Source organism: Choloepus didactylus, chromosome 3 (assembly GCF_015220235.1).
Source record: "Choloepus didactylus isolate mChoDid1 chromosome 3, mChoDid1.pri, whole genome shotgun sequence".
NCBI lineage: Eukaryota > Metazoa > Chordata > Mammalia > Pilosa > Megalonychidae > Choloepus > Choloepus didactylus.
The window spans coordinates 71,574,259-71,718,437 of NC_051309.1; the positions used below are offsets into that span (position 1 = coordinate 71,574,259).

General features: G+C 36.1%; 2 protein-coding genes and 1 pseudogene across 2 annotated transcripts in view; all 3 read right to left on the reverse strand.

The window, feature by feature from the left end:
- Window positions 1–17,099: 17,099 nt before the first annotated feature.
- On the reverse strand, window positions 17,100–57,777 carry LOC119530285 (transmembrane protease serine 11D-like). The gene is made up of 10 exons (XM_037831430.1): window positions 57,366–57,777; window positions 55,054–55,179; window positions 52,825–52,943; window positions 42,511–42,578; window positions 30,767–30,924; window positions 27,086–27,124; window positions 23,977–24,154; window positions 21,654–21,913; window positions 20,428–20,570; window positions 17,100–17,261 (listed from the first exon to the last, which is right to left on the reverse strand). The coding sequence occupies exons 1-10, from the start codon at window positions 57,775–57,777 to the stop codon at window positions 17,100–17,102; spliced, it is 1,665 nt and encodes a 554-aa protein (XP_037687358.1).
- Window positions 41,396–42,257, reverse strand: LOC119529047 (annotated as a pseudogene).
- Window positions 57,778–100,885: 43,108 nt separating the features above from the next.
- Window positions 100,886–144,179, reverse strand: part of TMPRSS11A (transmembrane serine protease 11A) — a 48,339-nt gene continuing 5,045 nt past the window's right edge. The window contains 9 exon segments of the mRNA XM_037831431.1: window positions 100,886–101,047; window positions 107,916–108,058; window positions 111,769–112,028; window positions 119,250–119,421; window positions 121,891–121,929; window positions 125,591–125,751; window positions 126,821–126,888; window positions 137,564–137,682; window positions 139,660–139,781. Coding sequence (XP_037687359.1) covers window positions 100,886–101,047; window positions 107,916–108,058; window positions 111,769–112,028; window positions 119,250–119,421; window positions 121,891–121,929; window positions 125,591–125,751; window positions 126,821–126,888; window positions 137,564–137,682; window positions 139,660–139,781 — 1,246 coding nt within the window.

Below are 144,179 nucleotides of genomic sequence, written 5' to 3' on the forward strand. Positions count from 1 at the left end.
AATAAATGTGTTTGTGTATACTCATTGTTGAGAATTCATTTTTTAACTATTTTTGTAAAAGTTGCCTAGCACATAAAAATAATTCAGTAAAATTCTCTACTTATTCTTTCTTGAGAATGTTTTCTTTCATTGTGTGTTAATGGGTAATATGATTCTGTAAATATATTCATATGTATGGAAATATGTACATGCATACATATATATGTATGTATATGTATATATTTTTCCTTTAAGTTTCATAATTGTATGTGTTTGAAAGTGTCTCTCTCTCTCTCTGTGTCCATCAGCACTTTAACCTTTAATAATTCAGGGTGCTGTATACTGGGAAAAGATTTTGAAAGAATATTTTCTAAGACATAGAACAAATATATTCTAGATTTTTTTTTTTTTTTACAAACATGTTTAAATTTCAGAACCCACAAAAACGTGGCTATACATAAGATAAAATTTCTTGTGGTTATAATCACTATCCACTGTGGGAAGAAATAAGAATTTTCCTTGTATGCTATTTACTTTGGTTTTCAACCTTCATTCATTCATCTGACAAACATTCATTGAATGCTTATTATATGACATGCATCTTGATGGAGATTCTAAGATGAAAATCAACTTTTATTGATAAAAGTCAAATTTTATTGAAAATTTAAATCTGCATAAGGATTCTGTGGAAAGTCTGTGTACATATGTTGCATGGTTGTGTACAGTTCATGGGAAAGCTCTAATATAAGCTGGTTATGTAGTTACATTGCATATAATTTTATGTCTACATAGCTTCACCCAATGATCTAATCATTCAATATTATTGAGATTCATAAGAAATCTATCCTGTAAAAAACACTCACACTTACACACACACACACACACACACACACACCCCTCTTGCTTTCTTAAAAATTAAAACTTTGCTTGAATAATTAAAATTCAGTAAGTCAAAATGTAGGCTTCTATTTAACTTCCCCATATATACATAAATACTTTAAAATATATGCTCACATAAGAGTAAACATTTTCTTTTAATACTTTAAAATATATGCTCACATAAGAGTAAATATTTTCTTTTAATTGATGGATAATTTCAAAACTGCTCGAGACAAAAATTATCATGAAGAATACGCTAATTTTATGTTACGGGACCTTTAGTTCTTTTTCCTCCCTTTTCTTTACTCCTTTTACACAGCATTCAGTCCACTTTTAAATTAGTGTTTTTAAATTAGTTTTTATGATCTTGTTTTTATTACTTATGATTTTCATAGTTTATTAAAGTTTATACTTTCTCATTAAAAAAAAACTCTATTAATTGTAGAGAAAAAGTGATGTATTTTTAATGTTGAAATAAAACAGGGTTGCATTCCAAGTCTGTTCAGAACACACAAAATGTCAATGTCAATGAAATCACACCGCAAGGATGTGATTTTCTTCTTTCATCACAAGAAAATCAAAAGGCAGCATTCTTCAGAGGGCCTACGAGTTTGCATATTAGTGATATTTAGTTAGGACAGCAATAGAACTAGGAGGGCCTTTTAGCAGTTGCAAATAGTGTGTGAGTTAGTTAACCTGTATGCAAAAAAACTATGGTAATTTAAAAACTATAGTAAAATACCACCTTCCGCTGGCTCATTTGTAACCCAGAAGCTTTGACCACTACTCCTAATACCTTTATACTACATTCCTCATCAACATTGCTTTTTATGCCATTAATACATATAGAAGCTTTAGTTTTCTTTCTTGGAGAGGAGGGGGACTTACATTGGAGGCAGTGGCCAGATGGTATACAGAGTATGCATGAGATCCCTCCAACTAAGTATAGGCTCTTAGGGCTCAAAGTGTAAAGGCCTGAAACAGAAGAACATTTTATTCTAATGAAGGGTTTGGTGAGATTTTAAGGAAAGGTTATTAGAACAAGCTTAATGAAAAGTCCAAGAGATCTTTCTGTAGATGTCAGAACCCACCAGAATTATTTAATTTGGGAGAATGTGGCACAGATTTTGAAAAGAGTTCAGTCTTTCTACCCCAGCATGGCCACTTGCATTGTTCTAGAGGGTTGGTTGGAAGCTTGAGACACTCCAGAGATAACACCTTGGCCTGGATGTTGAAGACAGGTGGTCATAGTGCTGGGGCTTAAATGAGTGCCTTCATGGGGCAGAGACTGTAGGCCTCTGTGAGCCTGGGAAAGAAAGGAAAACAGGCAGATTCTATGTGGTGCTTACAGCTGGAAGCAGCATGATACAAAAAGAGGGCATATGCAGTATATCAACACACTGAATGTGAAAATATGTTTAGATAGCCATGAGGAAGAATATACAGAAACTTAACAAACCATCTGAGTGTCATGATTCTGAAGGTATAATTCGAATAACAAACAGTTAGTGTATATTTGTTGGTAGTAGGGATGTGAATGCATAATAACTCTTGAAAATCCTCATCATTATAACACGGTGATTCCCATAATTGGAGGGCACTAATGAGAAAATGACTATCATTATCATGTAGAGGAAAATGTATTTAAATAGACTGCTTCTTTAGTTGAAATTTCATATAGTTTGGAAAATAAAAATAGCATTGTTATGGATTGAATTGTGCCCCCCTCCAAAATATATGTTGAAGTCTTAACACCCAGTACCTCAGAATGTGACCTTATTTGAAAATAGGGTAGTTGCAGATGCAATTAGTTTAAGATAAGGTCATAAGGAAAAGGGTGGGCCCTTAATCCAATACGACTGGTGTCCGTATAAGAAAGAAAGAAAAGACACAGACAAATGAGGGGAACAAGGCATATGAGATGGAGGCAGAGATTGAAGTGTTGTAGCTGCAAGCCAAGGAATGCCAAGGATAGTCAGCAAACCACCAGAAGCTAGAAGAGGCAAGAAAGGATTCTCTTCTATGGGTTTCAGAGGGAGTAAGACCCTGCTGACACCTTATTTTCAGACTTCTAGCTTCCAGAACTGTAAGATAATAAATTTATTTTATGCTAACAAGTTTATCATAATTTTTTACAGTAGACCTAATACACTAAGACAAACATTTATATGTGAAAATTTCAAATCATGCAAGTGTTTAGGTTCTTTTTTGGGGATTGGAGAAGTTGTAGGTGTAAAGAAAAATCATGCATAAAATACATATTCCCATATACCACCCTATTATTAACACCTTGCATTAGTGTGGTACATTTGCTACAATTCATGAAAGAACATTTTTATAATTGTACCATTAACTATAGTTCATCATTCACAATAGGATTCACTGTTTGTGCTGTCTGATCCTATGTTTCTTTAAAAAATTTATTCTAGTAACATATATACAACATAAAATTTCCTCTTTAACCACATTCAAATGTATAATTCAATGCTGGTAATTATGATCACAATATTGTGCTACTATCACCACCATCTATTACCAAAACTTTATGATCAACCCAAACAGAAACTATGCAATTTAAACATTAACTCCAACTTCCCTAACACCACCCCATCCCCTAGTAACCTATATTTTAGATTCTGACTATCAATTTTCTTATTCTAATTATTTCATATTAGTGAAACCATGATATTTGCCTTTTTGTGTCTGATTTACTTCACTCAACATGATGTCATCAAGGTTCACCTAGGTTGTTGCAAGTATCAGAACTTCATTCCTTTTTATGGCTGAATAATATTCCATTGCAGGTAGAAACTACACTTTATTTACCCATTCACTGGTTGATGAACATTTGGGTTGCTTCCATCTTTTGGCAATTGTGAAAAATGTCACTATGAAATGGGTGTGCAAATATCTGAGTTCCTGCTTTCAAATCTTTTGGGTATATACCTAGAAGTGGGAATGTTGATCATATGGTAATTCTATACTTAACTTTCTGAGGAACCACCAAACTGTCTTCCCCAGGGGCTGCTCCATTTTATATTGCCAAGAGCAATAAATGAATGTTCCTATTTCTGCACATCCTCTCAAGCACTAGTATTTTGTTGTTTTCTTAATAGTAGTATTCTAGAGGTTTTAAAATGATATCTCATTGTAATTTCAATTTTCATTTTCCTAAAAGCTTATGAGGCTGAGCAATTTTCATGTGCTTTTGGGCCATTTGTATATCTTCTTTGGAGAAATGTCTATTCAAGTCTTTGTATATATATTTTAGATATATAAACATGGATATTAAACCTTTGTTTGCGGTGTGGTTTCCTAATATTTTCTCTCATTGTGTAGGTTGTCTTTTTTACTTTCATGATAAAGTCCCTTGAAGCACAAAAGTTTTTAATTTTGATGAGGTCTCATTTATCTACTTTTTCTTTTGTTGCTTGTGCTTTGTGTGTCAAATCTAAGAAACCATTGCCTAACATAAGGTCCTGAAGATGCTTCCCTATGTTTTCATCTAGGAGTTTTATAGTCCCAATTCTTATATTTAGGTTTATAATCCATTTTGATTTGAGTTTTGTATATGGTGTGAGGTAGGGACCTACCTTCATTCTTTTGCACAGGTACATACAGTTTTCCCAGCACCATTTGTTGAAGAGACTATTCTTCCCCAATTGAGCATACTTGGCACTCCTGTCAAAAAATCAGTTGGCCATAAATTTGACGGTTGATTTCAGAACTCTCAATCTGATTTCATTGGTTTATATGTCTGTCCTTGGCCAGTATCATGCTGTTTTGATTACTATGGCTTTGTAATACGTTTTAAGATCTGAAGTGTGAATCCTACAACTTCGTTCTTCTTTTTCAAGATGTTTTTGCCTTTTCAGGCCTCCTTACTCTTCCATATAAATTTGATGTTTGGTTTTTCCATTTCTGCAAAGAAGGCTGTTGGAATTTTGATTGGGATTGCATTTAATCTGTAAATCACTTTGGGCAGAATTGACATCTTAACAATATTTATTCTTCTAATTCATGAATATGGAATGTTTTTCCATTTATTTAGGTCTTCTTTGATTTCTTTTAGCAATGTGTTGAAGTTTTCTGTGTACAATTCCTTTACATACTTGATTAGATTTATTCCTAGATATTTCATTCTTTTACTTGTTACTGTAAATGGATTTTTTCTTGATTTCTTCTTCATATTGTTCATTCCTAGTATATAGAAACACTACTGACTTTTGCCTGTTGATCTACCCTGCCACTTTGCTGAATTCATTTATTAGTTCCAATAGCTTTGCTGTGGATTTTTCAGCATTTTGTGTATATAGGATCCTGTCATCTGAAAATAGGGAAAATATTGTTTCTTTCCTTTCCCATTTGGATGCCTTTATTTCCTTCTCTTTCCTAGTTGCTCTAGGTAGAACTTCCAGTACAATGTTGAATAACAATGGTATTCCAGTTTGCTAATGCTGCTGTTATGCAAAATGCCATAAATGGATTGGCTTTTATAAAGGGGATTTATAGTTCTACAGCCATAAAAGTGTTCAAACAAAGGTATCAACAAGAGGGTATTTTCACTGAAGAAAGGCCAATAGCATCCAGAACACCTCTGTCAGCTTGGAAGCCACGTGGCTAGTGTCTGCTGGTCCCAGGTTGTGTTTCAGCTCCTCTCTCAGCTCCTGTGTGTCCTTAGCTTAGCATCTCCATATATCCTTCTGTTTCCAACTCCAAGCATCTCTGAGCATCTCTGTCAGCTCACAAGCATCTCTCCAAAAGTCTTTCTTAGCAGCTCTGAGCTCCTCTGTGAGCTCCCTTATACAATTCCAGTGATATATTTAGACCCACCCTGAACAGGTGGGGTAATACCTCCATGGAAATAATTTAATCAAAGTTATCACCCACAGTAGGGTGTGTCATATCTCTGTGAAAATACTCAATCACAATGTTCCACCCAACAAGACTGGATTAAAATATCATGGCTTTGTGGGGGACATAATACATCCAAACCAGCACTAGTGGTGACAGTGGAATCCTGTCTTTTTCCTGATATTAGAAGTAATGCTTTCAGTCTTTTCACCATTGCAAATGATGTTAGCTGTAGGTTTTTCATATAGGCCATCTATCATGTTGAGGAAATTTCCTTCTATTGCTAGTTTTCTAAGTGTTTTTATCCAGAAGGGTGCTGGATTTTGTCAAATGTCTTTTCCCCTTCAGTTGAGATAATCATGTGGGTTTTTCCTTTTTATGCTATTGTGGTGTGTTACGTTAATTCACTTTCTTATGTTGAACCACCCTTGCATACCTGGGATGAATCCCACTTGATCATGTTGCATAATTTTTTTTTTGATGTACTATTGGATTTGGTTTGATTATATTTTGTTGAGAATTTTTGCATCTATATTCATAAAAGATGTTGGCCTGTAGTTTCTTTTCTAGTGGTATCACTATCTGAATATCATATGAGGGTTGGTCTCATAGAATGAGTTAGGGAATGTTTCCTTCAATTCAATTATTTTGGAAGATTTTGAGCAGGATAGGTGTTAATTCTTCTTGGAATCTTTGGTAAAATTCACCTGTGAAGCCATCTGGGCTTTTTTTTTGGGGGGGGGGGTGATTACTGTTTCAATCTCTTTTTTAGGTATTGGTTTGTTGAGATTTTCTACTTCTTCTTGAATGAGCATAGGTAATTTGTGTGTTTTCAGGAAGTTTTTCTTTTCATCTAGGTTATCCAATTTTTTGACATCCAGTCCATAGTATCCTTACACTCCTTTTCAATTCTGTAGGGTCAGTAGTAATGTCCCCTTTTAATATCTGATTTTAACTATTTATGTCCCATCTCTTTTTTTCTTTGTTATTCTAGCTAAAATTTTTGCCAACTTCATTGATCTTTTCAAAGAACCAGCTTTTGGTTTTGTAGTCTCTAATATTTGTTATTTCCTTTCTTCTGCTCACTTTGGGTTTTGTTTTTTCTTTTCTTCTAGATCCTCTAGTTTTGATGTAAGATCTCTGACAAGTGATTAGGTTTTAAAGGATAAGTACCTAGGCTTTATAAACTGAGATTCTGACTTCTAATCCTAACTCTGCAATTTACCAGCTCTGTGATTTTAGAAATCTTACTTAACTTCTCTCATCCTCAGGTTCTTTCTTTTAAAAATAATAGTAATAATATCTCTCATGGATTTAATACATGGAGTGCCTGATAGTAAGTGTTTCATAAGTATAAGCTATTATTATAACTGTCATTGTTATTAGTTTTATTATTTCAGATCATACTTTTAATGATTAGGTTTTTGACCTTCAAGAAAACATGATTTTTTATTGCAACATATTTATGGACTCACGGTTCTTTTACTCATTGTTAATGAGAATTTTTCACATATAGTTTTGAACTTTATTCCTTAACATATAAGACATATATGATATGTTAGAAACTTGAAAAAAAGGGAAAATTAACATATAACTTATAAAGTCTCAGTAAAACAGTCTCTGGAATTAGATAGTCAGCAGAAACACTGTGTGTGTGTGTGTGTGTGTGTGTGTGTGTGTGAACACACTGGCAAAGCAGATGGTTGAAAAACTAATGAGGTAACTCTTTTTTCTTTGTTACAGTGTGCAAAACAGTTCTGGGCTGCCTTGTGTCCTTACTGACTTGACTTACTTCATCAGATATTTTGCGTATTGTGTAGGCTGAAACTATAAAGAACATTAGTGTATCTGTCTCCTTTTCCTAGTCTATTGCCATACATTACTCTCTCAAAATCCTGGGAAAGAAGGGATTTTAAACTGTCATTTGTATTTATCAAAGACAAATATCCTAATGAAGTAGCACAGTTTTTAAGGAAACATGTAAGTTCTGCATTAAAATAATTTTTATTAGCTGAAACATAATTTCAAAATAGTTCAAGTGAAGAGGCTGAAAACAGTTTACAATGGAGTAGCCTAGCAAACGAGCTTACTTGGGAAAATCCTAACACAACTGGTGCCAATGAACTCATAGATATCCTTATAAAACTGTTTTATCTGTAATAAGTTTTAACAAATAGAATAGAGGATGTTTTTGATAATCTATAGGTTTCAGGATAGGCCTGAAAAGGTTGACTACCATACTTTGAATGTATTTATGTTGGAATTCAGTGAAAATGTGTCTACTTCTGAATTCTACCCAAATGAGTTCCCTAGTCATCTAACAAAAACCCACATCATAATACTGTAGGTATGCTATGTTTTTGCAAAAGAGAGAAATCTAGAAGTCTTTTTTTATAACAATGTTCCCATGAATTTAAGAAAAGCACTTTATATGAACTGTGTGTGTAAAAGTCATGTTTAATGTTAACTTCTTTTAATGAGAAAATGGAAATATTGGTAACAAGAGAGTGTGAACTTTGAAACTTTCTTGCTTTAGTTTTCCCTGATCAGGTTTTGTTTGGCATGAACTATGAAAAGGAGCTCAACTCAATCTGTTCAAAAAAGAGAAGGTCTTTATATAACTATCTAGCCAGACTGGAGGAAACTGAAATCCCTTACCTAATATTGGGAACTTCAAAGGTGAGAGGATTTTGCACTTACTGCTAAAAGGTGGCAGATATTTTTAAGTGTGATTTTGATCTTCAGAGAAAGGCATTTTGCTTATTGTCATGAAAGTTAAGCAATAAAATAAAGTAGGTTTTTAGGATGTAAAGCTGATTGTGAAATAAATTAATTGATTTATTTTCAGAGGAAAAATTTCCACTTGCTTTAAAACATTTCATGGCCCAGAGTTATTCCATTTTTGCATTTTATCTTAATAACTTTTATGGGCTGAATTGTGTCACCAAAAAGATAGGTTGAAGTAACAACCTTCCACATGTGACCTTATTTGAAAATAGTACAATTTCAGATGGAATTAGATAAGTTAACATGGGATCATAATGGAGTAGGGTGGGTCCCTTATCCAATACAACTCATGTCCTTATAATGAGGGGACAGGAGATATGGACACAGATTTCAGACTTTGAGCCTCTAAAACTGTGAGGCAATAGATTTCTATTGTTTGAAGCCATCTAGTTTGTGGTTCCTTGTAACAGCAGTCACAGGAAAACTGTAAAATATAAAATATATATATTTTCTATATTATATAATTGATTAGTGTGTTCACATAGCCTCATTTTGCCCAAAGAAAAACCCAATAAAGTAGCGATAATTATTGTTCAAGCTTTATAGATAAGGACATGGAAAAATGCACACTTCCTGTGGTCCTTCAATAGGCCCCTGTGAGTGGAAGAATAGCAGAAATGGCTGTCAGGAGGTTGTGTGCCATCATGAGAGAGTTTTGGGCGAGTTAGGGGACCAGAACTCAGCTTTCTTCTGCCTATTCCTGCCATGTGAACCTGATCATGTTAATTAATTTCTCTGGTATTTAGCATAGAGAGAGTTTTCAATTCTCTTTTTATGCATCTTTTTCATCATCTTCATTGCTAGCTTCTTAACCCAAGTCAGCATCATCCTTTCCCTGGGTTACTGCAATAGCCCTCTGACTAGTGTTCCCTTTACTCTTGTCCTCTTTAGTTCTTTCTCTTTATAGAAGCCAGATTACTCTGGAAAACTGGAAAATGGAAAACTGGTCATATGATTTCCCTCCAACACCTTCCCCTCACATTTAGAATCAAATCTAAACTTCTATCATGCCCTACCTGCCTAATTCTTTAACTTTATCCAATACTGTGCTGGTTTGGATATATTATGTCCCTCAGAGAAAGCCAATTCTTTAATGCAATCTTTTGGGGGCAGACATGTAAGTCTTGATTGATTTCGAAGCTTTTGATTAAGTGTTTCCATGAAGATGTGACTCACCCAACTATAGGCAATACCTTTGATTAGATTTTTTCCATGGAGGTGTGGCCCCACCCAATCAGCATGGGTCTTGATTAGTTTACTGGAGTCCTTGAAAGTGAACTACCACAGGTCCAGGCTGCTGCAGCTGAGAGAGACATTTTGGAGACAGTCGTTGAAAAAGACTTTTGCTAGTCCAGAGTTTGCTTGGGAGAAACTAAGAGAACACCACCAGAGGCATATGGGGAAATGTCCTCAGAGAAACCTTTTGAAACCAGAACCCCACAGCAGAATCCAGCCATGTGTCTTCCCAGCTGACAGGGTTTTTCCAGACTCCATCTGCAGGTGTTCTTCAGTAAAGTTACCCTATTTTTGATGCCTTTGTTTGGACACTTTTATGGCCTTAGGACTGTAACTTTGTAATCAAATAAACCCCCTTGATAAAAGCCAATCCATTTCTGGTATTTTGCATAATGGCAGCATTAGCAAACCAGAACAAATACCAATCTTTCCTTTATCAGCTTTCCTCCAGCCACACTGGCATCTTACTGTTCCCTAAACTCACCAATTTGTAATCACCTCAGGACCTTTTTATTGTTTGTTCTTATTTTTTCTTAATTCAGTTTTACTGAGATATATTCACATACCATAAAATCATCCACAGTGTACAATCATATAGTTGTGCATTGATCACCACAACCAAAAAAATAAAAATAAGAATAAAAATAGAAGTGAAAAAGAATACCTAAGACATTCTATCCCCCCATACACCCCCATTTTTTCATTTAACTTTTGTCTCCATTTTTATATTCATCTGTCCATACACTGGATAAAAGGAGTGTGAGCCACAGGATTTTCACAATCACACAGTGACACCATGTTAGCTACATAGCTACACAATCATCTTCAATAATCAAGGCTACTGGATTGCAGTTTGATAGTTTCAGGTAATTTCTTCCAGTTATTCCAATACACCAAAAACTAAAAAGGGATATCTATTTAGCGTAAAGAGTACCCTCCAGAATGACCTCTCAACTCCATCTGAAATCTCTTAGCTAGTGAAACTTTATTTTGTTTCATTTTCTTCCCCCTTGTGTTCAAGAAGACTTTCTCAGTCTCACGATGCCAGGTCCACACTCATCCCTGGGAATTGTGACCAGCATTGCCAGGGAGATTTACACTCCTGGGAATCATGTCCCACATAGGGAGGAGGGCAGTGAGTTTACCTGCCAAATGGGCTTAGAGAGAGAGAGACCACAACTGAACAACAAAAGAGGTTCCCTTGGGGAGACTTTTAGGTACAATTATAAGTAAGCTTAGCCTCTTCTTTGCAGTAACAAGCTTCATAAGGGCAAGCCTCAAGATCAAAGGCTTGGCCTACTAAATTGGTGATCCTCAATGCTTGTGAGAATATCAGGAATTCCCCAGGTGGTAAAGTTTAATATTTCTCATTTCCCCCCAGTTCTTCATGGAGGTCCTGCATATATGTTTTTATTCTCTGCCCAAATTACTTTGGGATGTACTGGGGATTTCATATTAACCCATACAAACCTATCAGATCTCACTTCCGGTTCAAAGTTCCATATAATTATGGTGTTTGAATAAACTAACCATTCAAGTTAAATTATTTAGTGTACTACCAAAAATATAGATCCTGCACCAAATGAACATCTCTTCCATTGAGGACATTTTTTTTTTTTAATTAGGGAAGTTGTGAGTTTACCGAACAATTGTGCACAAAATATAGGATTCCATATACCACCCAATTATTAACAGCTTTTATTAATGTAAATTTTGTTACAATTGATGAAAGCCCATTTTTTATATTTGTACTATTAACTATAGTCCATGGCTTAACCTAGGGTTCACTGATTCTGTTGTGCAGTTCCATTAATTTTTTTAAAAAATTATTCTGGTAACATATATACAATCTCAAATTTCCCCTTTTAAGCACATTCAGATAAAAATTTCAGTGCTGTTTATTTTGTTCACAATGTTGTGCTACCATCACCACCATCTATTGTCAAAACATTTCCATCCTTCCAAATAATAATTCTGTACATTTTGAGCCTTAACTTCCTATTCCCTGTCCCCTGGTAACCTGCACTCTGGGCTCTGACTCTCTGAGTTTCCTTGTTCTAATTATTTCATTTTGTGAGGTCATACAATATTTATCCTTTTGTGCCTGGTTTTTTTCACTCAACATGATCTCCTAAAGGTTCATCCATCTTGTCACATGAATCGAAACTTCATTCATTTTTACAGCTGAATAATATTCCATTGTGTATATGTACCACATTTTGTTTATCCATTCATCAGTTGCTGAATACGTGGGTTGCTTACATCTTTTGGCAATTATGAGTAATGCAGCTATTAATATCTGTATGCAAATATCTATTTGAATCCCTGCTTTCAATTCTTTTGGGTATGTAACTAGAAGCGATATTGCTGCATCATATTACCACATGAAACACATATTTTTTATGTAACTTTCTGAGGAGTGGCCAAATTGTCTTCCACAGTGGTTGCACACATCTCAGGACTTTTGCACTTGTTTCTTCTTCTGCCTGGGTTGCTCTTCCCTAGAACTTAACTTGCCTGGGATTGAATTGTGACTGGAATATGGTAAGTGCTAAAAATATTGATAAATGAAAAAATGAGTGAGTGGATTAAAAAATGAATGAATGGAGATGGCTGAATTTTGCAGGAAAAAACCCTTCTTAACATATCAAATCATTTTTATTGCACTAATAATTTCAGTCTAACTTTTATGAAAGGAGGTAGGTTCAGTGTAGAGATAGCCCTGGAAAATGCCTTGCAATCTCCATTCACTTTTTGAGTTACTTACTCAATTTCATTCAGTTGCTTTTTTCTTTGAAATGGATTTTTTGTTAATTCAAATTCTGATTGTTTTGATTTCTTTGCTCTGGATGATTTGGCTTGTGGTTGTGATGCACAAGATTAAACTAACAAACAAAAGTGCTAGTACTCTCAAATTCCTCTTTCTGGCAGAGATCCCATGACCCTCAAAACTATTGACTTATCATAGGTAGAATCTTAGACTGGGAGGGAACATTGGGAATAATCTAACTTGAATAAATCCAATGTAATACAGAAATATTCCAAAACATTTTTGCAGTTATCATTTTTGCAGATTATGCTTCAAAGTCTCCCAGCACAAGGAGGCTCTTCCTTCAAAAGACATCAAATTCTTACAGAAATAGACCACTGGAAATGTAGGAGCAAATGATTTGTTATCCCCATAGGAGATTAATCAAAATTTATTAGAAATAGAAAGGTTTGGCTTTTGAGATTTGGACTAAGTGGCAAAGTAAGAAATATATAAAGAAAGATTTACTTTAGTTCTCTTTGAACCATTTAATATTTATCAGATTGGAAAATAGGAAGTGGATTGTCTAAACCAGAGCCTGTGATAGATTTTAGGTTCATAATCTGAGAAATTCTTAGCACTCTTTTCTCCAACCACAGGGTAAATGTCATGGCCTATGCCAAATTGATGCTCTGAAAGATCCACTTTTTTTCCTTTGTGCTTCAATTTATTGCACTTCAAAGATATTGAAAGTTTTACAGATTGAAAGTTTGTGGCAACCCTGTGTCAAGCAAGTCTGTCGGCACCATTTTTCCAACAGCATATACTCGCTTTGTGTCTCTGTGTCACATTTTTTTCACACAATGTGTGTGTGGGTTTTTATGCAATTCTATTTTGGTATATTTACATACCATAAATCATCCAAAGTGTCTTCATATAGTTGTGCATTCATCACCACAATCAATTTTTGAACATTTTCATTACTCCAAAAAAAGAATAAAAATTAAAGTAAAAAGAAACATTCTAAACATCCCATAATCCCCATCTCCCCTACTATTCATTTGCTTTTTGTCCCCATTTTTCTACTCCTCTGTCCATACACTGAATAAAGGGAATGTGAGCCACAAGGTTTTCATGACCACACAGTCACACCATATAAGCTATATAATTATACAGTTATCTTTAGGAATCAAGGCTACTGGATTACAGTTTAATAGTACCCTTCCAGCTATTCTAATACACTAAAAACTAAAAAGGGATATCTATATAATATATAAGAATAACCTCCAGAATGACCTCTCAATTCCGTTTGAAATCTCTCAACCACTGAACTTTTGTTTCATTTCTCTTCCCCCTTTTGATCCAAGAAGGCTTTCTCAATCCCATGATGCCAGACTCAGTCTCATCCCTGGGAGTCATGTCCAACATTACCAGGGAGATTTACACCCCTGGGATCATGTCCCAGTGAATTTACCTGCCAAGTTGGCTTAGAGAGAGAGGCCACATCTGAGCAACAAAAGAGATTCTCTGGGAGAGACTCAGACACAATTATGAATAGGCTTAGCCTCTCTTTTGCAGTAGCAAGCTTCTTAAGGGCAAGACCCAAGATTGAGTGCTTGACCCACTAAGCTGGGGGTCCCTAATGCTTGCGATAATACCAGGAATTCCCCAGATGGGGGAAATATTTCCATATTTTCCCGCAGTCCCTTAAGGGAGCTTTGCAAATGCATTTTTATTCTCTGCCCAAATTACTCTGGGATGTATCGGGGCTTCACACTGTAAAAACCAACCAGATCTCACTCCCTATTCAAAGTTCCATGTAATTATGATATTTGAATAAACTGACCATACAAGTTAATTTATATAGTGTACTACAGAAAATACAGATTTTGTGTCAAATAAACATCTCTTCCATTGGTCTCACATAGATGTTGAAGTTTGAAAACACAGTCAATATCATCCTTTACTCTTTATTCTGAATTTGCATTAGTCTTAACCAAGTCCATTTCATTTGTATCTCTAATTGAAGTCTGACCTCTTTTCCAGCTTCTTTAACAGTTGCTGTATGGGGTAATGCTGACATTCATAGCTGCCAAAATCTGAAAGACCCACTTTTGATACTGCTATGAAATGAATGCATTTTCCCTGAGTGATCTAGGGCCTCCTTTCTTCTGTCATCCTATAGTAAACATCCAACTCTTTACCATTACATCCATTATGTTATAATGTAGTACCTGTTTGTATTTGTCAACAACACTATTCTTTGAATGTGTTAATGGCAGGGACCATGTCCTATTTATCTTTACTTCCTGAGAGTCTAGTAGAGACCTGCAATACAGTAGGGCTCAATATATTTGTTAAATGAATGATATATACTATATGCAATTCAGACCCTCCAAGTTGCGCTGTAAGCTTTCATAGCTATGCCAACCCTTTGCATTAGGTCTGTCCACTGTTTTAATTCAGAAGGTTTTAGTTTGAACATCAAATTTTACTTTGCCATGTTTTTTCATTGGTCAGCATTTTTACTATATACTGAACATAATTCTTCCTAGTATTAATAACTGTTTCTGATTTTGAGTTATACTGGTTAAGTTTGCAGGAGTTTCCAGAATGATTTTTTAAGGACTAAGTGGATTTATGAACACCTCTCCGCCCTTATAAACACTCAAACTAACTTTCATGGAGTCACTAGAAGTCAGGAAAATGGAATCCATCAGTACATAAAAAAAGGTGTCAAAGTAAATGTTCCTCTCGTTTTTAAATATCTCTTTATAAAAATATGTGTGTATTGCATATTCTGCTGAATAATAACTTTTGGTTATTTCTAATAAATAATTGAATTTGCTCTATATTTCTGTTAAATAGGTAACTTCCTTTATAGCTTTTTATATATAAGAATAAACAAAAATACACATCTGATTATGTGTGACGTGCACACACACATGCAACACATACACACACCATACATATACTCATACTCCCTTTGAGACTTACTCTGAAATACCAATCTAATGCTGTCCTTACAGGGTGCAGCCAGGGAGTGTCAAACCAGACGCTTGCTTCAGTTATAGAGCTTGATTATAAGGCAGCAGAAAGTGCCAAGCTTTTAGAGTCTAGTTAGCAGTTCTCTCATTTGAGAACCAACTAAATAAATTGTTTTGGATTGTCTTTCAGAAATCATAACTTCCATAAATTATTAGGCAGAGAAAACATTTTTAAAAGAGTTTTATTTGAAATAAAGTGTATCAAAGATTTGTTTCTATATCTCACCAAGAGTTAAATGTACAACTTCTTTTCCTTAAAAGAGAATGGCTTCAGTGTGCATCTCTTCACAATTTTAAATTATGAAATACAGGAAATTTCATTATAATAGCTATTCAGATCTTCAGGTATGGTGAGTTAACTTTTAGAAGGAGGAAGCCCTGACACATACATGACCGTGTATAACTCAGCTTTAGGTGTGCTAGGATCCCATTAAATTCAGTAACATTAATGATTCAGGCTATGTAAACTGTTGTGCCATTAAATTTTAATGGATTTTATTTAATTTATGCTCTCTGGGGTTTGTGTTTGTGTGAGAAAAGAAAGTTCCTTCTCTCTTCAAGACAATTTTATTGATATTAAACTATTTAACTGATTTCTTTAAACCAAAGCTTTCTTTTTTTCCCTTTTTTTCCTCATTAACTTTCAATTCATTATGAGGATTTCACTTTTGAGTTCCCTCAAATTCTCTAAATTACTACCTCTGGTGGGAAGTTGGTTTTGGGAATTCTTCCAGAAACGATAGATTCTTTTGTTCTTAAATTTATTATTATTGGGTCCTTAAAAAGGACCTAAGGTGGTTGTAAGGTCCCTGAGAAGATTCAGTAGGTTACTTCCTCAGCACTGCCATGGAGCAGATGGAATTTTTCTCCTTCTTATATAAGAAGATATTTTTGATAAAACTCATCATGAAGCTATTTATAATTATTCAAGTGTCAATTGAGGAGGAAACTATTTTAGCTTTGAACTTAAATAGCCGAGATTCATCAGTTAGTTCTATGTAAGTATGCTGTATGTGTAATTAATATTGCTATATGACTGTATAATGAGTTCCTGAAATTATTTTTAGGATTCACACCACCTATAAAATAATGAGCAACCAGTAGTTTTGGATAAATAGTATTTTTCTTGCCTCATGGTTTTCTTTCTGTCTTGAATGATATTCCTCCAATTCTTCCTTGGCAAGTTTCTGTGCTTTCCTCAGTTCTTCCTCAAGAAGACTCCTCTGACCTTTTGGATTTGTCCAGCTTCTTCTAGTATACACTCTTAAGGCACCTGTTTTTCTCACTACTAGCACTTATCACAACTATAATAAAACTGCTAATTCTGTAACCAGCTTAATATGTTTCCCCTATTACACAGTCACAGTACTGTGCAACATTCATACAGTGTCTCAAGAAAACCTAAGAGCCGTAATAATAAAGAAAGATTAAATGGTGCTTTGTAAACAACATTTATGCAACAGGCTGTTGTAATAGGATACTTCACTGTCTGTTTCAGCTGAAAAGTAATGCTTTGGCACTTCAGCACACCTGCATTCAGACTTTGCAACAGAGTTGCATTTATTGAGCTAGATTCCAGTTTGTTGGTTAATCCAGTTACGATAGGTGGTCACTCGTGTGTACACTCCTGGCCTATTAGGCAGACCACACTGGAACCCCCAGCTTACTATCCCCACTTGGAACCAAAGCCGCCGGGAGTCTTCTTGCACTAGTGGGCCACCAGAATCACCCTGAAGGAAATAGAATGATTAATTACTTAAGTGTGAACGCAACCCCCAAGCATAAAGAAATTTATTTCTATGACAGCAGGGGAAGTAGTAACATCTATTATAAAAAGAAATAAAGTCAGTGTGACATTACCTGTGGCAATATTACATCAAATCACACAATTACTGAAATTCTTCAAATATACAAATTGTTCCTTCAGCAAGTCTGAGAAAAAGATGAGAAATACACTTCCAAGACTTCCCTCAGTTGATTGACTGGTTGACTCCAATTCATTCTAGGTTTCACCTCCTAAGCCTTCTTGGGCCTGCTCTTTTCCTCCTCAACCACCGTGACTTTCCAACTTTCACTGCTTCTTCATTATTTTATAAAAGCCCATTTATGTGCTTGTTTGAGCTTATGCCCACTGGGTTTGCCCTCCTTGTTATAGCAACTACACATCTCTGTAACACTCATTGCATCAATGATTTTTGTTCAGTGCCTGTTTTCCTTGCTAGACTGTAAATGCATCAGGGAAGAGGGCATTCCATTCTGGAAACTTCTGTATATAAGCTTGTAGCCCTTAGGAGATGCTGAGTATATCTTTGTTGAATGAACAAGTTTCTAGAAGTCTCACTTGTCTTCATATGTGTAACACCCTGCATGGTGCCTGAGGTATAGAATACCCTCAAAACGTGTTCTTTTGGTATATAAATGAAAAGAAATTTATATGTCAATGAACAAACATTCATTATGAAATAATTAACAGCTAATTATAATAAACCAACCAACAAACAGATATTTTGGTGCATTTAATAATCTAGTGAGGGAAACAAATCTAGTATGTTTTACATGCCACATGATGGGTTAAGTCTGTGGGTTCTGGAGTTAGATAGCCTGAACCTTGGCTGCTCCACCTACTGGTTATGTGGCCTTGGGTAAGCTATTTAATAGCTTTCTGTGCCTCAGCTTCCTAATCTGTAAATTTGTTTTTACAAGTTTAAATAAGCTAACACATAAAGCACTTTAAGCACAGCCTGGCATATAGAGGGTACTCATAAAAGTTAGCTATTATTACTAAGTGTACCTCTGGAATAGCTTACTATTCATTTGCCTGCTGTTAGTAGCTAGTTCTTCCCATACCCATTTAATTACTGGTCTATTTGGGGAGAAGGGTAAATGTGTGAATCACCAACTTGCATGGTAAGCACTGGATGGAGATGATTGGCAACTAGCTCTTTTAGATGGTGCATGTGTGCTCTAGTGAACCAGTTCTCAGCGTTTTCACATAATCATGTTTTTGCTGCTACTTATTCTTTAGCAAGAAATTTATTTGCATAATGTCTTATCAAGAGTGGGCTAGCCTAGGTTAAAGTAAGAGAGACATGTAATTTTTCCTGTACTTGTCTAGCTTCACTGTCTGACTATGAAAGCATTAGAGCTTATATCTTCTCTTCTACACTGTGTCCTTGCTGAGGATGGGGAATGTGTAATGTGTACTGTGGTGCTAGCACAATGCCTGTGCATAGAAAGTAATACATTTTCATTGAAAGAATGAATGAAGGAAAGAAGGAAAGGAAACAAATAAGCTCACATGTAAAGTGCTATAATTTTGATGCACAAAGTATATATTATAGCATTTTCAGGAGAAAATCATTAGGAATGGAACACACAAGGAAGGCTTCATGGCAAGTTATGACTAGAACTGCAGAAAGAACAGAATTTTACGCACAGAAGGCAAGTGAGTAATCATGAATGACACCTTTTTAAATCTCATGTGCATCCATAAGTCAACTTTATCTAATTCTTTTAGGGAATCTAGAATTGTCAGTGTGGAGGTGTGTTGCTTATTTGATTGATGAGTTCTTTGGAAAATTATTATGACCTTTGAGAACTTGTTACAGGGCTAGCATTAAAAAGGGAACAAGAAGGAGAGCAAGAAGCTGTTCTCTATCGCAGATAACACCTCCAATTAAAGGGAATAAAGGACTGAATGGGTAGTTAATGGTATCTTGGAAATTGAGAAATAATCCCCCACACCTACAAACAACTTGAGGTTGATAAAAATGCTTCATTTGGGGGAAAGTGCTTATGGATTTTGGGGTCTTTTTTTGCATTAACTATTTAATGACTACTTCTTTCCCAAGAATGTGAGCACTAAACAAAGAATTCAGTAATATTTGACAAAAAGAATAAATTTCATGTTTCTGCATACATTTCACCAGGAAAACAACAGCATATTCCTCAAGAAATTGGGTTGATTTCACTTAATTCCAGGCTAAAAGAGTATTTAATTTCTGCCACTGTGTAGTTATTCCTGTTAATATATGGGGTTGGATTTCAGACATAGGAATTAAACCTATTGAAAGACAAAACCACACGAATTAAGTTTAGATAATTTGATTTAAATTTTTAGTATTTAAACTTTTATTCTGGTTACTTTAAAGTGAAATTTCCTCTTCATTGTTTGCTTTCATATATTTGCTTGAAAAATTACAAGCTAGATCTAAATAGTTATTTGTTCAATTTTTTTTCCAATTTGCTTTTTCACAATTATGGAAGCTGTTGTGATTCAAATTTTTAGACTTTCTGCATAAATTTTCTATTCTCAACATGTTGATATTCACTTATAATTTGTATTTTAAATTTTAATTATTGTCTATGATTAAATGATTATTTTTTATTTAAAATTTCATAGTGGTTAAATTAAATTTAAATTAAATTTAAATAAATTAAAATTATTTATACCAGTGATCATGGTCTTAGGTGAAAAATTACAACAACAAAAAGAGCTGAGATTTCTTTGTCATGGAGTATGTGCCTGAGATATTTAATTTTAATTTAATCTTTAATAGTACCTAAAAAATTAGATGCCATTATTATTACCCCCATTTTATAGATAAAGTAAATTGGTTATAAAGACTAAGGAATTCAAACACAAGTCTCTCTGATATTTTAGCTTGGTTGGATGCTTAATCATGCTGTAATTTGGCTTCTCAGAATTAGTATTTTTATGATAGGAAAACTTCATAAAATAAGTTTATCTCCAATATTTGGATTATAAATTTTTAGAGTATCGGGACTGTGTATTGTAACTATGTTAACTTTATGCCTACCATAATATCACATGCTAATAATTGCTTACAAACTTCTTCTTGGATGATGACATTGATAGCATTGTGTTGAGCTTACCTGGCAAGCATCTGCTCCACCATAAGGTAATCCAGCACACAGCATTCCAGGCAAGATAGCTCCATTATAACTAGTTGGTGCATTACATACATTATTACTTATTATTTCGACCTGTACTTGCTCTAAGTCTGTAACTGTGTTGCCTGTTAAGTGTAGAAGCAGAAGGAAAAAGGATGTCAGGATATATAAACTAATGATTCTATGGTGAATATGAGAAGTAACGAATGTTCTTCCAAACATTTCTTAGTCAGCAAGGAAGGCTATTGAAGATGCACTGAGGAGTTTCTTCCCAGCAAAGATTCCCATAGTAGAGACAAATAATTGACAGAGATCAGTTTTCTCTTTTTGCTATAGCTTTGTGATATAGGGCTGCTTAGGCTTTTAGAGAAAATAAATAAATTTCTATCTTAAAATTAACCAGTAGCATTTGAATTATACACTGGTCAACTTTAGATTGGAGAATTACATAGTGGATATGTTTTAATCTGGCAGCAAAAAAGAAAATAATCTGACGTCAGGGCTAAAGCACTGATTTATTTTATATTGATATTCCCTCAAAATGGCACTATTATTGTGTTCCATGATTGGCACAAATACTGTGTGTTGTACCAAATTGCTTTTGACAATGAGGACACAGAAATATTTTCCAAGGCAATTAAGCCTTTGTATTATTCCTCAGACAGACAATATACAACATGGATTTAAGTGAGTGGAAATTATTGGTAGCACACTTCCACTCTTTGGTTGATGCTCTTATTTTCCTCTTTGGTTCTCTTAGCATTGCCCTCATTTTTTTTTTTTTTCTTCAGTTCATCCATTCAATAAACATGCATAAGCAATGCTTATGTACACATGGATTTCTGCCCTAGAGGCAGGACTTACTTAATGCTGTAAAAAGCTGTAGAGAATATCTATCCAAATCTTTTTTTTTTTTTTAATAGGGGAGCAATTTGAGTCCTACAGAGTCTCTGGATCATTAAAGAACTCCTGTACCTTAATTACTTTGTTGTGTATTTCCCTTGACTATGTTTGAGAACTCTCGCTGGTTTCTATGGATATTGCTTTGCTTTGCTAAGAGAATTCTAGGGCTAACTAGAACTTAGGTTGACCAGAATATAGGATGGTTCTGTCCATAGAATCTGTGCTCTGGATGTCCCCTAATTTAAAATTTTCTTTAATAGTAAATAACACAGAGTTTGTTTGTTTATTTCTCCTGAGACACTTACCACCATATTCTTGAGATCCCCATCCTGTTACATAAGCGGTAGAACCAGGTTGAATATTTTGGGTAGCCACTGGGAGACACACCGTATGGATATTTCTGGTAAAGGTGACTGTTCTGTCAAGTTGCATTAGTGCAATATCATTTTCACGAGTTGTAGTATCATAATTCTCATGGATCACAATTCTCCTTACTCTTATTCTCATAGTAGGAGTTATTGTGGAAATACCAAAGGTGACAATCCATTGATGAGGATCAGAGGAGCTTAAAAAATATGAACACATACTATTTGAATAGGTACTTTGTGAGTGTTTAAAATATTTGGGTTCTGTATTTGCTACCCTCCCACTCCATACCCCATCCCCTGAAGAATTTGATCAAGATCTTTGTTACATATAGCTACGTGACAATCTAGTAAATGAGTTTAACTCTTTAAAGGTAGAATGAAAGATCAATTGTCTAAAGAAACACAGAAAGATTTTACAAAATATGGCTTGAGATGATGAACTTCTTATTGCTTTTCTATTCCAGTGAGGATATTCTGAGAGTTTGATGATGACTAATATTGTGCAAACCACCTCTTTGATTTCTCCCTTTACTACACCATTCCATCCAAGCAATTAAAAAGTGTGGGACAATGACTATTTTGGTTTTAACCTGTTTCTGCCAATCCTTATTTTTTCCTTTCCTGCCCTTAGCCAGATACCCCATTAAATAGTAATGGTGAGAAGAGTGGTGATAATGAACACCCTCATCTTATTAACGGATGAATGATTTTTCTACACTAAGTGCAATGCTTGTTGAATATTTTGTATATAAACATACACACACACACACATATATATATATACACATGCATACATACCCAGACACACAGACACAGATATATTATATATAGAGAGAATGAAAGGAGAGAGCAAAAGAGAACACTAATACACCCAAAACTGGGGCATTACTTTTGTGACCTAGCAATTAGGACTTTTTAGATAAATCCCCCAAATACAAACTATAAGTTAAAAAATGGGTGGATTTCACTAAATCAAAATTAATCATACCATAAACAAGATTACCAGATGGATGAGGAACCATGAGAAAATATTTACAATGTTTAATATCTAAAATTTTTGTAGAAAATACAAAAAAATTATAAACCAAAAATAAAGAGGAGAAGGAAGATTGTAGGAAAATGGAAAAATAGGAAGCTCCAGAAATCAGTATCTCCACCAAAACAACTATTGAGCTGACAGAAACTGTCAGAATCAACTATTTTGAAACTCTGGAACACTATGCAGCATCCAGGTAGGAGCAGGAAAAAGAGTCTGATAAATTGTGATAAATGCTAGTGAGTTTCACCCTCCCTGAAGCAGCTACCGTTTGCCTTCCACCAGCCCTGTGGCAGGCAGCAGTGTGGACTGCAGCTTGGGCTCCTGAGGCAGCTTGCTGGTGCCATGGTGAAGCATAAAGACCTAGTCCTCCAGACTCCAGGAGTGTGTTGTCTGATTGCAGATCACTAATTTTTTTCATGAACAATGTGACCTATTCTTTATACGAATTATGCAAGATTATGCAACCTACTCTTCATTAGCAGCTTAGTACCCTAGTGTTAGCAATATCCTTTGATCACCTCAGTTAAAAATTCTCTGTTAAGTATTTTAAATTCATTTTATTTATGGTACTTACCATAAGTGATCATTTGTGTGTGTATGTGTGTGTGTCTGCATATCTACTTCCAACATTAGAATGTCAGCTCCCCAGAGATAAGGGCAATGTTCTGCTTATATTAGCAGCCTCTACAATATATAACACTTGTTCAATAATTTTTTTAAAGGATAAATTAGTGGAATGAGACAGTCTGTAGGTCAGTCATCAGCCTGCTGATCAGCTTACATGATATAATGTGCAAATCTCCTACAATAATTCAATTTGATAACCTTTAACATATTTTTAAATTAACTTATTTAATCCTATCAATAACACTAAGACATAGAAAATAGTATTGTCTCTAATTAGGGAAAAAATGAGGCTTATGGAGATTCAATGAATTTCCTAAGCTTTCAAAGCTAGGACGTAAATTAAACATTCTAACTTATAAACCATTGTTCTTCAGATGATTATCTGAAACAGTGAAACAGCAAGCAGTAAATTATTAGCAAACTGAAGGAGAAAAAATAGTTTTGCTGTAAAGAATAGGAAGAAAAGACTCAATTTTAAAAATCAAATTATTTCTGGCTCAATCCAATCATGCTCAGTCCTGGGGATAGTGTGTGGAATCCTCTGGTAATTGTCTATGCTAGTTGTTCCCAGATGGCAGTAAGCTGTGCCCTCACCTTCTGAAGCAGTGAGCAGCTGTCAGGATCCACGCATTACTGATCAGGGAGCCTCCGCAGATGTGCACGTTATTGCGCTGCAAACTGACTTGCCACGGCCAGTCTCCTTCGCCAGCATCAGTGCCTCCTATGATTCTCTGTTCTGACAATGTCATTAGGTCTGGGCCAGCCCCACATTCTAATGAGAAGAGGGCATTAATGTGCTGGGATGATCACAATTTATTTGCATTTGGTAGAGGCTGCAAGAGTTTCTCCATCATTTATGCCTTTTATGTCTTTCCCTTATCCCTTCCTTCCATATTACTCCCCACTCCTCCATCCCCAAAACATACAAATGTCCCCAGGGCATGCTAGACTTTCCAAAAGTATGATCAAAATGTTATATTTTTAAAGTAAATATGTGACTACTCTAGCCTTTAGATTGTTTTTTTGAGAACATTTATGAAAGTGAATTGGCATTTAGACTACAAAATCTGGATCAGCTTTAGATTTCCCTGGAATTTTTCATGAATAGGAGTTAAAATAGGCCAATCCTGAATGTGCTAGCCCAGGCCATAAGTTCCCTGGGGGGAATTTGTTCCTTCTCTATACCCTTACTACTAAAAATGTGGTCTATGGACCTGTAGCATGGGTATCACTTGGGAGCTTGTTAAAGATGCTGAGTCTCAGGACCCACACTAGGGAACAAATCAGAAGCAGAATTTTAACAAGATCCTCAGGTGTTTCATGTGCACAATGATGTGTGATGAACACTGCTCTGTTCAGGAAGACAACTAACACTCCAGGCCGTCTCCAGAATTAACTCTATGGTGCCAAATGTCCCCTAATCTCTGGCGTTAGGTCCAGAGAGTAATCCTGAAGGTGACTGAGGGTTTCTAGTATCTAGATAAAATTTATTTAAAAGTCTTAAGAGAGACACGGGTACTCCGATGGCCAGAGATGAAACATTCGGGGGCTGCCTGATAACCCACATCTTCTCACTCCCTACTCCCATGATTTTTCCTCTGGTTTAATCTATTAATGAGAAATTAGAGGTAAATCACTATCACCAGTTTCTTTTGCTAGGTTGGCTCTAAAGTAGTGACCCTGTTTTGATAGGATAACTACCCAATGGCATTTTTTGTTTCTAGAAAACTTCCTGGATAGAAGCAGATGAGTCTTCTATCAAGAAAACAGATGGAATATTGGTTCCTCAACTGTATCCTCCAACCAAATTCTCTAGAAAATTACTTATTCACATTTTAATTAAAAAGAGGTATGAATTGAGTATAAAATGAAGTTGAAAAACATTCGTAGGAGTAGCATCACCTTGTAAAACCACATAAATATCTGAGATAGGCCAGGTATCTAGGTCCATTGAACTAATTTATAACTCCATTCTACTGTCCAGGGAAATAAATTAATGTTTTCTAAGGAATTATATTCTGCTATCTTAGCTTAAGAGTACATAGGGTCATGTTGGAAAGTAGTGACTTTTCCTTCGGGTTGTAGACCCGAAACTGACAAGACTTTTTGTAATTCTTTTTATTATATCTCATGATTAACTTGCATCCACAACAAAGCAAGCTATTCTGGTGGTTAGGAGAAGCTACATAAATGGTGTCACCAAACATAATTTACAAGTCTACAGAAATGCCATCATAGAACCAGGGCAGGACAAGCTTCCTAAAGCTGCCAAGAAAATTTTCATGAGGCCAAACTTGAGTACAGAGTGAATGGCAGATCATGGCTATTTCCTCCCTCTTCTGAAATGGGAGAAAAACTTGAGTATCACCACATGGGCCAATGGGATCAGCAATGTCTTATCTCAAAAATAACCCTAGTACATTTTTGGTAGGAATGTAAAATGGTACAGCTGTGAAAAACATTTTGGCAGTTCCTCAAAAAGTTAAACATAGAACTACCATATGACCCACCAATCCCACTTCTAGGTATAAAGCAGAGACTTGAACAGATATTTGTACTCTGTTGCTCACAGTATCATTAGTCACAATAGCCAAAAGGTGGAAGCGATCCAAATGTCCATCAGAAATTGAATGGATGAAGAAAATGCAGTATACATATACAATAGAATGTTATTCAGCAATAAAAAGGGATGAAATTCTGACATAGGCAACAACATGGATGAACCTTGAAGACATCATGTTGAGTAAAATTAAGTCAGACACAAAAGAACAGACATTGTTTGATTCCACTTATACGAAAAACTAGAATATGAAAATTCATAGAGAGAAAATAAAGTATAGGTTACCGGGGGAATGGGCAGGGGGAATAGGAAGTTAACATATAATGGATACAGGGTTTCTATTTGAGTTGATGGAAATGTTTTGGTAATGGGTGGTTGTGGGGGTAGCACAACATTGTGAAACAGATTAATCCCATTGAGTTGTATACTTGAGAGTGGTTGAGATAGGGAATTTTATGTTGTATATATGTTTCCATAATTAAAAAAAAGAGAAACCAAAGATACAATAACAATTAAATGCAATTCATGACCCTGGACTAGATCTATTAATGGAGGAGAAAATGTCCAAAAGGACATTATTGGGATAATTGAAAAAATTGGACTATAGACCATATGCTTTTATCAGCATTAAATTTCTTGAACTTGATAACTATACTTAATGAGATTACATAAGTGAATATCATTGTTTTAAGGAAATATACATGGATGGATGAAGTGTTCAAGGACCATGATATATGCTACTTACTCTCAAATATTTAGATAGGTAAATAGATGGATGCATAGATGGATAGAATAATATAACAAATGTGACAAAATGTTAAAAGCTGGTAAACCTGGGTATCTATTTAAATCTGGGTATCTTTTTAAATCTGGGTATCTATTTAAATCTGGTGTCTATTGGAGTTTTCTGTGTTGGTTTTGTATTATTTTGCAACTTTCTGTAAGTTTGAAATCATTGCAAGCTAAAAAGTTAAAAAAAACAGCCCATTTGAATTAACTGAAAATGGTTACCAACTTCATTAAGAATATTATCTACCATGAATTAAAGATGAAGACACTACTTTGGCAATAAGCACACACAACTTCCACTTGTTTTCTTTATATTTTGGTAAACCATACTTACAAAATAGTTTTAAAACTTACCACTGGTGAAAATATTTGCTGCATCTTGGACAGTAATTGCTGGTATTAATGAAAAAAGAGGGAGAATAAAATTAATGCAAGAAGGACTGTATATCATTTCACCCTGATTTCTCTAAGTGTAGTACTCAAACAAGAGAATCAGAATCCTAGAGGGTTTGCTAAAATGTGGATTCCTAGGCTCGGCTCCATGCCAGACCTGCTGAAAGAATCTCTGCTTTTATAATGTCCCCCTGCCCCAATTTATTGTTATGCACACTAAAACTTGAGAACTCTTGCTTTAATTTTTCATCAAATATTTAAAATATAGCACTGCTTTCAAATAACTCAATTTAGTTGGGAAGACAGGATCATACAGAATCACTGTTATGAATCATTGGTATATATATATATATCTTACTCTATTGGTACATTCTCAGTAGATATAACAGTGAGCAAAGTATGGGAGCCCTGCCCTTACATAATTTACATACAGAAATTAGTCAAGGAATCATTCAAATAAATGTAAGTGGAAAAGTGGAGAAGAGAAAGGAGTCAGTAACTAATGCTAACTGGGAGAATCACAGAAGTCATCATGGAGAAAATAACATTTTAGTTGGATTTTTAAGACCTAAAATGATTTTTTTTTTCCAGGAAGATAAGAGGTGAAAAGACATTCCAAGTGGAAGTGACAGGTGGTGCAAACGCATGGAGCTCTAAGAGCATTTATACAGCAATAAATTCTGTACAGCTAGAGCATGCTGTACGTTGGGGATTTGGTGGGAGAGAATGGAAAGGAAAAGAGTGAAGGTCTTTCTATTCCAATTTGAGGTCTGCTTCCCATAGCCATCTCAAACACAATGTGACTCAATTTCATCTGAAATTTGCTACTTACATTAGATTCCTTCCTTGAGCAAGTGACATTGCTTCCACTAGTAGCTAGAAATCTGAAATTGTCTCCAACTCCTCCATTTTCTTCATTCCCATATATAATAGTCTCCAAGTGTTGTGCCTTTAGCCCCTCCAAATACCTTGAATTAACCCCATTTCCCTCATCCCTTCTGCTACTACTTTAGTTCATGCTTTCATCATTTGTCACTCATAGTGTTATAGTAACTGTTAAATAAGGATATTCCCTGCCTCCACTCTTGCCCTTTTCAATTCATCCACCACTATTTTACCAGACTGATTTTTCTAAAAATGTGTGTCAGATCACATCATTTCTTGCCTGAAATCTTTTAGTGGCTTCCCATTTCCTATAAGATAAATCCAAACTTCTCAAGACAGATTTTCATGCTCTCAAAAATCAATTTATTCAAACTTACTTCCCTCTAGAATTTTCACAAGGTTGGATTCTTACATTTGCTTTGCAAGCCAAAGATCCTAGTTCAAGTCTCAGTGGAGCCAAATCATCATTTGTTCTTTGAACAACAGAGAAGTAAGTTTGAATCCTGACTCCCCACATGCTAACTGTAGAACTCTGGGAAATTACCTAAATTTTCTTAGTGAAGATAACAAAAGTGTCAATGGAATACGATTGCTGTGAGATTAAATGAAAAAAAAAAAATGCATGCAAGGTACTTAAAACCATGCCTAAAATTTTAAGTGGTCATTAAATAAGTGTTTGTTGACAATGATGATGAGGAGGATGAAAGTGCAAACCAGTCATTCTGGCAGGCCTCTCACCATTGTTCTGCAAAAGCATCACGTTTATTACAGACTATTTGCTTCTTCTCATGCTCTCCCTCTCTGACAATGTTCTTTCACTCCTTTCAAAATATGGAAGCCCTGCCCATCTTTTAAAGTCAAAGTCTACCCTTCTTCATGAAGTTATTGGAGGGAGATTCTGAGCACTCTGGTTTTTCTTCCTTTCCTAGGTTTCTGCAGCAGTCACTGTGTGCAACAGTCACTTGGGAAGTGCTTTTGGAAGAATTCCTTACATTCCTTAAATGGGAGCAGGGCTAATATTAAGTTATTTAACAAACTGTATGGCATGAATATCAACGAGTCAGAAAGAATGCAGACAGACCAGGCCATGGAGATGGAGCAGTATCCTGGAGGTTGGACCATGCCAAAAATTAACACTTTGGTTGCAAGGATTTTGGGGGAGAAGCCAGGGAGTTCAGAGTAGGGGGTGGCAGGTTTAGGGGGATTAGGGAGACTCTGCGGTTCTAGTGCAATGTTTGTTTCCCAATATTTTAACAATTTAGTACAGCTAACTAGGTAAATACTGGTTGAATACCACTCCAGTGTAGAAGCCACCAAAATCCTTTTAATCTTGAGCTTATTATGAGGAGATAATGGCTTATTAAGCTAGCAGTATACAGAAATGTTGGAGGGGTGCCTTTAAATTCTATGCAGGTATTAAATAATTCCTCCCTTTCAGTCATGCAACAAATATTTATTGAGTATCTACAATGTGATATGAGCAGGGTGGCAGAAGGACAGTAGGATGAACAAGGCAGATCTTTGTCCTTGCCTTTAAGAAGTTTACAGGGTAGGATGAAGACAAACAATACAGAAATTACAGGAATAATTTTATAATTTTAATTGTGATAATTGTTATGAATGAAAATGAAGATCTATGACACAGATGAATAACTGAATAATGAGAGAGAAAGCTTCCCTGAGAAAAACAACAGTTCAGTGAAAAATTAAAGGGTGAGAGTAAGTGGTCTAGGGAGAATTTTGCAAAGACCCTGAGGCAGGAAGGAGTTTGGCAGAAAGAGAAAATGGAAGTGTGACCAGTTTATGGTGAATGAGGAAGGAATGGTACAATAAGTGGCTGGAGGGGTAGGTATGAAGCAGATCATGCAGAGCTTTAGAAGGGTGCCATGTCATTTATTGTCCAAACCAGAACACTTTTACAGTGAAAGGAAGCAATATTAATAATGGTTCTTGGACAATTTTCATTAACTGGGACTATTCTGGGAAAACCAGGAAGTATGGTATCCTATTTACAGGTTACACTTTTTTTTTTTTTTTAAACTTTAGGGGAAGCCATGGGAGACTTTTAAACATGATTCTATTTGTATTTTAAATTGTGTCCTTGACTAATTTTTGGACAATAGAGTGAAATGGGTAAAAAAAAAAAAAAAAAAGAAAAAGGGATATAAGGAGAGCAGTAAGGAAGCTATTGCAATAGTTAAAGCAAGAGGTGATGTTGATTTGGACCAGGATGGTAGCAATAGCAATAGATAAAATGGGAATAGATGCAAGACTGGCAGAGAGAGAGGGGATGTTTAGAGAGGAATTAAGGATATGGGTAAATTTTCTAATTTCTTAATTAATGGGAACCTTCCAATTACATGCCAGGTCCTGTTGTGGATCAGGTGGATTATTAATTAAATTGTTTAAATTGTTCTCTGATGTTGAGCAGCAATTTAACCTTCCTATAGCATATCCATGATTGTCAGACAACTATCTGTATCTGATAATAACATCCCTCATAAGGAGTGTTGGAAGGGATAACTAATAAACAATTTCTAGCAAATAAAATTTACTTTGTGAATGCTAAACGATTCTTCAAATCTTAGAATATTTTACATTAGATGTGTGTATTATTCAGCTTTCTAATATTTTATTGTCATAAAGTTTAATTCCAAGTAAAGAAAAGTCAGTCTCTGATGAAATTAAAATGTAAATTAGAATTGGTAAAGTTGAGGGATACATTGAAATAAAATGGTATATAAAAATGGTACTTGCATGTTAACTCAGTTGAAGGGTTTACTTCCAAATTTTCAAAGTTATTTAGCCCTTGGCGCAAAACAGATTCAATTCTGCTTTTCAGTGCCGCTCCACTGCTACTTCTAGTGAATCGAAACTTCATGACAATATCTGCTGTTACGCCACTACTCTCTTGCCTGTAAACAATGAGATATTTTTTACAAAGGATGATATTGATAGTTTCCTATTGTCCTATTTATATATTCCTCTTGATTAAACCTCATTATAATGCTATCCCACAAATCTGATTTACTGCACAGCACAGATTGGCTTTGAAGTCAGAATGATAGAAATTGAAAACCAGCCCTGCCATTTATTGTATGATTTTGGGTGAGTTATTTTAGTTTTCAATCTTCTATGCTAGGTTCCTTTATATATAAAATGGGTTTTTATGAAGATTCTATGAATTAATATATGCAAAGGTCATGGGAAGGGTGTCTAGCATACAGTGAGTGTACTATAAGTATTAGCTATTATTAGACTTCACAAATATTTAAAAAATAAACTCTCATTAAACAAATGTATAAAGAGATGAGGCTCCAGATTTATGTGACATAGGGACTCAATTTAATTTTCTGGTACCTAGACCTATACATCTGGTTACAAAAACAAATTTTAATTTTTGTAATCATATGTCAAGATTTTCTCTCTCATTTCAATTAACCACAACATTCCTAACAATAAGCCTTGATAATTTGATTAAAGGCTATAATTATCTAAAACTTTGATAATTTCCACTTCCTTTCGTGTAAATTACCATGTAAACCACTTCCTCCATCTAAAATTCACTGTTCTGTTTTTCTGTATTGCATTTAGACAAAAATGTGCATTAGGAAAATTTGTTTTTGATGCTCTCATATTTCTGTTTGTGGAGTACTGGAGTCTTTTATCACTCTAAGCCTCCTCCTCCTACCTTAATTGCCAGTTTTGACATATATTCATTCTTAGTGCTAAATTAATATTTATTTGTCAAGTATCAAATAGGCACCTTCTTGTGCTAGAGACTCTTGTAAGTTTCAGAAGTTAGCCATGAATTAGATGAGTAGTTGCCATTCTCATGCTATTTTCTATCTGGAGAAGCATATTCTGAACAAGTAATTACAACTTCTAATTTTGGCAACATGGAAGCCTAAATAATTAAAAAGAAAAAAATCCCTTTCCATATAAAATAATCAGAAATGCAAAGCTTAGTTCACATGAAAGTAAAGGAATCACCAAAGATAAAAAATAAAAAAGAGCATGAATATTATGATAGCAAGCACTAGAATATCCAACAGTCTTGAGTTTTAGTATTTACCTTGAGACTGGAGATAAAGTCTCAGGCTAGTGCAAAATAGGGAGTTGGTACTGAAGTTTCAGAATAAGGCCAAGATTCCATAAGAACTAACCCCCTAGTGAAAGAGTGGATTCAAAAGAAATATCTGCTTATCATGACATAAAAGAAAAAAAAATAGCAAAATTGATCTGTTTCAGAGGCCCAGCTCTGGATGGAAAATGTTTATCCCTTGAGAATCCATAATCATGGGCCTGGGTGCATGAATGTTTTTGACTTGCTTTAAAATTGTCTGCATGATCCCAGAACCACCAAACCAAGATGTGGTCCAAAGCCAAGAAAATTAACCAAAAAATGGTCCGGTTGCTGCTGATCTCTGAAAGGTGCTTGACAGAAGCAAATGCTCTGGAAGTATGCATGTTAAATTAGGCTACATAGGATTACCAGTAAGGTGAGATTAAGTACTGAATCCCAAGGGTAAACAATATGTTAAGAGCTAAAGTCAGTAAAACAAGAACAGCATCCTCAAAAATTTTCTGTAATAGAATTAATAGATGTATAGTCAGATAACTATATTTATATAAGAGGAGAAATAAATATGAGAAAAGTATAGGACATTATCAGAAATCAGGCAGATTTTCAAAAGAAAAAAATAGAGCCTGCAGACAGGAAAACATAGTCATTGAAATTAAAAATTCAATGGAAGTGTTACACAGTGTATTAAACAAAGCTGAAGAGAAGCTACAGAAATGCAAGATAGAGATGAAGAAATTACAAAAATGTAAAACAGATAAATAAATGAAAAAGATCAGAGAAGTTAAGAGACATGAGAAGGCTCAATGTATACCTATAACAATGCTAAGAAAGAGCATACAGGAGAATAAAGAAGCAACAATATTAGTAAATATAGCAAGAATTATCCAGAATTGATGAAGACATGAAGACTGAGATCACAATAAGTCCAGAGCACAATAAATAAAAGACAGTCCTCACTTAAATATGTAATAATAAAACCCCAAACACCAAAGACAAAGATTTTCAATCAAGAGAAAAAAGACAGACTAGCTACCAAAGAACAGTTTGACTGATAAGAGAATTCTTAGTAATAACGATGAAAGTCAGTGTAAAATTAATTCTTCACAGTGCTGAGAGAAAATAGCTATCAACTTAGAATTTTATATCCACACTAAGCTATTATTTGAGAATGAGGCAAAAATAAAGACATTTTCAGAATAAAATCAACTAGCAACTACAATAAAAGCTGACAGATTTTTATCATTCTATACTCTTATGAAAGAATTTATAAAAGAAGTATTTCAGTAAGATGGACATTAAATCCAGAAAGGGAGTGAGCTACAAGAAGCAACAGTGAGAAAAGAAAATAGTAAACTCTGGCTAATCTAAAAAGGCATCAACAATATACGTAATGATTATAATGACTAATTTGGAGGCATTAAAAATAAGGTGGGAACTAAAACATCATCAACAATGACATGAATTATTTGGAAGAATGGTCCAACTCTACTCATTAAATTTTTAAGGGTTAATAACTAGATTGAAAGAAATAGAATATATAATTTCTTTATCTACTGGAAATTAAAAGGGAATTGAAGAAAACTCAATCATCCAACAGCAGGCAAGATAGTAGATAAAAGAAGCAAAGAAAAAGCAGGATAAAAAAATCACAAAATAAAGTGGAAGAAATAAATCCAGTTATAACAGTCATCACAATAAGTGTAAATGGACTAAACTTGCCAGTTAAAAAACAATAATGTGGTGGAAAAACTAAGATGGTGGCTAGCTGAGACAGGGCAAAAAAAATGCCGCCATGAAAAACACTAGCTAAAAACCAGAAAGTGACCTAGAATACCGGTTACAGCAATGCGCCAGCTGGACGAGGTCTCCTAGCTCCAGAGGGGATGTATACTTGGTGAAACTGGTAGTCGGCATTCTGAAATGAGTGAGTAAGCTGGTTGGAAGACCCGCAGCCGCGTGGCGGGCTGGGGAAGCCAGGGTTCAGCATTTGGAGACCGGCTGGTTCTTTTAAAAGATAAAAAAAAAAAGGGAAAAACCCAGGAGCGGCTGCATCTGCGATTGTGGGAACCACGCAGTAAAACACAGCAAGAGGGGGCTGGGCCGGCCTCTCAGTGTCTGGCTGGGAAGATAGCCTACTGCAGATACCCTTGGGTCCGGGGGAACAGAGGGGAGAGCTGGAAGCAGAAAGAAACCCCATGGCTAGCAGCTGGCCCCCCGGAGGGCTGGACAAACTCCTGCCTGGGGCCGTGCCCACAGCCCAGAGCCCCGCCAGTTGTCCCGGAGCTAGGAAGGAGAAACTGTGCGAGGAGGAGGGGGTTGAGATGCCCCGTTCAGCCATTTTTATCTCAGGCTGAGAGCACACCTCCGCACGGCCCAGTGGCCCGGGGCTTCCCTTGTGGGATGGTGCGCACTGGTGACGTAGCATGGCATTCCCTCTGCTGAGCTCCTGGAGGAGCGTGGCTGGGAGAGGGGATCCCCTCAGAGAACCTAGGGACGCTACGCCAAGTCTGGTGGTTTGTGGATCAGCGAGAGAGAGGGTCTGGGGCCGAACTGAAATGAAGGCTTAGACTCTTGTGGCAGCCTTGAATCTCTGTGATCCTGGGGGGATTTGAACATTAAAACTGCCGTTCTTCCCTGGCCACCTGTACACACGCCCCACATTCAGGGCGGATGGCTCCAGCAACACACCCAAACTGAGTTCTCCAACTGAACCCACAAGAATCATTTCTCCACACACTGTGGGGACAAGGTGGAGAACTGACTTGAGGGGTATAGGTGACTCACAGACACCATCTGCTGGTTAGTTTGAGAAAGTGTACGTCACCAAACTGTGTTCCTGAAAAATTAGATTGATATCCCTTTTTCTTTACAACTTGAAAGAACCCTATCAAGCAAAACAAATGCCAAGAGGCCCAAAACAACAGAAAATCTTAATGCATATGATAAAACCAGATGATATGGAGAATCCAACTCCAAACACACAAATCAAAATATCGGAAGATACACTATACCTTGCAAAATTAACCAAAGACCTACAATCAAGGAACAAAAACATGGCAAAGGACTTAAAGGACATCAAGAAGACTGTGGCCCAGGATATAAGTGACATAAAGAAGACCCTTGAAGAGCATAAAGAAGACATTGCAAGAGTAAATAAAAATATAGAAGATCTTATGGAAATAAAAGAAACTGTTGGCTAAATTAAAAAGACTCTGGATATTCACAATACAAGACTAGAGGAAGCTGAACAACATCTCGGTGTCCTAGAAGCCCACAGAACAGAAAATAAAAGAACAAAAGAAAGAATGGAGAAAAAAATCGAAAAAATCGAAATGGATCTCAGGGATACGATAGATAAAATAAAACGTCCAAATTTAAGACTCATTGGTGTCCCAGAAGGCGAAGAGAAGGGTAAAGGTCTAGAAAAAGCATTCAGAGAAATTGTTGGGGAAAACTTCCCCAACCTTCTACACAATATAAATACACAAAGCATAAATGCCCAGCGAACTCCAAATAGAATAAAACCAAATAAACCCACTCCAAGACATATTCTGATCAGACTGTCAAATACTGAAGAGAAGGAGCAAGTTTTGAAAGCAGCAAGAGAAAAGCAATTCACCACATAGAAAGGAAACAACTTAAGACTAAGTAGTGAGTACTAAGTGGCCACCATGGAGAAGGCAGTGGCACGACATATTTAAAATTCTGAGAGAGAAAAATTTCCAACCAAGAATGTTTTATCCAGCAAAACTCTCCTTCAAATTTGAGGGAGAGCTTAAATTTTTCACAGACAAACAAATGCTGAGAGACTTTGCCTATGAAAGACCTGCCCTACTTCAGATTCTGAGGGGAGCCCTGCTGGCAGAGAGACAGGGAAAGGAGCAAGAAATATAGAGAATTTTAACAGACATATATAGTACCTTACATCCCAAATCACCAGGACACTCATTTTTCTCTAGTGATCACAGATCTTTCTCCAGAAGGGACCGTAAGCTGGGACATAAAACAAGCCTCAAGAAATTAAAAAAACAATTGAATATACTCAAAGTACATTCTCCAACCACAATGGAATACAAATAGAAGTCAATAATTTTTGAACTGTAACTCCACTATTTACTTCCTACATGATATAAAATACACAAACTCTAAGGACAAATCAGTGGTTTTGAACTCAGTGTAAAATATGTAATTTTAGACAACTATACAAAGGTGGGGGAATGAAGGAGTATAGGAACATAGTTTATGTGTCCTATTGAAGTGAAGGTGGTATCAAAGAAAAACAAGATTGATATGGATTTAAGAGGTTAATTTTAAGCCCCACAGTAAACACAAAGAAATTATCAGAGAATATAACCATAGAGATGAAAAGTAGAGTTTGGGTTAAGAAAAATGGGGGAAGGGGCAATGAGGAGTTAAGAAATGAGTGTAGGGTTGCTGTTTGAGATGAAGGGAAATTTCTAGTAATGGATGGTGGGAAAGAGCATTACAACATTCTAAACGTGATTAATCGACACTAATGAAAGGCTAGGGAGGGGGTGGAATGGGAAGATTTAGGCTGTATATATGTTTCCACAACTGAAAAAAAAAAAAAAAAGACAGTCTAACTAGATGACAATCGAATGTTAAGGATGAACTTGGATGGGACTGGAGGATAGAGGACAGGTGGCTCAAAGGGACACAGTTGAGGCATAAGGAAAAGGAAATATAGAATGTAAGCTTTGTATTATTGTTGAATCTATTGTACTTCTTAGCTGCACTTAATGGGATTGCATAAAAGAATGTTCTTGTTCGTAGGAAGTGTATACGTGAATTATAGTGTATGTTCAAGGATGTGTGCAGCTAGATCTCATATGTTCAGAAGACAGAGCAATAGATGATGGATGATAGGGAGGGAGAGAGGGAGGGAGGGAAAGAAATAGCGATGTGACAGCATGTTGAAGTTGGTGGATTGAGCTATTGGGGGAGGGGGGTCAGGGTATGATGGAATTCTGTGTATGGGGCTAGCATTGTTTTTGCAACTGTTCCTATAACTTTGAATTTATTTCAAAAAAAACACAAAACAATAATGTCAGAATGCATTAAAAATGTAATCCAGCAGTCTGCTGGTTTTAGGAGGAATATTTAATATATAAGGACACAAAAATGTTGAAAACAAGAGTGTAAAATATGTATATTAAATGCTAACCACAGAAAAGTCAGTACAATCATATTATTATTAGCCATAAGAGAGTTTAAGTGTAAAAAACATTATAAAAAAAGGAGATTAATATCCTTGATAAAAGAAATAATTCATTAGGAACATACAACAACATACAGGGACCTAATAATATGTCTACAAAATAGATTGTGCAAGGAGAGACAGATAAATCCATGGTAGTCATAGTAGTAGTTTATTCAAACAATATAATTAGTAAGCTTAATAAGAAGGAAAAAAGTGGATCATCCAGAAACAGACTTATAAACCTATGTAAACAATGAATCACACAAATGGTATCACAAATCTGAAGGAAAATGACTCAAATGGTAAAAATTATTTATATCAATAATCTCATAACATTCACAAACATAAAACCTGCATGTGAATAGCAAAATTTTTAAACTTCCCTAAGAAAAACTGGGAGAATGTCTTTATATACTTAAGGAGGAAGGATTTCTTAAATATGGCATTAAAATTTAAAAGATTTAACAATTTATATGTCATAAAATAAAAAAATAACAAAAATGCCATAAACAGAGGGTAAAGACATGTTACAGACAGGGAAAAAATATTTGCAACTAATAAATCACAGATGATTGGTACCCACGCTAAATACAGAACTCCTGCAGATCAATAATAAAAGACGAACAATAGAAAATATGAAAGATAAGAATATGCAATTCCCAGAAGAGAAATCCTTAATGATCAGTTAACATTAATAAATGCTCAAATTGGGCTGCTTTTATACCTATTAAATTATTTGATCTTTATAACAGCCCTATCAAAATGGTACTGTTATTATCACTCATTTTACAGCTGATGAAACTGAGGCATAGAGAGATTAAGTAACTTGCTACTGGTCACACTGTTAACGAGAAACAGCACTGGACTTGAAGTTAGGCACTTTGACTCTAGAGCCAAACTCTTTACCACTATAAAATTCATGCTCATTGGATTGATGAGAATTAAATTAAAGCCTGACTATACCAAATATTAGTGAGGATATGGAGTAAAACGGTCTCTCATACACTGTTGGTAGAGAAAATGCGTATGACTCATTCAGTCCTACAAGTTTTGAGAGTTCATTCATTGTTCACTAGAGGTTAGTACAGAGACTTTCCCAAAATAAGTGCTAAGGGGAAGGTGCAGTGAACTGAAATGCATTCTGTTGTAAATTTTTTATTATTTTTAATATAGTTTTATAGAGATATATTCACATACCATATAAGCCATCTGAAGTATACAATCACTGGTTCACAGTATCATCACATACTTGTGCATACCACCCCATGGTCAATTTTAGAACATTCTCATTACTCCAGAAAAGAAATAAAAATAAAAAAGAAAACTCAAATCCTCCCTAACCCCTTATCTCCTCCTATTATCAACCCATAGTATTGGTGTAGTACATTTGTTACTGTTGATGAAAGAATATTAAAATATTACTCTCAACTCTAAGAAATGCTTCTTGAAATAGCCTTCTCAGGGACTTTTCCTAATTCTCTAACTCATCTTCAAAACTTATCTGACCTGTGCTTCTGAATTCTTAGTAGGTGACTCTCTAGAGAATAAGAAATATTAATTTTCTCGTGGTGTTAGTATTTGAGAAAGAATTGGTATGATTCCGTTCCCTTCCAAAGAATGTTTTGCATATTGTTTGAACATTGAGCAATGTGGGCATTGGAGGCATTTGCGGCAGAGTCAGTAAGGGTGACTATTTTTGCAGGGAGTGCCTACCTCACCACATCACGTGGTTAGATGTGTATTCAACTAAAGCAGGAATGGCAAATAACTAGCATGCATGCTGCTACTCCCTCTTTTATTAATCCATGACATAAATCTCTTGTGTTTGACCAGAGTATCCCTTATGTTATAACAATTTAGGCAGAAAAAGTCACAAAGCCATTTTTTATATTGGTAATGGTGTCCTGATCTTGGATACATACCACCCAGGTATTTATAGCATTGCGTAAAAAAAGGGGCTATTGTTTATATAGATTGTGTTACGAATGGTATCCACTAGATCTGTACAATAGCAGGGTCCTGTTACTGTGCCTTCACTTTAATCCCCTCTCTCCACCTTCCTCCTTCTCCACCAAGAATTGAAATAATATGGTTATCTACGTTAGTAAGCAAATAGATCTTATGTAACATTTTTTTTTCCTTCGAGGATTTTTCTTTACTTCTTGCTGAATGTGGGTCACAAGCTCAGACTCTCAAACCATTTTGGGGGCTACTCAGCTACACAGCAACACCCACACCACTCAGGCTTGAAAAGAAAATAATATATTTTTAAGCTGTGTCCATCAGTTTTTAAAGCTCTTTTTGTGCTTCTGACCTAAAAGGATTTTTCTCCCCTCACTGGCTTATTCTATTTTACCACCTCTTTAAAATTATCACCCAGAAAGATGAAAAATACACCTGCTAGGGATGCAGAAAATTATATAGATGCAAAAAATTAGAAAAACATCTTTGAAGTTTACATCTGAGGATGTTTCCTATATAATTTTCATATCCAAATATTTTGTGTTTTATTCAAAATAGAAAATCCTGTTATAAGAAAATAAAATTACGGTAACATTTTCCAGTGCAGTTCCTATTCACATAAACTTGTTTTTCTTCAAGTGCTATCAAAGTAGCTCAATAACAATGTACCACCAGTCATAAATGAGTACAACTAAACTCCTGAAAACTGTGTTCTTGCTTTCCCCACCTACTCAATAACATGTGCAATGGTTTTCAACTTTTAAAACTAACTACCGAAATAGGATTTTTTATTTATTAAGACCACATCATTCAACCCAAAGTATTCCATGCAATTGTGATTGAGCTTTTCAGATTCTAGATTCTACCAAGAACAACCCAAAGGGCAAGCCCCCCAAAAGGCCTCCTCAGTGGTGCTGGACAACCAAGGCTGAAATTTCTGGAGAATTAGGGATCTTATTTAGATCCATATTTTGGAAAACGATAATAAACCAATGTTTTGATAATGAGAGAAAAAAAGTACAGGGATAATTATATCTTTATAAAGCTATAAAAAATGGTAACACTGAATTAACACCTGTTCATGGAAAAAAATGAGGCCCTTGATCTAATTAAGATTATTGGAAAGGTTGGGTGTAGAGCAGTAATTACTTTGGAAGGCCCTCTGGGAACAGGTACTCAGGGTCAAGTATTCATCACTAAAATGCCAGGCACTCAGCTACAAAAAGGCTGATCACAGCAGCCTCCCCCAACTGAATCTGTAAAGTGCCACTAATCTGAGTGATTCACATACTCCAGTTTGTAGCTGATTGCAAGAAATCCTGAACCTCTAATTTCTGCTCATGCTTCTAAGCTTATGACCCAGTGTATTGATTACTTAGTTAATTAAAAAAAATTCAGATATGCCCTGCAAATAAATACAAAACATTTCTGTACCCACTATCTTTAATACACATTCCTACCACCACAAAAGTTTATATGTAAATTAAATAAACTCAGCTTTCTTAAATTTTCTGTTTTTTTTACCCTAAATAAAGATAAGTTCAATTTATATCCAAACTATATTTAAATATTTCAAAAGTATCATATCAGACCTAAGTTATCAGAAAATGTAAACAAAATTTATCTAGCTTATATTATGAGCCATATTTTAGTTTTTAATTCACCCTGTACTAACCCTTTTAAAAAACTAAACAAGTCACGTTTAGACTTAAAACCTGATTTTGATTTTGAAGTGGTTCCTAGAAGACAACTAAAACTAGTGTTATTGACTCTTGTGCTTTGTTCATCATTCAATTTAAAAGACCAAAATAATTCCATTCTGGTCTTTCAATAATGCTCTTTCCAAATGAGTCCCTAGATTCTGCTGTCCCAAGTAAATGTGCTAAATGGGACAATCTGCAGGAATGCTCAACACAAAACCAGGACTGAGTATCAAGCAGTCTTCTTGTGCCTTCAGCTGCTCCAGTTAAAAATCTGAAATCCTTGGTTTATCAGTCCAGTTAGGTTGAAAAGAACTTCAAGGAGGGAAACTTGGGGTGAAGTGGAGAAGCAGGAAGGGAAACACAGATTGACCTTCAAAAGAAAATCAAAGGACTAATTTGTCACCCGGTGTCCTTCACACTTTACAGTCAGACTGCTTCTCCTGAAGCCACCGTGACAGTATCTGATGGAAAGATGGAAAAGCCACTCCTATGTGGAAGAGGATTTGCCAGAGGTTCCTCACCCCTAGAATATACATATTGCCCCAGCAAATAAAGAGCAGCATCAGCACCATCTTTGTCACCCTGGCTGGACTGTAGAACAAGTACAAATAACACTGGAAAATACCAGAAAGGAATAAGAAAAGCTAGAAGGTTTCTAATTTCCTCATCGGCAACCTGTAAAGAATGTTCTGCGAGGTGAATTCCACAAACGAGATTCAGAGCACCACATATGGTGTTGAAAATGAAGGAGAGGACACCCAGGGCTGTCACTAGTTCCACTCAGAAATTAGGAGCAGGCTCCAAATGCATCTGTATGTGACCGTTCATCACCCCATGTGCCGTATCTATGTCCTTCAGAGTAAGAACCACCGGAGGCTGGAAAGCAAGCTCCTTCTGAAATTTTTCATAATTACAATGCCTCTTCCCTTTTTGAATGATGCTGTCAAATTCAAGAAAGGGTATGGCATGGAGGCTAAACCAAAGCAGATGGTGTCATAGGAAGCTGTGAATTCTCACCATAGGGTCTCTGAAAAGCAGAAGGTCATGGCTGTTGGACACTGGTAGAAGCAGAGGGTCATGCAGGCCACATACCCCAAAGAAGAAAAATGATAACTGAGGTCATGTCCTTCTGCAGAAACTCCACCAGGATACTGGACTGATTGCAAGGTTAACGTCTTGAACCATCTCTGGCATTCCAGGAAATTTTCGGGTGTGATAAAAGTGAGTGGAGGCTGAGAAAGGCAGTCTATCCCTCACCTGTACTGCACAGGCAAAAAAAGATCATGGACTTGTCCAAGAGAAGTCATGAGGACCCCCAACTGGACTGTGGCCTCTTCAGGAACCTCAACCCACAGGGTGGACCCAGCATAGGTCCATTATGTAGCATTTTTAAAGCTGCCTAGTATGCTATTTTCAAAATATTGTAACAAGTTGCATGAACTTCTCATTCATTATCCATGCTGTGAGCAAAAGTCAAATGTGCCAAATTGCATCTACACTTGTATATATTTTCGATAGTTTCACTCACCTCAGTTTGGCAACATAAGCTCTGATGAACTGATTTCTTAAATTTGATTTTCTGAATGATTCAGTAATCTGTAGAAAGGAAAAAAACCTCTCTGTAATTACAGTTCTTCCTCCCCTTCCTTCTTCCTCCAAACCTTGCAACATGGGACTTATGGTTAAAAGAGGAATAGAGGCCAGGGCTTTCAGTTCAATTTCATCACAGTGACACATGATGTGACAGATTTAGGCAGTTTGTGTAACTTTTTGATGCAGTGCCCAGTCATCTATACTAATGTGCAGAATGCATCTTCACTAGAAGTCATCCCAAGCACATCAGACACTTTGCTCAATGAGACCCCATGTTACGTAATTTGGTGGCCATTCCTAAGAAGGTTGGAGCAAGGACCACACCAACATTAGGGGAGTCCACTGATACAATTCACACTGTGTGGTCCATCAACAACTGTTTTTTGAATGGGTGGAACCACAGTAAAATGTGGAATGAGAAGGGGAAAAGGAAGCAAAGGGCAATCTTTTCCTTGTTATTTATCACTTATGTCTATGCATCAGAGGTTACTTTAGCATCAGTGATAATTTCCTGACCAAACCTTAGCTCTCTACCTGAGTTATTGCTCAGTCCCAGCAAGGATGGTCCTCTTGAGGGATGAAGTTCAACTTCACAGTAAACTACAGTGGCTCTGTGACTGGAAAAGTTCCCCAGAAAGCAGGGTCAGATACACTGTGGTTTCATACTGGAGAGTGGATTATGTTGGCTTCACCACACCAAGGTGGAGGTGGACATGAAAAGGTGAAGTTGCATGCCCAACGTTACTTTAAGCCAGGATAAGAAGCCAGTTATTGAGACTGTAAAGTATACAATCTCTTTTACATTACATTGTATCTTACTGTTTCAACATCCATTCATATAAGCTGATATTAGACCAAGCACTGATTTGAAAAATTAATAATTTTCTTTTTGCCAAGGAGGCCTTGAACATTTTAAAGAATAATATTATTGGTTTTACCAAAATAATTCATATTCCCTTTTTTTTAAAATTCAAGAGGTACTAGTAAGATTAAGAAGAGAGCAAAAATCATTCCAGATGCTATGATCATTAGGTAAGCTACATTCCTGATATATAGGTAGATGGATGGGTTTAAATATGGTTATTAATATGGTATATTATAGGAGATATTTTCATGAAAAGATTTAACTTTAATTTCACTTGATTTTAACAGAAGTAAAAGAAGCAGATGAAATAAAAGCTGATAGAATTGCTAAAATTCTGACAAACATTTTTCATAATTATATTTTAATTTGTGATTTAGCATTGTACCAACAACTAAGAAACAAGCTAATTAATTTATGGATACACATGTACAAAGATAAAAGAAGAGACTTATGGTAAGATTCTATATTTCACAGAGTGGGTGAAAATGTAGTTACTGAAGCTTTCGTTAGAAATTATCAAATACTTGGTAGAAAATCAATGAGCTCCACTATATATGCCAATAGGATAGTGGAAAGTGCACTAAACAGAGAACATTGAGTTATGTTAATTTGCTATGACATCTTGAATGAACCCCCAACCTGTCTTCCTTTCAGTTTCTCCATCTGTAAAAAGAGGGCAGTCAATGGTATATTAAAATAATTTATCTGTATGCAGTTGACTACTGTAACACACAAGAGACTAGCTTTACGTTCAATCTTTTGGCCTTTTAACCATCTTCCAAAAATATTAACCCAATACAAATGTCAAGTGAGTTTACTGTTATACTGTTTGATTTTGTAACATGTACTATTGACAACTGATTATATTGGACAAAAATCAAGTAAACAACAAAAAAAAAGAGAGAATGATTTAATACCACTCTCCAGATTGAGGGTGGTAATAATATCTAGGATTATTCTAGAATGCTCATATCTTGGTAACATTCATAACTGATAACCAATTGAAATTAATTATGGATTCTGACAAAATGAACATAGGTAATTCCATTAGTGGTGCAGGTCATATAAAGGGTAACATATTACATAAACAATGTAGGTAATTGTTCCTCATTTTTCATATCTAGAAGGAAAGATTTTACTAATTGCCCATGAATGTGCCAGATAAATCACCTTATTGTTTTCAATGCTTTCTTACTTAATAGAGTTTTGTTCATATTATTCATTGGCCGAATGATAGGAGTAATTTTGCCTTTGTGATTTCAATCACTCTCCAGTTACAACTTTCTTTTGTGTTTTGTCTAATCAGAAGATATGGAAAGCTCAGTTTTCAAGAAATAGATAAAATACGTGGCAGTATGATCTATCACTCAAAAGTCTCCAAATGTTTTTGATTGTGTACTTTATGGGTAAAAATTTTGTGCATTAGTAGACAAAACAGGTATTATTTATTTATAAATTATATGCATGTATTAATGCTGTACTATTAATAATGTAACATTATAAAACATTTACAAAGTTAGAAATAAAAAAAGACTGTTATAGAGCAAACATTTAGTTACCTCATTTAATAATTTATTACAATATTTTCCATTAACAATATGAATGGACAGAATGTATAATTTCTGAAACACTTTGTGATAAAATGTTTCAAAGTTCTGATTCTATCTTTACTTTTAATACTTGGTTTTAAGTGTTGAAAAATTTCCACAAAATTATGTAGCTACAAATGTGTAAGTGCATCAATGGGAGAAATTAATAAATCATGACACTAAGCTGTCAGTTCCAGCTTTTGTTGAAATTCAGCAATTGACTTTGCATCCTCTCTGATGTTAACTAGTTGACTTTTGCAAAACAAATGAAAGGTGTTTCATTTTATAATTTTTCTATTTTTAAGAAATGTATTCAAAATCCACTAAACATGATAGTTAATCCTTTTCCTATAATTTTATGTGTGTATGTCTGAGTCCTTTTATAAATAGCATGCTTTACATTACACTTCATTTTCAGTAAAACAAAAGAAAACCTGATCACTTAATGATGCACACATTTCTAAACATACGTTTTCAAAGTCTTCTCTCCATATCATGAGTTTTATTTGAAAATGGATTAATATCTCACATTTTATGTTGAAGGGACTGGTTGTATGTGTGTGTGTGCAAACATTAAATATCTTCTAAAAGCTTACTAGTGGATTCCTAGTCCACTTGTTGATTTGCAAAGGTTAATTTTACTTTTAGAATTAGATAATGTAATATTTAAATCCAATTGTAAACAGTATAAACATCACTGAAATACACTGAGAACAGGTATAAGGATGGTGACTTCCTAGTCAGTACTACTAAGTTATTGCACTTTCTCTTCCCTCAGTTCCACATGGTACATGACAATCTGACATAAAAACCAAAGATGACCGTGTCAATCCATTTGTTAAATAGTAACAAAGCTAAGTTTCTTGCTTCCTTCTTTCAGATTTGCAATTTGTGAACAATTTCTCTTGTTGCATATGGATAATCAATTTCAGGAAGAAATAATGCAAATACACAGATTAGTTATGATGCTATTCTAGTATTCCAGGCTAGAGGTAATGGCTTGGATGGGCATGGTGGCAGTGGATATGGAAATAAATTAATGGATTTCAGGGAAATATAGTAGATAAGATCCACAGCCATTGGTGATGGATTGGATATATGGAATGATAGTGAGCAGCATGTTAAGGGTGAATTCTAGGATTCTTGTTTGGCTAAATGAATAAAAAGTATTGTCATTAATGGGGATGGTGAGTATTGGAAGAAGTCTGGGATTGTAGGTAGAGATCATGAGTTTGATTTGAGTTGTTTTTGAGATGGTTTTGGAACAGCCAAGTAAAGATGCCAAGCTGATAGTTTGATTGAACGGGTCCTGAAGTGTAGAAGAAAAGTGTGGGCTGAGATATGAGTCATTGGTGTATACGTGGTAGTTGAAGTAAAGGGCATGGATGAGATCATCTAGAGATAGAATACAGTGTGAGAATATAGTGTGAGAGGAGGGTGTAAGTCAAAGCCTTGGGGAATTTCAACTTTTAATGGCCAGAGAGAAGAGGGTGAATCCATAAAGGACACAGAAAAGGAGTGGCCAGAAAGGCAGGGTAAGACAAACAGGGGAATGGGTGGCATGGATGTCCCATATGATAGTCAGAAAATCATATACTTTTTGAGTTAGAATGTACTATAAAAATCATCTAGTCCAATGATTTGATTTTCTGATGAATAAGCTGAGAGCAAGAGAAGAGAAGCGAATTGCTTAGTATAATAGATTCTGGTTCCAAGACCCAGGTCATCTTAGGCCAGTTTTACTGCGCAGTAAATACCATCACATTGTCTAGGTGACAAAGATAATGATGTTGAGAAATGGTATGACTCTTGGGTTTGGAGTCAGAAAACCTTCATTTGAATTCTTGTTCTACTACTTTCTAAATGAATGGCCTTTGACACGTTTCTTAATCTCATTGCCTTTACTTACTGGACTATAAGAATGATCCATTAACTCACATGACTGTTGTGAGATGAAGATTAGTAATATATGTGAAAGAGTTTTGTAAACTATAACACACTACAGTAGAATATTATTATTATAGGGTTTTAAATCTTCAAAGTGCTTTAACAGAAGGATAAATTTGAAAGATTAACCAGGGAAATCATACATCAGAAGAATTTCAAGGGAAGTCTTGCAATACCCAATGTTTAAATATATTATAAAGCCACAGTACTCTAAATAAATAATCTGGTACTGGTGCAAGTAAAGAGAATTCAGTGAAAGAGAATAGAGTACAGGAAAATAATATAAAGGAATTTAGCCTATGATAAAGGTGGCATAGCAAATAAGTCAATTGCATTATTTAACACAGTTATTGGGACCACCAAGTCACCATTTTTGTGGGAAAAGGTGGAGCTCCACTTTACTGTAACATATATTTCAGATGCATCAAGATAAAATTATAACTTCTGAAGTAATAAAAAGTACACATAAAAGTAAAAGGGCATTTTAAAGATCTTTGGGGTAGGGAGAGCCATCTAAACCTGGCACAAAAGTGAGAAATTATAAAGAAAAGATTGATATTTTGGCTAAATAAAAAAATTAATTCTTTTATTCGACATAATAAACCCATATTATAAACAAGGTTGAAATTCAAAACACATATTGGAGAAATATTTGCAACATGAATGACACACAAATGTTAATACTTCTAATAATCAAAGACTTTTTTTCAAGTTCGTAGAAAAATGACAAATGTTCCAGTAGGAAAATCGTCAAGGCCAGAACCTGGCAATTCACAAATGAAGTTATAAAAATGACCCATAAGTGTATGGAAAGAAATTATATCTCACTAGCAACCGAACCAAAATAATGAGATATCACTTCTTACCTATTGGATTAGTAACAATTAAAAAGATTTACATCTAACTTTGTGAGTGCTTTGGGGAAATAAACATACTTATATATACTTATATAGTACTGGTGGGACAATAAACTGGGACACTTCTGGATTGCAGTCTAGAAATTAAATACATATTTTAAATGCATAGACATCCATACTGACATAAATAAATGGTTGAATAAATAACTTGGGAAGAATAGATAAATAAGACTTTCAAATAAATCCTCCACTCCTTAAGTGTGAGCTATGCATAGTGACTTCCTTCCAAAGAAAGGAGGGTTGGGAGGATTATTTTACAGTGTAAAACCCAAACAAATTCTACCTCAACTAGATGATCAAAGGATCATATGACAGAAAAAAGAACATTAGATAAAAACGAAGGAAATCTAAATAAAGTATGGAATTTAGTTCATAATAATATATCAGTATTGGTTCATTAATTGTAACAAATGTACCATAGAAATCTAAGATGTTAATGATAAGGGAAACTGAGTGCAGGATATATGAAAACTATGTACTATCTTTGCAACTAGTTGGTAAATCTGAAATAATTCTAAAATAAAACTTTTTTAAAAATAAAGAAAAAATTAAAAAAAAGATTTTCTAGAGAGACAAAAATGCAATGTGTATATTTTTCTTCTTTACATTTTCTTGAATGGTCTGAATTTTCTACATGTTTATGTATTATCTGTTGTGATGGTTAGGCTCATGTGTCAACTTGGTGAAGTAATGGTGCCCAGTTGTTCAGTCAAAAAAGCCCTGGCCTAAATGTTATTGTGAGGACATTTCATGGACTTAAATCATCAGTAAGTTGATTACATCTATGGATGAATACATCTACAATCAACTGAGGAAATTGCCTTGAGCAATGAGAGACATTTCATCCAAGCAGTTGAAGGCTTTAAAAGAAGTGATGACTTCAGCAGTTAGAAGAGAGAACTTTCATCTCTACTTCCGCTGACAAGCTTCCCCTTGGGAATTCATCAAAAACCTTCATTTGAGTTCCCAGTTTGCAGCCTGCCCTATGGAATTTGGACTTGTGCATCTCCACAGTTGCGTGAGACAATTTTATACAACTTCATAATATTTACAGGTATCTCCTGTCGGTTCTGTTTCCCTAGAGAACTCTGACTAATACATCTTTATAATAAGAGACAATACTAAAACCACTTTCATTTTGAAAAAAATGATTTATACACACATTATGATTAACTTTATAGAATATTTTCAAGAATAATTTGAGAATAAACCAGAGTATATAATTTTCCCGTCATTTGGAATAGTGTTCTAAGACTTGTTGAATTACCTTCCAAAGGCGCTGTTAGTATTTTCAAAAGAAATTATTTAGTACATGTCCTTTCACATTGCTGAATATATGCTACGCATTGTTGCAATTCCTCTTCAAATTAGTCTTTTGCAATTTTACATATGCTCAATTAAGGATGAGCTGACTTAACATATCTGATCTGTTCTAGCAGGAACTGAGTGACCTCATTAGGGCTGAGGACATCTTTGGGATCTTGCTAGAATAACAAATAGCTGGGTTCTAATTCCCCATAATGAAGTTGGGATCTTTTCAGTACACACCCTTTCAGTTTGCTTTCCTTTCTTAATCTGGATGCACAGCTGAAACATTACAGGATGTCTTTGTGTGGATGTGAGGACTTCATTATGAATAACTGTGTCCTCAGACTGGCCTCCTGAGAGTGTGTATCTCTAGTACCTTCAAGAAAGTTAAGACTGTCCATAGGTTTGAATTCCAACCAATGAGATCCCATGGTGCAAATGAAATACTAAATATTCCCATGCATTTCTAAGAATAGGTTGAGAGCAGAAGGTAGATTGGGGGAGGAGGGTTTCTTTGGTGGGCCTAAGATGGAAGTTGTATCTGTATTTCTACATTTTCTGTACCATTCCCTCTTTAATTCAAGATCTTAACCTCTGGGCTTTTTTCTGGACCACTATAATGAACTTCCAACTAGTCTTACTGGGTGCAGGCTCTTCTTTAGAACCTGTTTTTTTCTGAAATTACTTCTGAATATGAAACTGTCAGATCTGGGTTCCACCATATTACCTTCATGTTCAAGACTTTTTGCCTGTTACAAAATAAAGTCCAAACTTGTTAGCTAACCACCTTCCAACCTCTATGCTTTGGTTTATGTTTCGGCCATTGTGTGTCCCCCTCATCCTCAAGCCAAAATGAAAAGTCACCTTTAAAAAGAGAATTTCTCTGATATCTGTGATTGGATGTAATCTACCTCCCCTTGGCATTCCTTCATCACAAACTCATATCTTTGTTACTCTCATGTCACACACCCACTATATAGCTTGTATCATAAGTATTTGTAGACTTGTTTAATATCCATGTACGACCAGGATCCATGGAAGCAGGATCCATTTCCACTCTATTTTTGTATGTCCACAGCATTTGGCAGGGTTGATGCTTTATAAATGTTTATTAAAGGAACAAGAGGCTCCAAGTCCTGGTATATTAAACCTATGTTCCCCTATGTTAACCCCACCTCTTCCTCCCAGCCTCGCTTTTCTTCCCAAATCATTCTGATACAGCTATTCATTCTGATAAACATTTAAATGATGCACCTAACTTCCTTTGCTCTAAATCCATGCTCACCAAGTAATCTTCCAATAACTTGGCTTCTGATGAGCTTGCCTCTAGGGAAGATATATGTTGGACAAGCTGATGATTCTGCCCCTTAACAGTGATAATTCTCATATAGGTTAACTCAGTGGTTTTCAAAGTGTGGTTCCTTGACTAGTAGCATCAGCATCACCTGTTACAAAATAAAGCCCAAACTTGTTAGCTAAGCACCTGGGAACTTGTTAGAAATGAAAATTCTTGGGCCTATCCAGACATACTAAATCAGAAATTCTGGCCTCACAATCTGTGTGTGTGTCTGTGTATGTGTGTGTTTTAATTCAGTTTTATTGAGATATCTTCACATATCATACAAACACCCATGGTGAACTGTTCACAGTACCATCATATAGTCGTGCATTCATCACCCCAATCTCTTTTTGAACATTTTCCTTATACCAGAAAAATAAAAATAAGAATAAAAAATAAAAGTAAAAAAGGACACCCAAATCATTCTACCCCATCCCACTTTACTTTTCATTTAGTTTTTGTCCTCATTTTTTCTACTCATCCATCCATAACTGGATAAAGGGAGTGTGATCCACAAGGTTTTCACAATCACACTGTAACCCCTTGTAAGCTACATTGCTATACAACCATCTTCAAGAGTCAAGGCTACTTGGGTTGCAGTTTGACAGTTTAGGTATTTACTTCTAGCTATTCCAATGCATTAAAACCTAAAAAGGGTTATTTATATAGTGCATAAGAATGCCCACCAGAGTGACCTCTTGACTCCATTTGAAATCTCTCAGCCACTGAAACTTTATTTTGTTTCATTTCGCATCTCCCTTTTGGTCAAGAAGATGTTTTCAATCCTGTGATTTCGGGTCCAGATTCATCCTTGGGAGTCATATTCCACGTTGCCAGGGAGATTTACACCCCTGGGAGTCAGATCCCACGTAGAGGGGAGGGCAGTGAGTTCACCTGCTGAGTTGGATTAGCTAGAGAGAGAGGGCCACATCTGAGCAACAAAGAGGCACTCAGAGGGAGATGCTTAAGCACAACTATAAGCAGGTTTAGCCTCTTCTTTGCAGTAATGAGCTTCATAAGGTCAAGCCCCAAGATAGAGGGCTTGGCACACAGAACCAACCGCCAGTCCTCAATGTTTGTGAGAATATCAACAACAATCCAAGTGAGGAAGCCCAACACCTCCACATTTTCTCCCAGCTCCTCAGGGAGGCCCTGCATATATATTTTTATTCTCTGCCCAGATTACTTTGGGATGTGTTGCTATTTCACTCTAACCTATACAAACCTACCAGGTCTCACTTCCTATTCAAAGTTTCATGTAATTATGGTATTTGAACAAACTGTATGAGTTAAATTGTTTAGGAAATATAGATCCTGCACCAACAAAACATCTCTTCCCTTGGTCTCACATGGAAGTTGGAGATGTAAAACACAGTCAGTATTGTCCTTTACCCTTGACCTGATTTGCCCTAGTCCTAACCACATCTGCTTCATTTATATCTCTAGTTGAAGTCTGGGCACTTTTTCAGCTTTTTAAACAGTTGCTCTATGTGCTAATACTGACATTCATATCTGCCAAACTTTGGCTCTGAGTCTTACATGTAAAGGGCAATCTGTGTTTTAACAAGCCTACCAAATGATTCTGTTACATGGCAAAGTTTGAGAACCACTGTATTCATTTATATTCTTCAGGCACCTTTTAAAAATCTAGGATGAGGGAGAAACCCTGAGACCAGTCTACACTGGCCCTTTAAGGCTGAAGTCCACAACCTGGTCTACGGTGATGTACAAATGCTCAGTGTCCACTTGTGAGGTTTCCTGGCAGACAGCCACTGGGCTGCTTGCAGCAAGATCCCAAGCTTGCTTTGCATATTTTCATTCAAACTTCTACATTTACCACTGAACCAAAGTGTGGTATTGTCCAAACTATGCCATTATAGTTTTGGCAAACGTGTGCTTTAACACCTAATACATTGTGTGTGTAGTTGGATGAGGAAAGAGGAGAGATGAAAAAATGAAAAGGCTTTCAAAAGGCAATCTCAAGGGTAGTAATAATAGATATTTAACTTGCACAGGCAATAGACTTCCAGTCTTTGAAGTCATAATCAAATAAAATGCATAATTACTTATGGCTCTTCTAATGTTTTTTCACTCAAGACCTAAGAAAATGTTAGTAAAAATCAGTATATGAGTAAATTTACTTGTAAAAAGCACAGCACAGAAAAATGCACTTAAGGGAGGACATTACGCAGAGCATGTAGCAATTGAAAATATATTGCAAAATATTAGTTTTAAAATATTCATTTTGTGATGGAATAAAGAGCAAAGACAAATATCAACTTACCACAGATTCAATTCTTCCACACAAATTCTTGTATTCTTGTGTAGCTGGTGAATTTAACTCTTTGCTACAGTTAACATTTAGGAGTTGAACGCTGCTATGGTAAAAGTAAGGTTTTCTATCTATAAACGAAAAAAAGGCAGCATCAGTCTCACTCTAAAAAGTAGTTGAACATTCATATTATTTAGGATTTGGAAGGCTATATTACATTATTTTAAAACTTTGCTTTCTTTAGTAGAAAGAAAACGCTATACTTAATATAAATGTAATTATAAAATTACTACTTTTTTCTTTTACTTTTTAAAAATTTGGCAAATCTAGAACTGTGAAAGATATATTAAAAGCAGAGTAGCATCATTACTTGAGAAACTAAAATTGTTCAGAAGTATCATTTTCATTCTTACTATTTTGTAGGGAGATTTGATGTTTGTGGTTGCAGATTCATTCAAGAAACATTAATGAATTTCTATTATATGTTATTGTTTCATTATTATTAAGGAAGAACCCAAAGTAATTTTAAATAGTTTTAAAAATATTTCAGATAACATTCTTTATAGAGGGATTAGTGATCTGTCATTACTGTTTTCTGAACTAAGCTAGAAAACACATCTTTTGATAAGATATATAATCTGATTGTCTACTGTGAATTATTTCCATCAGACGGTGTCTTCCAAAGGACATATTCAGCTGTATGAAGGAGATAAAATTCCTAAAACGTCTGCACACATCTCAAACATTATGAACATGGACATATCTGAAAAGAATCCGTCTCAAGAAAAATCCATATTTGCTTTTGTTCATTCACATTGTAACCTGTGCAGAGAAACACCTAGATCCAGGGAAAGAATTGGGAGCCCTCGGAGAAGGGTGGTTCTTTGAGGCAAATGGACAAGTCTTTCCTGGGCCACAAGTGGTCACTGGATACAGTTTGAAAAGCACTTACCTAGGCTCCTACTCTTTGAGTTTGTGTGGTAATATAGTGTGAGAAAGAGTGATATTTCATTAATTTAATCTGAAATATGATGCCTCTTTTTCCTACCTTTTAAAAATCACCTTAGGAATTTCATAGAAAAAATGTAGTCAAAAGCACAATTTAGCTACAATTTTTAAATGAAATTGAATACTTGATTGAAATGATTAGTCTCAGTTTCTGATTTTTCTAATGCTGGTGAATTTTATTGCAAACTGGGAATTTTTCAGTCTTGTGTAGTAAAGCATTTTGGCCCATTTAAAAATAGTTTTACAGTGTATTTTTTTCAATTAAAATTATTTTTTGGTCAATTTTACTTACTCTTCAATATTCATAATAAGGAAAATTTGGAAACAGCCTAAATGTACAATAGGACATATAATAATGTTCACACTTGCTCTTTCTCTCTACAAACACACACAAAAATTTAAATGATTCAGCAGAAATATATCTGAAATAAAAATAACCTAAGCGTTTTGAAGTGAAGAGATCAGATTATAACATGTATGATATTATCTAGTAAACTGTGGCACATTTTATATATCCACATTAAAGCACCTGAAAGAATATTTACCAAGATATTAATGAGGGCTGTTGATGCATGAGCAGTGTCTACTTCATATTATTTTTTATTGTGTCTCCTATTTTTTTGGTGATAAAAATTAGCAAAATAAAAAAAAAAGTTTCTAATTTTTCAGTTTTTTTACTTCCCTCTGCTTCTCAACTGCAAAATCATCTTCAACCATCATGTCTGTTCTGCTCATACACTTTGTTTTCCAGAGATAGGTCATGAATCAAAAGATATTTAGATAATTCAGCTTTTAGGTGTTTTAAGGTTGTTTGTAATATCTCACTTTTACAATTTTTTCAGGTAACTAAATTAAAAAGGAAATCATGGTAATAATGAAAAACAAAATGGACACATTCTGGAATCAGAAAAGTGTCCAGAGTTTCCCTTTTCTTTGGCTAGAATAATCCTTGCTTAGGCAATAATGTTTCAAATACTATAAAGGTCAGAGAAGAGAAGAGAAAAAAATACTGATTGAGAGAAAATATAGTCATGAACATATATTCAGAGAGGAATAATAAGTAAGATATGTAACTATGCTACATTAAGGAGAAATAAAGGTGTCAGAGAGAGAGAGACAGAGAGAGAGGGAGAGAGAGGGAGAGAGAGAAAGAGAATATACCAAACTTTTAATCTGAAAGTATATTTCAGATACTGAGTTGTCTGGTCCAAAGAGTAATAATCTACTACTTACCAAAAGCTAAAAAGTGAATAAGTAGAGCTATGATCGCCGCCAGGATCAGTACCCCTACGACAACGATGAAACCTACTACATATGGATTCAAGAATCTTGAGGTTGTCGGCTCCCGGACCGGCCTTAGAACAAGGGAAAAAATCAAAGGTCACTCATTTCATCCAGAGACTATTATTTCAGTGCTCACGATCATCTTTTGCTTTTGCTTTCCTAAGTTTCTTAGCTTGCATATGGCTTGATTCATAAAAAAACAGACTGATTCTTGAATGTAATATAGTCAAGTGGAACCTGAACTGAACAAGACTCCTATTCTCCTTACTGGCTTTTCTTTCAAGTTTTTTTTTTTTTTTTTTTTTCAGCTCAAAAATATTGACATTTAGGTAGTTTGATGGAGAAATAAGGCTATGGTTTGCAATTGTTTTCCATTCTTCTGCCAATTCTCAAGAATGGCTAATTTTTCTCATTTTACTACAAGTCTTTCCAAGACCCTCTATCGGGCACTACTGTAGTAACTTCCTCATGTGGGCACCATCCTCAGGAATGCACAGAAAAGAGGTCATTTTCTTCTGTGGTGGTGGTGGTGGGGGATGAGGGTAAAGGAATCGAGTGGGGTGGGGAGAGTCAGAACAGTAGTATTCCTCACTGTGAGATTCTCCATATTGAAAATGGGGACATGGACAGAGGTAGAGAAAACTGGAATTCTACAAAGTAGCAAGCACCTGAAGTGAATTAGAATGGAAAAATAGTAGTTTTCAATTTATATGCTTTATCGTTTTTTCTCATGAATTCATCAGGTGCAGTGTAAGCCTATGGATTTATACTCACATGGTATCTGGTATTATATTAGGCATACAGCCTGGGAATTAACTTATTCACTGTTTCTCTCCCCTCCTTGTACCCTATACGCATAGGCACACAGACTCAGGTACTTGGATGACCACTGGCAGAGTTGAGTGTGGATTCCTGTTCTGCCCCTTGTTTGCTTACAGATCATATTGTAATTTATCCGACACTTTGTTTCTTCACCTGAAAATGGGAATAATAATACTTGCCTCACAAGGCTGTTTTGAAGATCAAATGAGGTAATCTAGGTAAGGTAGGGCATTATAAAAGTGTACAGTTCTAGTTGAATAGGTTATTCAGTAATCTGTGAGTCTCTCAATGATAAAGCTGGTATTCATGCTTGGATTTCTGACACTTTGTCGAGTGCCTGGCACATGTAGGTGTTTTGTAAGTATTTATAAAATTAATAAATATTTGTTACATGTGTTAACTCCTGAGCATATGTCAAATTTAAAAAGCCTTAACAGAACTGAAAAGCAGTTACCCTTAGGCAGACAATAGTCTGATATTCGTTGTCTCTTTGTTTGGCCAAGATTCTAGAATAACTGTGAAAGGAATATTCTGAGGGTCAGTAGTTTCCAGACTTTTAGGTTTCACAGCAGAGTTGCCCAGTGTTGTTTGGGCACTACACAACTTTCATCCCTATAAAAGGGCACTTGCTGGTGATTTGCAGTGTACCACTTGTACAATTATATGCTATAGCTCTGGGATCAGTAAAATTTGAGATTGTTGGAGGTCAATATAGACTCACCAACTTTCAACTTTGTTGGATATAAATATTACAAATTACAAGAAACAAACCTGCTCAAGCATTTCCATTTACTAAAAGAAATGGCATGTCTTTAAATACATGAAAGGAAGGACATAATCTCAGAAAAAAAATAAAGATGAAAATTATACTTTAACTTGATAACATCTTTAATACTCTGTCCTTATTTGTTCATTTTGCTACGTTAGTGAAAAGTGAGTTACTGACTGGTCCAGAAACCAGCATTTGGGAATCACTGCTGTAGAAATTTTCAAGTTGGAGAAAATTGGCACTCTGACGCTTACTAACTTTTTGAGGCTCAGATTACTCATTTGTTAATGGGGATAATGGCGCCCACCTCCTGGGGTTCTCATGCCATTACCATACACTGCAAATGAGCTGTGTTTGGCATTTGTGAATTCAGAAAATTTTAGTGTCTGCCAGGCAGTGAAAGTTCCAAAAAGTCAGAGAGACAGAGACAGAGATGGAAGCAAGAGTAAACCCCAAAGTGTAAATAAGTCTCCAACTATTTAATAATCAACCTTTCCTCAGTAACCAAGGGATGATGGCATTTACAGAGATGAACTGATGTGTCTTGGAGAGTTCCCAGGTAAGATGGCAGAGTAGGAGCTTCAAGACTCACTTCATCCTGGGAAACATCCAGGAACTGTCTGAAACAACTGTTTAGGGGCTCTGGAAACCAGAACACTGTACACCATACAGAGAAGAGTGGAAGGAAGAGACTGAAAACCTGAGGTGAAGATCCGTGAATAGATCTCTCCATGCTGCTGAGGCTGGTGCTCATCTCCCACTCTAGTGGAATGCTGCCCCTGGATCCAGCCCCTGAAGAAATAAAAGTCCTCTTCTCCAAGAACAGGGCAGAGGGGTGGAAGGGCATGGCTGATCTCCGATCTTGGCTTTCGATTAAGTGCATTCGGAATGCTGGGTACTGGTTCTGGGGGCAGCTCCAGTTTCAACCAGCCCAGGACAACAAGCAGCTGGCAGCCTCTGTTTCGATTGCATCCCAACAGGAGTGGAAGCTGGGGGGATTTAAAGTCACAGTATCTTCTTATGGCTGTGGGGAACAGTTTACTGAAGGGTGGCTCTTCCTTAAGAAAAGGGGTTGGGGGCATGGCCCAGTACTGTTCATGGCTTTTGGTTAGTGAAAGATTTTTGGTTAGTGAAACCCTGCTCTATGCTAGGGTTTCCACCACTCAGGAAGAAAGTGGCTGTCAGCCTTTGCTTCAACCCCACTCCCAACAGGGACAGTTGGTTGAGACTTAAGGCCACAGTGTCACCTTAGAACTACAGGAAAGAGTGGGCTGAAGACTACCATCTGCTGGCAGGCCAGGAAAGCACAGATTCAGGTTGCTGTCAAAGAGAAGCTTGATGTCCTTTCAGGTCTCACTTTGGAAGCAATTGATGCCCCCTTTTGGGTCCCTGGCCCTGGTTTGACTGGCAAAAGCTGACTTGGAAAAATCCAATCTGGGGTGACCCTCCTCTCAAAATTTGCCCTCCAGAAATGCAAATCAAAACCACAATGAGATATCATCTCACACCTATCAGAATGGCCATTATCCAAAAAACAGAAAATGACAAGTGCTGGAGAGGATGTGGAGAAAGAGGCACACTTATTCATTGTTGGTGGGAATGTAGAATGGTGCAACAACTCTGGAAGACAGTATGGAAGTTCCTCAGGAAGCTAAATATAGATTTGCCATATGACCCAGCTATTCCATTGCTGGGTATATACTCAGAGGAACTGAAACTTAAGACACAAACAGACATTTGTAAACCAATGTTTATTGCAGCATTATTCACAATTGCCAAGAGATGGAAACAGCCCAAATGCCCATCAAAGGATGAGTGGATAAACAAACTGTGGTGTATACACATGATGGAATATTATGCAGCTGTACGACAGAACAAAGACATGGATCATGTAATAATGTGGATGAACCTTGAGGACATTATGTTGAGTGAAGTTAGCCAGAAACAAAAGGACAGATTCTGTATGGTCTCACTAATATGAACAGACATTAATGAACAAACTTTGGGAGTTAAAAGCTGACAACACAGGCGACCAGGAGATAGAAAGAGGGCAGAGATCAGCCATTTGACGCTGAAGGACTACAGAACGTTTAGGATTGATTGCATAGATCCAGAAATAGATAGCATAATACTGTGTGATGGTAGCACGGTATTGTAAGTACACTGAACAAAGATGTCTGTGAGTAAAGCTGAAAGAGGTGGGATAGGAGAATGTATGACACCAGAGGTAAAGATAGATGATAAAGACTGGGACTGTGTAACCTGGCAAAAACTGGAGTGGCCAATGACTGTTACTAAATATACAAATACAAAAATGTTTTTGCATGTGGGAAAGCAAATGAATGTCAACCATGTAGAAATTTGAAAAAGGGATGGTATTCAGGAAAAAACATAATCAAAGCAAACTGGAGTCTATGGTCAACAGTAACATTGTAATATACCTCCATTAGATGTAACAAAGGCAATATGCCAATGCTAAATGTATATGAGAGGGGGATACAGGGGAGTAATATGGGATTCTTGGTAGTGGTGTTATTTGCTGTCCTTAGTAGTATATTGTATTGTATGACATGTTATTTTTCTTTTTATCATTTTTTCTTATTGCTAAAACAACAACAACAACAACAATTTTTCTTGTAGTAATCAGTATGTTCAAGTGCTGATTGTGGTGATAAATGTACAACTTTATGATGATACCATGAACAACTGATTGTACACTGTGGATAAATGTATGGTATGTGAATATAACTCTATAAAATTGTAGGAAAATATATATATATATAGGAGTAAAAGTGTTGGAGAAAACATGGTGAGAGGGATGATGCCTCACCCAATATGGACTAACTACAATGTGTAAACTCAGAATTGAATCTTAGAACATAGCCTAACGTGGACACAATAATTGTAATAGTCCCTAGATTGTAAGCTCTTACAGCAGTTAACTCTCCCTGAATTGTAAGGCCTATCCCTAAAACTTTGAGATGCTGATCCCCTAGTGTATAACCTGATTGGTCTCTGGAACAATGCATATCTCTGAGACACCTGAAACTCAGAGCTAGAGCTTGGCAGATATGAATGTCAGTATTAGTGCATACAGCCACTGTAAAAAAAAAAAAAAAAAAAAGCTGAAAAAGAGCCCAGACTTCAATTAGTGATATGAATGAAGCAGGTTTGGTTAAGACCAGGGCAAGCCAGGCCAAAGGGTAAAGGTTGAAACTGATTGTGTTTTAAAACTTCAACTTTCATATGAGACCAAGGGAATAGATATCTATTTGGTACAGGATCTAAATTTTCTAAACGGTACAACTCTACAGTCGATTTGTTCAAATACCACAATTGCATGGAACTTTGAATAGGAAGTGAGATATGGTAGGTTAGTATAGGCTGGAGTGAAATAGTGACACATCCTAGAGTAATTTGGGCAGATAATAAAAAACATATTTACAGCCTCCCCCTCCCCAGCCCCGAGGATCTGGGGGAAGGTGTGGATGTGTTGGACATCCTCACCTGGACTGGTGTTGATGTTGTCACAAACATTGGGACTGGCGGTTTGATGTGCTGAGCCCTCGAGCACGGGACTTGCCCTTATGAAGCTCATTACCACAAAGGAGAGTCTAAAGTTGTATGTAATGGTGCCTAAGAGTCTCCCCCTGAGTACCTCTTTGTTGCTCAGATGTGGCCCTCTCTCTCTCTAACTGAGCCATCTCGACAGGTGAACTCACTGCCCTCCCCTCTACGTGGGACCCAACTCCCAGGGGTGTAAATCTCCCTGGCAACGCAGAGTATGACTCCTGGGGATGAATGTGGACCCGGCATCGTGGGACTGAGAGTATCTTCTTGACCAAAAGGGGGATGCAAAATGAGACGAAATAGTTTCAGTGGCTGAGAGATTCCAAATGGAGTCAAGAGGTCACTTTGGTGGACATTCTTATGCACTATATAGATAACACCTCTTAGGCTTTAATGTATTGGAATAGCTAGAAGTAAATACCTGAAACTACCAAACTCCAACCCAGCAGTCTGGACTCCTGAAGACAATTATATAATAATGTAGATTACAAGGGGTGACAGTGTGACTGTGAAGACCTTGTGGATCACACCCCCTTTATCTAGTGTATGGATGAGTGGAGGAATGGGGATAAAAACTAAAGGACAAATGAGGTGGGATGGGGGGATGATTTGGGTGTTCTTTTTTCACTTTTATTTTTTATTCTTGTTCTGGTTCTTTCTGATGTAAGGAAAATGTTCAGAGATAGATTGTGGTGATGAACGCATAACTATGTTATCATACTGTGGACAGTGGATTGTATATCATGGATGATTGTATGGTGTGTGAATGTATTTCAATAAAACTGAATTTAATAAAAAAAAAAAAATTTGCCCTCCAAGCAAAAGCAGCTAGAGACAATGAAAGGCACGTTTAAAAACTGTAGAGGCAAATAAAAAACAAACAGAACAGACCAACATTTCTGGGAGAGGAATGGGGAAAAGAAGCTCTCTCCTGGGTATGAAACAGTTGTACAGATAGTACAATCTCAAAAATTGTACCATATAGCCAGGGCAAGAATCAGATGAATAAGAGCTGAAAAAATTTCAGCAATTAAACATGAGCTATTCTATAGGTCTATAATAACAGGTGCCTTAGCACAAAGCCAATCAACAAGAATACCCTAGGCAAGAGAGAGAAACTGACCTCCAGAGTAAACTCATCAAGATGATCAGATGCTTTGACACCTTTGGCAAGGCTGCCAAATCCATTCAACTGGGACAGAATAGTGTCTTCAATAAATGTTACTGGGAGAACTGGATATCCATATCCAAAGGAATGCAAGAGGACCCTGTCTCACAGCCTGTACAGTGATTAACTCAAAATAGATCAAAGACCTAATTATAAGAGCCAGGACCATAAATCTCCTAGAAGAAAATGTAGGGATGCATCTTGAAGATCGTATGGTAGACAATGCTTTCTTGGATTTTACACCCAAAGCACTAACAATGGAAGAAAACATAAGTAAATGGGACCTCCTCAAAATTGAATACTTTCATACTTCAAAGGACTTTGTCAAGAAGGTGGAAAGGCACCCTACTCAATGGGAGAAAATATTTGGAAAACCACATTCTGATAACAGCTTAATATCCAGAATATATAAAGAAATCATACAACTCAACAATAAAAAGACAAACAACCCAATTTAAAAAAATGGGCAAAAGACTTGAAATAGACATTGTCCCAAAGAGATATACAAATGGCCAAAAAGTACATGAAAAGATGCTCAACATCACTAGCTATTAGGGAAATGCAAATCAAAACCACAATGTGATATGATTTCATTCCTACTAGAATGGCCACTATTAAAAAACAACAACAGAAAACTGCAAGTGTTGGAGAGGATGTGGAGAAACACTCATTCACTTCTGGTGGGAATGTAGAATGGTACAGCCACTGTGGAAGACAGTTTGGCAGTTCCTCAGGAAGCTAAGTATAGAATTGCCATATGATTCAGCAACCCTGCTACTAGGCATACATCCAGAAGAACTGAAAGTAGGGATGCAGACAGATATTTGCACACCAATGCTCACAGGGGCATTATTCACAATTGCCAAATGATGGAAATAACACAGGTATCCATCAACCAAAGAACAGATAAAGTGTGGTATATACATACAATGAAATATTATTCAGCTGTAAGAAGGAATGACATCCTGATGCATGCAGAAATGTGGATGAACCCTGAGTGAAATTATGTTGAGTGAAATAAGCCAGACACAAAAGGATAAGCATTGTATGATCTCACTAATATGATCTAATTATAATAAGCAAACTGGTAGAGATAAAATCTAAAATATAGGTTAACAAGAGATAGAATGAGGATAGAGAATGCGGAGCTGATGCTTAATTGGTTGATTGTAAATGTTTGGAGATGGATAGAGGTGATGGTAGCACATTACTATGAGTGTAATTAACAACACTGAATTATGTGTGTGATTGTGATTGAAAGAGAAATTTAGGGTCATGTATGTCAGTAGAAGGAAAACTAGAGGATAAAAGCAGGGACCATAAAACATAGTGAACCTTATTGTGGACTGACTGCGGTTGATAGTACAAATATAAGAATGTTCTTCCATGAACTAGAACAAATGTACATCACTATTACAAACGTGGCAATAGAAAGGGTGGTATATGGGAAAAAATACACCTAATGCAAACTAGAGACTACAGTTAACAGTAACATTGTAATACTCTTTCACAGGTTGTAACAGAGGTACCACACCAATGCTAAGTGTCGATAATAAGGGGATATAAAGGGTAGGGGATTTTTCTTTTTGGAATAATGAAAATGTTCTAAAAGTGATTGTGGTAATGAATATATAACTTTGTGAATTTTCTGTGAGTCATGGATTGTACACTTTGGAAGGATTTTTTTGATAGGTGAATATTTCTCAATAAAACTGCTTTTAAAAAAAAGGCTTGCTTTGTTTGTATTGTCCCTGCTTCAGTCATGGAATTAGCCACTTATTCCAAAATCACTTGCTTTTCTTTAGTGGGCAATTTCTTTAAAACTCATGTATTGTGTGTTAGGTGATCTTATTTCTACTGGGTATCATTGATTCTAGGCTCTTTCAATACTCAGAGATGACTAAGAAAAATCATGGTTCTGGAGTGAGAAGTTCTGAAAAACAAGGGTTAAGTTGGAGGTCAAAAATCTCAAGAAACAAAACCAAGAGCAGAGTCAGCATATGCTTTAGTTTGGATGAACCCCAGGGGAAAGGCCTTAGAGCCAACTTTGCTTGCAGTTCACCAAAAACATCTTAAACTCAGTGACTGAAAAGCACCATTAGATATATGACTCAATGAACAAAGGGTGTGGAGACCTTAATCTTACAAGCCAGAACTAATTGCATAGGAATGGATTGTTCCACCTTGTAGAAACAGGAACAGAAATATCTGTTTTCTTGTTAGTAGCGCAACTTGTAGTCAAACTTCAGTAGACACTGATTATAAAATTTATGCCAATGTGAACTAAATACTACACAATAGTTACCTTGCAAAGTATTAGAAAAATATATTTGTGAACACGGTCCGAAATGCGACTCATAATGCAACAGAAATCCTTGCAAGAAAATACTTTACTTTTAAAGTACGATCCTTATCAGCATGATTTGCATTTAAACAGCAAAACAAAGATTCAGTTATGACACATTTAACCAGCTTCCTTCTCTTGCTGTCTTTTTCTTTGACTTGGAAAAATTACATGAATGTTGGAAAACTTATCTGTCTACACTTTCATTGCGTGAGCTTATGTGTCAGGCATTGTACGTGTATCATTGATAGCCAGTCCTCACAATACCTTGTAAAGTTTTGAAGATAGGGAAACTGAAGTTCAAAGAGCAAATGACTCAACGATTACTCAGGTGGGAGTGATACAGCAGGAAATAGAACCCAGATTTGCTGGAATCTATTCCTGCATTTCCTCTCACATATACTTCCTCCCTGGGTAAGTTGTCTCACAGGACAGGGATTGGGAAAGCTTTAGAACTCCTGTCTTTCCTAACCTCAAATGGGGGAAGCAAAAGGAATCAAAATCTATTGAGTGCTTATTAAGTGTTTAGAAATTTGCCGTACACATAGTAAGTGTGAAAATAAGGTATACCTTTATTTGAAAGTATACGTAGCATTAATATGCCAGATTTATGTAGGAATTCTAATTAATCTCTGCCATTATACACATAGTTACACCCAATATTTGACTAAGTATTAATTGAGCTATGTGGTGATTCCATTATCTGCAAGAAAGGAGGAAATCTGTGACAGGATGATTAAGAATTCAAATACACACAGTTTGTATATACAGAATTTATAGACAATTTTTTTTGTCTGCTTTAATAAGTTCTCAGGTATGATAGTAAAATAATTTGGCACACGGTCTTCTTCTCGTGTTATGTATTGTTCTTGGATGATTCCCTCCTAGATCATGGTTTCAGCCAACCAGCACTGAATATGATAGTATTTCCTAAAATAGCTCTTCAGCCCACACCTCTCTCTTTGATTTCCAGATTATTATTTCAAATTACCCACTGGACATCTCCTAGATACTCTGTAACTGCCTTAAATATAACAGTTCAAAACTGAAACCACCATTTTTTTTTCCCAGCTTGTACTCATCCCTACTATTTCTAACACTGGAGAATGTCACTACCATCTACTTGGTACCCCAAGTTAGAGACCCAGGGCTTAGCAGAGTTACTACCTGTTGGAAACTTCCACATTCAATAAGTCATCAAATAATGCTTACCTTACCTCCTATGTGTTTCTCTCTATTCCCTCTACTTCTTTCTTAATTCTGGTTATTACTTTACTTGTATTATTTGCAATGCCTCTTAACACATCTCTTTGCTTCCATTAGCTGATTGATTAATTAATTTCAGACACCTTTGGTGAGTGCCTGCAATGTTACAGGCAGTATTCAAGGTGCTGAGAATATTGTAGTGAACAGTAATAGACAAACAAACATGGCCTAATGGTGAGAGGATGACAAAATAAATAAGTAAATTCAAGGTAAAAATCAGGGGGGTTGGAGAGAGTGGAGAGGGTGCTGCAAATTTAGATAGGGTGTCAAAGGAAGGCCTTGCTGTAAAGGTGACATTTGAGCAAAGACCAGAAGGAAGTGACAAGCTGCATGCAGACACCAGGGAAGAATGATATTGGTTGAGGGGATGGTAGTGTGACACCCTGAGCCAGGGGCTTACTTGGTAAATATGAAGCAAGGGGCCCCTTCTCAACTTGAGCAAAGCAGTGACGTATTAGATCTATAATCCTGGTGAGAGATATGACAACTTAGACAGGGTGGTAGCAGTGAAGTGGTTAGAATTGGATAGATTTTGAATTTAGAGCCTCAAGGATTTGCTGATGATTCATTTGTGAGCTGTGAAAAAGAGAGGAGTCTCAGTGGAATCCAAGATTTTTGCTTTCTTCTAATCAACCCTTGGAAATCCTGCCAGGGATTTTTTGAAAGTAACCCTTAGGGTCTTTTATCTTCCCCTTCCTGTACCTCATTTGAAATTTGTTTACAGCTTGTCAACTCCCTCAGGGCTACATCCAAACCTTCCATGTGGCATATAAGGCCCATCACCATCACCTCTGCAACTTCATTTCCTACCACATCTTCACCCACCCGCTTAACTCCAGTCAAGTCAAATGCTACAACCACTTTTATATGTGATGCTTTCTTGCCTGGAAAATTCCTTCATATCTCTGCTGCCTGGATAATTCCCATTTTATCCTTAAGATAATTCATTGTCCTATAGGTAATTCCCTCCTTCTCCCCTAGATTCCCCTCATCTGATCCTAAAACATTCAGTGAATTCCTCTATCATACTCCTTATCTGTTCATGTGGTAATTAGTGGATTTCTTGCCTGCTTCCTCTTCAGGGCTGTTAGCTCACGAAAAGTAGAGATGTGTTTTACCCATCAGTATATGTTCTGTTCGTAACAAAATACCCACCACAAAGTTCACATCAGGCATTGTTTATGGACAAATTAATGAATGATTCTCTGAAGAGGAATTTAAAAATAAATTCACTGTAGTTTGGATGACTTAGTATAGAATTGTATATAGTGTTTACTTGTTTTGAATATAGACTAATAAAAATATAGATCAGAGAACAAACTCTACCATTTGCTGAGTGTTTACCATGTACTTGGCACTGTTTATCTGCATGCGTCATAATCTCATTTAATCCTCTTAACAGCTTATAAGGAAACAGAAGCTTGAAGATGAAGTTGCTCAGCTAGTAGGTGACAGAGCTGGAATGTGAATTCAGGTCTGTCAAGCTTAAACAGTCCTCATTAAATGAGAGATTTCCAGCTTATAACATCATTATTACTAATTTCTATCACACAATGTAATTATTGATGCTAAAAAATGAAAAGTTCAAAAATATTTTTACAGATCTAATTATATAGAATATGCAAGCACATATTATACCATATATTGTGTTCATGAGGAATATGAGGAATGGTTTCAAAATAAAGAGACTTATTCTATTTTAGCAAGAGTCAGTCTCGTTAACCCTAGAAGGTTACCACTAGGTAGGCCATAGGGACTTTCCATTTCAATGGTTTATTATTTTTGTTTAAGTCAAAGAACATTTTGTTCAAACAAAATCTCCTTGGATCCCCAATAATTAAAGTGGATGAAAATGAAGTAGCTACACTGCTTGACATTGGGAAGGGAGAAAAGAACTCCCTTCCCCTATTTCTAGAAAATCACTGCTGCATTTCTACCCTTTTATTTTGGGGGGGGGGGGAGGGTCTTGATAAACCGAGGTGAGCTGTAAAAGGAAATAGAGACACATAATTATTCAGGATTGCACACTGGATGATTGAGTCATAGTTTTGAGACTTCTCAAATATATTCTTTTTCTTAAGCAATGCTCCTTTCTGAAAATTATGGGCTCATGTGGAAGATAAGGGTACCATCCTTGAATCACAAATCCACAATACTGTATGTGTATGTGTCTTTGGAATGTACTACATAACTTTCTTTTAAGTCAGTGATTCACTGTTCAATTTATTTTTACCTTGGATAATATTTTAAGAAGTTTATATTCCTTGAGGATGTAAATAACTTTATACTTCTTGAGAATGCACAAGCTGATCGAGTGGAGAGGAACTTGGACTAGTCTAATATTTTCGAGAGAATTAGTAAAAGGCAGTTCCTTTCTAAACCCATGAAGCTCCACTCTGGGGTATATAGCTTGGTGATGGAGTGCAGGCTTCATTCCACATCCCAGGCCACTCACCTTTGTGCATTGCAAAAACTGCACAACTGTACACACAGCCTTGAAATAATGTATTGAATTTCTGGAATCTGCTGCTTGTACAGAAAGCCAGTCTAGGATTAACCTTCTTCCTATAAAGTTTGCAATTTGATATAAACAGATAACTAATATATATGTCTGTCTCTCTGTATGTATGTAGGCAGTAGCTGAGACAAGAGGATTTGATTATGGTTCATGGGAATATACTGTCAATGTTGCGAAGCATGAGTGCTCAATTCCTTCATGGACTAGTTAACTTTTTCCATTCCTAGGACCCAGGCTACACCCTGTAGTTCAGGCTCTGTTTAACAGATCTAGTTTATAGAGCAAATCCCATGAGAAGGTGTGGCCCTATTAAGACCAATCCAGCTCTATTGCTAGGAAAATAGTAGCTAAATATCTACCCTATTGTTCTCTTCATACTTGGTCTGATTGTTCTAAGCTTGAAGCAATCATTTCCATATATTGGAAGTCCATAGGCATTTGTTCTCCAGTTTACCAAATTTTTATATTTTAAGATACTTTACAGCAATTACTACCTGATTGTTGGAGATTCACTCATGTCTCCCATAAAGACACATTCAAGTCATAATCCCTCAGTTCTGTGGTTGTGAACTCATTTGTAAACAGGTTCTTCAAAGATCCTATTAATGTGAGGACAAATGTTATCAGGATGAGCCTTAATCCTATAGGATCGGAGTCCTTATAAGCAAAGGAAATTTGGACATGGAAATAGAAGCCACAGGAGGAGACATATCGCCATGTGAAGGAAGTAGAGATTGAGCCACCACCAAAATGCTAGAGTTTGGAGAAAGCACATTCTGCCAATACCAGGATTTTGCACTTCTAGCCTCTAAAACTGTGAAACTATAAACTCCTGTTGCTTAAGCCAACCAGTCTGTGGTATTTTGCTATAGTAGCCCCGGCAAACTAACACACTGATTTCAAAAAACAACCACCATATTTCCACTGGATTGTAGTGTTTGGAGAGATACCTTAGGCTGTATTCTGCAGTTATTAGCAAAGGAAAAGATTGTAGATTATACTTCACCTCAATGTGTCAAATTTTAATTTACTTGGACCACATTACATTTAAAAAACAGCTTCAGTTTTTTTTTTAATATTTTTTTTTGTTAATAATGTTCATTTAATGTTTCTGAAGTAAGGCATTATAATTTTTCCAACTTAAAAAAAAATGATCATTTCCTCTTTTTCAGATTTTCTTTGCTCTAATATCAGTCATGTTTTTGAGATGAAGAACCCAAGATATAAAAATTTCTTTTAATTGGTTTTAACCTTCTGAGCAAAGTGTTTGATTCTTGCACTGTAAAGGATTTCTAAGGTTATGTAGAAAGAGGACTAGACTAGATTTAGGAGATGCAAGTTCAAGTACTCTTTCTGTGAAATATGATCATTGAAATCTCACATAAATCGTGATTGCTCTCAGCATCAGTTTTTTCATTTTAAAATGGTAAAATAACATTCCTCACCCAATAAGAACCAAATGAAACAGTGTATATCATAATGATTTATAAACAAAAATTCACTGCAATTGTAAGGCATTATTATAGGAGTAACTAAAGTATAATCCACAGATCTTAGATCTGAAGATTGTTATGCCAGTAACTGCAGATAATCTTGGATGAGTCTTGTTCCTGTTTGCGAATGTTGCCATTAAGCAAAATACCAGAAATGGATTGACTTTTATAAAGGAGGTTTATCTGGTTACACAGTTACAGTCTTAAGGCCATAAAGTGTCCAAGGTAATGCATCAACAATTGGGTACCTTCACTGGAGGATGGCCAATGGCATCCGGAAAACCTCTATTAGCTGGGAAGGCATGTGGCTGGTGTCTGCTCCCGAGTTCTGGTTTCAAAATGGCTTTCTCCCAGGAAGTTCCTCTCTAGGCTGCAGCTCCTCAAAAATTTCACTCTTATGTGCTCTTGGGGCATTTGTCCTCTCTTAGCTTCTCCAGAGCAAAACTCTGCTTTCAAAGGCCATCTCCAAAATGTCTCTGTAAGCTGCAGCTCCTCTCTCAGCTCCTGTGTGTTCCTCAAATTGTCCCTCTTGGCTATAGCAAGCTCGCTCCTTCTGTCTGAGCTTATATAGTGCTCTAGTAAACTAATCTAGACCCATGCTTAATGGGCAGGGCTATACCTCCATGGAAATTATCTAATCAGAGTCATCATCCACAGTTGGGTGGGTCGCATCTCCATTGAAACACTCAAAGAATTATAATCTAGTCAACACTGATACCTCTGCCCATACAAGATTGCATCAAAGATAATGGCATTTGGGGGGGGCATAATACATTCAAACTGGCACAAGTCTTTTCAACACTGTGGAGTCTCAGTTTCCCCAACTATATAATAATGATAACAACATGCACCACACAGGAATTTTGTGAGAATTAAAACAGATAAATGCATACAACATAAAATATAAAGTGCTAAAGAAGCACAAAGAATCTTTTGAGTAAAATACAATTTCTTTCATTAGTTCATTTAATCTTATTTATTGCTATCTGTTCATATTTTAATGTGTACTATGAAGAGAAACAAAACTGCATTTCTTTATAAATATTCAATACCTATTCCATCCCCTACCCTTTTTATCTCACTGTTTGCAAATCTTTTTTTTTTTTCAGAGTTTCGACTATTACTTCATGGGGGATGACTTCTATATGTATACTTGTAGCTGTAACCCATCCCATGAACTCCAATTTCTTCCAGCTGATCCTGGCTAACACACAGATACCTTAAAGCAAGGGACAGTAACCTGCTCACATCCTCCTCTGGTGGGGTACTTTTTGGAGTGGAAGAGATTCAATATTATGTTTCTACTCTGCTTCTATAGTCATTAATTCTTTACTCAGAAATATTTATTGCTTTTATATACCAATTATTTTCCCAGACATGCAAAAATAAATAATATAAAATTCATTAAATACTTCAGGATCAATTGTGAAAGGCGCCACATGAGTCTCCAAACACTATAGAAATTGAAAAGTCAGAGAATATCTTTTGTTTAAAGGGAGGAGGGATCAATCTTTGTGAAACATGTGGTTTGTGGGCTAAGCTGTGAAGGTTGGGTAAACCTGGGTAAAAAGAGAAATAGCAACAAAAGAGAAGCAAAGTGTGCTTGGAGAACAATAATTGGCTCAACACGGCTTTTGTAGGCAGGCAGATGGAAAATAAACTGGACAAATAAGATGGGTCAAGATTATGGAAGACTGTAAGTGCTATGGACTGGACTCCTTTTGTTGGCTTAAGCAAATCACTGAAGTCTTTAAAATGAAGAGTTATACAAACACAGGAGTGTTTTAGAAAGTTTAATCTGGTAGGCCACTTGGGCTGCGATGGGAGGGAGTTAGGAGGCTGGAGGTCTTCGTTGGAAAGACTGACTCATTAGTCCGTTAATAGGGTAGGAAAGAACGAGAGCTTTCTGGGGGCTTTGGGGTTGGAAAGGCAAGTGGTAAGGAAAACATGGATGATGGAAAATTAGGAGCATTCTCTGGTAGAAGATCAATGTGAACAGCAAGAGTAGCAGTGCAAGATGCGACTTTGAGGATTGAGCCTGTGACAGAGGGATTAGTTACATTAACTATATGAATAGACAATTTGAGTTTTTCTGAGATGCTTTAATAATATTCACTTTTAGTAACTACTAGTGTTTCTGTGTGATAATGCCCTGCCATTAGCTGGAAAGGGGGGTGGGGGTCTGGACTCAGCAAAGATGTTGGGATCATGCAGATCCCTTTTGAAGTCATTTTCTCACAGACAGTGTTTAAAGCTCTGAAAAAGATTGCTTGAAACCAACTCATGTCACTACATATGGATTAAAAAAAGAATAGACCTCCAATGTAAATCTCTAGATAGATACACAGACAAACATAAATATGATTATATCATAATGAATTTCCCATTATCATAGCCTTAGGTATCTAATAATAAGTAGAGGAACTTGGCAATTATGATAATAAGAAATTATGTATTTGTATAGATAGATATGTATTTATATATATGAATAATTTAGACAGCCATTAGTTAAAATTGGAAAACATATAATCATGTCATTGTCCTAAGTGAAATCATTTTAGTCACATATGAGACTAGAAACACAGTGAACCGTGACCAAAGAAAGATGAAACTTTACTGTGGTTTGCGAATAGGAAAAAAAGAAAACATGAATTTTTTTCTGTACTTCTTTTATTAGATGATGCTCATTTTAAAAGAGGCACAGGGCATCAAATGAGTGAAAACGACACAAATAATTACTCATGCTGGGTGCTTGGGTATGTGGCTGTTTAAATAGATGATAGATGGTCCACACCTATTCTATTAAACCATAAATCAATAGCTGGTTATTTAAGGTAGGAGCATGGTATAATGAGATCAAGATCAACAGTTTAATTTTAGATAAATTTTCTCCACTAGTTAACACTTATAAGCTTAGCCCCTATTCTTATTTGCTATACTGCAAATGTGTGCTTTTTTTATAGTAAGGGACCAAAATAAATAAGTAAGTAAATAGATAAATAAATAAATAAATAAATAAATAAATAAATAAATAGGAAGTTGAGCATCTTGAGCATCTAATCAAGCAAGATGTCTTGGCACAAGCTACACCATCTGTCACACTGCATTGATCATCTCACTACTAAGGGCTTCTTGAAAAATGCCTTAGACTTTTCTCGCATGGCGCAACCTTGATTTTGCATACTTTAATGCTTTTAAGATCTTCAAGGATAAGAAGGCCATTGTTTAAATAATATCAAACATCCAGGGTAATCCTGAATATTTATTTTGTAGTATGTTTTCTCTTAATTTCTCGATACTGCATGACTACTCTACCTCCAGGAATTTCTAAGGTGTATTCATATATCCTCATGTCTCTGACCTTATCTCCTACTTCTTTCTCCCTCCATATTCTGCTCAAGACATCCTTGCTTCCCGCTACTCTTCAAGCTGGTAGGCACCGTCTGCCTCAGAGCTCTTTCCTCTGTCTGGAGCACTCTTATTCCAGGTATCTAGACTTGCTCTTTCGCTCAACTGCTGTCTTCTCAGTGAGGCCTTCTGAACTACCCTATTGAAAATGGCACCTCCTCCTCTAACAATCCTTGTTCCCTTTCTTGCTTTATTATTTTGCATAGAATTTAGAGCCTTGTTTATTTAAAAGCTCCATTAGGGCAGGGATTTTTATTTTCCTCCTTCCTTTCCTACCAATTAATGGACGATGACTTGATTTTCAAAGATAGCTACAACATCATTCTAGTTTCTCTATATTCAGCATATTCTAGAGCTGTTCATAGAAAAGCATTGTCTAGAAGCAGGAACTGATTCTGACACTGAAAAGACTATAAATAAGTATGGCATTAGACCAAAGGCAAGAATCTTTGTTCATGAGTAGGACTGATTTTGTAGACCCTTTATAGGGGAAGAACTTCTTGACTGTGGAAGAATTACCTAAAAAACCTCAAAGTACTTCCTCATCAAATCAGAGCATGATACAGCTCTGCACCCATTATTTACAGTATATGAATTTGCAGTGCTTGTGGACTTTTTTTTTTGTTTTTGAATCAAAGAGATGATATTTATTTGAAAATTATGTAGCATATATAGTTTTTTTGTTTTTTAATGCAATTTTATTAACATATACTCACACACCATATGATCCATCCAAAGTATACAGTCAATGCACACAGTGTAATCATATAGCTGTGCATTCATTGCCACAATCAATTTTCAAGCATTTTACTTACTCCAAAATAAAGAAAAAAAAATAAAAATTAAAAAAGAAAACAAAGAACACCCAAACCATCCCATACCCTTTATCCCCCCTATTATTTATATATTTTTTTGTCATTATTTTATTACTCATCTGCCTATACACTGGTTAAAGGGAGTGTTAGTCACCAGGGTTTCACTATCACACAGTCACACAAAAAAGCTATATAGTTATATGATTATCATCAAGAATCAAGTCTACTGGATTACCATTCAACATATTTAGGTATTTTCTTCTAACTATTCTAATACACTAGAAACCAAAAACGAGTATCTATAATGCATAAGAATAACCTCCAGAATGAACTCTCTATTCTATTTGAGATCTCTCAGCCACTGAAACTTTATTTTGCTTTATTTCTTCTCCCCCTTTTGGTCAATACAGCATTGTCAATCCCACCATACCAGGGCCAGGCTCATCCCTGGGAGTCCTGTTCCTCGTTGCCAGGGTGTGGGTGCTTGTTTTTGATCCTTGTTTAGCATATACCTTATTTTAGACTCATGAAGGAGATGGTAATCTGAGTTGTCACACTCATGTCTTACCTTCTTCAAGCAATTGGTTTGGCTAAGAAGATGATGTAGACTACTGAGGAGGGTTTGAGAAATGCTTCTGGAGACAGGTGTAAAGCTTGTCAGTTATCTCTTCACTTATCATATACACCCATATTCAGTAATAGAGTCAGACTTGCGTAATTATTAATATAAGATGGCTGAAGACAACTGGACATTTCTATCAAGAGTCAGTTGAGGACTAAAAGGCATATTCTAGTTACTGCTCTGCTACACATAAACACATGCTTTTATAAGGAAGGTCATTTTTGCTGGAAGTAGGCAGATGCTCACAGTGTGGGTTCTTGCTTCCATAGTTTAAACTATGGAGACTTTTCTGTGTGCAAATGGCCCAGGGAGGCATTATTTGGTATGATCTACAAGGGTAAGCTATCTAGGTGATTTTAAAACAATAGAACAAATGAAAATATATTTCCTGGAACTTTATGGTGTTAATATTTTAAGTATATTTGTCAAGGAGTCACAAGATCTATAAGGGATGGGAACAATATTTTGTTAATTCTACCATTATGAAAGAACATATGTGTAGTGTTTCTAGACCAACAACTCTAACCAATTCCTTACAGGCTACTTTATCTCCTCTATTTCCTTGCTGGTTAGTAATATTAGTCAGGGGGAGCCAAGTGTCTACTCTAGAGGGCGATGTTGTTCAATGTTAGTATTCCTTCACAGCTGTGGCAAGTGTACTGATTTTAAGAGTCCCTGCCCAGAGTAGTTCCAAAGCAAGAAATGACAATTTAGTTTAAGGCTTGTTTCCTTGATTATTTTCCCTCCAATGGCATTTTTCCTACCTGAATTTAATTTTCAGATAATTATGTTTTCTTTCTCTCTTCTCTTCCCTTTCCTTTTTTCTTTCCCTTCCTTTTCTTTTTGTTTTTATTTGTAACCGAAGATGTTCTTTAACCTTCTTTGGCACCAAATTATTGTGCCAGCTATCTGCAGTTTATTAAAAAATGCTCATTAAAGTATAATTTGTGATACTTTACTTTGTGAGACTTTTGGAGATGAGAACATCAAATTAATTTTTAAAATTAAATATCTTTTGGGATGATGAAAATGCTGTAAAATTGGATTTTGGCAATGGTTTCTCTGATCTATAGTATATTATAAACCACTGAATTATACACTTTAAACAGGTGAGAGTTTTGGCATGTAATTATATCTCAATAAAGCTGCTAAAAATAAATATATCTTTTAATGAACACTGATTTACTGCAATTACAAAATTATGAAGCATTTAGTAAGTAACTGATAATGGGAATACATAAAGAAGTTAACACATAAAAGACATCAACCCATTCAATTCATGTTTCAATGCTATTTCCTAGGCAGCAATTCTTAGTAAATTGGAATATAGCAATATGTTATTGTTGATAGCAAGCAATCCATTACAAATAACAGTTAGGAGTCAAAGTTTTGAAATTATTCACTTCTTATACAATTTAGAGCAGTTGTTTACAAGATGATGTTCCTCCCACTCACTTTCATTTTAGATTGGAGTTACAAAAAGTGCATTAGAAAGTGCTTAAAAGACTGGTTAGACTTATGGGGTGTGTCACACGTATTACTGTCACTTGTCATATGTCAGGGTGGAAAAAGGTTGAGATGTCCTAGAGAAAAACTCATTTAAACTCAAATTGCCAAATGAGAAAATGTCATTTGTTCTCTGCACTTTCCCCAATTCTCCTATTTATTTCTTCCTTTATGTAGCCTGAACTGATTGACTAAGAGTGTTTCCCAAACTTAAATACTTAACATTTGGGGGGAGCACAGTTGTCCCAGAACTCAGCTTGGAAAATACTGCTCTGTGAGTTCTAACTTGCCTAACATGTTAAATTTCAACTGGAGAGGGATGGGAAATCTGTTCGCACACCCAGTTTAGAGGGCATGTTTATTCATATCTAAACACAAGACAATTGTTTGCTGCACCCCCCTTTCTCCTTTTTGGATACTTGGGAGACTACCTTGTAGCTGTATATAGTAATTGTTTAGTGGTTCTTAAATTTTAATGAATATACAAATTACTTGTTATAATGCAAATTTTAATCTAGTGCAGATGGGGTTGGGACTAAGAAATCTGCATTTCCAACAATCTCTCAGGTAATGCTGATGCTATTGGTCAAAGGACCACACATTGTGTAATCAGGCTTTAGGATGCAATTAGATTAGAGTAGAGGTCCAAGACAATAAGGAGTGAATTTATTGAAGGCTCACTTATTCCCTAATTCCTAAAGTCCAAGTCTGCAAACAATTATCTTCTGCTATCGGGTCATTATGGAATGCTCAGAAACTTAACCTATTGATTTTCAAAATATGCAGAACTTGATATAGAACTAGATACATGTTTAGTTTCTACAGAATATAAATGAATGAAGGATTGAGGGACCCCTATTCCCAGCTCAATGAGACCTGATTTGTAATACCAAATTGCAAGTGTTAGGATAGCCCCATCCATGGTTGTAATCTTTCCAAAAGTGTGCCGCAAGGAGGTGAGGAATTTGGTTTACATCATACTACAGAGAAGCACAAAGCAGTATTTTTTGCTCCATATATGTGCACCCTCCAATGTTCGATTCCACTGTTATACATAGACCCAAACATAAGAAGATTCTAATAATTAATAAAGAGACAGGCCTGGTTAATCTGTATGGATAGATATTTAACAAATTTTCAGCATTTGTTATTTGGCAGAAGGGAGGCAGGTGCTATGAATGATGGGGCAGTTGGGGGGAGGGAGAAGACATAGAAGAAATATATTATTAAATGTACAAGTTAAAAAGTAAGAATCTGTTAATAAAGAGCTTAAAGCAAGGAAACATTTACAAACTAGATGTAACAAGTCATTAGGGATCATAGAGAAGAGACTCCAGAACTGTATCAGAATTATTCTCTAGCACCACTGTTAAAGGACAGAAATATGATCCCCATGTGTAGTCATCATAGTTAGTTTTAATTCGACTATATACAGTAAAGGAGAATTGTTTTCATATGTAAAAAGATGGCTCTGGTGAATCACAAGCCAAACCCAAGATTAGGTGTTTCAAATACTCTTGAGTAATATTTGGTTGCATCAATATATTTTTAAAAACAACATCTGCACTAAGCCTCTTCAGAATTTAATCCTAGTGGCTTCTTGCCCAGATTGTCTACAGAAGCAGAAGAGGGAATTGGAATTCTCAGACTCATTTTCCCAGGATGATTTGGTGTCATAATAAATAAAGAGTGCTTCATGGCCTAGGAAGTTAATATTTTTGAGGCTTGTACAACAGAATTTAAACCTCAGAGCTCATGAAAAATGCTGCAGATGAATCTCTTATTCTGGGAGGAGGGAAGTATAATGAGGGCAAAACAGTGATGTGCTGATTAGAAAACCTGTTTGGCATTGGGCAAATCACTTTTTTGGACTTCAGTGTTTTCCTTTGCAGCTGAACAAAAAATCAGGGAGTTTTCTCTTACACTGTTTTTTTCCCTCTTCCTAGAACACTGGCCTCCCTCCTTTGCATGATGCCTCCTTCTCACTTATGGAGCCTGGTCTGTGGGGCCTTCCATGACCACTCCATCAGGTAGACCCTCCCTTCTCAGCTACACACTCTCAATCTTTGCAAACAATTTCATTCCTTAATAAGGTCTGTCTACTTACATGTTTATTACCTGTCTCCCCATTCCCGGGCCCCACAATAGCCTGTAAGTTTCATGAGGGAGCCAGCCCAGTATACAGTAGTTAAGAGCATGGGCTCAGGAGCTGGGCTAATTTGGTTCAAATTCCATTTCATTTACTCACTGTGGGACCCTGGGGAGTCACCTAACTTCTCAATTTCCTCATCTGCAAAATGGAGATGACAATAATACTTATCTCCAGGTCATTGTGAGGATTAAAGAAGTTAAAAATATGTTAACACAACTAGAACAATTCCTGGCACTGAGCCCAATGCCAGTGTTTGTAACTCCTGAAGTGTTTGATGATCTGCTCTTTAAGCAAGTCTATGTAGTAAGAGGATGGATTAGACAATGGAAGTGTGGCCCTGGCTACTCTGCATACATCACCACGTCTTCTAGCTTGGGCATGAAGAGTCACACACACACAAAGGATTCTTTTCTATGTCCTGAACAAATGTATTTGTTTACTCTTTTTCTTCTATTTTTATATAAAAGTTCCTAGGAGACAATAGTCCTGTCCAAAGGTCTGCATTTTTAATTACTACAGAGGCAATACAGAAAGGTAAATAGTACAATAGTTGTAACCATGTGCTCTGAAATCAAACGGAAGCATGAGACCATTGGCAAGTCATGAAACCAGTCTGAGTCTTCGTTTCCTCATCCATAAAATGGGGAAAATAATATGCCTTAGAGAGGTGTGAGGGTTATTAGAAAAGCACTTAGAACACTGTCATACATTCAAATTAAATGGCAAACTCTACATTTCTCTTCTAGGTAGAACACAACTTTAGCTGATAATAATAGCACTTTTTAAAATAATAGCATTTTTGTAATAGTGATAGCATTCTGTAGAATCATAGAATGTAAGTGGAAGGGAGCCTCAAGACTATCCACTCCAATGTCTTCATTATACAGATGAATAAACTGATCTGCAGAGATATTGCTGATAGCACAGAAGGACCAGCATTTAGGCTTGTTGATTCTTTTGTCTATGCTCTTTCCCTAAGGTCTTTTGTGTTTCTGCAAACCAGCACATGGTGGGTACTCCATAAATACAGAATGGATTCATGCTTACTGAATGGCTGTTTGAAGAACTAATGGTTATTGAGTACTTATTGCATGTAGGCATTTTGCTAGGCACTGGGGGCATTTAAAAGATAACTGAAGTATTGTCCTCAGAGAGCCTGAAGTTTAAATGAGTACACAGAGCAATCATGTGTTATTGAGGGAGGATAAGACATACCTCTTAAGCATTTCACACACTTGAACATCACTTTTTATTGAAATACTCTCTTCCTTTGATTTTCATGATGCCACACTCTTTTATTATCCTTTCATCTGCTTCTTCTCAGTGTCTTGCCAATTTCTTATCATCTATTCAACCTTAAGTGTCAGGTGTTCCACACTCTATCCTGGCCTTCTTTCACTAGTTGATCTCATTCAATCAGTTTTCAATTACCAGCTAAGAAATCAGTTCTCCAGTTTTAGTGCACATAAAAATCATTTGAGGAGATTGGAAAATGAAAATTCTTGCATCCAACACCCAGGGTGACTATTTCAGAAGGTCAGGTCTCGATACACAGGAACATGCATTTTTAACAAGCATATCAGAGTATTCAGACAGAGATTAAAAAGATTACACTTTGAGAAACACTGATCTATACATGACTTCCAGACTGGATTATCCAAACACATCCTTCACATATGTCACTTGATGCCTTGAATTCAATGTTCCTAAAGTGGAATTGATTGTCTTTTCCCTTCCAGTCCTCACAACCTTGCCTATGCCCCATTAAAGGAATCTTTTTCTGGCATTTTCTTTCTTGATGCCAGCCTCCACCAAGTTTCTCACGGAAAACCTGGAAATCACACTTGACACCTCATTCACTGTTATACCTCAGTTCCAATCAAGCACCAAGTCCCATCTTTTCTACTTCTTAGATATGACTCAATTTTCATTGCCATCCCCACTACTTTTGTCCAAGTCATCTTTGCTTTTTGAAGTACTGAGCTAGCACCAACCCTTCTCATCAATAGGTGTCTCTTCTTTTAACAGGGATTCTTCTCTACAGGGATCCAGAACGATCTTTCAAAGATTCCAGTGCAATGTCTCTGTGCTCCTCAAATTTTTAACAGCTTTGCTTTTAATTCAGGATAATTATGACAAATTTTAAACATAGTCTTCAAAGACCCGCATGATCTGGTTCCTGCCTGGATTTAAATCTTTGGGCTAAGTAACATTTTTCTTAGAGAAACCATCCATAAACTCCTAGATTGATTTAGTTCCTGCTATTGTAAGACTTATTTCATTGTCAGTTTATCAAGCAAATTGAAGTGAGCTCACTAATTCTCATATTAGTCACTTACACTGTTGTCTAATGAAGAGGAATTTTGTGATTTTTCAATTAAAAAATACCTTTTTTCTCTGCCAAGATTCTCAAAGAATAAATGTTTTCAGTGACCGTTGCTTCCATTCATCTTAATTAATCAAAGACTTAAACGTTTCTTCATAGCGCTTACCACAACTACAATTGAATAGGTATTTGCTTATTTATTTATTTATTTATTTATTTATTTATTTATTTATTTAGTGCCTGCCTTCCCAATAAACAACATGAGAGCAGAAGCTGGGACTCTGTTCCAGTTCTTTATCTCCAGCACTCAGTGCAGCTCCTCACACAGATTAGGGACTTGAAAAACAAGTGTTTCTTCAGTGATTGAATGAAGAATAATATAAGGGGTAATAAGATAAATGCCATAAAAGAAATTTAAATAAAGTGCTTGGGTGTCTAAGATTCAAAATGCTTATTTTGCCATATGATATTAACAGTTCCGCCTTTAAGAAAGAACATTTCTGATTTCCCAGTGAATGATTGCAGACCATTTCTTTCCCTTACTGCTTCTAGATGAATTTTCTTTAAAAATTGGTTTAGAGTCTGTATTTGCAGTTCTCCCAATATACATGTACTCATATCATTTCTTATCTTTTCAGGGTCTTATCTGCATCTCCCTTCCCCATGCTTCAAAATTATTACCCTGTCTCTCTTTCTCCCCTATATTCCTATATGCACAAACATCAAAACTTAAGGTGCTGAGCTCAGTCAATATTAAATAAATAAACATCAGATTGAACTTCATACTGAAGTATGAATGACTGGCTCAACAGCTTAATGGAGCCTTGATTCTCCCAGGAGTATTTTCAATTAAAAATATTTTTATTAGATTTCCAACAGAAATATATTTTTGAAAAGAAAGACAGAATGAACTCTTAGGATTCTCTTACAGTGGTCTGGGCCAGAGATGATGGTGACTTAGACCACAGTGGTAGCAGGGGAGGAGGCTGGTTTTTTGAGTAAGAACAAAGTGGATATTCTGAAGACACGGATATTGGATGTAAGAAAGAGAGGAGTCACAGATGAGCCCAAGGACTTGGTCTGGGCAACTTTGCAAATGGTCATCCCTTTTACTGAGTTTTAGGGACTTTGGGTAAAGAGTAGCCTTTAGGGGGAAATCAAGAGTAAGGTTTAGACAATGTTAATTTTGGAACACCTATTAAACATCCAAAAGGGTACGTAAGGTGAGTGGTTTTATTTGTACAGTTGGGAACCATCGGCTTATATAATATTTAAAAACCATGGGACAGAATGAAGTGACACAGAAATTAAATGTTGCTACAGAAGGGAAGAGGTTAAAGGATTGTTTCAGAACCCTCAGAATTTGTGAGGAATTCTCATTGTCAGGAAAATGAGAAAAATCCAGTATTAGAAACTCTCAAGTTTCTCCAAACCAGGAGTCAGTGGTAGTTTGTAAGCTTTGTAAAAACCGTATTACAAGGAGAAAGTTGTCTACTGTGGAGTGGTAAAGTAAAATAGGTACTGATCGTGACCATTAGATTTTGCAATGTGGGGGTAACTGATGAGCAGGAAAGAGCATATTCAGAGATTAGTAGAGATGAGAACCTGTTTGGAATGAAACAAGAAAATACTAAAAATCCATTCCTAGGAACATACCCAAGAGAAACTCTTGCACATTTGTACCAGTAGACCTGTCAGGTATGTTCAGAGCTGCATTATTTGTAATGACAAAATACTAGAAGAATGGATGTATGTTATAGTTTACTTTTACATGGAATATCGTACACACGTCATAAAACTAATTTTGATCACATTTACATGAATTTCAAATGCCTGTTACAACTAAACAATACATTCCTTAAAAATATATCCATGAGTGATAAAACAATTTAAGAAAATGAAAAGTATATGAGACTATGCCAGATAATGGTTACTTCAGATGTTGTGGGGGAAAGATATAATTGGAAAGGGGTCATGGTGTCTTCTAAGGCACTAACAATGTACTTTTTTTAATGGATAGTGAGTTTACAGATGTGCTTTTTTTTTATTAGATTTTACTAGTGATAAACTTCACAATTTTTTTTTTAAAGGAGAGAATAAGGAAGAAGAAAATAGAAATGGAGATAGTGAGTCTATACAAACTTTTAGAAGAGTTTTGCTTAAGGGGAGATGAGAAATGAAAAGATAGTTGGAGAGAGGATGTGAGGTCAATAGAAGGATATTTTTTAAGATTGGAGATAATATAGCATGTCTTTATGCTGAGGGGAGTAATACAACAGAGAAAAGTATATGTTTTAATTCATTCCTTGCAATATTAAACACAAATATCCTGGCTAAGAAGTAAGATTTGTCAGAATTAAAATTTCTCTAGGTTAGAAAAGATCCATTCAATGCCTCTTTTTATCCATTGATTTGAAGTCTAAGCTCCCACATCCTTTTATTAATCACTGGTACACTTGTTCATATCTCTGGCAAATAGATATTATAAGTATTCAGTAGAATCTGACCTTTCCCTCCTGAGTTATTCATCACTGTCAACTTTTCCCAATTTGATGATTTCCAATCATCTTAGACAGTTAACCAATGAATGATCTTAGACTTGGGATGGTATACTTCTTTCACATATCATGAACATATGCTAAAATTAGATTTAAAGAAATACTCTCAAAAACCTAGAAATTGTGGTATATCTTCTTTGCTCAAGAGAATAGAATCCCTCAGTTTGGAGCCTGAACTTTTAAGGGATTGCATTGGATGAGTTTAGGGTTCCTACCAATAGTAGATTTTGATACCCTTGCTCATGACTTCATCTGGGAGTGTCAACCAAAGCCAGTTTGTGTGCTGGAGCCATATAAGAATCAGGTAGGCAATGAGGTGGTTTTTGAAGGAATAGCTTGGGAGTGCCTTCTGGAGGACGGATTGGCAGTGGATATTGAGAGAATTTGCTCAAAACTTGTGATCCTATATGACTGATCGAAGCTGACCTTCGTATGTATTATATTGCCTTTCCCACCCACAAATCCACCTCTTCTATCACCATTAGAAAAACATTCTGGTCAAAGGTGGCAACTGTTTTAGCATGTGACTTGAGATTTAGTAGGTAAGAACTTGTACTTTAAATGTACTACTTTGGACACTGTGACTATAAAGATAAATTGGGTTTCACTTGCCTAGTTTTTATTAAGAAATATATCTTTTGTCTATTTATAATTTCAAGGATGGTTTTTGAAAGTTAATACAAAGACCAGGATTGAAATAACAGACAGGGTTTGGAATGCATTTTTGACAGTTATGAGGCTTTTTTATTGTCTCATGCTGTTTTGTACTGTTGGGAGGCAGGGCATTTGATTGGCTTTGGCATCTATCTTATTTAGGTAATCCTATCATAAGGACAGACAAAGAGGGAGAAAATGGAAAGAGGATTTGTTACGGCTTAGGGAGTCCTGCCAAAATGTGTCTGTTCCTGAGCTGTGCTCATTTACCTTAAATCTTTTCTGAGACCACATTCTGAATTCCAGTTTAGAAATCTTCATCAATATCCTAAACCTCATCTCAAACTTTTTATGCAATCTAGTAAGCATGTAATCTGGAATGCCCAATGATCTGAAATGAGAAATGATTGTATCAGATAAAACAGCTGCCCAGGTTCCTGGGCACTGTGGTAGGATTTCCTTCTTCAGATAAGGGGAGAACAAAGTGGAGAAAGAAAGGAACACACCATCTTTGAATCCTCCAGCAGAAGGTAACCTGAAAAATGTCCGGGAGTTTAACTTAAACATAAAAGTAATCAAAATGTCAAGGAGGACTCATTCTCAACTACGAAAGTTGCAGAATTATCTGGGGAGCCTTCTTACATTACACACTTCCATTTCTCTTCTCCTACCATAGTTAGATACCCTGCTTACTTGGAGAATATGGCAGAATTGAGAAATGGGTGGAGTTTGAAAAACTCTCCAGAGCTTTTGGATATATTTTCCCTCTTACTACCTGAAATGCCATTCTTTGTTTGGGTTGACATAATGCATTGTTTTCCAGTCTGGGGTCCTCAACCTGATGAATGAGGACACGTAAGTTATTTTAAAAATTTCTTCAGTTCAGCAGGGTAACTGATTATTTCATGCCGACAAAAACCAACCAACCAACCAACCAACCATCAAATAAAACTAATTGGGAGTTAGATATGTTTTAGACAAATAAATAAGGGAAAACTAACTGATTGTTAGTAGATACTGTCTACTTAAGAGGTAAAATATTTCAGAAAGCGTGGTCTGTAGGAATGAATTCTTTATATTGGAAAGGTTAACTCTGATTGAGTGTTACATTTCCTATACATGATGTATCAATTTAGGGATTAGATTGATTCAAGGGCATTCTGAAATTGTACAACTTTCATTATTTTTAGCATTTACACGTCTTCCATTATCTTTCTTTGAATTAAATTTTGATGTACATTTAGCTGCCTATTAGGATTAATTTTTTTTTTAAACTGGAGAAATTTCTATGTAAATCTAAAAATTTTTCAGCAAAATACAATTCAAAATGTATTTTGAATTACCAAAACAATATTAGAAATGATAGAGAAAATATCATCCATAAGCTCACCACTTTAACACAGCAATCCTGATTAGTATTTTATATTCCTTATTAGAATTTTTCACATGTATAGCATTAATATAATTTGAGTAAATACAATTTTGTGATTTGCTCTTTTCACATAAAATAATACCAGAGGCAGTCTACAAATTATTTCATAGATTTTTAACATTTCAATGAATTCATCATATGAATATGAAATATTTTATTTTATTTTCTTCTGTTGTTGGAAAATTAGACATACCCATTTCAACTCATATATTTATTCTGATATATATTCCAGTGCACATAATTGTACATATATTTTTATTAAAATGATTTTAACTTTAATAAAATTTCCTGATGTTTTAGCAGATTTGAAATAAACCCAACTGCATTAAACAAAGGCTAGGCATTGTTCAAGTTTTAATTTATCCCTTTTCAAAATGATTTGAGAATCATGATTTTCTGTACATGTAGCAACATGTATATGTTTGTGTGTATATATACATACACACACACAACATACACAAACACATCAAATTCTGCTATTTCAATGAAAGAATATGAAAATAATTATTTATTAACTGGATAGAAAACTAGACAAATACTATTTTTATGTATTAGCAAGAATTTACTTGAACATAACAATATCATAGCTATTTAAAAACTGGACAGCATCTGTACTAAAGAGAGCATCAGGCTTCATTGCATATTCAATAGCTAGTAATGATACTGTGATGGAAGTCAAACTACAGAACCCTCAAACAATTCCAAAACAATGAGGAAATTTTACTACATGGCTTTTTGGAAAGTTAAACATGAGAAAACAAATGCATCTTACTTAAATATGTGCTGTCATGATACTAAGTCATCCCTTAAGATCTATTCATTTAGTAAAAAAATTAGTCAAGCAGACAAGAACATTGTCTAAACAATAAGAAGTATATTATCTAAAGAGTATTTAAGAGTTTTAATGAAGTTTTCATAGAAGTAAATGAGTTGAAGATTGCTAAAAAGAGTCAAAATTTCTTGAGATTCTGCATTTTTTTTTCACAAGCTCTAAGATAAAGCAAAACTTCTAAAGCAACAGAGATAAAAAAGACTTACCTATACATTTTAATCCTGAATAATGAAGAGGTCCTTTTTTCAGGCTATCCAACTGCTCTGATATTCCCCACTCAAATGAATGACTCTCATGTATGGTGTGTGATCTATGAATGAGCTGAAGACAAAGGAGGAAATCCCAGGTAATTAAAATGTAACTTGTTTAACAAGTCTGAAGGAATCAACTTGAACCAATAGTATGACTTGTGGAATGGAAGTTAATGCTTAAATTGTACACAGTTTCTATTTGGGTTGATCATAAAGTTTTGGTAATGGATGGTGGCAATGCCTCACAACATTGCAAATATAGTTAACAGCAATGAGTTATATATTTGAATGTGTTTGAAAGGGGAAATTTTAGGTTGTAGGTATGTTACTAGAATAAAAACTAAAAAAAATAAGAATCTACAACACAAGCAGCGAACCCTGTTGTAAAGGATAGACTATAGTAAATAGTACAATTATAAAAATGTTCTTTCATGGATTGCAACAAATGTACCACACTAACACAAGGTGCTAATAATAGAGTGGTATACGGGAACTCTATTTTATGCATAATTTTTCTGTAAACCTACTTCTCTAAAAAAATGATAGTAAATAAAAACAGGGAATTTCATAACTTGATAAGGTTTTCTTCTGGTAATTTGTCATGAAACACTTTAATAGGTGAGAGCATTGGGATTTTTTTGTTTGTTTGTTTTTTACAAAAGTTTTGTTGTAATTATTTTTAATTCAAGAGAATGTGACATTCTTACCTGTGTTATCATATTGTTCTACACCTCACTCCTTGCCACAGCAAGCCAAGAACTATCAGAGAATACTTTCCATATACTGTTGAGTAGTATTATTTCTGAATCCCCCCTTCTCTGTGATGAGATACTGGTGTTTTTTTGGTGGCATATGAAACAGAGATACAGAGAAGTAATTGAGTAGTTTCATGAAGTAGCATGGTAAGCAAGCAGAAAAATTGGATTTAAAATCTACTTCTTTTTCCAAGAATTATCTTTTCAAAAAACTATTCTAACATGCTACTACTAGAAGATGAGTAGTACAAGTGTAGGGGGAATAGTGTAAGGAGGAAGATTGTGGGGCAGTGTTTGTAGGCAGAGTCAGAGCCCAAAAAAACACAGAGCCAAGATGGTCTGGGAGAAAGGACATTCCGGTTTAATGCATTGGGAAGGAGTAGGAGATAAAGTTAAAAGTTAATGTTGGGGTTATTTTGTGAGAAATAATGAATGCTAACAAATTGGGCCTTAAAATTAGATTGGGTTTTAAAGCACTTGAATTTACCAACAAATTGTCTAGCCTAGGAGAAAAACTCACTTGTTCTCCATGTCTCATTTACCTACTGAAAAAATGGGAAGCTGGATCAGGTCATCTTAGAGGAATATTTCAACTCTCAAATTCTATAAATTTATCTTGTAAATCACTGATAGCTAGTGGTTAATGAATTTATTCCAGGACTGAAAACTTTAGGAGTGTTTGATTGCTTATACAATTTTTAATTAATTTGAAAACCAGACAACTGAGCAGAAGTGAGTGGGCTGCTCTCCACACTTTTCAAACATAATTTTGGTTTTAAAGAACCAAAATTTCTTTTTTTAAAGAACAAAATAATATTCTTAAAATATTTCAACAAAGTTACCTAAACACATCATTTTCATTTTGCATGCTCTCTTTTAGTACTTGTTTGTACATACAGGTCTTTTTCACACAGTTATATCACAGTGTATAACTTTGTATTATGTTTTTCTTACTGAATGTTATTTTATAAATGTATCCCTGTGTTCCTAGTTTTCATTTCCAGTAGCTGCATATTTATAACTTTTTATTCTGACATAATTTAAAAATTACAGAAAACTTGAAAATGTAGCACCAGATTCATCAATTATTACCATTTCTAATGGGTACATTTTAAAAGGTGAATCATATTACACAGAGTGGATTTATAAAAAAATATGAAACCATCTTCTAATGTGAAGTATTTAGACAACTTATATATATATATATTTGTTTTTGTAGACAATTCTTTCAATGGCCCCCTTCACAAACTTAGTTTTCCTTTCTCACCCTACTGCTGAATTTTTCCTTGGAATAAATTGATTGGAAGAGTTTTATTGGATCAAAAAGATTTAAATATTTTAATGGCTTTAAAAGATTTACTTTTGTTTCAATAATTTTTTCTAGGATTTGAAGTGATCGCTTCTGTTTCTTCTTTATAGCACTTTCCTCCCATTACATTTGATTTTTCTTGTATATCTTTGTATTTTCTGGAGCATGCAGCAAAGGCCTTTTACCAAGTAGGTGCTTAGTTGACACAGAGTGTCTAAATCTCCAATAACTTAATGAATTTTGGCAGATCTTGTGCTCTATCACTATTTACAAAAGAACTTGGGAATGAATCAGGGGAGTGGTATGGGGAAAACTGAACTCACTCTGAAAAGGATTTCTTGCGTGCCTGTGACAGCTCAACACAGAAAGGGAGGTGGGGCATGAAATTATGATTTGCTAGGCAAAAGAATTGCTCTTAAGAGGAACCTATTAAAAGGTTTTGGCTCTCAATCTCCAGATCCTCAGGGAGTGGCAGAATAGGGCTTCACTTTTTCTATTCTTAAGAGGGAGTCATTGCCAGAATAAGAAATGTCAAATCACATTATATTAAAAATATCAGAATTCTCTTCCTCTTTGTTCCCCACTTGATTTTATTTCTACAATTGTACATTCATAAAACCAGGACAACTCAACTAGGAGGAGTGGCAGAAACAGGCTTCAGGGAGATAGAAGGGATTGCTTATTTTGTTGGAGGATGAACTACGTACCATAAGAGCTGTTGAGATTCATTCTTCTGCCTGCCTTAGCTGACAGGGAGAGATCTTGGTAGAGAATATCCATAAATCATGGAATTTTAAACTCTAGATATGTTTCTATGCAAATATCTGGCTTTGAAAGAAATATGAATCATTCAGTGGCGCTGTCATAACAATACGGGCAGAAAAAAAGCAGGTGATCTAAGAAGGTGTGGGTCAGTGGTGTTTTCTTTGAATTTGGAGTTTGTTTAGTCATCAGGTTCAGGCAATGTAGTTGGATGGCTATGCAAAGTAATGAATTTGTGGTGACCTCCCTAACAAAGTTATTATCAAGACAGAAAAAAAAGATAATGGGTGTACTCAACATGGGAAAGCTTATAAAATGTTATTTAAATACAAATATTTAAAGTTATCATAAATATAAACATAAGAATTGGGTAATAGTTGGATTTTACAAGAGTTTCCAAGTTTAATTTTGTGTTATGATTTGTAGATAGATGGAGGTAAGGGTGTAAGTATGCCCCAACATGTTACAAATGCTTTTGTTCATTCAGAAGGCATTTGTGTAGTGTAAACAGTATGCTCTTTGGATTTTTGAATACATGTAGAATCAAATCTTGGCTCTTCTTTTTGCTATCCAGTGAGGTCTCAGAAAACTTGTCAGTTTTCTTACATGTAAAAATGGAGTTAAAAATACCTTTCTCATACTGTTATGAAGATGAAATTCAGTCAAATCAAATGAACTAATCATTGAGTACACCTGACATATTCAACAATTTGTAACTTTAATCATTCTTTGAGCAGTGATTCTCAATGCAGTGTGTGTATGCCTGTGTGTAAGGATCACAATTGCCAGGAGTTGGAGAGCATGTTATGGTTTGCTAATGGCTCTGGATATTTCTAAAATATCCCTTTCTCCAGGCTGGGATTTGCATGATATTTTGCTTCTCCAAATCAAAATTATTCCTAAAGTATTCATGCAAGCATGAATCTGAAGAAATCTGCAGCTCACTACAACCTGTAATGGTTTTTATGTTGACAGCCAATTACTTTCTTGTGTTTTCCATATCTAAACTGTTTTATCCTCTTTTGTGTGTGTGTGTGTGTGTGTGTGTGTGTAATCAGCTTCTAATAGTAGGGGGCCAAAGAAGCATTTGCTTATAAGGCACCCCTTTATCTTCTTAAAGGAAGAATGTGTTCCTTTACCCCTTTCCTAAGTTTGACACATTGGTCCTCCTTGAGCTCCACAGTTTGTTTTCCTTCTGCAGAGGATAATTTTCACCTTCCCGCATAAAGGCATAAATTGCATTTTCTCCACATTCATAGAAGCAGTCAGGATAAACAAATAAAATGCTTAATAATATAAAACACCATAAATCATATTCTCTGAAGGGTCTGACTGGTAAATTCAATTATTAGGATTATCCAATACATCCACAAAAGGCTTTAAGTGGTCTTTAGTAGTATCATTTTAAAATTGATCCCATTATAAATTTATGACTGTCAGTCTTAGATGGCCCTTCAGTACTGCTCAGCAATATTGCTAGGTTTCCCTGGTCATATTCTAGTGTAGGATCTATAAAAACCATTTCAAATATTTTTTACTCCTCCCCAAATTTTACTTTTCCCCTTATTCCCTGCCCTTGCTTTCAACAGAGGACTTGCCTTTCTCTGATGGTAGAAAAAATTAGAAGCCTTCATATGGACACTCCCTCAACTTCCTGTAATCATACTTACGAATCTTTATGCATCCACCCACATCCTTCCTTTTCTAGCAGAAGAAGGTTTCCTCCTCTTTCGGGAAGCTAATCTTTTCACCTGTGCTCTGTATTCCCTTCTTCTTCTTGTTTCTAAATCTACTTCTCCAGTGTTCCCTGTATCTACAAATGTTACCTCCCATTTACTGATTCCTCACACCAGAAACCTGGGTGCAATTCTTGACTCCATGTTTTTCCTCAGTACCCTAATAAAATTTATTAAATCCATTTCTTTCCTTCTTTTCATCCCCAGCACTATCACATAACTCCAGGTTACTATAATGTCTTAACTGGATTGCTGCCACAGCCTTATGATTCCTCTCTGCCACCAATCTTTTACCCCTCTCACCCATTCTTCATTCCTAAAAGAATGATAATTCTATAATAAAAATTGAATTATGTCACTATCCTTTTGAAAACTGTACAATAGCTTCCCTTGCACTTTCTTAACATGGCCAAGAAAGCCCTGTAGGATCTGGTCCTGGTGAACCTCTTCACCCTCCTTTCTCACCCAGCTTCTCACACTCTGTGTTCTATCTATTGAATTTCCATTAATTGTTTGAATAAACTGTCCTCTCTATCTCCTCCAGTCCTATTCTCTCAACTTGGAACATCTTTTCTTACCTCTTTAAATAAATTTCTTCTTAGTTACCAAATTGAAATCACGTTTTATGTCTGCTTACACACTTCCGTGAAAGTTTTTTAATTCTCTAGGTAGATTAGTTCCTCTGCAATTTAATCCCATATCAGTTTACTTCTCCTTTCATAATTATTACAACACTCAGCATAATTTTTTTTGAAGTTATTCCACAGTAGACTATAAGACCCATGAGGGAAAGGATTATGTTCTCAAACTTATCATGTCTACCTGGCATATGGTTAAGCACACACTAAATAATTTGTGAAAGACTGGATGATTACTTGAATAAAAATTCACTGCCTTCTTTACTACTGCTGCTGTGTTTCTGGTTTTAAAAAAATCTCTCTTGTGGCAGACATGGAGATATTCTTCATGTCCTCCTTCAAGACAAGGCTTTTCCAGCAGAAAAGAGTATGAGTACCTACAGCTTCCAGCCATTACCTTGGTCATGGCCTACCTCAACTTTCAAGCCAAGCACCTGCTTTTCTCAGGGAGGGCCCTGCCAATGACTGGGCAAGATGGTGGTAGAAGGTAGTATAAGGGTGATGCAAGCCATTTCCACTCTATGGAGACTCCTCTAACAAGCAATCTCTACTCCAGAGTTCTTTTTTTGGTCTGGCAGAGTTTTTGTCATATTGACATTCTTGTATGATAGATCCCCCTGCCCAATAGTGTGTCTCCATTTTTCCTTTCACAGGTGCTACTCCTCAGTAAACCTTTTGCACAGTTACTCTAAGTGTCTGATATTCAGAAAACCTGAATCATGATAGCTGGAACCAAGAGAGGTCATAGGAAACAGGTGGTAAGATGAGGTTTGGGAGTGGATCGCTTACCACTTAGCTGGTAATGAGAACTCCATCCCTGGTGATAGGTGGTATATCGACAGCCTCTGGCACAAAGTGGTCTGATTGTTAAAGCTTTCACTAGTAATGAGCTGAGGTGGCACACTAGTAGAGGTGAATTCATAGGCTACTGTGATGAATCTTGAAGAATATGTGAGTGGGGAGATAAACCTAAGGATACTGGAATTGGATGGTTGCTACTAGATTGCATTTATGTGCTTCAAGTGGTAATAAAAAGGAGAGGACAATTAACACAACTTAAAGCTGAGTTTGAGAGCCAGAGAATATATTTGGTATATTATTAAGAAGCCCTTATCTCACATAGCGAATGAGCAGAAAAATCTGAATATCAAGCACAGGATTGAGTAAAGTGGATAAATTCCATTGATGGTTGAACACAAACCAAAGTAGCTCTGTTATTCCAAAGTCAGAGAACTAGTTGGGAAAACCTGGGACCTGATGAATGGTATGTGGACATCTGGCTAGATGTCCCTGAAGATTTTGACTTCACAGAATTCCATGAAACTTTGGAGCCCACACAAGAGGCCCAGCTTTCTCCATGAAGAGCTAGCACTTTGTAGAGACACTGGCCTATCACCAAGTGTGCTAGTTTGAATGTATTATGTCCCCCAAAATGCCATTATCTTTAATGTTATCTTGTGTGGGCAGACTTATCAGTGTTGATTAGATTGTAATTCTTTGAGTGTTTTCGTGGCAATGCACCCCACCCAACTGTGGTTGATGACTCTGATTGGATAATTTCCATGGAGGTGTTACCCTACCTGTTAGGGTGGGTCTAAATTAAATCACAGGAGCCATATAAATGAGCTGACAAACAGAAGGAACTCAGTGCAGCTGAGAGTGACATTTTGAAGAGGAGCTACAGCCAAAAGGGACACTTTGAAGAACACACTGGAACAGAGAGAGGAGCTTCAGCTTACAGAGACATTTTGGAGATGGCCTTTGAAAGCAGATTTTTGCTCTGGAGAAGCTGAGAGGATAAAAGCCCCAAGAGCAACTAAGAGTCACATTTTTGAGGAGCTATAGCCTAGAGAGGAACATCCTGTGAGAAAGTCATTTGGAAACCAGAACTTGGAGCAGATGCCAGCCACCTGCCTTCCCAGCTAACAAAGGTTTTCCAGACACCATTGGCCATCCTCCAGTAAAGGTACCCAATTTTTGATGTGTTATCTTGGACACTTTATGGGCTTAAGACTGTAACTGTGTAACCAAATAAACCCCCTTTTATAAAAGCCAATCCATTTCTCGTGTTTTGCATTCTAGCAGCATTAGCAAACTAGCACAACCACCCTCACCACTATCTGTATAAGGACATCGCTATTTCTTCCACAAAGCAGAAGGAAGAGTCAAAGAAGGTTAGAGAGGCAAAAGAAAAAGAAAAAAGAAAGAGAGAAAAAAAAGAAAATGACAGCTAGGAAGCAGCAAAAGGAAAGATAACCTTAAGCTAAAGTAGGATAAAGCATCAGGCAATATTACCAATGCCAAGAGTCTCATACCCTTACCTTATGCCCCCTTCTTATATGCATTTAACCTTGGTATATTGACTTTGTTACATTAAAGGAAGCATAATACAATGTTTCTGTTAATTATAGTCTCTAGATTACATTGATTGTATTTTCCCCGCAATACCTCCCTATTTTTAACACCTTGCAAGAATGACATTCTTTTGTTCTCCCTCATGAAAAAAACATATGTGTACATTTTCTCACAGTTGTTGAGCACTCTAGGTTTCACTGAGTTACACAATTCAAGTCTTTATCTTTCCTCTTTCCATCTGGTCTCCCACATGCTCCTAACCTTCCTCTTTCAACAACATTCATAGTTATCTTTGTTCAGTGTACTTATATTGCTGTGCCACCATCACCCAAAATTGTGTTACAAGCCTTTCACTCCTGTTTTTTCCTATCTGTCTGTAGCACTACCTTTAGTATTTCCTGTAAAGCAGGTATCTTGTTCACAAACTCTGTCACTGTTTGTGTGTCAGACAATATTTTGAACTCTCCCTCATATTTGAAGGACAGTTTTGCTGGATATAGGATTCTTGGTTGGTGGTTTTTCTCTTTCAGTATCTTAAATATATCACACCACTTCGTTCTTGACTCCATGGTTTCTGCTGAGAGATCTGCAGATAGTCTTATTAAGCTTCCTTTGTATGTGATAGATTGCTTTTCTCTTGCTGCTTTCAGGATTCTCTCTTTGTCTTTGACATTTGATAATCTGATTATTAAATGTCTTGGTATAGGCCTATTCAGATCTATTATGTTTGGGGTATGCTGCACTTCTTGGATCTGTAATTTTATGTCTTTCATAAGAGATGGGAAATTTTCATTGATTATTTCTTCTATTACTGTTTCTGCCCCTTTTCCCTTCTCTTCTTCTTCTGGGACACCCATGACATGTACATTCCTGCATTTTGTTTTGTCCTTAAGTTCCTGGAGATGTTGCTCATACTTTTCTGTTCTTTTCACCATATGTTCTTTTGTGTGTAGGCTTTCAGGTGCCTTGTTCTCCACTTCCTGAGTGTTTTCTCCTGCCTTTTGAGATCTGATATTGTGTTTCCATTGTGTCTTTCATCTCTTGTTTTTTGCCCTTCATTTCCATAGATTTTGCCAGTTGTTTTTTTGAACTTTTGATTTCTACCTTATGTATGCCTAGTGTTTTCAGTATACATTTCATCTCTTTTGCCATATCTTCCCTAAACTTTTTGAATTGATTTAGCATTAATTGTTTAAATTCCTGTATCTCTGTTGAAGTGTAAGTTTGTTTCTTTGGCTGGCCATAACTTCATTTTTCTTAGTATAGATTGTACTTTTCTGTTGTCTAGGCATCTGGTTTCCTTGGTTACCTCAGTCAGGTTTTCCCAGACCAGAATGGCCTCAGGTCCCAAAAGGAAGAATTATTCAGTATCTGTTTTCGCTGGTGGTGTGTCTTAGAGGATTGACACACCCTGTGCTCTTCTGCCCAGCAGGTGGTGCCTGTTAGCCAATCACTCCTGACTGGTGCAAAGAGTTATGGCCTGTGGCTGTTTTCCCCCAGGCTCTGGGGTCTGGTTCTGAGTGGAAGGCAGGTAGTAGAGCTTGGCAACACCTTCTTCCTCTTAGGGATGATATGCCCCTAGGGAGAGGTCATTTGCATATAAATAGATTTTTTGTTTATCTGACTCTACTATCTCCACCCTTGTCTGGGTCTGAGTGCTGCAAGTTTAAAATGGCTGAGGCTTTCTCTACTGCAGAGTACTGCAAACTGAAAATGGCTGAGGCATTCTCCACTGAGCCACCCAGGTTGAAAGAGAGAAAAAGGGACAGAAAGCCCCCTTTCAGGGTCAGTCCCCTGATTCACCTGTCAGCCAGAGATAGCACCCAATTCTTTGGGCTCCCCATCCTGAGACAAATATGACCTCTGGCTCTTCAAAGTCAGTCATCACTAAAAGCCTCTGTCTGCTTGTTGGAAATTTTCAGCTCGCATTGATCAGTCCACATTTGCCAATTAAAACCCCAGTTGGAGCTGGGCTAAGGTATATTTGCTTGTTCAGAGAGTGCTGCTCTCTAGCACCATGAGGCTTTGCAGTTTTTATTGTTGTGGGGGGAGGGGGCTCCTGGTGTGGGTCTGCAGTTTTTGCTTACAGATTTTATGCTGCAATCTCAGGCACTTCTCCCAATCCAGATTGTTGCATGATGTGTGGACAGTCATGGTTGTCCCTCAGCAGTTATTCCAGATCTGGTTGCTTATTAGTTGCTCTGGGGGGACTAACTAATTTCCACTCCTCTCTATGCCACCATCTTCTCCATTCTCCAAGAGTGTTCTCATGTATTCAGTTTTAAGGAGATCCCATATGTTTATTTCTGCTTTCATTGCTCACACTTTGGGTGTAAGGTCTAGGCAACTACCTCCTATCATAAGATCTTTAAGATATTTCCCAACATTTTATTCTAAATATTTTATGGTCTTAGCTCCAATGTTTAGGTCTTTGATCCATTTTGTGTTAATTTTTGTATAGGTTGTGAGATATGGGTCCTCTTTCATGTTTCTGGATGTGGATATCCAGTTCTTCAAGCACCATTTGTTGAAGAGGCTGCCCTGTCCCATTTGAGTCAACTTGACTGCCTTATCAAAGATCAGTTGTCTGTAGACATGAGGGCCACCCCTGATCACTCAGTTGAATTCCACTGGTCAGTACATCTATCTTTTTGCCAGTACTATGCTATTTTGGTCACCGTAACTTTGTAGTATGCTTTTAAAGTAAGGTAGTGTGAGATCTCCCAATTAATTTTTCTTTATCAAGATATTTTTAGCTATATGAGGCCCCTGCCCTTCCAAATAAATTTGATTATTGTTTTTATTTTCTATTTCTGCAAAGTAAGTTATTGGGATTTTAATTGGTATTTCATTGAATCTATAAATCAATTTGGGTAGTACTGATGTCTTAACTATATTTTGTCTTCCAATCCATGAACATGGTATGTCCTTCCATTTATTTAGCTCTTCCTTGATTTTCTTTTAGCAGTATTTTGTAGTTTCTGTGTATAGATCTTTTATGTCCTTGGTTAAATTTATTCCTAAATATTTGGTTATTTTTGTTGCTATTGTAAATGAAATTTTTTTCTTGATGTCCTCAAGTTGCTCATTAATGTTGTAGAGAAACAGTACTGATTTTTGCATGTTGAACTTGTATCCTGCCACTTTGCTGTACTCATTTATTAGGTCTAGTAGCTTTACTATAGTTTTTTGGGATTTTCTAAATATAGGATCATGTCATCTGCAAGCAGTGAAAATTTTGCTTGTTCCTTTCCTATTTGAATGTTTTTTTATTTCTTTTTCTTGCCTAATTGCTCTAGCTAGTATTTACAAAACAATGCTTAATAACAATGGTGACAGTGGGCATCCTTGCCTCAATGCTGATCTTAGAGGGAAAGCTCTCAGTCTTTCCCTATTGAATAAGATAATACCTGTGGGTTTTTCATATATTCCCTTTATCATGTTGAGGAAGTTTTCTCCTATTCCTATCTTTGAAAGTGTTTACATTAAGAAAGGATGTTGATTTTTGTCAAATGCTTTTTCTTCATCAATTGAAATGATCATGTGGTTTTTCCTCTTTCATTTATTGATATGGTGTATTACATTAATTGATTTTCTTGTGTTGAACCAGCCTTGCATATCTGGAATAAAACCCACTTGGTCATGGAGTATATTTCTTTTAATGTGCTGCTGGATTCGATTTGCAAGTATTTTGTTGAGAATTTTTGCATATATATATATACTCATTAAAGAGATTGGTCTGCAATTTTCTTTTATTGTATTATCTTTGTCTGGCTTTGATATTAGGGTGATATTGGCTTCACAAAATGAGTTAGTTAGCTTTCCCTCCTCTTCAATTTTTTTTTTTTTTTTTGAAAAGTTTGAGCAGGATTGGTACTAATTCTTTCTTGAATGCTTGGTAGAATTTACATGTGGAGACACCTGTTCCTAGAATTTTGTTTTTTTTGGGAGCTTTTTGATGACAACTTCTATCTCTTTACCTGTGATTGTTTTGTTGAGGTCATCTATTTCTTCTCAAGTTGGTATAGGTTATTCATGCTTTTCTAGAAAGTTGTCCATTTTTTCTAAGTTGTCTAGTTTGTAAGCATATAGTTGTTCATAGTGTCCTCTCACTATATCCTGTATTTCTGCAGTCAGTAGTTATGTCCCCTCTCCCATTTCTGATTTTATTTATTTGCATTCCTTTCCTTTTTTTTTCTTTGTCAGCCTAGCTAACATCTATAAATTTTATTGATTTCACAAAGAAACAACTTCTGGTTTTGTTGATCCTCTGTATTATTTTCATATTCTGAATTTCATTTATTTCTGCTCTAACCTTTATAATTTCTTTCCTTCTGTTTGCTTTGCTGTTAGTTTGCTGTTCTTTCTATAGTTCCTCCAGGTGTGCAGTTAAGTCCTTGTTTTTTGCTCTTTCTTCTTTTTTAATATAGTTGTTTAATGCAATAAATTTCCCTCTCAGCACTGCCTTTGCTGCATCCCATAAGTTTTGGTATGTTGTGATATAACAACATTTATTGTTTCATGTTTGTTTAGTAGCAGCTATTCTTATTGGTGTGAGATGGTAGCTCATTGTGGTTTTGATTTGCATTTCCCTAATAGCTAGTGAAGATGAACACCTTCCTGGGAACATACAGACCAACCTTCAGGTGCAGGAGATGGAAATGCGTGAAGCAGCCTTCTGCTCAGGTGGGAGGACATAAGTAGACACCATGATCACAATTTGTTTGTCCATTCACCTATGAGAAAGGGGATGGTATGTTCAGGAAATGGAGAGTAGCTTCCAGTGTTCTAAGAGTCTTGAATACAAGCAAGATAAAATTTCTGTATGTTGCTGAGAAAGTATAAAGAGCCTTAAATTCTGCAGTGAAATGGATTTAGATTTTATTTATCAGGCAAGGGGGAAACCAATGAAGATTTGAGAGCACAAAAATAGCATTATAATCTAATCTAATCTATAATTGGATAGCATTATAATCTGGCTACAACTTGCTGATGGATATAGTAGAGGGGGGTTAAATGTGTCATGGCCCATTGGATTCTGAAATGCATTTTAAAAAATGAAATGGAATAGACTAGAGTAGACTATAATAGACAATATCAGATTCCATTGTATATAAGGGCAAACATGGATTTGTTAAACTTCAATTTTAATTTTTAAAATACAAGCATATTTAATACACATATATGTATGGAGTTGTGCTAACTATGGATAGTGGTTAACACAGAGAAACTCTGCTTGGAGATATACTTAGAAAAACCTATCTTCACAGTCGTGCTTAGTGGAGTTTTATGACTGTAGTTTAGGCAGGAGAATGAGAAGAATCTCCCCAGCATATGTGTGTGGGAACATCAGTCTGTATTTGAAATTGCCACTGACTGACCCATCAGTCATTTATTCTGCTGTTTCTTTTAGGTGTAAAATAGTGAATGATCAGCTTGATCAAGAGACTATTTTTTGACTACTCCTATCATAACTTTGAGGTATTTCTCACATTTCTAAAAATCATCAAATGTCTTCAGAGCAGTGGTTCTCAGCCAAGGGCCATCCTACCCTCTAGGGGATATTCGCAATGTATGGAGACATTTTTGGTTGTCATAACTTGGGAATAGAGGGTTTGCTAGAGACCTTTAGTGGGTAGAGGTAGAAATCCCTACAACAAAAAACTGCTGAGGTTGAAAACCCTGCTTCAGAGTGACCCAAACTAGTTATTTAAAGAGATTAATCCTTAAGACAGTTGAAAGAAAGATTCATCCTACTGGCTTAATATAGACTCAGTGATATTGCTTGTAGTATGTGCTGATCACCAACTTTATTAGTTTTAAAATAATACATCAAGATTTGCTTACATGTGACCCAGAATGAAATACTGCCCCAAATAGATTAGAAATGCAAAGTGTATGACTATAAGATCTTTCCTGTATCTTAACATTAAATGTCAGAATTATCTCTTACCACCATTACACAGAATAATTTATATGCTATCTGTATGTATATATATGAAAATGCAGCTTTGACTTGAAGTGAGTTCAGAGAATTGACAGCCAGCTGCCTAGTTGAATCACATCATTTAAAACTCTGGTCTTAAGGGTTTCCTAATTTAAAGCATAATGAATAGCATTCACTGAAATTTTTACAGATCTAGGATTCAATAAACAGAGATACTAGGTAAGAAAAAGGGCAGATGGACTTGGAGCCTGAATTCTAGGCCCACTGGGGATATAACTACCTAAGTAGCTTCATCGAGTCATTTAAGTTTCCTGATTTCAATACTTTTATCCATAACATGAGTGTGATGGACTATACGGCTTCTACAGTCTCCTCTAAACTTTAAAATTTTATGTATTTAAGTTACTGAGCCAAGGTTTTGTCAATGAATTATAAATCTCTCTCAGATTATTTTAAGATTATTTTTATGCCTTCTCAATAGCACTATGGGAAGAAAGTATTCTAAAGTAACCACATTGTTCCAATGATTTGGCTTATATTTGGACTACATGAGCAAATGTCACACTGGCCTGCAAACCCTGACATTTATCCAGCATTGTCAAGCACAGTAACAGCTTTCACAAGGCCTTCACTTAATTGTCTCATGGGATACATGAGCCTGACAATCCTAATATCTTCATGGAACACTGGATTGAAGAGGTACATTTGCTCTTTCAGACTGCTTTGTTCAGTGCATTTGGTTTGGCAGGTGCACAAAATTTATTTTTTTATTTAAAAAATTTCTGCAATAGTCAGGCTCCTGCCACAAGCCTTAAGGGATAATTTACTGTAACAATACTAGGGAATAAAAATGTTTCTTTATATGGAGAAAAACTATGCTCTTAGTTTCCTCAGTGTGTTAGTAATCCTCAAATTTCTCTAGGCAGTTAACCTTATTACAATAATGTATAAAAAGCTCCCATTATTGTCCAAATGTGTAAATGCATCCATAAAATGTCAAAGTCCTGTAACTTTGTTTTGGGACTGCTCATGAAGTTACCACCACCTTCCAATATTTTTCCTAACCAAAAATATAATAATAATAATTTTTGACTGGCTAATTAATACATACATTTATTCACCTATCACACTTTCTCTTGGAGTATCTGCAGGGTAGATTTATCTGTGGTTGTGTGTGTCTTCACAAATCAGCAAAATATGAGGGAGATATCACAACCGAAAAAGGTTGGAAGAGCTCTGGCTTGGTTTATAACCAGGCATTTTTTAGACATAACTTTCTCTCATGAGAGTCCTTTATATGGGTTTGGAAGTACCACATTTATTTCTTACTGTGTGAAAAACTCTTGGAAAACCTAGAAGAATAAAGAAAAAATGAAAAAAATTTGTAAGTGCTAGAGAAATGATAGGTAATTATATAAGGATTTCTTCAAGGGGATACCCCTGAGAAAGGAACACCAAAAATCTCCTGGAGCTATCCTTACAAATTTGCATGGCTCTTCATTTATACTCTGGTTTGCATGATTTAAAAAGTGGAGTATCTCTACTGTACTTTTCCAAGTCAGGCTAAACCAACTCATTTTACAAATGAAGTCACTTTATAAATTGACTATGAATTATTGGTTGATTATAGTTCTAAAATAAATTATGTCATGTGCCTTATGTTGCTAGTTCCAGTCATTTAATTTCACTTCCTTATATCACACCTACTGAATATTTGGATTATTTTACATGTATGACCTGCATACATTTCTATTTGTCTAACTTTTATGTGAATTAGAGACCCGTTTTTGAAGCAATCCAGTTTCGGTAATAAGCCACATCTGTGTATACTCCAGGTTTGTTCTTTTGGCCACAGTTGTCTCCCCAGCTCACAATTCCAAAGAGATACCAGGTATCTTTGAAATCCTTTGCAACTAAAGGTCCGCCAGAATCACCCTGATAATAAAAAAAAAGAAGAATTTACCTAAATATAGACTTGTTATTTAAGATATTCTGGTCAGCCACATATTTTATCAACAGACAGTATATGTATATGTATGTGTGTGTGTATATGTACATATATATACATATATATTTATATATAAAACCAATGATAGGATAATTATTTGAAGCATGGATTTCAAAAGTTATAAAGAGACTTAAAGTTCAATTTCCACATTTTAAAGTTAAATTTTGTTTTGATAAAGTTAAAAAAAACAGCAAATAGTTAAAAAGAAAAAGGAAAATGATACTGAGGGGATTGAAAAAGGAATCTCGTATTCCACTTTGCCTCTGTTCAGTCGATTCCCCAGAGGTTAATACTTTATACTCTTAATAATTTCTGACAGTATTTAACTCCATGTGGCTAAAAAATATACTCAAATTGCTATTTCTAGATTTAGACAAGATATGTTAATTTTTGGTTATGTTGGTAAGGATTTAGCACTCTTGCAACCTCCTTGTAACTTTCCCTCACCATATCTTTATCTTATAGTGTCTACATTTTTAGTTAAATGAATAGTCAGTGTTTACATTAATATCACTTTGTAAATGTTCACTGAGTCAAATAGCATATTTTGATTGCACTAACTTTTTTGGGGAAACTTTAATCTCCTAGAACTAATAATGGACTTTTCCTTCCCATTTGGCTAGTTTTCTATGTATCTGTGACAAATATTGAATACTCCAAAAGATCCACTGAAATCTAATAATAACTTTTACTAATGTTCAAGGATATCAGATCAGTTCTCTCACCCCCTCTGATGACCTCCCTGACCCTGACACACATGCACACACGTGCACATCACATCTTCCCCCTCTTTAATTCAGATTGGTGCAGAGCTATAACCCCAGGACTTCCCTTCACCATACTCTTGTGTTGGGTTCACAATGTTTTGGATCCCATGTCTTCCTCTTTCTTGCCCTTATTCTGCTGAGGTACCCTCTCAGGTGATTTCCTATGAAAGAGGGCATAGGAGGTATATTTTTTGAGTCACTCCATGTCTAAAATGTCTCTATTCTACTTTTACACTTGATAATTAGTTTGGCTTGGGCAGGGATACAAGTTGAAATTATTTTCCCTTTGAATTGTGAAAGCATTTTCCACTGTCTTCTGGCTTCTAGTGTTACTGTTGAGTAGTTCTACATGGGTCTAATGCCTCTTCCTTTGATAAGGTTGTTCTCCTTATCTCTAGATTTCAGACATTGCATGACAGTGTGCCTTGGAGAGAATATCTTCATTTATTGCATCCAGAACTATTTAGACCCTTTCAATAGGAAACATATGTGCATCAGAACTAAGTAGGTTCTTTTATTATTTCTTTTATTTGCTTCCATGTCTTCTGTTTTCAGAACTCCTATCCATCTGATGTTGGATCACCTGAATTTGTCCTCTAATTTTCTTAACTTTCCCTGTTATTTTCCTCTTCTTTATTTTTTTGTTCTTCCACCAAAGACATTTATATTTTAACCTCTTCTCTGCCAAGTAAAGGAGTTGCAATTCCTCCAACTTATCTCTCTCTCTTTCAAAATTTTGTTGAAACATCTCAAATTTCCATCACTGGTCCTTATTATCTATTTGAAGAGGCAGATCACAGAGGCACAAAGCAGCTGTAAAGCAACATAAACCATGTGTGTTCCAGTGCCAAATGACTCACTGGCTAACAGCACATAAAGTAAAAAACAGAGAGATATGGGGGTGAGAGAGGAAATGGTGCAGACTTTGAAGATTTCACAAAAGAGAAGAATTTAAACCTAACTTGGACTCTAACTAGGTAGGAAGACAGATGGAATTCCAGGTGACAGGTGTGAGCAAAGATCTAACAGCATCTCCACTTGCGTGTGTTAAAAGCACTTCAAACTCAACATGATGTTGAACCCATGATCTTTCTCCCAGATCTGTACCTTTCCTGCTCTTCCTTAACTTTATCCAGTTACTCAAGCCAGAAATTTAAATATAATGCTTTTCTCCTAACCCAATCTCACTGTTCATATGGAAACCATTACTTCATTTTGTCAATTTTATCTCTGAAATACTCTATCTATTCCTGTCCCCACTTCACTGTCTTGGTACAAATTATGATCAACTTCTCCTGGATTTCTGCAGTAAATGCTAATTGATCTACTGTGGTCCTTCTCCAAAATATTCTCCTGACTGTGGCCAGACAGTCTTTGCAATATCCAAATCTGATTATATCCCCCCTTTAATTAAAAAAAATTTAACAATTTAGCAAACATCTAAATTGTACTTTATCTAAACCAGACAGATTTTTGAGACCTTTAGACATATTAAGTAATTTAATATTAACTCTTTTAATATAAAGTTCTTAGTATGCTGCAGTGACTTTTCATTGATCTTAGAATAAAGAGCAAAATAACTAACATGGCTTACAAGGCCCTTTGCAGTCTGGCCTCTGACCAGCTCTCCTGCCTTATCATGTACCTTTAGACTCCTTGTCCTCCATGTTCCACCACATGGTCTTCTTTCTCTTCTTAAAATTCTCCCTGACCTCATCATCATAGGACCTTTGTATTTGTGATTCTCTCTCAGAACCACCCCCCTTCCCCATCTTCCTAGTTAACTCCTACTTCTCTTTTAGATCTTTGCTCACCTCTGTCACTCCCCTCCATAGTCATGTTTATTTCTTATAGAACCATGACTCATAGACCCGTGACCTTTTCCTTGTTTTTCAGTGTTTTCCTCTCATTGGTATAACTTTTCAATTAATGAATATCTTCTGCACTAGATAGTAAGTTCCCTGAGAGCAGCTTCCAGGAATGTTTTTGCTCATGATCATGTCTCCAGTGCCTGGCACAGTGCATGGCATATAGAAGGGCACTTATGCATTTTTTGAGCAAATAAATGACTAGACTTAGAATCAACAAACTAATGACCAGGAACAAGTCTGCACTCATTTTGCAATCCTTCATGTTCTCAACTACTTAAATTTAAGTTATGAGTCCTCAGACAAATGTTGCTAAAAGACCCACCTACTGGTTCCTGAAATGATTTCAAATGCCTGTTGTTGATTATATATAGGTATCTTTCTTTTCTCAAACTCTGGACTGAACTAGTAGGGGATTCACAAATTTGTATGAAGCTGTCAGAGTCTTTCATTCTGGTGACAGCAATTCTGATCCTTTTGTTATTTGTTTAACTCTAGCCTAGTTAGACTTCTGTATTCTTTCCTCCCAAAGCACACTCTGGGGCCAATTTTGTACATAGGAAATTTGTTGGGTTCTGGATTAAAATTCAGTGTATTTGAAAAAGTCAAGCTGGTGTTGGTTTTCTTCTGATTAAGGTTTGTTGCTTGGATTTCTCTTTTATCAGACAGACTAAACCCCTTACATGAACCCCAGTCACAAACACTACATTCTTGTCTTGGGGACTCTTGTGCCTGAGGCACTTCCTCAATAACTCCCTCTTTTTCTATGACTGGAGCTTTCTTATTACTCACCTGCACAGTCATGGAGCAGGACTCTTACCTTTGCTCCCTAGTCCAGTGTGAAATCTCTCAGTGATTGCCAGTCTTTCCCGAAGCTTGCCACAAATCGCCCTGTCTACCTGGATTCCCATTTCTTTTCTGTTGTCACCTTCCACTTGTCTGCCATGGCATTAACCTCTCCCTGGAAGTCCATGAATTCTAGCTGCCTCTCTCTATATTCTTAGCAACTGAGGCTATATGGATGCAAGAACCTCCTTGTCTTGCCAGGACCATATCCTACAAAATTCCTTGCTCCTGTTTTGGTAAAGGTTGCCCACAATGTGTGATTTTTGGGATTCTGGACAAGGTTATCACCTGATACTAATACCATTACCATAATTTCATTATGTAGAGCCACCTCCATGAAGATTTCAAGAATCTCATGTTAACCCCATTATTAGAAAAAGACTTGGAAGAACTGAGAACAGGGACATGAATAAGCATTTGCACTCTGGTGTCTATGGTGGCATTATTCATGATTTGCAATGGATGGAGGTAGCCTAAGAGTACATCTACTGATACACTGTGAATTGTGATGTATACATACAATGGAATATTGAGTGGCTGCAGAAAGGAATGAAATTGTGTGGCATGCTACTGGGAGGGTGAATCTTGACATTATGTTGAGTGAAGTGGGCCAGAAGTAGAGGGACAAGTGATGGGTAGTCTCACTAGTGTGGACTAACAATAATGAACAAACTCTGGGAATTGAATTCAAGAGCATGGGTTATCTGGGAATAGAAGGTGGGCAGAGATTGGGAAATCAGTATTAAGGAGTACAGAATGCTCAGTAAGGCTCATTGTAAAGGTTCCTAGATTGTAAGCTCTTATAGCAGTCACACCTATTCCTGAGTTTTAACTCTTATTTCTAAATTCTGAAATGGTGTGCTCTTTGTGTATAACCTGGAAGTTCCCTGGAACTTTGGGTATTTGTATGACACCTGAGACTCAGAGTTAGAGTTCTGCAGCTCTGAAAGTCAGTATTACTCCATACAGCAACTGTTAAAGAAGGTGAAAAAGGGATCAGACTTCAGTTAGAGTTATGAATGAAATGGACCTGGTTAGAACAAAGGTAAATCAGACTACTGGGTAAAGGATGATGTTGTCTGTATTTTAAAACTTCAACTTCTGTGTAAGACCAAAGAAGGAGATATTTATTTGGTCCAAAATTTAAATTTTCTGTAGCACACTATCTAGTTTAACCTGTCTGGTCAGTTTATTTAAACAACCTAAATACATGGAAACCAGAATAAGAAATGAGATATTATTATTCTGTATAGGTTATTGTAATACCCAGATACATTCCAGAATATTTTGGACAGAAAATAAAAAAAGCATTTGCAAAGCCCCTTTGAGGGACGGGGAAAAATGTGGAACTGTTAAACTTTCCCACCTGGGTAATTTCTGATAGTCTCTCAAGCATTAGAGACACCCAATTTAATAAGCCAAGCCCTCAATCTCAAGGTTTGCCATTATGAAACTTATTTCTGCAATGACAAAGTAGGCCTGCTTGTAATTAAGCCTGAGTCACCCCCAGAGAGCCTCTTTTGTTGCTAAATGTGGCCTCTTTCTTTAAGCCAGCTCTTCAAACAAACTCACTACCCTCCCCATTACGTGGGACATGACTCTGAGGGATGGGTCTGGCCCTAGCATTGTGGGACTGACAATGCTTTCTTGACCAAAAGGGGGAAAAGAAATGGAACAAAATAAAGTTTCAGCAGTTAAGAGATTTCAAACAGAGGTGAGGGATCATTCTGACAGTTACTCTTATGTAAGCTTTAGACAGATATTGCAAGCTACCACAGTATGCCAAGCCCGAACCACTAGTATTCCCAGAAACCTAAGGAGTGCCCTGGGCTCTATCTAAGTCTCTATAACTGTTTTTCTTAGTAACTTTATTTTTTCAGAAACTTAAAGCTCCAGATTGGTCCCATGCTGGATAAGCCCTGAAACCCAGAGGTATCAGTCTCTCTAAGAAGGTCAACGAGTTTCATTCCTCTACCCCAGAAAGTCAACACCCCTTTCAGCATGAAGAAGTTAAAATCATCATTGCCCAGGTATCCCTGAAGATTGAGACAAGGATCAAATTAGAAGGAGGAAGTGCAACTGAGAAATTAGGATTTTAAAAAATGACTAACTACTGATTCATTATATAGATATTTCTTTTTAGTGTTTAGTGTTTTAGAATACCCAGAAAAGAAATACCTGAAGTTGTTGAGCTGTAATCTAGGAGCCCTGCTCTTTGATAATGATTGTATAACTATATAGTGAAAAAATAAAAATAAAAAAGGTCTGTTGCCTGTGTTTGTATGGATCTACTTCTGGATGTTTTGTTCTGTTCCACTGATCTATATATCTATCTCTGATAATACTACACTGTTTTAGTTAACCTACCTGTATTTTAAGTCTTAAAATTGGATAGAGCACAATACTAGTGATCATTAAGCGGGGGTGGGTAAGGGGTATGGGATAGTTGGGTTTTTCTTGTTTCTTTTTATTTCATTTTCTGGAGTAATGCAAATGTTCTAAAAATGATCATGGTGATGAATACACGAGTAGGTGATTATACTGTGAACCACTGATTGTATGTGTACTTTGGATGGATTGTATGGTGTGTGAATATATCTCAATAAAATTACATTAAAAAAAGAATATCATGTTAAAATGTAAGTGACTCCAGGAAGGAACACTCTTTATATCTTTGTCAGGAAAGATGGATGAGGAAATCAGGTAGAGAGCTAGGATATTCACAGAATGTTGTAATCCACCTTCTCGGTGTTAACTAGTTCTTTACCTCCCATGCCCCTTATGCTTGAGACATGACAGATTACTTGGTTCCCTCAAATATGAATGGCAATTTCATACTTTCATAATTTTGGCTATGGTCCTCTTTTCTATAATATTCTTTTCTTATTGTATAACTGGGTAAAGCTATTTATCCTTCAAGTCTCTTTCTGTTAATTGTTCCAAAAAACTTCTCTTCAAGGAAGAAATTTTTGCTCTCCATTTATCACTGATAACATTGCATCATAGTTCATCATATATGATTATTTCCTTGCTAGAATGTGAGCCCTTTGAAGAAAGGGACCCTGCCCCATTAACCTTTGGATTTCTGGTTAAGATATTTTAGTTTTGTTGGTTAGTTTGGCAGCATCAAAGCACTCTTTGCTTATTTCACTTCGCTTGGTAAGGTATTAAAAGTATGTGTTGTGAAATTCATGTTTTGAACTCTTTTAAGTTGACATGATATCTGTAGTTTGTACTAATATAAAGAATATAGACTATTTCCTGGGCCAGATAAAATATGAATTGGTAATATCAAAATAATCTCTCCAACCTACCCTGCAGGCATCATAAATTCCTTCCAAATATCCAGCACAGAACATTCCAAATTTTAGATCACTGCCATACACATGTGGTTGCTTGCATACATCATCACTTATGATTTTCAGTCTGGCTTCTCGAAGATCATTTTGTGATTCCCCTTAAAGAACAAAAAAGTTATTTTAGTATTTACAATAAGCATCTTTAGTTAGAGAGAAATAAGAAGACTTTTTTCCATTTTTTTCATACTAAAATTGTCCATACAGAATGATGTTAATAAAAGCAGTTATAGAGAAGAAAATTTCTAGTTAAATCTGGTAATTTAAAATGATAATTCTTTAATGACATTTTTATAAATACATCTACAAGCAAAAATACCATTTGATCTCTTTTTCTGGAAAACATTTGTAACTTTACTTTAAATAATTGCTTTATTTTGTTTAGGAAAGCATTTAATTTTTAATGAAGTTTATACTTATGGAGTCTAGATTGTTCCCAGAAATTTTTTATGCCTAGATAGTTTCCTCCCTTGGCTTGATAAAATAACTAAAATTCCACGTACTTTTATTTGATTCTTTACACTATGAAGAGCTTTCACATACAAAATGCCATTTAGAGGTATGACAGATTTAGGGCTCCAGACTATAAGCCATATCTTGAGTCATAGAAACCAATAATATGGCAGGCAGACTGCCAGCATAACTAAGAATAGAAACTGCATTCAGGGATACTTTATATCAAGCCATAACGTTATACTGGTTGAGAAACAGTGACACTGTGGTAGAATTCTAGGATGGACACCAAGAGTCCTGTGTGATTCCCTCTCCCAAGTAGAGGTGAGATCTATGAATATGATGGCTATCACTCCCATGATGAGGTTATTTTATATGGCAAAGGTAAGAGTATTTTTCAGTTGTAATTAAGGTGCCTAATCAATTGGACTTGAACTAATCACGAGTTATCCAGTGTGGTCTGACCTAGTCAGTGAGTCTTTCACAAAAGATTTAGGCTTCCCTGAGTTCAGAGACACTCCTATTAGTGTTGAAGAAACAGACTGCCATGAATTTTACAGACACAAGAACTAAATTCTTCAATAAAACAGCAGACTTGAAAGAGGACCCTGAGGTGTAGATGAAGCCACAACCCCAGCCATTGCCTTGACAGTAGCCTTTGAGAATCTAAGCAGAGCAATAGCTAAGCTGTGCCCCAACTCCTGACCCAGAGAATCTGAGAGAGAGTAACTAGGTGTGGTATGAAGCTGCTAAATCAGTGGTTATCTGTTACACTAGAAAACAAATACAGGAACCAATTCCGGGGTCATTTCCGGAGAGGTAATTGCTAACACCATTTTAAAAATGCTCAGAAAATATGTGTGAAACTAAACTAAAAATACTCTAAGGGATTTTTCAAGTCATTCTACCCTTTGAATACAACTGGTATAAATGTTTTATTGTTTTGCCTACTACATCATCAATTTTTAAAATGCTTGTCCAGTGAAGGGAAGAATAAGATAAACTGATGATTTACACATTATAGGTGACTGTAAATTCATAAGCTTTTCATAAAACAAGTTGGCAAAATATATTCAAAATTTTAAAAAGTGTATCCCACATATTGTGTACTTCCTTGAACTACTTACAACTGCTGTGGAGATGCTTAATGGCATTTCTTACAAAGTATTAATTTTTTTTTGAAGAACCAGCTGATTTCATTAATTTTCTCTACTGTTTTCATGTTTTCAATTTCATTCATTTCTGCTCTTATATTTATTATTTCCTTCTGCTTGCTTTAGATTCATTTTGCTCTTTTTCTAGTTTCTTGAGGTAAGAACTTAGGTTATTGAATTGAGGTCTTTCTTTCTAATGTAAGCATTTAGTGCAATAAATTTTCCTCTTGGCACTTTGGCTGCATCCCAAATATACTAATATGTTGCTTTTCATTTTCAGTCAGCTATATGTATTTTTACATATAAATCAATTTTCTTTGAGACTTCCTTTTTGAGCCATGGATTACTTAGAAGTTTAATTGTTTGATTTCCATATGTTAAAAGATTTTCCGATTGTCTTTCTGTTACTGACATTCTAGTCTGATTCAATTATGGTCAGAGAATATACTTTGCATGATTTCAGTTCTTTAAAATTTGTTGGGTATTTTTTTATGTCCCATGATATAATCTACCATGGTGAATGTCCCATGGGCACTTGAAAAAAACGTGTATTCTGCTGTTGTTGGATGGAATATTCTGTAAATACCAATTAGATTCTGTTACTGCTCACAAAGTATTATGGCAGGCATATTTCTGTGCCAACTCTAACTCCTAGAAGGAAATTACTTTTCACACCATGCCAAAGGGAATCTGAGATGCCCCTTCCATCATCATGAAGCAGAGAATGCCAACCCTATCATAAGAGAAAACCCATCAAAGAGTGCAGACACAGGGTTGTCCTTCTTGTAGTTTTACTCAGCCACCATTGGGATTAATAAATTATAGAACAAGACCACATGGGAATCTGGAGAAATTCCAGAGACCACCAACTCTACTCCAAGCCTCATTAATGAAAACACATTATTCCTAGATCTTTAGTGAAAACTGAGAATTAAAGGTTTATTCTCTATAGTTTGTTGTATGGAAATAAATTGTATACAGTTCTGTGTATGGATTACATCACTCAAAGGAAGCCCCTTTTCATTTTCTCAACCCCATAGTTAAAGAAACCCTGTAGGTATTGTTATATATAACTATACCAGGTTTTACTTGTTAAAAACAAGGTGATAGAATCCAGAGTGTTCAAAACATTTCTAAATGGACATACCTCAAAATGTTCAAAAATGAAATCATTTTTATTACTTAGTAGACTAAGTTGGTATATGAAATTAACTCAATTTAAAGAGGGTTATATAAGCATTGTGATCAGAGACAATTAATTTCTTTACAGAAATTTACAATTAATTCAATTCACAATTAATTTCTTATTTGCAGTCATCCTTAAATTAGCCTCTTTAATTCTGGAGATTTGGCTGCAACTGGGAAATGCAGCTGGGCAAAAGAAGAATTTGTGAGGCAACTGAACAGAGTATTTTACTGAAATGAATGATGGAACAAAGTTAAGAGGAAGAGGAGAGGAAAGGATAGTTACAGAAGGAGGGAATGAAAGTGAAGGAGGGTTTCAGTGTGAAGGTGATCATGAAGATTACCACATACCTGGGGTACACCTGGAATTACATAGACAGCACCCCATGGGAACGGGACATTTACTTCTTTTATGTCTGCCTCGAAGCCCACTCTTTTGGAACTGCTTCTCTCTCATTCCACACCCCTGCCTTCCCTGGCGTAGGCCTAGGAGTGAGTATTGGAGTTGGCTGGTCAATCTGTGAACCCCTGAACGCAAGTTGAATACATCAGAGTCCTTTTCGGGGCTTACTGTGAACTATGGCAGAGACAGGGACATCGTTTTCCCTCTGCATTTACCAGGTAAGGATGATGTAAACCCAGAGCTGCTGTTGGCCACCTTTGCCACCCTGTGGAGCTAGACTCCTTCAAAATGAAGCCAACCTAGAGGAAAGCAGAGCCATGAAAGGAAAAGACAGAAGTTTCAGAGTCCTATATGAGCTCCTGAATTTAGCTATCTCAAGCCAGTCTCAACTCTTGACTTCCAAATTACATGGGCAAAATTTGTCTTCTTTTCTTCTTCTCTCTCTCTCTTTTTTTTTTACTTTAGTTAATTTGAGTTTCTGTGACTTGCAAAGTAAAAACCTTAGCTGTGTGGAAATGGCTGGCAGGATCATATTGATAATACTGCTACAGATTAAATTACACTGCCTTAAATTTAATTTAATCTGACGCACTGTGATCTTTTCTGAGATACCCACCACCGTAGAAAAGTGCTCCAAATCCTGTGATATAGACAGTTGAATTCAGTTGGAAGGATGCAGAGGCCTCTGGCAAACAAATCCAGCGAGTGTCATCGGTAAAGGGGACTCTGGGAGAGAACTGCACAACAGCAATGTCATATTCTCTTGCAGGGGAATGATACCTCTCATGGACAATAATTCTTCTGATATTTCTTTTCATTAAGGGAGGGTTGATTGTTGTTCCAAAGCTAACAGTCCACTGCTGTGGATTTGCACTTCTGGAAAATGATAGAAATTAACAGAATATATTAACTGCATTACATTGATTGTAAGCTAGTAGAAGAGAAAATACTATGCTGAGAATATTTGGTTTCAATTATAGTTGTTTCTGACCTTTAAATATAGCCTATTACTACTGTTTTGAAAGATAAAATGTATACAAACAACATCTTAGAGATGAGATCCAATATAGAATTATAGAATTTTAGAACTTTTTAGAATGGGAAGGTATGTAAACTGCCATTAATTCATGCCTTCAGCAAATATTTGTTGAATACCTATTTGCTAGGCATTATTCAAGTGCTGGGGATAAAGTGGCAAACTAGACAGACGAGGTCCCTGCTCATGGGGTGTATTAGATTATAAAGAAAGAAGAAGACCAAGCAAATTAACAAATACATAAATAAATTCAGACAGTGATAAGGGTTATGAATAAAATAAAACAAGATGATGGAGTACAGTGACTAAAGGCTAGTTAGGTAAGGCTCTTTTGAGTATGTGGGATCAGTTTTGAGAAGATTGGAATGACAAGTTTCCAGGCAAATTTCCCAAGGCCTTAGAAGAGATGTGCTACAATTCAGGATGTGATAGGAAGAGTGGTGGCGGGAGAGGTTGGAGAGGTAGGCAGGACCAGGTGTTTTAGTGCCTTACAGGTCATGATAAATTGCTTAGATTTTATTCTAACTAATATGAAAATCTACTGGATGATTTTAATTGGGAAAATGGCATAGTCTTATTTACATATTTAAAATACCAAATTGGCTTTTTTAAGGGAATAGATTGTTGGAGGGCAAGAGCAGATAAGGTCAAGGCTCTGAGAAGACGATTGCATTGTCCTGTGAGATGTGATCAAGTGTGTGTCACTTCTAGCTCATGTGCTTGGGCAACTCGTAGACCATAGCACATGTTGGGATCAGAACATTCATCTAGTAACATAGCCTTTGTTTTATTCTTACGGGAAAAAGAAGCCATGATGTATTTACCTACTTGCCTAGTATTACATTTCTGCCTGGTATTCTCTGTTCTTCTCTTTGTAGGAAACTGTCTCACACAAAATTCTATTAATAGTAGTATTAAAGTTCCTTAACTAATTGAACTCACATCATCCATCAGAGATTGGCAAAGAGGCAAATTCTTCCCTTATAGATATTTGTTTCTCAACTATTTTTTTTCTTAATAGGTAGCTTTAGCCCAAGAAAGAAGTATTTAAATATATCAATGGCATTTAAATCCAATTTGACAGATTTTAATTATGCTGTATTTATTATTTCAATTTTCAAGGCAATTTAAAATTTTGTTTCCCTATACCACTTTGATGTGCAAAAAGACACTAATGAGAAAAGTTAAATAAAAGATTGCTTTGTGACCACAATTGTTCATATAGCATAAATATATTGACATTTTGGTTTATATATCAGTCTTTTGTGAGTTTTATTGGTACACAATTGTTCCCTCAACTTAATGCTTAGGTTAACTTAAGATCAATCAAGTTTTGGGGATTTGGAAATAAAAAGGCCAGATGTGGAAACATATTCACTTATCTGGGAATGATCATTCTAGAACTTTCAAGCAATAACAACCTGATACTCTTTATTACAGCTTGTGTTTATTACCTTTGTAGGTGACAAAACCTGAAAGAGATACCTTACATGAAAGATGTTAAGTCAAGATTAAGAATAAACTTTCTAAACTTTTAACCTCTGCCCATATCAACAAAATGACATTTAATGGTGATAAATATAGAATAGTCATTTAGATCCCAAAATAAAGTGTAAAAATTTAAAGTGGTGATACCTGGTCTGGAAGCCATTCCTATAAAAAAGATCTGGGAATTTTATTGTTGGTTATCTTAAGAATAACCAATCCTGGAATGAGTTTTCCTAAAGTTCTAACCCAATATTAAGCCACAATAATGAAATTTTTAGGTTCAGAGCTGTTCAAGAATCCACCCAATGCAGCTAGTCAAAGTTTAAGTATAAAGTTTAAGATTTATTAGAGGAAGAAAGCAGGTGGGAGCCAGCAGAAAAGAAGAAAAAAGATAATGGCTCCCTCTCTCTATCTGACAGCAGCATTTTTTTAACGAAAAAAGGAACCCATGTTGGGTAGGATGTCTGCTGTGATGTTCTGTGCCTGGATTGGGTAAGTGCCTATCTAGATTTGGACTGATTGGTTGGTAGAATTCTGAGACAATATTCTTTTTAGAAAAGCAGCTGCATTATCTAGCTAGGGAGAGGAGGTCTTTTTGGTTGTTCATCTTAAGGGTATATCTGACATTGCCTTACCCGCCTTTGAGGCACCACTGTGGCTGAACAGCCTTGAACAGCCTTGAACAGCCTTCATTCTTCACTTTATGGGGCACCTGTTTTCTGCGAGACAAGCTGCAGGGGCCCCTGGGTTAGAAACTCCTTCTACATGTTAGACTCTTTTTTCTGGGGTCTGACAGAAATATCAATTTCAGTGAAGTATAGATCACAAAAGTTATCTAGTCCCCTCACTAATCCAACGCTTGAAAGATAGGATTTGGCGCAGGAGGAGAACCTGTGCCAGTGTTCAACTCCACCATCTCTTAACATTGTGATGTTGGGTGAGTTACTTAACTTTTCTTAAATACCCTAGTGTAATAGGACTTACCATGCAGGGTGAAAATAAGAATTATATAAAACAAATTTTAAGCACCTAACCAAATGTTTCTAACAACTGGAGCCCAATAAGAAGTGACAGTTGTTATTATAAGAACTCTGTCGAATAATCTGGAGCCGGCAGTGTTGGAACAGTCCAGTTGGGCCTTGCTCTGAAGCTGCACTTTCGCTCCAGTCTTTCAGGAAACCCAGCTTTGCTCACGGCAGTACCGGCATCCCGGACGCATGTGAGTCTGCCATGGCGGATCCAGCCCCAAATGGCCCGCAGGGGGCGGGCGCAGTGAATTTACGATGGCCAATCAACTGGATACTGCAGTGTGGCTTTCTGACTTGTTCACAGTTTACTGCTCTGGTTTGTTTGTTCTGCCTCTGCTTGGGTTGCATGAAGCAGCAAGCTTTTACCAATGTGCTTTGCTGGCAAATGCTCTTACCAGCGCTTTGAGTCTGCCCCAAAGATTACCGCACTTTCAGTTAATCAAAGCTGCCACTACCTGTTGTATTCTCTTATCTTTGTCAGCTCCTACCCAGTCACAATGAGTATTTTCCCAGTCCTGTTATTTTCATTGTTTCATGCCACCACATATACTAAAAAGGTCCTTGATGCAAAGGGTTCAAATAGTTTGCCTCTGCTGAGATCTATCTTGAATAAATTAAGTGTTAATCAACAGAATATTCTGAAATTCGTTGCTTATAATGAAATATTCTTGATGCCTGCTACAGTTTGTATGCTTTTTAGTGGTCAAGGAAGTTTATTCCAGCCTTTTATAAACTATAGATTTCTTACTCTTCAATATTCCTCTCAGAGAAACCCATATTGCCGGACTTTGTTTAATGAACTGAGGATTGTTGTTGAACACATAGTAATGAAACCTGCTTGTCCACCGTTTGTGAGAAGACTTTGTCTCCAGAGCATTGCCTTTATAAGCAGACTGGCACCAAGAGTTGGATAATTTAATGTTCAGTTTATATATTATTAGCAGCTGGTACTTCTGCTGGAGATTTGTAAATTCCTGGTGTTACGCTGACCTCAATCCATTTTAAATGATTTACTAAATGCATCTCAATAGAGAAATAATCATTTTCCTGGCATGTTAAATCAAGCCTTTTAAAAAGTTTCCAAGAAAATTTTATTGTGATGTGTAGCTAACGGTTAAAGGAGTTTATATCTTGTGATAAATGTACCAAATTTTTTTTAGATGTTATCATGAAGTACATTTTTTTTTTCCTCTTGTAAAATAGCTCTTAAATTTCTTTTAATCTAATTGGTAGGCTGAGTTTATATCTGGCATGGGTTCATTATGGTAATATTAATATATGTGATTTCAGTGTCTTTTGAGACAATATTCTTTTGCCATTCATAATTTGGGTTGATTTTAACAGAACTTTCTTCTGTATTTAATTTCAAATTGTTATTATATTAGATTGACTTTGTGCTGCTTTAATAGGACAGATATCATTGGATGTACCATTATAAGAGGAATTCTATATTTATGTTATTCTATGACCTTCCAAACTTTATTTCCACAAATATTTATGGCTTTTAATATATATTAAAAAAAAGGGCTCAATTGTAAGCTTGTTAAACAACTGGTAAATATATGGGGTCACCTGACCATTTTACATCAGAAAGCAGTAGTTTCACGGCTGTACTTTCAAAGACTCATTGGGTAATGATTCTGAAATAGGAAAACCTTTTACAAATGTGGACATGTAGGTTATTAGTATTGTCATAGTTTGTAGAATTATCTAGTTCAGATTCTTGACTGCTAATTTTCTCAGTTTCTTAGGCTTGAATTTTCATAGACAAATGCTGTAGTTCAGACACTTTTTGAAAGGAATGTAACTGAAGATTGAGTATAAGTCCATGTGACTATCCTTGGTATCTATTCTGAAATAATAATGAAGATTATCCTATAGATTACATATTTATCCATCAAATCTGATTTAAAAGGTTAAATGGAAAGGTTTATAGGTAAAGTAATTGATTGGGAGTAGGGTCAGGGGAGGAGCTGTGGGAAAATAGTGTGCATTTCAGTTTTGTAATGCACAGATAAATTTGGAGGAATTGGATGTATTATGTAGCTGTGATTTGGGTTGTATAAAATGTTAAATCCTGTTTATTCAGCTTCCATGAACTCCTTTATAAAATTCATTCTAAACTTTATTACTGTTGCATGATTGGAAATGTTTAAAACATTACAAAATTGTAGTACAGAATAACTAATGGTTTTTGTAACCAATTTTCTTCTGTCTGCATGTGATTTGGATTTATCAAATACATTCATTAGTACCTTATCAATAACGTCAGCCTCCTGATCTAGACAAGGGTGATTTTTTTTGAGAAAATTACAAAAAATTCTACTTTATAGTTCTTAGTTGCTGGAACTAAACTGTAGCCAGCTATTTTTGTATTTTTGTGGTATTTATCCACTAAGTTGGAGAAGCAGTCTCATAATATGCAGTTAATTTTGTGTGCACTCACATGTGTCTGTGTCTGTGTGTCTGTGTGTGTGGCTAGCCTCATTATCACTATGTAATCTGATGGTTTAAAAACTAAAATTTTTAGAGTAATAAAGTGACTGTAAATTAAAAAAAAAAAAAAAGAACATTGTCAAGTGATTATTGCCTGTGCTTAAACCCTTCTGCCTTTTTCTGCCTTAGAGTGCCTTTCTTCATCTTGGAGTCCCTGTCATCTTTGTGCAGGTCTGACTGTGGGCAAGCTCTTCCCAGGATTCAGTGTAAAGCTGATTCCCGAATTCTCTTTCAGGTGAAAGTACGTCAGTTATATGAATACCACTACCATCTCTGCCAGAGCTTTCCTGGGTTAAACATATTTTAGTCTAAGGACAATGTTTCTCAAACTTTATGTGCAAACAAATAACCTGGGATATGTTAAAATACAACTCCTGATCCCCGTAGGTCTGAGTTAGGGCTTGAGATTTTAGCACTTCTAACAAGCTCCCCAGTGATGTGACTGCTGCTGGTCTGTGAATCACGCTTTGAGTGACAATGTCCTAGGGATATACCATCTCCTTTCTTTACCGTCCAACACTTGCTACTCTAAGAGCATTTCATTTCGTCAAGCTGCCATTAAGTGTGTTGCCTAGAACAGAATGCATTATCTTGGGTAGGATCTGAGCAACACAGAGTCTAATATCTCATTTATTCTGGGCTCTGCATTTCTTTTAACACAATTTAAATCACATTGCAGCTTTAAATGCAATTGACTAACAGTGAGCTCATTTTCAACAAAAATTTCTAAGTAGTTTTCCCCTATTAAAAACACATTTCCCGTTTCTGTCCCAAAATATGTAAATTTTTGACCCAAGTTATTGCCTCTCATTTATATTTGTTTGTTATTATTTTTAAAATAGTCATGTTTGGGAGTATTGTACAGAGTACTAACACTGAGTGAGTCTTCATCAAATGTTTGTTGAATTAATAAAAACAAGTGAAAGAGAAATCTCTGGGGTCATACTGGCATTTAAGGAAAACATACTCGGTTTTCCAGACCTTGGAAGCTTTATGGAGGAAGCAGTGCCATGAGTCAAGAAGGTTAACCTTGGGTAGTTTTTGAATATATATCTCAGCATAGGAGGAATTTCAAAATAAGAAATATAAAGTTGTTCAGGAGAACTGGGATTGAATGGATTGAGGAAGGTCTTCTGTAATTGTGGGTTATAAAAGAAAGGAAGTAGTATGGAGTGACCTGGTGAAACACTGTGATGATAAAATTTTAGGAAATGTACCTGAATATAACAAGGTAAGGCACATAGAAGGTGGTGTGGGCAGTCATGTTCATTCTACATAAAAGGAGCATGATGGAGGTAGTGATGGGGGTTGAGATTGAGAGAGGAGTTTTTTTCCTCAATAATTTTATGAAATGATTAAATTAGCTGTTGTAATAGCAGAGAACAAAGCAGAAGTTATGGTCAGGTAGAATTTGGGGAATTTGTTGAGAGGCATAATTGAATTTTTCTTGCTTAGGAAAGAATGCATGTGAAGCTTTGTATCACTTTGGGTTATATTCAGTTAACATGTAGGAGTGAAGACCGAGTTTTGAAAATAAAGGTATGCCCTTTCTAATGACATCAAGATAAATTTTATTTCAGCAGTTCTCCATCAACACAGTTACCAACTTCCTGCACCTTTTGAAGATTTCAGTTTCACTTTGCAATTAATTTACATATTATTTATGATCAGCATGAGACTGTCCTAGGTGTTTGGTAGTAACAGATGCTAGTTTTAAGTGAAGAGGATTGTTTAAGATGGTATTAATTTTATGTTGTGAGTCAATGTTTTCTATTAAGGTGACTTGTGTTTCCTTATACAATTTCTTTATCCAGAACTCTGAGGACTTGATTGAGGAATACTAGGATCCTAGTATACTAGGATAATGACTACTACCCTTTCTACTTCACCCCAATCAAACTCTCCAATTAAGTGTACTAGTATATCATTATTTTAGAAAAGAACCTGAAAACAAATTTTCTTATTTTACCCCAGTAATATTTGGGGGCATTGAATATTACTCAGAACATGATAAAATCAGTGGGGTCTCACTTAAGATCAATTACTTACTTCTTAAAACAGTGTGCTGCAGTAATGAGCCACATATTACTAATCAAGGTGGCCCCACACTGATGAATGCCATTACGCTGAAGTGAGGCCTGCCAAGGCCAGGCAGACTTGGCTGCAAGGTCTCCAGACATTATTCTGTTGACTATCAGTGGAACAACTCTTTTACCACATCCTGAAAGAAATGAGATCACTGAGTTAGAAGAAATGCGTCCCTGAACTTTATTTGATACAGAGAACCTAAGAGAGTACTGTAGCGCCATAATATTTGTATCTATCATTATATAAACATGTGCTATGTCAATATGCATTGTCTGTATTTCCTGAAGTGTTGATTTTTTGTTCACTCCCTACATTTACAGATGTGCATATATGGTTGCTTACTGAAGCTATGTGTGCCAGTTTGGATGTATTATGTCCCCCAAAACGCCATGTTCTTTGATGCAGTCTTGTGCAGACAGATGTATTAGTGTTGATTAGGTTGGAATTCTTTGAGTGTTTCCATGGAGATGTGACTCAGTCAGCTCTGGGCAAGACCTCTGATTGGATAATTTCCATGGAGTTGTTATCCCACCCATTCAGGGTGAGTCTTAATTGAATCACTAGAGTCTTATAAAAGTGTTCACAGACAGAAGGAGGTGCTGCAGCCAAGAAAGACACTTTGAAGAATGCACAGGAGCTGAGAGGGGAGCTGGAACACAATCTGGGAGGAAGCAGACGCCAGCCATGTGCCTTCCAAGCTAACAGAGGTTTGCCGGATGCCACTGGCCTTCCTTCAGTGAAGGTATACTTGTGATGATGCCATTTTCATGGCTTTCACACTGTAATTTTGTAACCAAAAAATGCCCTTTATAAAAGCCAATCCACTTCTGGTATTTTGCACTAGCAAACCGGGACACTATGTTAAGCTACAAAGTGTGGGCATGTCACCAGGTGTCAAATCAGTCCTAAGGACTTGCAGTGGCATTATCTAAATGTCTTAGGAGTTATGATTAAGATTGTTTTAAGTAATCCAGCAGTGCTACCTTGACATGAAGTGCTCACCAGAACAGCTCCCCTAGGCCAGACCAGTAATTGACCATTTGTTGGAAAACCCTACCCCATATATTTTTCTGAGTGAATAGTTCCTAAGGTGGGCATAGATGAGTATATCATGACCAGTTTCTCACTTTTCAGGATGGAGGGGTCCATATTTCCATATAACCTTCATATTCACTATTGTTGGCAATAAACATTTACTCTATTATGTACACCAGGTCAGAGATGACTATGACAGTTCCTACTAAGAATTAAGCCTATTTAGAGCATGGTGTTAATAAGGAAAATATGGTAGGTTCTTATTCTTGTCCCAACTAATTATGTATCTAAACAGAAAATTCATTTTTCTAGTATTGAGTATACTCCAACCATGGTCAGCCATTTTAGAAATCTTTATCCTTCTGCCATTACTCCAGTTGAAACTTCCATTTTCTCACATCTGGATACTGCAACTGCTTCCCAATTCATCTCTCTGTCTCCAATCTTGGCCATTTCCAATCCATTCTCCACAATACAACCTGAGTTGTCTTTTCAAATGTGCAAAATCCTTCAGTAATACCTCATTTTCCTCCAAATAAGCTTGAAATGTTTTAGCATGGTTCTGGTCAGTGATTACTATTAATCACATCCTTTCCCTACAAAGCTACCCCTTATTCTATGTTCCAGCCATACTTACATTTGTTCATTTACAAGAAATAGCCATGTTTCCGCTTGCCTGGAGACATTTTTACACACTACTCTCCCTGTCCAGAGCACTGACCCTACCTACCACTTGACTCTCACCCTTTCCTTCATCCTTTCTCAGAGATTGCTTGAAGACCTCCCAAGACCAGGTCAGCTGCCTCTGATTGACTTTCATAGCATTGTGCCCTTTCTCTGTCATTGTCATAGCATGTATTGCACTATTTTAACATTCCCTGATTTGTTTATCTGTCTCCACCTGTCTCTGAACCCTAACTTGTTTTAGGGCAGGAATCATCATGTCTTAGTCACAATTGTATCACCAGCTCCTGGCACTTGGTAGCTATTAAAAAATATTTTTTGGAGGATTGAATGCATGAATAAAGATGTTTACTCTGTATGTTTGTAAGACACAGAGACATGAACAACTTTGTTCAAATTCATCCCCACTTATGTAAAAATTTTTCAAAATGCAAACTGAGTGAGTAGAGCAGCTCTCAACCATGGAGATGAGTATATTAAGCAAACGAACAGGTTGGTCAGAGATAATGGGTTCTATCCTACTCCCCATTTATCACTTTCACATTATTTTATTTCTCAGCAGAGAGCACATTTCATAGCATTTGGGTAATGTTAGAAAAGCTAGTCCATTTAATTCCAAACCAGAAATGCTTAATTTCTTCAAATTGCCCTAAAATTTCCACCATGTAAATGGTTTGTCTTGAACATGACCAAAGGATCACTCTCAGAATTAGAATGAGTATTGAATATTAGTGATCAAAGACATCTTTACAAATGTTGCCCAATTGTTATCCTCTCTGAAAGAAAATGTGGGACATAGATGGGAAATCTTGAGCTAATATTTGAAGATGTTGTCCCTTCTGATGTGGAAATTGAGCTTATTTATCTAAGCCCACTAGACTACATGCTTGGAAAGTTAGCTTCCCTGTTGATGAGCTCATTATGAAAAACAAAACAGAACAAAGAATGATGGTTTGATGTTCTCCTGGTTAGTCTCAATGACTGGGAATTATCAGAGGATACTGACTATATGTGGATTCTAGATGGTTGACCCCATAGATCAGTCAGGAGAATGGTATCTTATATGATAGCAAATATTTAGAAGTTTTGTAAAGACTTAATGGCAACCTCTAATTAGGTGGGTAATAATTCAAGCAGTAGTTATTAAGGCACCAATAGTGGATGATTAAAACCCACAAATAAATGCATTAGTACATAGCAGTGGTTTTGTAGTGGTGTATGATAAAGGCTCTTTGAATTCTATTTCAGGATATGGGGGAAGTGGAGAAAGAGGGAGCAAGTAGATGGGTCTCCAGGCTTCAAACCCAGCTTCAACCAGAGTGGGTCTGCTTTTATCTCTTGTTTATTTAGGATTTCACATAAGACTGTATTTGGTCAAAGGGCTCTAGAAATGAAAACAGTTTGAAAACCCCACATAAAGTAAATTTAGAACATTTCAAAAACACAGTTCCTAAATTACCAAAATGCATTTTCTGAAGGGTAAACTTGTGTATTCTTACCCAACATCTGTTGAGTACTGGTAAAGGATAAACATTGCATAGAATCTAAGATTAAATACTCTGTCAATTTCTAATAATGTTAGGAATCCGACATAGGAAATAAAAACTTAAATTGGTGAAAAGTTGCCTGAAACTGATGATTTTCAAGTTTAAAATGGCTTACTCAGCAGAATGAGGACAGAACAAACATATCTATCAGTGCTATGTTTATCAGACTCATATTCCCTGCATCTTATTTCCCTTTGTGCAAAATAAGAAATTTTCTTTCTACTCATCTTCTATGAATCCCTCTTGGGAAACTCATCATGATGAACTCTTCAAAGTGGGGACTTGTGAAAACTTCCAAATCATATATACCCTTAAAAGCATCCCCAAGTTGTCATATGGTAAAGAATCAATTGCTCAGAATAGCTTCTCAGTGCTTACTCAATGGAAGGAACTCAATTTTCTATGAAATGTAGTTTAAGGTAGTAAAGTCTTGTTTCAATTTTTTTAAACTCAGTTGATTTGTCCCTATTAATAATGCATTTAAATGAAAACTAGCATAATATTAGAATTCTCTAGTTAAAACTTAAATTTAGTTTGAGCAAGATGTAAGCCATTCGCTGTTAGGAATGATACCAGGGTAAACATAATTGATTTGTGTAATTGGAGTTGTAAACTTAGGGAAAATGATCACATCTGGAAGTAAACTACCCATACACAAGTAACTAGCTGATGAAGATTTCTAACCTTGTTCAAATATTTTAACTTTTCAAGTCTAGGAGTGAAAAGAAGTATTAACATCTTAGTCTTGAAAGTGATCCCTTTACTTCTGAGTTGAGAGTAATCCAGTTAGCATTTAGGACTCTATGATACAAGCATCATAATGGGAACTGGAGCACACATCAAATGACTTGTTGATGGTAAACTTCTCTACAACAGCTATGGCATTTGCAATGCAGAGAAGTTGATTTTATTTTTGTTTTGAGATGTTATATCATGTGAAGGGCCCACGCCACACAGTTATTTGTTAAAGCAAAAGCAGATCCTTGACCAAAAAAAAAAAAATAATCTGGCTGAACTGTGGGCTTCAAGATTGTTTCTAGACTTGGCCTGGAATATCTGCAGTTTTTCATTCACTGGAATTCCCTAAGTTACGTGTACCTGGAGAGTAATGTTTTTGCCTGTATGAATTGCCTTGAGGACTCTCCTGAGTTTTCCACTAAGTGGGCTCTTTCTGAGTGCTAATAAACACCGTTCTTTTCACATTTGGAAATTCTAAACCTTCCAAGATTCTTGTTCTTTTTAGTACCAGTCAATCACTCAACTTAAAGTTTCAGGTTTCCAAAGCATATGCACAATTTAATAGCTTTCTAAATAGTGACAGTATCTATGTTCTGTGTTATGTGTTCTATTTGCTTGTATAGCCTCATTATATTTCTATGACTGAAGGAAGAGCAAACATTGCCATTGCAGTATTACAGATAAGAAAAGGGAGGCCCAGGCATGAACCAATTACTTGGGTGGTCCTGCAGTGGAGTTAGAATTGGTCAGATGATTCTGAAATCTGGTTCCCCATTAGCATATCCTGCCTTCTAATCTAGCAAAGTCTTTAAAGTAAACTGAAGTTTATAAGCCAAGTCTGTAAGGAACACGAAGTTCAGGCTGCCTATGACCATTTCATGCTTCATTTCTGGTTTCAGATACTTCAAGCTTTTAAATTAACTGGCTATTGGAAACTATAGAGAATGCATCATGTAAGTTATCAGAATGGCCACTATTTCACAACCTTGGTTAATTTGCTTTCCCTCCTAACCAAGAAGGTGGATTAAACTTTTGACAGGTTCTTCCCTCTTGGGTTGGGAGAGGTCCTCAGCTTTATTTCCTGAGTAGCTGACTCTCTGTCACATCAGCAAACTCCTGCCCATCCCATTCCTTGTGATTTTCACTTCCTGATCAGGTTTCCTCTTGAATTGCTTGTCAGACCCTTACAAGGGCAGGGCATACTGTTTCATATCTGATATGAAACACTGACTCTGGTTTTATTCTCGGAATTTTCTTAAATTAGGTGTGCATAGGAATTTGTAGGGGGAATCTGCATTTATCTGTTGGAGGTGATGCTTGTGGAGGGAGCTTAGTGTACAAGTGTAAACGGGTTTCCTCCTGGCTGGACTCCACGGAGCTTTTAACAAGAGTGATGAATTTCCAAGCAATGAACGTCACAGAAAGAACATCATAGAATTTTCAAAATGTGTTTGATCACTGAATACCTTTTTCATGGAGCCTCTCAATAAATTAATGTTCCAGGAACACATTTGGGAAATTAATATTAAAATGGCTTTGAGGAAGGTCCGGGTTTGAATCTTAGATCTTCTTATTTTTTAGATCCTTTAAGTTTATAATCCCACTCTCACACGCCTACTTTACAGAGATATAGAAAATAAATTAGATACTGCATATAAAGGGCATAGAGAAGGGGCTTGATAAAGGTCCTTTATGAAAAGTGATAATGACAGTGAAGAAAAAAGAGAAAAGTGGAACAACATGTAAATGTTTCCAGTGTGTGTGTGTGTGTGTGTGTGTGTGTATACACTTGCTAGTTTAGTGACTTTTAAACATTATTTATAAGATGCCTTTAGTGGCTCCAAAATTGTTATATCACCCAAATGTCCATGGGAAAAATTTCATAACATCACTATATACAGAAACTACTGATATTTTTTTTTAGAAGGCAACAAATGAGTTTGTGTTTGAGGAAGGTCCCACCCAGAAATGCAGTTGTTGCTAAACCCCTGGTGTTTTCACCTGCTTAGTCACAAAGGCAATGACTGGGTCAGATAAACCCTCTGTTAGTGGTAAAGGTTCACCTTTATTTTGGAACACCATTAATTTTCTGCAGGAAAAATCACTTGGCTAACCTCAGACATGCTTTCATCACAGAATTAAAAACCTTGAAATATCAGTTTATTAATTTGCAATTTTTTCCAGCTGAATTTCCATTCTATTTGCAGTCTAGATATTTCTGGAATGGAAATAATAGCAAGTAAATTTAAGATTAGATACAAAATGGGCTTCATACCACATAGGAAGATACCTACTTACCATTATGTTGAACTGACAAGGCAGGTGTTGGCAGGGCTCTTGTGTTCCTTATCCTCTGATGTAAGATGCTCTGGATGCTTTTCTCTCTTCCTGCTCTTTGCTCAGCAGAGGGAAATTGGAACACCATAACGACATCTGTTTTCATACCACCTTCCTCTGGACTATGAAGCACAAGAGAAAGATACATATTCAAAAAATATATCTGGTTCCATCCTACCTTCATCTGAACCTACCTGAACCTTAACCTGACTTGTGTCTTGATTGCTGAGAGCATCAAAGGCTAATTTCACATCAACACTTTTTACATGTTACCCTCTGACCCAAGTTCATTTCTTTATGTGTTCTATTTTCCAGCTTTCATTATGTTTTGAGTACATTTTCCCCATTAATTTGAAGGCTTGTTAGTGCAGTTGGGTAAGACACAAGCATCAAAAAAAATCATGATTGAAATCATATTCTGAGGGTTTGAAGGAACTTGATCTCTTAGGCCAATCACCCACCTATTTGAATCCTTCTTGAGATCACTAGTAAAGGTGTAAACCACAAAAATGTAAAGGTGTAAACAACTTGGAGTAAGTCAGCCAATAATGCCTCTTGGTGAGATAAATGATTATGATTTCCCCCAAATGAATTCATGTCTGAATGTATCATTTTTCTTTAGGAGGATGAGTCATACAGGATCATGCATTTGTGCCTATTACATTTATGTTCTGCTATTTGATTTTCAAAATAATGCGATTTTCTGCAACTGACAACAGTCTTCCTTCACCACAACCAAAAGAAAATTTATTATTTCAGTTTGGGCATGCCTGTCAATAGGGCTTCATTATAGCTAAAATTTATGTTACTATTTGTAGCCAATTTTGACATAACTATTCAAAGAATCCAACTTGGTACAGGCGGGTGATATGCAGCTGAGTTTTTTTGAGGCTGCAGGTTCTAGTCGGTTCCAGGTCTTACAATGAGCTGATGTGGATTTGAATCCTGGTTCTGACATTTGAGAAAATTGTCACTTGGGAAACTGAATCGCTTACCCTACCCTGAGTCTTATCTTTTTCAATTACAAAATCATGGTCAGCACTATATCTGGAGACTTGTAGAGATAATATTTATGAAAAACCCAATGTAAGAGTCTAGCACAGGGAATCACACAAAATATGAGAGCTTCCTATCTCATTTGCCCTTTGTCTCTCCAGGCTTGTGACTCAACCTTTGCCCAAACATACATACGTAAGTCTGACCACTTGGTTCTTGATATAATGCTTTTTCAAGGCTGAATTTATAAGTATCTCATCCACCTGTAATTGCAAAAGAGAAACTTTGTATTAATAATATATATAATATTAATAATATACCCATGATTAAACATTAAGGAAATAGAGAAAATTCAATATGAGTAATATCATTATTTAAAGAAGTGTTTCTCAACCCTCACAGTGCAACACATTCACTTGCAGAAATTTTTAAAAATTATAGATGCTGGGACCCTTCCCCAGAGTTTTGGTTTCAATTGGTCTGGAGAGGACTTAGATATACATATTTTAAAAAACCTTTCCAGATAATTCTAACATGCTGGAGTAGGTATCTAGGGTAGACGTTACCTTCCCAACACTCCAAAAAAAGGAGAAGCAGAAAGATGTAGAGCAGAAATGGGACCAAAAAAAGAGGGAGGTCTAAGGGGTTGTGGAGAGAACCTTAGCTCAGGAGCTCCACAGCCCTCTGGAGGAAGCTTATCCGTTGCTCATGAACTGAGTGACCCTGGAAGAGTTACTGAACTGATTCGAGCCTCAGTTTCCTAACTTGTAAAACAAAGATTGATTTGCTACTCAAAGGGTTAAAAAAGGTCAAACAAGGATAAAATGTTGGGTATACTTTGTTAATTAATTTCTGGTGGTTTCCTACTCCTCATTTTGGCCTTGTGGACCTCAGCTTTCTCTGCATGTCTTTGGCAGTAAAGCAAGAAAGAGACATCAGGGATTTAGGAAAGAACCAAAGATTTTTAAATTGTCATTATTGATTGTTGGCTTTAGAGTGAATCAGGAATGAAGAAAGAGTAAGACGGTGTTGCTGGATTAGGTCAAACTCAGGTTACTCAGTGTATGTCACCAAGAAGAAGACAGAAAACTACTGTTTCTGGTCCACATGCCCAGAGTATTAATTGCCTACCACAGTATTTGGATACTGAGGCTTACCATACCTCGCCTTCTCACCATTACCCCTAGTGACCATGGTGGCAACAATGTCATCTGAATGAGGGTGTCCCATTACTCGTTTGACTGTGGATGAGCCAAACGTGCAAAATCATTTCCTAAATACTTGAGGGAGTGACAAGGAAATAAATTCTTATTTTGAAAAGCACAAAAAAATGAAAACAAAGGGAAGTCTGTTTCAGAGAATGGGGAACAAATTATGACTTGCTTAGCATTATCAAGCATTCATAAGTATTAATTAGGAAACAAACTATTCATTATTTAATTTAACCCTTAAGATAGCTCTATGGAATAGGAAATAGTTTGGTTCCTGTTTTACTAGAAGAGGAAACGGAGACACAGGGACATTATGTAAACTTCCTGGTATCAAACAGATAATAACATGGGGCTTGAATCCAGATCTTCTAATGCTAGGATCCATCTCTTTGCACTCAACCACACACACAAGCCTTCCTGTTAAACGTGATGTAAGCTTTACTTCAATTTCTTTCATAGAACACATAGAAATGTTATAAAATAAACAGTTGATTGACTTAAGGATAAAGTATAAAACTTGTAAAGTTTTAAATATTTTGATAATAGCTGTAAACTTAAGAGCAGAGACAGCATTTGGAAAATAGAGAAGTTCCTAGTATCCTAAGTATATCTTTATTGAACTTAAATAAGAAAGGCCTGAATGGACTAAGGGGATATGAGTTTTACATGCTAGAAACAAAACTATTTTGGAAGACATGTTTTGCAAAAGTGGCATTGTTTTAATTATTTCTTGTCACCTGTAGCCAATACTATTACTTATTATTTGGGAGAAATTCAAAAGAGGAGAAAAAGTCAACAAAAAGCAACAAGGAGAAAAAGCATCACATTTTTAAAGGAAGAAAAGTAAATAGCAGTTGTGTATTTAGAGAATTTGCTTTCATAATTATACTCTGCATAAGTTCCACCCACAATTAATCCCTTGGCAGTTTGTAACTTGTTGGTGAAGGTATTGGATTAAGTCTTTGACTCTTCGGATGGCATCATTCATCTGGCGATGCCCTTACTGAGAAGACTATGTAAATCCAGCATCAATTCCATCTTTGAATGGGAAGATAGGGCTGAAAGAATAATGTAAGAAGAATCTGGGTGTAAGTTATCCCATGAATAAAGCAGTTTCTTATTTATGATTCAAATTTCAGGATCCTGCCCCTATTATGAAACCTCATTTAGTAGGTCTGGAGTGAGAGCCAGGAATCTGTATTTATACCATTTTCATGTGATCCTAAGTCTGAGAAATCCTGAAACACAGGGACTAACAAGAGTTCTACACTAATGGAGTTTACAATAGGAGGAAAATCAAAATAAACATGTACATAAACTTGCTGAATGGAGTTTATGTATAAACTAACTTTGGAGACCCTGAAATCATTTTTCCCTGGCACATCAAGGTTACCTCATAAGAAACATTCTTTCTGGAAACAGTTTGTCATTCCAAATTCCCAGCAATTCTGAAGGATATGTCTATTGTAGCTGTGTGCTATCTTGTTAAAAATTCATCATTATTTACTCACCCTAATGGAGTAAGTGATTTATAAATATATCCTACCTCCCACATTGGGGCATTTGAGGAGTTTTGTAGTTGGAGTTGGTTTCACAACAGTGAGCAAAAGACCATCTTTCAAAGCAGTACCTCTTTCTGTCTGATGATTTTGAAATGCTGAAAGTTGCGGCGAGATTAATTTCTAAGAGGCCAATTGAAGGTTAGTTTAATGAAAGAGTTAGGGAGAGGTTGGCAACTCAAACAGACGCACCCAACCCTTCAGCTCTCATTCCCTGACTAACTCTATCTACACACGTCACCCACCTTTCACTGTCTGAAGCTTCCCAATCGGCTCCTTCCACCTGGGAGAGGAGGATATTCATGGTAGCAAGTTCAGGACTGACAGTGCAAACCTCAGATAGATATGCCAGTGAAGATTGACAAATGGAATATAAAAGCCATGACTTCCAACCCAGCATCAGATAAGCTTCTAGAACTGAAGGTACCCAAAAAAATGCCTTGAGGAAAACTTCAGACTTACTGCTTTTTCATAATAAGAGCAGCACACAAAGGATGCTGTAAGAGAGGCTTTGAAAAAGACATCTTTAGTCTTAAGAAAGCTTAATTGCTCCAAAGCCTGCAGTCAAGTTAGACATAGCAAATAGAGTGTGATTGCATTTGAGCCCCTTGTCATAGTCAAACGTTTAAGGTCCATGCCATCTGTTGCTAAATAAAACCATCCACTAAAACTTCCATACCACGAGTACCTTTCAAGCTTGACAATACCATCTTCAGGGACAGCCCTTTTTTTTTCCTGCATACTCACCTTTCACAGGCTAGTCTCTTGGTCTGTCAAGCCCTTTCCCACTCTTCTCATTCTGCTTTTCTGAATCACACCTATCCTTCAAGGTCTGCCCTTCTTTGTAGCATCTTCCTTGATTCTCAGAGTAATCTCTCTTCGTTTTTTCTTAAGTTTTCTCATTGCTCTTATACTTTTGACCCCTTAATATGGTTATTTATGCCAATATATTATCTACTTTCTGAATTACAAACCCTTCAGGGATAGAGATGGTGATTCATCATTTCATATGCTACAAAATCTAGCACAATGCTTTGCATACATGTGTTTGCTGAATGAGTGAATGAAAGTGAGCATGTGTTATCAGAAAGCCTAGCATTTACCAGGAAACTTTTAAAATAAGAGCTTTTAGTATCTTTTACATCAAGGTAAAATCTAGTTCTGATAGAAAGAAGAAAACTGCACTTCAGTATTTGAAGGGATTTTTTTTTTCTCCTTGCCAATGTTTTGGTAGCTTGATTCCTTGTGGAAAGCTCCTTTGTGGTGAGACTACAATAGACAAAATAGTAGGAATAGCACTGTTGTCTGTCAACTGTGCATCAAGCACTGGTCTAACATTTGAACTCATTTGTTTCTCACATCAACCCTCTGAGATGAGCACTATTATTATCTCCATTATACAGATGAGGAAGTGACTTGGCCCTAGATGACCCAGAAGTGAGTGGCAGAGCCTGGATTCAAACCAGACCCATCAGCTTAGAGGCTATGAATGCTCTGACATGCTAACCTCAGGGTGAGTGCAGAAGGGTTGTCATGAGGAGCTCCAACCCTCTTCGAAGGCAGCCAGCTTTCGTTTTAAGGGCCTTAATCTTACTAATTCTTATTGCAGTTCTTTAAAGTTGTTATTCTGTCTATATTCTAGATGTTTGATGAAATCTAAGATTCAAGAGTCAGCTGAGAATCATTTTTCCAAACCTAGCTAGAGCATGGCCAACCCAAGTACTGAGTGGTGCTCACAGGATTTTCAGGCTTGGCCATGCGGGGATCAGGTCACTTTGTTTGTCACAGCATCATCTTTGTAATGCCTGCAGCTCTGAGCTCAGTGCCAAGACTATTGGAAAAGGCACTTAAATACAGTGTCCTATGAGGTCTGTGGGGGTGTGGGTGAGTGGGTGGAGAGCAATGGAAGTGTTACTTTCCGAATACCCTAAAGCAGGAGGTAATGAATCACTTACCAAATGGGTTGTGAAATTTATGAGATGTTATCAAAGTCATTTCTGTGATTGCACTTGTTTTCCCTCAATGTTTCTTTGTAGAATGTCAGAGGGAATTAGTCAGATATCTGTGACTAATCCCATATAGCATGTAGTGATATATTGGAAAACCTTAACCCAAATTGGTTTATATTCCTCAAACTGAAGGACAAAGTAAATTCATAGAATTAAAAAAATTTGCAATTCAAGTTTATAAAGGATAGAGTATTAACTGTCAGGGTACTACAAAGACCTAAAGCTCTGAATTACCTTTTTTTTTTTAAATTAGAGAAGTTGTGGGCTTAAAGAACAATCATGCATAAAATACAGGATTCCCATGTACCATTCTACTATTAACACCTTCCATTGGTGTGGTACATTTGTTACAATTGTTGAAAGCACATTTTTATAATTGCATTATTAACTAAAGTCCATGGTTTAACTTAGAGTTCACTATTTGTGCAGTGCAGTTCCATGGACTTTTTATTACCCAACCTAATACTTCCCCTTTTAACCACATTCAGAAATGTATTTCAGTGCTGTTAATTATGCTTTCAATGCTGTGCTACCATCACCACCATCGATTGCCAGAACATTTTCATCATTCCAAATAGAAATTCTGTATATTTTAAACTTTATTTCCCAAATTACCATTTTAAAAGAGGAAAATATCTAATTCGGACATGTGTAAAGTTGTACTAAAAGTATTTAAAGCCAGAATGCCCAATGCAAAAGAAGATCATTATTTAGAAGATTCATGTCCTTCTCAATTTTGTTGCTCTCTACTGTGACTATTCTGAGAGAGAGAGAGACACACAGGGAGAGAAGAAGTGGGTAAAGAGAGAAAGAGAATCATTTCTCTTAGCCATTTATATAGTGCCTGACATGGTGCCATATTTGCTGGATGATGAATGAATGAATGATAATTTAAGTAGATTATCTGACAAAGTGAAGACTGCAATATTTACAACTTTATCAGGAGGCTTGGAGATGGCCCATTGCTTCCTTTCTCAAAAAAACTTCCCTCAAAAAACTTACCCATCCACATTTTTCCTCCAACCATAGATGGATATATAGACACACGTATATGCTTTAACTCCTTTCTTTCTGTTTTATAGTTCCTTCTCCTGTTGCTTTCCTTGTCAAAACTTGGTACAGGTAAGTGAGGAAACTGAGGAGGGGGACATCTTTACCCAGTCAGCAAATCCAATGTATCAGTTAAGAAAACATTATCTAGCACACCTAGCATTCAGGATTGATAAATATGGATTTAAAATTAAATGGGTGAAGAATTGACATACATTTTAATAATTTTATCTACCTTGAACTTCCTATCTTAGCTGAGTTCCTTTCTGACTAATGAAGAACAATTTAGTGGAAAGAGAGCACTTGTTCAGAATATCTACAAGGCTTCAAACCTCCCCTCCATCTTTACCAGCTGGAGGAACTTAACTTCAGAAGTTTAATTTTCTTATCTGGAAGGTGGACATAATAATGCCTCCCTTGCAGTGTTGTATTGAGGATTACAAATGAAATATACAATAGCTAGCTTTTTTTTTCAGGATTCAGATTAAACACATTGAAGGCGGTGGTAGCCATTAGCACCCTCCTCTTTCAGTCATGCCTAATCTTCAATCACAGAATGAACATATATCTGAGCTCTCAAGGCAGAGTCAGCCACAGGCTACACCCAACTTTCCTAATCTCTGTACATGAAGCTTCTTTTTTCCTCAAAGCTTCCATATCCACTATATTCTCTCTAAGCATAAGACCACAACCCTACTCCAAGCATTAGGAAACTTTTCCTTCTCTTACTTTGCATAACTCTAAACTTTAGATGAACTTTAATATCTTTGCTAAGTTTATCTTGACCCCCTTGCTTTTTCTCAGTAGAACTCAGTAGAAGTGTGGATTGGAGCCAAACCTGCCACTTTGTCTTCTAATTCCTTCAGAGACTGTTCCTAAACTACATTTATCACCTTTTATTTCCCATTTCTTTGTCTCTACAACTTCAGACACTTAGTCTCAAGAATATTTTGATGATCATTTTGCATCTTATTTCTGATGTTCCTGGGTACAAAGAAGATAAAATTTAAAATTACCCTGGGGTCAGAGGCAACTTTTTTTTAAAGACAATCCTAAGAAAACTCTCAACATTTTTTACTTTTAATAAAGCAGCAATTTTAAGTGAAAGAGAATTTTGTCCCAGAAATAAATACCTGACTGCTATGTATTTTGTGGGATAGTGGATGGGAATTTAAGCCTCACAGATAATTTGTTTGAAAGAGAAAGATCATGGGGACAGAAGTTAATTAAGAATGTGGAATTTCAAATCAGAATACTTGCATCCAAATCTCTACTGTACCATTTACAAGCTGTATGACCTAGAACAAATTTATCTCTATTTACCTTGATTTTATCATCTGTAAAATTGTTTTAGTAATAGTACTTGCCTCATAAGGATGTTGTTGAGGATTAACTAAATTAATACACTAAGATGCATAGCGTTCAATGCATATTAGCTATTATTATTGTTACAGTGTTACTAGTTTATAACTTTCACATTTGTAATGATGCCAAAATTTTAAAATTTTTTTGATACTTCTGAAATGGTTTTCATCAAATGAAGCACACTCTCAGTCATTGTCCCTACCCAAATATAAAATTTGAATAATAATTAAATTGACCTATTTATTTTGGGGGAATCATGAATCACTGGTGTCTGGTTACCATGGTCTTCTCTGAAGGATGATACCAGAGTTGAATATGTCTGTGCCATTATCTCAGGGAACTAGAACTTGGAATGGGTTTTAGCAGTAGCTGGGAATGAGCTCATTTTACGTTTGCATCTCCGTTTGCATTCAAATCAGTAAATCCTAAATTATGAAGAAGATCAGGATCTGCAACCTGTCTTTCTTTGCTCTCTAACTAGCTCCCATATGGGACTGGGAGAAGAATCTGGTTTTATTCATTGGGATTTAGCCAGCAATAAACAGGAGTGGTTTAGGATGAGGTATGAACCATTCTTGTAAAGCTAACTTGGGTGGGGGTACGGATGAGAAAGAGGAACACTTCTCACTTAAACAGGGTTAAAATAATACAAAGCCTTTCCTGACCATGGAAACCCTTGTTGATTTTCTTCCTTTTTTAAGTTTTTTTGCAATTCTTGTCTACAATGTACAATCTAGTCCTTGATTACATCAGGTCATGCTGTTCAACCTCATATGTGTTACTTTTATCTCTCCAAAGACATTAAGAGCAGTCTGAAGAGACAGAACATGTTTCTTCTTCTGCAAGACCCAAATACCTAGAAATGCAAAAGAGTTCAATAATCATACCATATACTGGGAAAAGGTCAGGTTGTGTAGCTGGCTGTATAGAGAAAACTGGCTCAGTATATGGAGAACAACAAAATGAATCCTACGTAACATCACATTCAAAGGTAGACTCCAGAGGCATTAAAATCTAATGTAAAAGATAAAACTAAAAAACTAATAGAAAAATATTTTTATAGTAAAATAATTTTGTAGTTTAGAAGCAGAAAAGGACATTTTTTTAAAAAAATTCAAGAACATAAACCATAAGGCAAAGAAAATTAATTAATTTCATCACTTCAAAATCAAAATATGATTACTTTGAAAATCTATTCAAACATTTTACATTTCTGTTTCATGAAGGACACCATAGTTACAATTAAAAGATGACAGAATGGGACAAGATATGTGCAATGTCTAGAACCAAAAACTGTTAATTCTAGATTACATAAGGAACTCCTATGCATGCGAAGCACTAAGAATAAAGCAAAACAAAACAACTCTGATAGAAAAATGGGTAAAGAATATATACAGGCAATTCATTGAAAAGAAAACCTGAAAGGGTAACAATTAAATGTAACAATGCACATACTCATTAGTAATTAGAAAAGAGAAAGTTACGTAAAAAACAGGATACCACCATATGTCGACTAGGCTGGTCAAAATCAGAAAGTCATATAATAGCAAGTATACAAAGATGTGTTGGCATGAGAACCCTTGTGCATTGCAAGTGGGTGTGCACTCTGGTTCAGTCATTCTGATGACCAATCTGGCACCAGTTAGTCAAATTAAATTTATGCCCACCCAATGTCCCAGTAATTCTGCTCCCAGAGAGATGTGCACAGGCCCAAAGGGGATAAAGAGGAGGCTATTCACCATAGCATTCCTCATGATGATGGTCACGTATGGAAGTAAAATGTGGTGGATATCCACCACGTGTCACTGTGTGGGAGTTAGTAGAAATGTATTAGATATAAATTTAGTAACAAGGGTGGATCTTTCAAATGGGTAAAAAATATGCATAGGCAATTTATAGAAAGGGAAGCCTAAAAGTCTAACGATTATATGTAACAATATTAACACATATTAGTAATTAGAAAAGTGCATATTAAATAAAAAATAAGATACCACCTTATGTCTATTAGGCTGGCCAAAATGAGAAAATCAAGTTTTGGTAAAAGTGTATGAAACAAATAGTGATTTATAGCATAATGCCACTTAAATGAATTGAAATTATGTGCACATAAAATAAAATATATTTTTACAAGAACAAATATATACAATAGAACACACATGAAACAGATTGGTTGCCTGCTGGGAAGAGGAAAGGAAGTAGGTTGAGGGAATAAAGGAGAAGAAAATAAATGATCACAACCAGAGAAGAAACCTGCATGTGTTGATGATAATGTGCCATTACTTAACTCAGCCTTTGCACATCAGGTTCTATCACCCTCAGAAATGCATACTTAACTGAAACATAAATGTCCCCTTTCCAAACATAGTTGGTCCTGTTACAGACGTACCTTTACCTTTCTCTCACTATTTTTAAAAGTCCTGCTGCATTGCTGACCATTTACTTCAGTAACCTTAAAACAACAACAGCATCATCTATACAACATCAAGGAAACAGATTTTAAACTTTCTCAATAAATTATAACATTTTTCATTGTTCAACAAATCTGTATATCTTCTTAACTAAGGCAGATTTTTTTTTTTAATATTGAGAAGGGAAATCTGGAGTTAATAATTAAGATAGAGGAGGGACTGGAGTATGTATTCAGGCTCCAGATTTGTCCTCAAGAATTCATTGCAAATGTTGTTTTCTAAGATGCTCTGAATATAAAAGAGTGGAAGGATGCAGAACAATCTGTAGACACTGATAATTGATTTGGGGTGAACGAGACTGCAAAATGGAAAAAATAGGCATGACAATGTTAATTAAAAATGTAAATTATAAGCATAGTATATGATACTATTGTAAATATGTTGAAATTTAGTATGCACATGGACAAGGAGCAGATGATGCCAAGGAAAAGTGGAAATTGATTTTTGAAAGAAAGGAAATGTTTCGGAGAAAAAAACAGATTATTTGACTAAACTGAACCAATGCACCTGTCCTTTCTTCCCTTTTTAAAAGTGCTTCTGTGCTTCCTGTCAGAGAAGTTTACCTAATTTTAGTTTTTGAGTGAGGGTGCATGGGAATCCTGAAGACACCTAGGATATAACTGAGTTTTTTGAGTTTACTTTTTTCCCTTTGCAATCAGTCCTGTATTTTTGGTGTTAACAAAATTGTTAATAATTAATTTGAAAACAACACAACAGACCTGGACTTTTTATCTTTATTAGTGACTATTAGTAACTAGTAATTAGTAACCTATTACTATTATTTTCGAGATAAAACAAAGATTATGGTCATACTTCTTTTTCTCATATATTTTAAAAAATACTTTAAATCTTAAAATTTGGTCTTACAATGAAAGCATATGGTCTTACAAATAATTTCTGATGTAGTTCAGCTTTTGCATTTGGGTGATATTTTGGTGTAATGGAGGGGGGTGGTAAGGAGCAAAGGGCTAAGGTACTTTGACCTCAGTTCTCCCACCTTTAAATGAGGTGGCTAGTAGAGTGGTTCACCAGAATCATCCATTTGTTAAACATGCAGATTCCCTTCCTACAGTCACTCCCCTTTCCCAACCTGCCCATCCCATCCCACACTGATTGAGCAGGTCTGGGGTGGTGCGTAAGGGTCTGCAAGAACTCTGAATGATTCTGATGCAGGTGGTCTGAAGATCATGTTTTAAGAAATATTGAGATAAATGACCCACAAAAATCTTTCCACATGCATTATTCTATGTTTTTAAAAAAATGTTACCTGACTTACCAAATTCTCAGTTATCTCCCACAAGTCCTTAAATTGGTATGTGCTGGTTTGTCCAGAATTGCTATTGACTCGTAGATCTGAAAATTTGAAGGTGCCATGATAATACTCCATTTTTTGGTCTGTTGCAGGAAGAAAAAGTTAGAAATTAAGTGGTTTGGGTATAGATTTCAGGATCTAAGTCCCGACTATAATGGGGCTAATTATGAAGTCTTGAATATATCACTGAGATGATGTATACTTAAAGTTTCATTGAGAGAATGGAAACAATGATTACCACTGTATGTTAATAATAATAGCTAACATTTATTAAGAGCCTACCATGCGCCAGGCACTGTTCTGAGCACTTTCCATGTATTAGCTCATTTGATCCTCACTCCAGTTCTCTAAGTTGGCAACATCTCCATTCTACAGATGATGAAAGTGAGGCATAGAGGTCTTAAATTGCTATTTTATGTTACACAACTAGTAAGTGGTCTATCCAAGTTTTAAACTTGGGTAGTCTGGTTCTAGAGCTTGAACCCTTAATTACTAATTGCCCTTTGCTGAGGTGAAATGTATACTGCTGTACACTCTTCTAGAAGTAGAGGTAAATGAAGGTCCTAGTAAATTTTGATTTGTAATGGAAGAGTCAGGCACGCTAAGACATGAAGAGAAAGGCTGAGAAAAAAAGCTATCTAAGGTTAGAGGTGACAACAGTGGGTAACAGAGGCAGGTTAATCAGATCTCTGCTTGGCAGTCAAAACGTAAGGTAACAGAGAATAGTGAGACTGCTGAGGAATTTGGCAATTTTAGGAGTAAGGTCCAGGGAGGGCAAGGAAGCTACAAAAAGTTAATATTACAGCATGGAGGGGCTGTGAAACAACCTCTCTCCCCAGGGAACCTGACCCAGGAGGACACAAGGGAGCTCCTGGCTACAGACTTAGAAAAGAAAAAAGAATCTCGGAATCAGGACAGTGTATCTCCTAAGCCAGACATCTCTGGACCCTATAATTTTTTTAGTTCCTCCGATTAGTTATCTGTATAATCCATACTGTTATGAAACCTTGCACTCATAATAAAGGGACTTTTCTTTTTGTCCTTATTTATTAGAGAAGTTTTAGGCTTACAGAAAAATCATGGGTAAAATACAGAGATACTATACATCCTCCACCTATTATTAAAGCCTATATTAGCATATTACATTTCTTACAATTGATGAAAGAACATTATTATAATTGTACTATTAACTAAAGGTTTACATTAGCATTCACTGTTTCTGTTGTACATTCCCATGTTGCTTTTTAAAAATTTCTATTCTAGTGATCTATATACAAAATAAAATTTCCCCATAAAGGACTTTTGTGCAATCAAATTAACTGACCCAAGAATCTTCTGCCATTGGAGTAAGGTAAACAAATGGGATTTTCATTTGGGGTTCAGGGCTATGTTCTTAAGCTCTTTAGGGCTCTTAATAGTTTTCATTCTCTCATCAAGTCTATGGAGCATGACAACAGATAAGACCACTCAATTTGCTAGCCTGAGCTAGTCGTTTCTATCATGTAAATTTAGAGTAAATTTTCCCTAAAAATTAGTAATAATAATGTTTCATACTTAGACCTTATCCATCATTATGAAATTATTTCATCACACAAGTGTTTTTCTCTTGCTATTAAAATGCTGGTGCATGAAAAATGATGGCACTCAGTAAAAGAGCCAATTTTAATTATTAATTTAATTTACAATATTTTTATATGATATATAATGAATGATTATTACAATTTTTGCTTTTTTATTACTAGTAAATTTTAGACAATTACTATTTTTGATCATTTGTGTGAATGCCTAAAAGAAAACTAGATTGTAAGCTCCATGGAGATAGGGAATTTGTTTGCTTTGTTTAATGCTGTATTGTGAGTACCCAGAAAAGTACCTGGCATAGAATAGGCATTCAATAATTATTTGTCAATTGAATGATTGAAAAATTAAAACAATATTCTCAATATGAACACTTTTAGTTAAAAGTACAAGTGTTTTTTGGAAGAAATATATTTGCATACATGCAAATGAGACTGCAGAAAAATGAAACCAACCTGAGTGAAATCCCTAATTTTACCTACCAGAGACCAAGAAGTGAACCAGAAGACCAATGGTCACTGCCACCACTGTCAGTGATAACAGAAGAAGAAGAGCAATCATCCATGGCTTCAAATCTCTTCTTTGGCTGCCAGGTCCTGCTGCTCTGCACAAAGGAAAATCCACCAATTAGGCTCACATTCTAATGATTACAGGCTTCTGATTCTCCTTGGATCAGGAAAGTTACTTCGGCCTACTTTGTAAGATACTTTGACTTACCTTTCCCCTCAAGAAGACATTTGTCTGCAGTTTTGGTCAAGATCATCTTGACCTGAGAGGAAGTGTTAAAAAAGATCAGGGCATTATCTCTTCACCTATTCAATCATTCATTTTCTCAGAGAACCTTATGAGTATGTCCCCAAGTCATTCAACAGCCAAAAAAAAAAAAGACCAAAGGAAAAGCTTAGAACTCAAGGAAATTTTAAGGCTTTGAAATGTAGCTCCCCATCACAGCACAGCACAGTTCCTGAATAGGACCAATGGAGAAAGTAGATGAAAGGAAGTTCACACCTCACCACCAATACACACACAGACTCACAGTGTTACAGAATGAATTGTGGATCATAAGCAGAAGAGTGTTTCAACACACAGCAACACGCTGCTTCCAGTGCCACGGCAACCACATCCACAGATTACATAGAAGGAGCTGTGAGCATCTGGAGGAAAATGAGGACCAACAGACTGGGATGATAAGTTGCAGAGTATTTCCTTTTGAGAAGATAGCAGGTGCAAATGGTGCCAAGTTACAAAACCTGCAGGAACCATGGATAAAAGCTGCAGCTACTTAATCCTACATGAGTAAACTTTCAAATTACTACCAACTTTCATGAACATGAACAAGCAATGCATGAAAGCAAAAAAAATATATCCTTAGTTTCCCATTCTGAAGAGGTTGTAGAAGCAACCACTTACATTGGAAAAGCAATACACTTGGAAAATTCTTTTGGAATCTAGACTGTACTTACAGATGTACCATTGTGCTCATGCATTTTTCCCTGGCTTTACTTACACCCATAAAACAAACACTGGTGTATTCATTTTCTATAGCTGTGTGACAAATTACCACAAATTTAATAGCTTAAAGCAACACCCATTTATTAGCTCACAGCTCTGTATGTGGCATGGCTAGACCTGTTGCTCAGGGTCTCATATGGCTGAAATTAAGGTGTCACTTGGGGCTGTTTTCTCATCTGAGATAGTGATCCTCTTCCAAGTTCACTCATTTTTGGCAGAATTCAGTTTCTGAGGTTTCTGTTCTTTAGCTGGCTGTCAACCAGAGATTTCTCTCAGCTTCTAAATGTTATCCACATTTTTGCTGTGTGGACCCCTCTATTTTTAAAGCCAGCAATGGAGATTCTCTCTCACATTGGACCCTTTTCATGCTTCTAATCTCTCTAACCAGGTAAAGCTCAGTCCCTTTTTAAGGGTCACCTGATTGGGTTAGACTCACCAAGTTTAATGCCCCCTCCTGAAGTCAACTGATTTGGGATCTTAATTACATCTGCAAAATTCCCTCACAGTAGCCACCTAATTAGTGTTTGACTGAATAACTAGGAACAGGGTATGTACCCCAGAGGCTAGAAGTATTAGGGGTCTTTATAGAATTCTCCCCACCACAACTGAAAATATTGTGACTGTCATGAAAACGGACAGAATTTTATAGCTTTCAAAGGCATAGATTTAAAACCTTCTCTAATTTTTATTTATTTATTTTTTTTGGTAGCAGAGGTGGGGGAGCTATTCCTTGAAATGGCAATTCAGCATTATGCATAGATTTGGAAGAAATGAAGGGATACTTTTTTCAAGTAATAATTTTTGGGAATACAAAGTGAGCTCTTGGAAATTAAAATGGGTAGAAAGCTAAAAGTAATCCCTGATGGTGACCTAATTATATTCTGCATTCTTTTAAGGAAGGGGCAATTACAGAAGATACTTATCCAGCATAAATCAACCTATAATCAGCATGAAATTCAATTTACTGTATCCATTACACCTTCATTAAGCTTGATTATTCATTCTTTACAAGGGTGTATTTGTGGCATTATTTTCAAAAGATGTTGCCAATGAAAACTGTGATAATTTGAATGATTTTACGACTTTGCTTTCTGCAATCTTGTTGACTTAAAGATACGCACCTTGACGAATATATACATAGCAGTGTGCATTGTTAATGGTCAGAGTCTGGATAAGCTTTTCCTCAATACAAAAGCTCTCAGCTGACAACCTCTCTCCGCATGAGTCCAAAGATGACTTGAGTGAAACAAAACACTTTGTGAGCCCCCTATTCTATATGCATCTTCCTGTTCCTAGAAAAGTCTTCCCTGAAGGCAGCAACTTTGGCTCACTCTACCATCAACCACATGCTCTTTATCATTTTATCTACAAGTTCCAAATATTGCCTCTTTTCGGATTATTTTTCTGCCTCTTATAGATAGATACATTTGATATTATACAAATGCCAGTTTATAGAGAGGTACTGTTCCTATAAGTCTTTATAAAGAAAGTTCTCTGAAGTTCAAAATACATATCCGATTAAAAAAATATTAGCTTCCTATGCCAATCTGCAAGTCCATTGAACTCCTAATGTAAGTGAACTAAAGTACTAAAGGTACTGAATTTCAGGGAGCCCTTTGGTGCAGAAAGCTGTTCCCCTTTTCCTAGCCTAGGGCCTATCACTGGAGAAAAGATCTTATGGAACCTAAATGCCAAACTCTCCTTCCCTCATTGACTATTATCATCCCCTCAGAGCAACTGACAAGGAAAACAACCTTTTTTTTTGGTGAGCTAAACACTCAGTTATGTGAAAATCTGAGTACTCTGTGACTCTTTTAGAATGACCATTTGATATAAAAAATAATAGAGACAAGAGCTCCTATTTAGTAAGTGCTGACTTCGTAGGGTTTGCTCATGTTATCGCATCTGATCCTCTGAATACTCTTGTCAGTATGCAGTATGTAAATGAATAACTTGCTCTAGACTGATAACTCACTCAGTTCATGCAGGTAGTATGCTGAGCTAGAATCTAACTTTGGCTGCTATGATACAGACATCCATTTTTCTCCATATATCAAACTGCCTCTTGAAAGGTATTTTTTTTTTTTTTTTTCTTTTTCAGCACAGACTTCCTATTAATGTAAATGAATAATTTGTGGAATTTCAAGCAGGCTAAAAGGTAAGTGAGGATAAAGGGTGCGTTACTGCTCAGCCAGACCACTGACCTTCACTTGATTAAGTCTTGAATTTGTTTTTGCTTTCACATCCGCTCCCTTTCCATTGGTTTTAAATTCTCATGTACTCGCAAAAAGTTAAAATTCCCTTTTTCCCTCCTGCCAGAAGTGCTCATAATAGTGACTGAGGTCATTTGAAGGGGATGAGGAGGGAACGAGGGCTGTAACACAGGTATGTGCAGAGAAATTTAATTGTCATATTCGGGGTTGTCTGTAAAATTTGAATGCTTCAATTTGATAGCTTTTTTCTAAGCTGCCACAGGTCCACTATCTGTTTCATTTCCTAATATGTTCTGTGTACAAATATTTTCTTCCCCCATAAGTGTGCTGGATCTTGAAGCATGGCTAGGTCATTCTGCACTGGGGCCTTTCTCCAGTATTCCCAGAGCATGGGGAGAAGTGCAGTTTCCCATATTCAAATAGGTTTGGAAAAAATGGTTACATAATGTTATATAAGATTGTCTCTGCTAGAAGTGTCAGAAACTTTAATGAGTTCAAATGGGAGTAAAGGTGAGGAGCATTCTATCTCGGTTTTGTACATAACCTGTTCAGTGATATAACCCCAGTACCTAAAATGCCACCTGGCTCTTAATTGATGCAGAAAAACTATTTGTTGGATTGGATTGAAATGAAAGTTTCCCATATGTACTTTTTATCACCCTATCTTCTGATGTTTTGTGGGACCGTGCTCTTCCACAGAATACAGTTTGAAGTTATGGTTCTAAAAGTATTCTCACCAGTGTGGTGTTCCATGGAGCACTTTGCTATTGGGAAGGTTAAGGGAAAAAAACAAACAAACAAAGGAAACTTTTTATATTCCTCCACACCTAACCCTCACTTATAGGGGGATGGGCAAAGAAGAAGTGAAATACTGAGTAAAATACCATTTCTCTGGAAATGATAAAGAGGTTCATCCTGAACTGGGTTCAGAAGACTTGGAAGAAGCAAATCAGAAACCCAGAAAAGACAAGACCCCACTTCCTTAGCTCTCTGGGGAGCTAAAATGTCTTCACCCTGTTCTGAGGGATGGAAATTGGGCAAACTGGAAAAAAAGGAACATTACTGAGAGGTTTGCAGTTGGAGGAGAATGCAAACAAAAGGGGATTTAGGATGCCTTTCCTGGATACCCTGAGGTTCTACTTCATCCACACCGACCGATATTCCCATCTCCTGACCCTTCTTACAGGTACACAGTTACTCACTGCTTATCAAGTCTGGCCTGCTGGGCTGGACTTACTCCAAGTACTTTCAGTCCTGTGTTTTCCCCTAGCATCTAC

Bases quoted from the DNA above. Each gene is read 5' to 3' on its own strand.
- LOC119530285 (XM_037831430.1), bottom strand. From the start codon at position 57,777: ATGCCCCCAACCCCTTTTCTTAAGGAAGAGCCACCCTTCAGTAAACTG. The intron at 42,579-52,824 runs GTAAGTTGATAT...TCCTTTCTACAG, and splicing joins GTGGAAGAATTGAATCTGTG to ATTACTGAATCATTCAGAAA. The intron at 17,262-20,427 runs GTAAGCTCAACA...TATTTCCTTCAG, and splicing joins GTGGAGCAGATGCTTGCCAG to GGTGATTCTGGTGGCCCACT.